Genomic DNA, 144,179 nt, shown 5'->3' on the forward strand with positions numbered 1-144,179 from the left:
AATGCCGGATCCTATTTGCTAGAATTTTGTTGAGGATTTTAACATCTGTGTTCATCAGCGATATTGGACTGTAATTCTCTTTCTTTGTAGTGTCTTTGTCTGGCTTGCTTCATAGAAAGAGTTTGGAAGTGTTCCTTCCTCTTGAATTTTTTGGAGTAGTCCAAGGTGGATAGTTTTAGTTCTTTGAATGTTGGTAAATCTTCCCTGTGAAGCCCTCTGGCCCAGGGCTTTTCTTTGCTGGAAGTTTTTTGATGACTGCTTCAGTTTCCTCCATAATTCTCAGAATATTCATGTTTTCTTATCCATTCAGCCACTCTCCATCTTTTGATTGGTGCATTTAGTCCAGTTACATTTAAGGTTATTATTGACAGGTACTTGTTTGTAGCCATTTTTATTGTTTATGCCTCTGTTCCTTCTTCCCTTTCTATTTCTTCTTTTTACAGTAGTCTCTTTAGCATTTCTTATATTGCTGGCTTGGTCATGATAAACTCCCTTAGCTTTTTTTTTGTCTGCAAGGCTCCTGATTTCCTCTTCAGTTTTGAATGATAGCCTTTCTGGATAAGTATTCTTGGATCCAGATCCTTGCTTTGCATTCCCTTTGCATTCTACTTCATTCCATTCCCTCCCACCTGTTGTGTTTCTGTTGAGAAACCATTTGATAATCTAATGGGAGATCCTTTATAGGTAACTCTCCATCTCTCTCTTGTAGCCTTTAAGATTCTCTCTTTGTAATTAACATTTGCCATTGTAATTACAACATGTCTTGGTTTGGGTCTTTTGGGGTTCATCTTGTTTGGAACTCTGCTTGTGTGACATTTTTCCTCCACAAGTCAGGGAAGTTTTCTGTCAGTATTTCTTCAAATAGGTTTTCTAATCCTTGCTCCTCTTCTTGTCCTCCTGGCACCCCTATTATATGTATGTTATTGTCTTCCACATTGTCCCAAAGCTCTCTTGACCTCTCCTCCTGTATTCTAATTTTTTCCACCAATTGTTGTTCAAGTTTATATGTTTTACTGCCCTATCCTCTAACTCACTAATTAGGTCCTCTGATTCTTCCAGTCTACTGTTAAAATCCTCCATTGTGTTTTTTATTGTAGCTATATAATTTTTTATTTCCTCTTGATTCTTACATAAGTTGTTGATTTTCTCATACATCCAGATTGTGAACTGTAGAACCTTTACTCTGAATTCTTTTTCTGAAATATTGCATCCCTCCATTTCATTTAGTTTCTTTTCTGGTGATTCCTCCTTTTCTTAGGGGGTTATTTCTCTGTCTCCCCATTTTTGCTGTCTCTTTCTGAGACCTGGGCTCCTTGCATGGGGTCAGAGGGCCTGAAGCCCCTCACAGTCCAACAGTCCTAAACGTGCTAGCTCCACGTGCTGTGTGTTCCTTGAGTGTCACACCTTTATTGTCTCTGCTCTGAGTTGTACCCCCTTCTCCCATGGTTCTGGTCCCTCAATTACCCATTTGTCGGTGTTGGTGAGGGGTGGGTGCTCAGTTTCTCTGGTGTGTGATTCTCTGTGAGGGCCCAGAGCCCTCTGGCATGCAGTTCACTGTGTGACTTCAGCTGCTAAGGTGGGAGGGTGCCCTAGGTCCCTCTGGCAGTGTGATTTTATGACCTGTGGTTGGGTATACCAGGTAGCACCAGCAGCTCTGATCTGAGCTGAGGGCAGGGTATGTGCCAGGTGACAGTTCTATCTGTGCCTGGGGCAGCATGCACACCAACTGAAGGCTCTGTCTGTGCTGGTGGCAGAGCACCCACTGGCCCAAAGCTCTGTCTCTGTTAGGTGCATAGCACACACTGGGCTGTGGCTCTGTCTGAGCTGGCAGCATAGCACACTCAGTCTGCGCTGGGAGTGGGGTGCTTGCCTGGTGACATTTTATTTCTTCTGATGAAAACTTGTAAGATTTACTCACTTAGTAGCTATGCTATATATTACATACCCGTGCCACTATTTTTTTTAATATAATGGTAGATTACCACAACAAAAGTAAAATATATGTTTAGGACAATCTATTTGTGTCTTAAATGTATGACAAATATTTAATTCATAGCAAATGTGTTATCCTGAGACTGACTCCAACAACCCTTCTACCATAACAGGCATGGAGCTGCCCAAATATGACACTCTACCTGTAAGTTCATCAGTGTCCAAGACTGAGATAGCCATTGGACAACTGAACATGAGAATGGCTTACAGGCGAATCTGACTGCTAGCTCATTGACCAGAGGGTCCACATGTCAGACATCTGTATCTTTCTCCCAGTGAAATTGCTCTGTGGTTCTAGAATGCTTACTTTTCTGTTGTGAATGACAGCACTGTCTAAATTGGGAGCAGTTAGGATTGGAGTGAGAGAAATGGTTAGTGGGTCATGGATAGTGAGAGACTTTGGTTACAGAAACAGAGTACATAAACACTCAAATACAGAAGAAGATTTAGGCAATAGCTCAATGGGGTAAATTTATGTTCTGTTTTAAATAAAATAAAATGAAATGAGTAGGGAAGAAATAAAGTAAAATATCATATATTGGGCTACCACAAATAATTTCAGAATATTGTAGGCATGCTCTGTGTCTTTTTTTAGATTCATTTCCATAAATGAAGTCAATTCCAAGTAAAAGTCTAAAAAGAGGTTAAACCTGGAGCATCTACTATCTTTCTCTCCCAGGCATTAACCAACATTGGCTATCTACCCGTAGCTTACTCCCAAAAATCAAACAGCACTCCAGAATTATTTATCTGGAATATCACTGTCAGAGCCATGTCTTATTAATTTAGGCTTCTAGCTGCCATATTTCCCTTTCCATTGAAATACATTTATTGTAATCTTATTTCTTAAGGACAAGAATAATAATTAATTGCCAAACAAACTATTTATATTTATGTGCAAATGCAGTGATTCCTATATATAGATTATTTTCAAGTGACTTCCTGGAAATTACTAGGGGCACGGTGCATGGATTCGTGCACATTGGAAGGAAATCAGGAGCCTGCGCCCATATGCCTTAGGGACTTTCCATGTCCCCATGAGCTGCTGGAAAGTCATGTGGGGAGTCTGTCCTCCTAGCAGCTTTCTGAAAAAAATATTTCCAAATGTCCCTTCTGCAGTCAGGGTCACGCCTTGTCAGCTGGGAGGTCCCCAGTGGATGCCTTGGGCTGTGCTGGATGCTTTCCACCACTCAGAGCTAGTTAAGAGATGCTCTGAGGTGAACAACACAAAGTTTGGGATCTTGGGGATCAGGGATGCTCTGTTGCACACACCTTCAACCTTCAGATCCATCTCTCTTTAACTCTCACCCCAATTGTCATTTGCCACCTTGTGGCCACTGTTGTATTGCTGCTTTCCACTGTAGCTCCAGGGCCATCAGTAAGGGATGAGATTTGATCTCGATGCCTGAGGCAGAGTTTCAGGAACCCAGCGGCCTTATCAGGCTCATCCTGGTTACTCCAAGTATCTGCACTGCAACTGTTCTCTGGAGATTGTAACTACAGGCTTCTGGAGTACATGGGATGTAGCAGTACACTAAGTGGCAGGTGGCCAGGGAGGATCCCTGAGCTGGGGCCGGGTGTTGTGCCACTCCCACTCACCCGGGCTCTGCTGCGCCTGTAGCTGCCGCTGCCACAGTTCATTAGCGCTGCTTCCAAGGCTGGAGAGGCTCCCGCCACCATAGCTGCACTTACCAGCCATGAGCCCGGCTTCTGGTTGAGTGGCGCTCCTGCTGTGGAGCTCATTGACCACCAGGGGGCAGCTCCTGCATTGAGCGTCTGTCCCCTGGTGGTCAGTGTGCATCATAGTGACTTGTCGACCTGTAGGTAATGGTTACTTAGGCTTTTATATATATAGACTAGAGGCCTGATGCACAAAATTTGTGCATGAGTAGGGTCCCTAGTTCTGGCTGGCAATCAGGGCCAATCTGTGGGACAACCAGCGGGGTGATTGGGGGCCCCCACTGGCACCCGCCTTAGCCAGCCTGGTGCACCTACTCACCGGCCCTTCCCCCTGCCACTGCCACTGGTCACCTCCCTCTGAGGGCCAGCTGGCAGGGCGATTGGTGGTTCCTGCTGGCATTCGTCTTGGCTGGCCTGGGGCCTGCAGGCTATGGGCAGCTCCTGCATTGAGTGTCTGCCCCCTGGTGTTCAGTGTATATCATAGCGACTGGTAGTTCCACCAGTCATTCCTCTGTTTGGTTATTTGCATATTAAGCTTTTATTATATAGGATAGATAGATTAGATAGATAGATAGATGATAGATAGATAGATAGATAGATAGATAGATAGATAGATAGATAGAAATATATGTAGTTATAATCCAAGATGGAAAGTGATAAGGCCATAAAGAAGGTAAAAATAAGGTATATGACAGTTTATAAACTCCCAGATTCTGCATAACACTTCTTGGAGAAGATGAATTTGAAATGATCCATGAATATTAATCAGCTTACAGAGATAGGAAAGATGACCATTTTGGAGGACCTTAATTAAGGCACAAGGATGGGAAAGTAAGAAATTCTGAGTGTGTGAGAGGAGTATAAGACATTCTAGCACGATGGGAATGTTTGGAAATACAGAAACATGTGTATAAGAAAATAATAATTTTGAATTATAGTCTTGAAGCCAAAAATAATCAATATCAATATTGTTATATACTTTTCTAGTTTTGTTATATAATTTTATTTAAATATTTGAAAATGTACTATGCCTATTATATATATGATCACATACATATATGCATATGTGTATATAGTAAGTTATATTGACTATATATACACAAGTATGTGTATAAATTATATACATATGCAAGTATATTTTTATTTTAAATAATTATTTAAATATTTTCAATGACTATATGTTATAATAGAAATAATTAATTGTTTAATTTTATAGAAATTGTATGTTTTATATACATTACGTTCTTATTAATAAGGTTAGAATAAACATATTTATACATAAATTTTTGATGTACTTGAACTTGGTTTCTTAAGATATACTCCTAAAGATGAAATCAGTGTCAAATATGTTAAGGATTTTAATATGTCTGAAATAAGGCCATGTTGCTTGAATATATAGAATTTAAACCCTCCAACCTAATACAAGAATGACATCATAATTCCTGCTTTCTTCTTTCTTAATGTGATAGACATAAAATTGTATTTCATTTATACTTAAAATTGCAATTTAAACAAGGATAACACATAGTTTAACTGTATAAATGTTGTTTATCCCTTTTTATTTTCTGAGGCTCACCCTACTATTACACAGTCATTCATTTACCTATGAGAACATAGAGTTGTTACCACAGGAAAAGAAAAAACAAAACAAAAGTTTTTAACTAGCTTCTACATTCAAAATATATTTTTTGCAATTGTAAAAAATAATGGAAAAGTTATTTTTTTGAAGTTATTTTCTGCTAAATCCAATATTAGGGTTTTCCCTGGGTTGGCTCCTATTGACTTTTTAAAAATCTTTCATTTATCAGTAACTTTTTTGTGCTACTTCACTTGTCTAGTAACATTGGATTATATTCCAAGCATTGTTAAAATATAGTAGAAGAAACTCTGTATTATTTTCTTTTCCTCTAGAGAAATAACATTTTTATTTTGTTAAAATATTAAATTATTAAAGGGTGAATTGCAGCTGTCAAGACTTGGTTTTAGGCTTTATTAAAGTGAGTATGATTCAGCATTGCTGTTATTCCAAAGGCAGATCCATAGTAGCCTGGGATGTTATACTTACCCCTAATTCATAAACGTTCTCAACTTAATGCATAAGATGTCTACCAAGTACTCTCCACTTTAACTGGGTCCAAGTTTTAACTTGCCTTCTGAAACAGTTTGGAAAAAAAACTCATTCATCGCAGGATTTGTGTAAAGTAGTAAGGAATATTTTGCCCTACAATGTGCATTGCTCCAGACTCCCCCCAAAAAAAGTAAGACTCAGAAGGATCAAACTGTTTCGAACTATTTCAACTACATTTCAGAACAAACGTCCAGATGAGTGAGCTAGGAAGTGGCTCTTTCCCAGTTGAACCTTGAGATGAATGCAGCCTCTATAGAGATCCAGAGTCCAAAGATACTGCTAAGTCATGCCTGGATTTCTGACCCACAGAAACTGGGATAATAAATGGTGTTGCTTAAACCATTAAGTTTCAGTGTATTTTTCTTTTTTTATGTAGCAATAGATAACTAATACAGGAAGAACTTACACAACCTGCAAAAGAGTATCTATAAAACTTCTCTAGCAAATATATTCAATGGTGAAATACTAAACCTTTACTACCCTAAAGATTAAGAGCATGTAAGATACCTGGACAACATATTTTCACAACTTTGTTCAGTTCCCACTGAGTTCTAACCAATGAACCAATTAGGCAAGAAAAAAGAATGCAGTAAGGAGTTTCCTCAAAATATTAAAAATGGAGCTGCCTTTGGACCCAGTGATCCCACTTCTGGAAATATATCCTAAAAAATCCAAAACACCAACAGAAAGGATGTATGGACCCATATGCTCATAACAGTGTTATTAACAACAGCTAAGATCTGGAAATAGCCCAAATGCCTATGAGCAGATGAGTGGATATAAAAAAAAGCTGTGGTACATTCACTCAACACAAAAGAAGGAACTCTTGCCTTTTGCGACAACATGGGTAGACCTGGAGATTACTTGCATTTCTGTGAATATCAAGTGAACACTTTCTAAGTGACATAAATCAAGTTATTTTTTTCCAATAGGAGAAATAATCTACTCATATTAATGAGGACACAAAAAAGTGTGACCAAGTTCTGCTTTGTTTGAAAAGAAAAAAGAGCTGACACCTAAGTGCCTCATGTACAGATCTCAAGCTGAAGGAATTTACGTATTTCCATACGTGAATGAATCTGTGAGGCCTGCAAAGAGCTCAGATGGAGAATCTCTTGTCCTCCTGCTCCCCATTTTAAACACCAATACCTGGGAGTCATGGTCTGCTACTCTGCTGGTGACAGGCTGGCAGGGGAGAGCAGTTAGGGACTAGTCAGGCCGGCAAGGGAAGGCAGTTAGGGACTAGTCAGGCCGGCAAGGGAAGGCAGTTAGGAGCGATCAGACAGGCAGGCAGAGAGGTTAGGGGTGATCAGGCAGGCAGGGGGGCAAGATCTCACACATGTGGCCAAGTCTGTCAGAAGATTAGCTCCCTCGGTTCTGGTGTATCGGTTAGTATGTTTGCACCTGCCAGTAACAGAAATCCCCACCCAAACTGGTTGAAACAGTAAAGGAGACATTTCTTTAAAAAACTACAGAATTTAAGAAGACACGTGACAGGCCAGGATTGGGGTGGGATTCAGTTAGCAAACTGGGCGTGTTCCTCTGGAATTCACAAAGCTTCTTCCTCCCCACATATGTCAACGTTGTCCTCAGGCTGACATTCCTGCCAGAGGACGAGATGGCTGCCAGCATTCACTGCTCCCATATGCTGTCCTATTCACAAACAGGGAAAGACAGCAAACAAATCACTTTTCCAAACTATTAAAAGTTCTGAGCTTCTTGAACTTTGCTGTCCTTGATCCAACTATGTTGCCAAGCAAAGCCGCAAAGCAATTGTTTGCCTGGGTTACCTGAACTAATCCCTACTGCCAGAACCCACGCCTGAAACTCGGTATTGAATCAGGTCTACCAAGTGGACACAGCTGCTTCCCATGGGAAAAGGGCCGGAATGAAATGGTCTATCTATGCTATTTCCATATTGTTGAAGAAGGCCCTAAATCAGCAGTTCTCAACCTGTGGGTCGCGACCCCTTTGGCAGTCGAACAACCCTTTCACAGGGGTCGCCTAAGACCATCCTGCATATCAGATATTTACATTACGATTCATAACAGTAGCAACATTACAGTTATGAAGTAGCAACGAAAATAATTTTATGGTTGGGTCACAACATGAGGAACTGTATTTAAAGGGCGAGAAGGTTGAGAATCACTGCCCTAAATGCTTCTACCAATATTCAAATGTTTTAGAGTATCCTTTAGACATATTTGTAGTAAATGCTTTCTAATACTCTTGAGTCATATCTATCTGCAAGATATTTGGCAGGCAAAGACATTCAATACATACATGTAGCTGAGTCAAGAATTATCCTAGACACAAGGTGCTACCAGCCGTGGGCAAACTACGGCCCGCGGGCCGGATCTGGCCCATTTGAAATGAATAAAACTAAAAACAAAAAAAAAAGACCATACCTTTTTAGGTAATGATGTTTACTTTGAATTTATATTAGTTCACACAAACACTCCATCCACGCTTTTTGTTCCGGCCCTCCGGTCCAGTTTAAGAACCCATTGTGGCCCTCGAGTCAAAAAGTTTGCCCACCCCTGTCTAACCACACTCTTTGGGAGCCATTATTTTACCCACTCTAAGCTCTTTAAGCTAATGTTTGTATCAGGGTGAAGGTCTACTTATTTCTAAGCATCCCCAGTAAAAATAAGTGCAAAAACTTCTCTTCTATGTTGCTTCATTTGCCTTTCCTGTCTTCAAACAAGAAAGGTAGAATTGTCACTAGTGGAAAGGACTGGAAAGCCAAGATTACAGAAAATACTGTGGGTGAATGAAGAGAAAGGAAAAAGGCAACATAAGCAATAAACCATTAATACTGTAGTTCCCCCTTATGTGTTTGGGATACGTTCCATGACTTTCAGAGGATGCCTGAAGCTGCAGATAGTGCTGAACCCTATATATACTATTTTTTTCCTGTATAACATAAATAACTATGATAAAGTATAACTTATAGATTAGGCACAAAAGATATTAAAAACAATACCTAATAATAAAATAAAAAATTATAACAATATACTGTAAGAAAAGTTGTGTTAGTGTGGTCTCTGTCAAAATATTAACTAGCCCAGCCTGTGTGGCTCAGTGGTTGAGTGTTAACCTATGAACCAGGAGGTCACGGTTCGATTGCCAGCCAGGGCACATACCAGGGTTGCAGGCTCAATCCCTAGTAAGGGGCATGCAGGAGGCAGCCAATCAGTGATTCTCTCTCATCATTAATGTTTCTATCTCTCTCCCTTCCTCTCAGAAATTAATAAAAATATATTTTAAAAATATTATATCCTATTACCCTTCTTGTGATGTCGTGAGATGATAAAAATGCCTTATTAAGTTAATAACTTTCACCTTCTCACTTAAAGGAAGCACTTATGGCTTTTCTCTGGCATATCTGAATTGCCAGCATCACCACTCTTGCAATTTGGAGCCATTATTAGGTAAAATAAGAGTTACTTGAACACAAGCACTGCAATACTGCGACAGTCAACATGAGAACCACGAGGGCAATGCATGACTATGGGTAGGGGCTAGGGAGCATCCACAGCATAGAGACACTGGACAAAGAGATAATTCACGTGAGGGTGAGATGGAGCCAGCCCATGTGAGAATCATCACACTACTCAGAACAGTGTGCAAGTTAAAACTTCTGAATTGTGCATTTCTGGAATTTTCCATTTAATATTTTTGAACTACGGTTGACCATAGGTAACTGGAACTGCACAAACTGAAACTGTGAATATGAGGGACTGTTGTATAAAGATACCATTCATTTAAAATTTTTCTTTGAGTAAATAACATATTTATATGCTTCTATTTTTTCAAAAGAAATAAAAAAGATATTTAGTGAAAATATTCTCATGTCTGCTTTCTCTTTAAAACAGTTATTAGGTTCTTATATATCTGTCAACAGTTTATTTTGCATATATGGCAAATATAAGTACATATTTCTGTCTTTCCTTATCACCCCAAAGAGACCATCCTATACATGCAACTCAATACCATATATTCATATATTATTTCTTAATAAAAAATCAGGGAGAACTTTCCTTATCAGAACAAAGAGTTGTTTTTCCCCCTTTCATTTATCATCATAGGGACATAGTAATCCATTTTATGAATGTACCACAATTCTCATATAGAAGGGCATTTTGTATAATTCCAATACCATCTATAGAACAGCATCTTCTCTACTTATTTACAATGCCCCCTCTATTTTTAATTCCAATATGCACTCAGGCTTATTTCTGTCATTCGGACTGTTTATTCACGTCCCATAGCACGATGTTAGTTAGTGAGACTTTAAGATATATTTTAATCTGGTAGCCCTTGCCTTCCCTAATTGCTCTTCTCTCTCAGATGTTTCCTTATACAGTTTAATATCAACTTGTCTAACTTACAAAAGCCTATTAGTATTTATAAAACTTATGTTAATTTAGGGAGAATTAAAACCTTTATTATATTGAGTTGTCCCAGTGAAGGATATAGTATACTTTTCTACGTGTACAGTTTCCTTCACACATTAGGTTTCTTAAATAATATGTGTAGAATAGTAATAAAAAGAGGCTAGGTGTCATTGAGTACTGTTGTGCGTTCATAGATATGTGAACAAGATACTGGCTCTAAGCATAAGGTTTCACTACATGCTTAATACTTACAAGAATAAACAAAAACTTGACCCCCTGTTTGGAAAGAAGTGAGTAATGGCAAAGCTACTTGAGAGCAGTACCTTTGTTCATCATATCAGTATACTAATTCCATCTCCCCCTCACCCCTGCCTGCACAGCACACATGTATGCATGCATATAAGCACACACACATGCACACATACACACACTAAAATATAAGCTTTCTTACTCTGGGTATAAGAGTAATGACACAACATTCCTTCCACTAAGGGCTTGAAAAACCTAAATATTGTGTGATAAATGAGATTTTATGGCTGCTCCAAATAAACCCATTTTTTTTTTTACCTCAAAGAGTTATATTCTATCTACTAAAAGTAATATGGGCCTTCTGAGTCAGTAATAGTAACCTGACTGGTTGCCTCTGCTTAAGTAACACTCTCCAGTCTCTCTCTCTCACCTCCCCATCTCGTTCCAGGTTAGCCCCAACTGTGCCCTAGGACTCAGGTTCTCTGAGACTGGTCCGATTAGCTGGTTTGTGCTTCCATACCATGCAGATTCTGCCAGCATAGCACTTCCTACGCTTTATTAAAAGATCATCTTTTATATTCCCCTCAGCAATAACCACTGTTCTTTGTGGAAACAGTGAATGAATTAGTGGATGAATTGTAGAGCAAAAGATCCCATTGTTGCTACATTTGATATTATTTTCATTTAGGTAAGCCAACAGGAGACACAAATACTTATCTCACTGCAATGAAAAGAACTGATAAAAAAAATTGGAAGAAATTCATGTCAATGAATGTTCACAGCCTTGAGTGAGCATCATTTCATTATTTAAAGAATTTGACAATTCACACTTCTCTTACCTATAATTAACCATCATTTAATAATTTATTAAGGAAATAACATCTTAAGCAAGATACTGTGGTAAGTTATGTGGAATATAGGAAAAGCTAAGGCATAATTTTGGTTTCCCATCCATCTAATGAGGAAAGTAATGTATGCATGGCTATAAAAAACAGCAATACAAAGATCTCAAGAAGCAGCTAGCTGCTGTCGTCAGCAAGGATCATGATCATATTAACTGTTGACTTGGATAGTAAGAAAAATATTGAAGTGGCCTTGTTAGATTAAAAAACAGAAAGCCAGACTAGGATGTTGTGAAGACTATCTTTATTGATTGGAGACCTGTGTAGAAAATGTAATTCATCTGTATCCCTGACCTACTTTTCATATTTACCAATGAATAAATAGAAATTTAATTCCATAATGAATAAAGTCTCAACTATCTACTTCTTTCTGTCCTTAGAAATATCAGAATGAGTTTTATACAACTGCATATTTCTTCTAACATAGATGACTGTAAAGTTTTGAAGGACTTTGGAACCTACTTGTTCTATGTAATTATACAAAATAAGTATTTTGGAAGAGATAATCATATAGCTCAAACGTCATGTTTCTCCACAGATATCCACAGCATCAGCTTTCATTTGTGTAAGCAAATAAATATAATCTTGACTACACTATTCCCTGCAGCAATTTAAATTTTGGAACATAGATCTTATTCCACGATAATGCTTGTATGATTTACATGCAGTGTTTCCAATCCACTTCTCCAGGCTTCTGAAACATTTTAGCAAAATGTTAGCATTTGCAGGCACCAGATGTTTTGACATAGGAGAAGCAATATGTAAATTTTAATCCATGCTAGGAACAATAGCCTGTGGGCACCTTTTACTTATTACGTGAATTATATACTTAACCATAATGTGGTCTATTCTATCAAAATCACCACCATCTAGATAGTTGTATTCTTGACTGATGGCACCAATTAATGAAACAGACATTTATATAACCTGATAGCTATCCATTACTTAACCAATATGCTGTATTGTATTTACCTACTTAACCACCCATAGCTAGAACTCTGCAGGTGTTAACAAAAATAACATTTTACGTTGGTTTTAATATTTCTCCTGACGGTCAATAAAATCAATACGTGTGTTCTATCTAAAAAGCTTATAGCTGTATAAGTCACTTACTTTAACAAAATATTAAAACCTGTTAGAATTTTCATCTTCTCTATCTTTTTAACTAAACTCAATGTAAGGTGTGTGTGTGTATAGGTAGGTTTCTAATTGAACTGATTTGAGGATAGCTCCAAATACTGCCTAGATATATGTTCAAGCAAAGAATAACATAGTTTTATATGTAGAGTCCTTTCTAATATCAAGAGATAAGAAAACATTGTATAAATTCCCATAAGGACACACGTCTACCCGCAAATACACCATGCATGTACATACACGTACGATAAACAGTCAAGTATAATTTTTTTTTCAGCCACCCAACATTTCGGTCTATAGAATGTAAAAAATCACCCTGAGTTATTTTTACCTGTATTAGATTGGTTATTCATTTCCACAGAAAAATTCCTTTATTAATTAGTATTTTTGGCACTAACAATGCCTTAAGAAAAACATGCATAACTTTAAAAAATGAACCTACATTTCACATAGAATATCATCTTTTATAGTCAACTCAAATCTGTGCTGTTTTACTAATTTTGACACAAATATGTAGAAAAAATCATAAACATCATATTACATACTATTGTCTTAACATTTAACTGAAATTCTTATTAATTTTATTATCAAGGGATATGTCTAGTCAATACCAATTAGCAACTTACAGTGTTTTACATATTAAAATACAGCATGCTATTTATCCTAGATTGTCTGGGGACCACCTAGTATATTAAAACATTTTGTGGAGTTTCTTCATGTTTTTATTGCTACTATTATAGCTGTTAGAAGCTCTGCAACATTTTAACAAATATTTTTTTCATAAATCAAAACCATCACAGCATGGAGAAGCGGATGGCAAGGTAGCATATTAGCTAATGTAACGATTATTTCATGAGTAGGGAAGTACTGGGTCAGCATTTTCGGCATGGGCTCTGTAGTGAGCAGTTGTCAATTGGGAAGTCTCTTGGCTGTTAAGTGTCCTTTCAGATAATTAACCAACATTCTGTACTTCCTAGTACCATCTATATACAACGGGAGAATAAAAAAAATGTTAAACATCTGATAATTCTATGCTTTCATTTAATATAAGCAAAGAAAATGTTGGTACATCGGTACATTTTTAAAAGTATATGTATAATGATTCATGTATGTGTTAGATTACACCAGTGTTCTTCATTTTCTCAGAAAGTAAGACCAGTGACTGTGTTATTAAAAAGGAAAAATAGCATTACAAATTCCATAGTCCTATTACACTAACAATGTTAGTCATCTTCATCTAACCAATGTTGGATTAAAATCATAAGAGTATTACTTCAGTTCTTCATATGTATAATATGGTATTAAAGTAGAAGATTTTAAACTGCATTGCTATTACTAAGATTAAATAAATGAATTAATTTTAGCCTCATATACTGTAAACACTGCAATGTGATTAGATAAGACATTGAATTTACTTAGTTTTTAAACTTTAGAAGTAATGTATTAAAGGATAATATAATATTAGCTTCCCAATTACATAATTCTTCAACAAAGTCTTCCATTTACTTTGCATAGTTTCTATTTTGTTTGTTATATATAACCACCATCTTTAAATAACACACAAAGTTTATTTCTCTGGAAAAAGAAAAGTTGAAAACACAAAATTTTAAAAATAAAATGGTAATGCAAGAATGGGAGCGGTACCATTGCAAAAACAAGTCTTTAAATATATTCTTGAAGCTGGCTGGATAAATGCAGAAAAAATACATTTCAGTGAGGATTTCATCGATAAAAACATAATAGAAATAATTTGGATATGTAGAAATACATGCACAAATCCTTTTACAAGAAGATAAAAAGTTCCCTTTTATTTATAAAGCAGCAGATAGTTTTTCATCATTAAATAGGTTGAATCCAGTGGGAGATTTTTTTTCTAAACCAAAATAACTATTTTCCAATAATCTCTTATATGCTCAAATTCTCTATGAACCTCAGGGGGGAAAAGAAGTAGAACTGAAAAAATTTAGACTACTTTTATAATTATAAGTAATTTCTTTGTTTAAAAATTGAAATCATACAAATGATAAAATATGAGTGTATGTAATGAATAATGATTACAGGAAGGTCATATGACATATTAGGTCAGCAACACTCTGAATGTGTTCAGTATGTATTAAGTAAATATAATAAAATCTCTGTATGTGTAACTTGCACTCACTCAGATTGACATCTTATACTTGTCAACATGCAGGGTACTATAATATAATTTCGTGTAGCATATACAGGCTCTGCCATTATCAATACTGAAATAAAACTCAATCCTTCAGGTGATGTCAAGATAGTTGATCTAGTGCTCATAGCATAGCAAAATGACTAATGGATTCCAGTTTTCATCTACATTTTAGGTATTAAAAGGTCAGTAAATATCAGCCTAAAGATATTGTAAAAACATTGAAACATTTAGTTATAACATTAATTTATTTAAATGTTAAAATTCCACAATATGAGAACAGTAAAAAGTATTTTCAGAATACCTTGAAGTATAAGAAAATGCCAATATGACTCAATCTATCAAAACAGAGGAAGAACACATTCTTTATTTCATTGTGAAGTCTAACTTCTCCCCCACATAACGGTAAGCGAGCATACCAAATGAAGAAACTAATTGTGTCTGATTTTTTTAAGCAGGAGCTATTAGATATTTTATTTACAGTTATCTGAGTGGAAAATGAGTTTAAAAAGGAGGAAGTCTATTTATCAATATCCTCAGCTCATCTCACTATTTATTATTTAGAGGTTTTCTACCCACATAAAAAGGTTATAATCACTGATATCATATCTGTAAACTGAGGAAATGTGGTCTTTTAACATATTCTTCTTCAGCTAAGGAAGAAGTTTGAGAAGAAAGAACAAAATAGAAATTATGAATGTCTATATCAATTCATAAGAGGCCCTTGTTAATATCACTGGGAGTTGGGAAGGTTGCTTTGTTTAAATCTATGAAAAGGTGGCCAATATTTTAGAATAAATAGAGGACTAGATTGGATAGGACATTATCATTCAAAGACAATTAAAAATAATAGAAACAAAATTAATCTTATTTTTCAAAAAGTTTTAACTTTCGTTGCAATTATGCATTAATTCTTTTTTAAAAATTTATCTTTAGTGTTTACTTTGTGTTTCTTTCCCCATTAACCCCCCTCCTCCCTGCACCTGCCCTCCCAGGCCTTTGCCACACTATTGTCTCTATCCATGAGCTATGCACATATGGATATAAGTTCCCCAGTCAATCTCTCCCCCGCCCCCGATTCACAAATCATAAATGTGATACATCACATAAACAAATTGGAAGACAAAAATCATATGATCAAATCAATTGACAGAGAAAAGGTATTCAACAAAATCCAACACTCTTTTTTGATAAAAACTCTCATCAAAGTGGGAATAGAGGGAGCATATCTCAACATTATAAAGGACATATATGACAAACCAACAGACAACATCATACTCCAAGGGCAAAAACTAAAACCATTTTCCCTAAGAACAGGAACAATTTCGGGATGTCCGCTCTCACCACTATTATTTGATATAGTACTCGAAGTACTTAGCCTCAATGATCAGGCAAGAAGAAAATATATAAAGTATCCAAACTGCCAAGCAGGAAGTAAAACTGTCATTATTCACAGATGACATGATATTGTACACATGCCTTAACTCTTTGAATGAACAGGCTTGATTGTGTAGTAATAATCCAGTGTTAGCTAATGCTTTTTGTGATAAAATTGTTTGATGAACAATATTACTCTTTCAATGTTAAGATTAAGTCTAATTTCTGAAAAAATATCATAGACAATTTTCCAAAGGTTCACTCATAATTCTTATCTACTCAAATAATTTTACTTTAGGATTTTCATAATTTTTACTTTTACCCATTTCAAATGATATTGTCAGATGTTTGCAACATCCAGTAGTCAGAGAAACTGACCCATAAATATTTAACATAAATATATAGCAGGAGTCATACATACATAACAGGGTGTTTGAAAGGGGACTATTTTCTAAGTGAGCACCTCCCTTAGTCGATGGTCTAGTGTTTGGTACACTTTTACTTCCTTGTGCAACCTCATAGTTACTGAAGTTGGGATGACGATATTCAGATAACTAGGGTTCCTTCCTCCATTATTATATGTAACATTAACTGTGTGCTCAGCTCTTGATGGATACATAGCTACATACTGTATATTAAAGTAACAGACCTGATGCAGGAATTTTTCACCTGGGATCCGTGGAGATATGTAGGGGGTCCTTGAAATCTCTCTCTTTTTAAATATGTTTTTTATTGATTTCAGAGAGAGGGAAAGAGAGATATAAACATCAATGATGATAGAGAATCATTGACTGGCTGCCTCCTGCATGCCCTCTCCCCCCAAACTCTCCCGGGGCTCGAGCCCGCAAACCAGGCATGTACCCTGACCTGTAATCAAGCTGTGACCTCCTGGTTTATAGGTAGACACTTAACCACTGAACAACAATGGCCAGGCTAAAACTACTTTGTGTATGCATATTTTTGACTGTATATACAATTCTGTATTTTTCTGGAGAGAAGGTCGATAACTTGTGACACAGAACCACTCTTACTCAATCTTTAAAAAATCATTAGCCATTTTATAATCTCCTAATAGCTATTATAATCTGCAAGTAGCAACAAATATTGATTCTCTTTCCAGATCTCTTTTGTCCAGACTCTACCATCTGGTGTCAAGTTATAACAATTAGCTAAGATATAAGAAATGGATTTCAGGGCTAGGTAATATAGTATTTTGAGTGGAAACATAATAATGGAGTAATGACATCATCCATACAAGTCTTTTCAGAATATGAAGAAAAGATAATAATAGATAATATGAGAACAGAAATTAGCCTCGATCTATGCATGATATGCTTTCCATTGGCCCAAAAACATTTTGCTTCTCTATAATTTTCAATGTTAAATTATCACTGCAGGTAGAAAAGTCTAATTTTGTCATAAAGTTAAAAATATATAATCTTCTCCTAAATATTCTTGAGGAAGTATATCTTATTGCTTTCTTTCGCATAGCATATTATAGGTGAATTTATCTATCTGGCTTTAATGCCTGTTCCTATAAATTAAGAATTATTTTTTCCATGTCAATGAAAATTAATTATCCAATCTTCAAGCTAATGTTATAAACTAAGCCTGAGATAATTATTATACCATAAGGATGCAATGCTTTCCCTCTTTCATCATCATTAGTCTCAAATTTTGTGATGATGTATATTTTCCATATGAGTAATACTTAAAATACTCTTTGAAAAATTTATCACCAAGTTAGTATGCATGAAAGATTACATCTCAATCATGTTAGTAATATGCCAAAGCATTTTAATTTTTAGACTTCTACCTCCTAATAAAATATTAGATTTCTACTATGTCATTTCATCCTAGTTTTCAAGGGCTTTCACAACCTGTTGATAATATTACTTTTCAGAACTCCCCAACAAGCATCTTCTAGGGTGGCCAGGTAAATGTTCCATTTCTAATAATGTCCCATTGGGATACTTCCACTTATTTTCATTTTTATCATTTGGTTAATATCATTGCTCTACCTTCACTTCCCTTCACTCAATATATATTTTTAAAAGAAGTTGAATTATGTTCTTCCCATAGACTTTTGTGATTCTCCAAACTTCATCCATTTTCATTTTTCTGACCCTTTGTAATCTCTACCCTATATTGCTCCATGCGGGCTTTACTTCTATATGTTGTTTATCTTTTTTTTGTTGTTTCTCATGTTGTCTTTTAACTCCATGATGGGGTAAGACCGTATCATCTTCTTATCTGTTGTACATTTTCACGGAACTTTTGAGTATTGCTCAATAAATACTCATTGATCAGATGAGCACTCACAGGGGTGCAACATAAAACAATGTATTTGGTCAGTCAGTTCCCAATCCTAAAACAAACTCAAGAGAGAAAAATTTGATTAAAACATCATAAATATTCTTAACAAATAATAACAAAGCTAGCAAAAATCATAGAGTACTGTAAGTTCTATGAGAATAGAACTTTAGCTCAGAGCTGAATGTATGAGTTTCTGTTTTACAAATTATTTTGTTACTTGGCAATCCAATTTTCAATATTTTGTTAATTTGAAGCAAAACTGTATCAACAACTAATTATTTTACATTCCATACTGGACATAGTGATAAATTGTAAATACCTGAAAAATTGTCATAGGAGCAGGGCCCTTTTTAAAGTTCATTTGCTGAATAGATTATCCAACGTCTCTTCTTGATGAAAAAAAAATTGGAATGTGATTTTTTATGCAAAATAGTAAAGCAGAAACCTCTCCTGGTGCGCCGGCACAGCCGCGGAGATCGTGCCATCTTGGGTGACTGTCACCGGCATCCAGAGACCAGCTACTAACCCAGCAACAACGGCTCTCAAGCAGCGCAACTACGTGAACTCGGAGGAACTCTGCTTCTCCCCACAGAAAGCAGATCCAAGCAACAGTGGGCTCCTGATCTCCACACACTCTGTCTGAGGAACAGCTGCTGTGGGTGAAGCCTCCCTCCACCAGCCAGAAGAGCCACAACAGCTGTGAACAGCACCCATCAGAAGACCCGCTAACAATAGAGGAGCAGCTGCTACCACAACTGCCTAAGGAGCAACCACAGCCCGAGGAGCCACTACCACCTAGGGAGCAGCCACTGAACGACTCAATATCTATATACGTCAGTGAGATCAAACATGGGTAGACAAAGAAATCCCCAAAGGAAAGAAAAGGAGGACTCACCAGAAAAGCAGCTAAGTGATACAGAGGCATACAACATGACAGAAAAAGAATTCAGAATAAGGGTCCTAGAGTGCATACACCGGATGGAGCAAAATAGTAAAGCAGAAAAGTGAAGAAAAAACACATACTACCTGCATTGTGTACATATCTGTTGGGGTATGTCTTGCGAAGGGACAAAAATTTGAATCTATATTCTTGAGGAAGGTATTCCATGAGCTCCTTTTTCTGAATGGGAGTGTCTCCATAAATATGAAAAGATACTTTTAGAATTTGTGCAGTCAAACAGACTAAAGAAAGTAGCATACACTTTTAGAAACAATTTTTAAATAAGTATTTGTATTTTATTGTAGAAAATTCTAAGGTTTAGTGTAGATTCACTTTTCAATTATGAGTGATAGATAATCTGTCTTTTAACGAGACAGTGGAGAAAGGCAATAAACTACCGTATCTATTGATCATGATTCTTGAAAACTGTTTTAAGAGTTATAAAGGAAGGGGATATTAGTGAGTAACTAAGAAAATGTGTGTGTATTTCTGAGGTTTACTCTTTGCCGTCTGTTAGTGTGTCAAGTAGAGAGCTATTTCCAGAAAATAAAAGTTAAGCACATTGGACTCTGTAATCAACAAGGAAAAAAATCTTTTTTAGCCCTCAATAATTCTTCAGCACCGTATGTCTTCTTCCTGTAAGTTCATTATATTGTTGTTATTTCCTCCATCGGTTTTTCCTGAACCAGGTAGTCCTTTCAGAAAAGTGGAGCCAAAGCAATATGTGAAACAAAGAACATAATTGCATTTCATCAGCATGGAATTGTTTCCTGGTTGGTTAATTGAGTGTATGTATTTTGTTATAACTCATCGCCATCATCTGAGCTGAGACTGCTCCTCCTACTGCTCTCTTTGGAAACTTCAGGGGAAGTGGCAGAAAGTAGAGGGTCTGTCCCAAATGGAGATAAGGTGGCCAGTAGCATGTCATCCAATCTTTGCTCCTCTTTTGAAGCAGCACTGAATGACAGATCTGTGAAGTGTGACAAAGGATCGGAGAAGGACAAAGCTTGGTCACAGAGCTCAGGGCTCAGTCCCTGCAACTGAGTCGACTGCTGGCAGTAGTCTACGGAATTCTGCTCAAGAGGGGTCTGTTTGTTGACATGAGCACCCATATCAATTGTGCCAAGTGGAGCCTGGGATGGAAGACCATGAACACGAGCCTGTAATTCTAGTTCCTGCAATTTCAAACAAGAATGATTAAATAATGACTTTGAAAGTGGACTTAACTCAAGCCTTAGCTGGTTTGGCTCAGTGGATAGAGTGGATAGAGCATCCGCCCGCAGCCTGAAGGGCCCCAGGTTTGATTCTGATTAAGGGCACATGCCCGGATTGCAGGCTCCATCCCCAGTGGGGACATGTAGGAGGCAGCCAGTCAATGATTCTCCCTCATCATTGATGTTTCTATCGCTCTCTATCTCCCTTCCTCTCTGAAATCAATAAATATATATATATATATTTTTTTTTAAAAAGAAAGTGGACTTAACTCTACATAATAAATAATAGAACCAAAATATTAACAAGTATTCAAAATGAAGAGTAATGTAAATTATAAACATTCTTGCAAATAATAGAATTTGCTATATTTCTATTGACTAAAAATATAACCCTCAAAAATATGCAGATTTAAAAAAAATTCCCCTCCCCTTGTTCTATAAGGGAATACACTATGGTCCCATAGTGACTCAGACTACATTTAAAGTGAATAGAAAAGCTTCCTTTTTTTATTTTGTTAGTCATCACCCGAGGATATTTTTCCATTGACTTTTAGAGAGAGTGGAGGGGGAGGAGAAGAGACAGAGACAGAGAAACATCGATGTGAGAGACATCAATTGGTTGTCTCTCACACACACCCTGACCGGGCTGGAGATTGAGCCTGCAACCGAGGTATGTACCCTTGACCAGAATCAAACCCATGACCCTCCAGTTCATGGGCTGATGCTCTAACCATTGAGCCAAACCCTCTAGGGATTCCCTTTATTTTTCCAGATTAATTTCTCACTATATTACAGTTCCATGGAAACAAAGTAAATGGTTTATCTGGCTATAAGCATACTCATTAAAAAAAAAAAAACAACTTGAGAGTTATAAAAACCCATACTTCATACTTTAATATTTTGTGTCACATGAACAGATGAGGAGTGACACTATAAAACCTGCACAATAATGGCTTGATTCAATAGAATCCATAGCAGTGTTACTAAAGACATAAAAGGGGGAAGGAAGAATATACTGTCCAGTATTATGTAGAGAAGCACATGTTCTAGTCCAGTATTATTATTTGGCTGAAATAATATCATGTGCATTTATAAAATTCATTCTATGTTCTGCATTTTGTAATTAGTTGTCATCCCTTCTAATTTCTTAAAGTCTTCTCAACCCCAGATTTCTATCAAAACCTAACAGACAACCCAATTCATGAACTTCTAAAAGACAATAAAGTTATTCTCCAGAAGGAAAAAAAATAATTATTTATAAGAAAAAAATAAATGAGACCAATGAATAAAAACGATGACACGTCAGTCATAGTTAAGCTGCGTGGTTTGTGGCAACATTCTTGTAACCACCTGAATCCTGAGCAGAAGCCGCCTGTTAGCCTGCTCCAATTTCTTCTGTCGGTGCTCTAATTCCCGCGCTCTCTGTTGTTCCTTTTGTAGCCACTTGATGTACTCCACTGATGCTTTTAGAATGGTGCCTTTGTTCCAGCGCATATCACTGTAGAACAGAGATAACCTTTTCACAATTGTGCATGTCAGCAGAATTCATAAGAACTTAAAAATCTTTTACATTAATGTGAAATAATGATTTACATGACTATTATTCACTCTTAGATATTATTGCTTCTGAATAGAAATTTTAATAGAATAGTTAAGGAGCCCTTATATAGTAAAATTAATCCCAGAATGAAAATAAGTGTCAAAGGAAAGTAATAAAGTGACTTTTTGTGGGAGAGCTAAATGCAATATCATGATTCTACCATTACAGTTTTTATATTTTTAGTGAAAATTGCTTTTATTATTAACTCCAAGATTAAAATCTATGTGTGGTATTTCTGCATTAATGAACTAGGAAATGTACATTATTGAGGACTTAAGCCTAAATTTTTAAAGATCATTTCAAATGTACCTACTTTCTAATAAGGTTGCTTTTATGCTTCTAAGAAAAAAAAAAAAGTCCCTCCTGAATGGTGATCCTGAGTGATTGTGAAGCAAATCAGAATTTGGCAACATCATTTTATGCAATACGGCAAAACTTTCTAGAATTATTAAGCAAATTTTTCTGCACAAAAGTATCAATGCTTTTTTAAAAAGCTGAATACCTATTTTTAAATAAGTTTCATATAAGTAAATACATTAAACATTATCAGATAACCTTTCAGGCTATAGCATAGAACAAAATTTACTTAAACATATTTATGAAATAGGAGGATGATAAATCTGAAATCACAGAACAAGTTATTGATTTTAATATCTGAAAACACACATCAGTGAATTTAATATTATCTGAGAGTTAATAATATTTGAGGAGAATGAGGACAAACTAAGTGCTAAAAATCAACCTGAGTTTTTGGGAAACCTTAATGAATTTTCAATTTAGAGTCATGAGCTGTTTTAAATAGGGTGGGGCCTTGACTTACGAGTGTCCTGACTAACGAATTTTTTGAGATACCAGCTGTCTCTCGGCCGATTTTTTGCATTGAGTTGATAGAGTAATTTGAGTTAGTGAGCTCAGTCTTGGAACAAATTAAACTCATAAGTCAAGGCCCCACTGTACAGCATAAAGTAAGCACGTAGGGAAATTTAAAAAAATTATTACACTGCATATATTTTTAGTTTATCTGACCTTAGTAAAATATCTTGAGCTCAATATATATTTACTAAGTAATCAGAAGTGGGAAAATAGACTTTAAGAAAAAATCTGGCTTGTATATGAATCTTTGAAAGTTAGTGTTAGACGACATTTCCATTAATTTCAACAAATTAGAGGGAGCTGTATTTTTCTACCCACCAGGTGAACATGTTTCTTAGGGACTGGAGGAGCCTTCTTCTACTGAAATGCACCCAACTACTCGGTGTCTATCTCAAGTTTGAAAATGCTTTGTCAGTTCTCTAGGGCTGTAATAGTTGTTGGTCTCATTTCTCTCACTAGCCACTTGTCTGGTGGTGCGAAGGCAGGGAAAAAGCAGCTACTTTTGTCATTAAACCAAGAACGTATTTGTATCTGAAAAGTGTAGTGAATTAAAACTCTAAGCAGTAGGGAGCCTCGCGGCCCTAATTTTCTTTCATTTATTCTCATGGGAAGAAAAAACTTGGACAGAGGAACTAAGATGAAAAAGATAACCTAGCTAACTTTGAAGTTTAAAGCACAGCTTATTTAGATCTAAAATAAGTCTTCCAAAAGGTGGTAGAGACCACTCAATGGGTCTGCCTTCATGATGTAATTTGTACTCAATATTAAAAAGTTCACTCTATTTTGAAGTCATTTTAAGCATGAAGTTTCTTAATATATTTTAAGTTTTCCAAAATTATTAAGATGTATACCTCTCTCACAAGACAACTTCAAGAAGCCAGACATTAAAAACATCTTATATGACAGTAACACCAACACATGTAAAGGTGTGCCTAAGGAATGAACGTTGACACTGATTTTTCATTTTCTACAAAACAATTTTCTTTGAAGAACTTAAAAATTTTGAGGAACTTGAATGGATTTAAAGCAGACAACAGAAGTGCATAAATTGAAGCAGAAGTATGGCCAGGCAAAACTATTGAAAAGGCATAATCTGTTTTCATCTTTGGAACGCATATCCACTTCAAAACAACAAAACATTAAATAAAAAAGTGGTCAACATGACAGATTTGATTTTTCTTGCTTAGATGAACATTGAAAAAGGCTTATTAGGTTTCATGTACTACCTCAATTACCATCCTATATAATAAAAGGCCAGCCACCATAAGCATAACAACTGGAACGACCAGAGACCAGAATGGCCCTGCCCCCAAGCAAGTGGTTAGGGGCAATCATGCAGTCAGGCAGAGTAGTTTGGGGAGATCAGGTAGGCAGACCAGTGATTAGGGGTGATTAGGTAGGCAGACCTGTGGTTAGGGGTGATCAGGTAGGCAGACGGACCCTCATCGGGCTGGCCCCACCACCCAGCAAGCAGTTAGGAGTGATCAGGTAGGCAGGCAGGTGGTTAGGGATGATCAGGTAGGCAGATGAGCAGTTTGGGGCAATCAGGTAGGCAGATGGCCCCTAAGCAAGGAGTTAGGGGTGATCAGGCAGGCAGGCAGAGTGGTTTGGGGTGATTAGGTAGGCAGACCAGTGGTTAGGGGTAATCAGGTAGGCAGGCAAGTGGTTAGGGGTGATCAGGTAGGCAGACAAGTGGTTAGGGGCGATCAGGTAGGCAGGCAAGTGGTTAGGGGCGATCAGGTAGGCAGACAGCCCCTCACAGTGCTGGCCCCACCCCCCAGCAAAGAAAGAGGGAGGCTCAGGCCACTGGCTGCAACTCTGTGGCAGGTGTGCGGCCAGCCAGTGATCGCCCTGCAGAGGGAGGCCCAGGCCAGCCAAGCTTTCACACCCCACACCTGTTGATGGCAGAGGGAGGCCAACTGTGGCAGGGGAGAGGGGCCAGTGCTGCACAGATGACAAGCAGTGGCAGCAGCAGGGGTGGGGCCAGCTGCCTGCAGCCAGGGGAAGGAAAGCCCCGATAGGCCCTATTCTCAGGCCAGGCCTAGGGACCATGCCTGAGGGGTCCCAGATTGTGAGAGCGTGCAGACCACACTGAGGGACCCCCAAGTGCATGAATTTTCATGCACCAGGACTCTAGTCTCTCTCTCTCTCTCTCTCTCTCTCTCTCTCTATATATATATATATATATATATATATATATATAGAGAGAGAGAGAGAGAGAGAGAGAGAGAGAGAGAGAGACCTTTTGACTGTTTGACCATTCAACCAGTTTCTATGATGTGTACTGATAACCAGGGGCAGACACTCAATGCACAGGCTGGAAACATGGAACAGACTGATGAATCTCAGAGGGAAGGGGGAAGGGGGTGGGTGGGAAGAGATTAACCAAAGATTTTATATGCACACTAGAGGCCTGGTGCATGGATTCATGCAACAGTAGGGTCCCTCAGCCTGGCCTACAGGGATCGGGCCAAAACTGGCAGTCTGATGTCCCCCAAGTGCAAGGGACCCCACCAGTACATGAATCTGTGCACCAGGACTCTAGTTCATTTATAAAAGCAGGAGAATGTTATGACTATAGAGAAAAAGAAAACAGTTTCATAAAAAATAAACCACTATAATTGGTTTTTCAAATTAAAGGGTAGAAAAAATAAAAATTTTATGGTATCATTAGAATAATTTATGTTTTGATATTTTCTATTTTTACTAATATGACTTTTTTTGCATCTGAAGTTTTTCTTTTTTATTATCTTAACTTTTACATATGTCTCTTTTTTCCCCAATTGACCCCCTCCCCAAATCATTCCCACCCCGAGCAAGCCCCCTACCCCTGCTCCAGTGTCTGTGTCCATTGGTTATGCTAATATGCATGTATACAAGTCCTTTGGTTGCTCTCTAACCACTCTTCCCACCTCACCTGTCATTTGTCTCTGGATCTATTTTTGTTCATCAGATTATGTTGATCATTATATCCCACATATGAGTGAGATCATCTGATATTATATTTCTCCAACTGGCTTATTTTGCTTAGCATAATGCTCTCCAGTTCCATCCATGCTGTTGCAAATGGTAAAAGTTCCTTCTTTTTTATAGCAGCATAGTATTTCATTGTGTATGTGTATCATAGTTTTTTAATCCACTCATCTGCTGATGGGCACTTAGGTTGTTTCGAAATCTTAGCTATTGTAAATTGTGCTGCTATGAACATAGGGGTGCATATATCCTTTCTGATTGATGTTTCTAGTTTCTTGGGATATAGTCCTACAAATGGGATTACTGGTTCAAATGGAAGTTCCATTTTTAACTTTTTGAGGAAACTCCATACTGTCTTCCACAGTGGCTGCACGAGTCTGCATTCCCACCAGCAGTGCATGAGGGTTCCTTTTTCTCCACATCCTCGCCAGCACTTGTTGTTTGTTGATTTGTTGATGATAACCATTCTGACAGGTGTGAGCTGGTACCTTATTGTTGTTTTGATTTTCATCTCTTGGATGATTAGTGACTGTGAGAATGTTTTCATATGTCTCTGGGCCTTCTGTATGTCCTCTTTTGAAAAGTGTCTACTTAGGTCCTTTGCCCATTTTTTGATTGGATCATTTTGTTAAGTTGTATAAGTTCCCTGTACATTTTGGAGATTAAATCCTTATCTGAAATAGCATTGGCAAATATGTTCTCCCATGCGATGGGCTTTCTTATTGTTTTGTTGATGATTTCTTTTGCAGTGTAGAAGCTTTTTATTTTGATGCAGTCCCATTTGTTTAGTTTCTCCTTAGTCTCCATTGTCCTAGGAGCTGTGTCAGTAAATATATTGCTTCGACATATGTCTGCTATTTCGCTGCCTATGGAATCTCGTAGGATGTTTATGGTTTCCCGTCTTACATTTAAGCCCTTTTTCTATTTTGAGTTTATTTTTGTGTATGGTGTAAGTTGGTGACCTAGTTTCATTTTTTTGCATGTATCTGACCAAATTTCCCAACACCATTTGTTGAAGAGACTGTCTTGGCTCCATTGTATGTTCATGCCTCCTTTGTCATATATTAATTGGGCATAGTAGTTTGGGTCAATTTCTGGGCTCTCTATTCTGTTCCATTGGTCTATATGTCTGTTCTTGTGCCAGTACCAGGCAGTTTTGAGAACCGTGTCTTGGTAATATAACTTGATATCCGGTATTGTGATCCTTCCAACTTTGTTCTTTTTTCTCAGGACTGCTGTCTAATATGACTTTTTTTGTAAATACGATTCATAAAAAGCACATATAAAGTAGTCCACAATCACATACCTGTAGAAGCTCTTCACATTTTGTGTTTCTTAGTTTCATTTGGGTTTATTTTTTACCAAAGGTCAGAAGATTGATATCCCCTCATTGTTGTTGTATTTTTATTTAATTTTTTCAACCTATATGTCTTAACTACAGCTGTTCACTGTATTACTTCTATTTCTAACCTTACTATTTTGACCTAACAAAGAAATAAAAATTTCTGAATGTATTTGACACATACAAATGGCAACTTCAGAGATTTGCAAATGTCTTTAGATTTTTAGCCTTGATTTCTTAAACCAACCCATAAGATTTTTCTAATCATGAGCTGAAAGGGTCCTCAGTGGTCAAGTACTTCACAGCTCCTGCTATTTGCCCAAGAGCATGTGGTGTTCAGAAGAAGAGCCCCAGGTCTCTTCATTCAATTCAGTAATCTTTCTCCAAATCTTCCCTGCTTTTTCAAAAGCGTCTGCCGTAAGAAACATGTTTTCTAAATTGACTCAATGCATAAAATTATGACGCGTTTCACGAGTTATTACTATCCTCCTTTGGTGCAATAGGTAATACTTTTTATAGTTTCAATGCCATTCTTCCTTCTTTGTTTAAAAATGCTGGATCTGTCCCATTTGATTGATTTCATGATCCATGTTTTTAAATTTTTTAAAAAATATATTTGTTGTTAATCCTCTGATAAGTGGTTAATTTCCAAAATATATAAAGTACTCATATAACTTGACAAAAGGAAGACAAACCAATTTTAAAAAATGAGCAGAGGACCTTCATAGGCACTTTTCTAAAGAGGACATATAAATGGCCAAAAGACATATGAAAAAATGCTCAACATCACTAATTATTAGGGTATAAACATTTTAAAAATCCATCTATGCTTGTGTTTTCTAAGTTTTTGTTTTATTTTAAATAAATTAAAATATACTATGGCCCTAGTCAGTTTGGCTCAGTGGATAGAGCCTGGCCTGCCAACTGAAGGGTCCCAGGTTTGACTCTGGTCAAGGGCACATGCCCGGGTTGCAGGCTTGATCCCCAGTGGGGGGGAGGTGGGGGTGCCGGAGGCACCAGATCAATGATTCTCTCTCATCATTGATGTTTCTATCTCTCTCTTCCTCTCCCTTCCTCTCTAAAATCAATAAAAATATTTTTTAAATGATAAAGAAAAATAAATTATACTATGCATTTTAGTATAGTTTCTGAAGGAAATAAAAATTAAAACACATCCTATCTAAATAAAAGAGTAATATGCAATTAGCCTTCACTCTGCAACAAAGATGGCGACACCCATAGCTGCTGGGCAGGACGCTGGCCGTGTCACCCCAGCAACGTGAGCCCAGCAGGCAAGCGGGCTGCAGAGAGCACCCAGAAGGGCCTACTGGGTGGTGGCGGTGGTGACTCACAGGCAGGCAAGCGGGGCCCGCAGGCAGCAGCCAGCAGGGCCTGCTTGCTCATCCCCATGGTGTGGAGCAGGCAGGCCCCGCAGAGAGCAGAGAATCACAGGGAGTGGGCCCAAGCCCTCAGTAGCACATCCCCTGAGGGCTCCAGAATTGGAGAGGGTGCAGGTCGGACTGAGGGACCTCCCTGCTCGCCATCCCCCTCCCCCTTGAGCGAATTTTGTGCACCAGGCCTCTAGTATTCAAATAAAAAGGCCTTGAACTTACATAGAATAATTGGTAAACAAATGTGCATTTATATTTTGAGTGTTAAAAAATTCTATCAGGAAAACGTTTACTCTTCCTACTAATAAGAAGAGCCCTACCCCCTCCTGTAGCTCTCCGCCACCTGCTTGCAGCTTGCTGCCCCACCCTCCTGCTGATTTGTGATCTGGTCTTTATGCAGTTGGTTGTTATGCTTCACAGGATAACGACCATTTGCATATTACATCTTTATTATATAGGATTGCCAGCATTTGCAGAGGCCAATTCTCAGTTTGAATGAAACATTTTTCAAGTCATTATTGATGCTACAGATCATGTTTTTATGTTTTGGGGGTAACATTCAACATTCTAAATTGATACTTTAATTAATTAACTATTTGTTGAAATTCAAAATCTCAAAGGTCTGTTTAACTGACTTTGCACGATACCAAAACTTGACTAAAAATTTCATTACGATAATCAACTAGTGGTTGGCATCATTCAACATGTTTTTTATAATATAATTCTATTTTTTTACTTGCATGTCTCTAGAAACATGGAACCTCTGAAAATCCAACAATGCAATTTTCATGTACACATACATCTTACATTGGAAAAATTGTTATAACCATAAATTGAGTATAGATAGCAGTCAGTATCATGGACAGCATCTGATGTTACCATATTTGTCAATATTGGTGTCACACAGAAAGACCCACATAATCTGAGGAGACTAACTTATTTTTAATAGCTCAAAAGGACAACTGTTAGTAACAACCTTGATGCTTAATGACAATCAGCCTTGAATAGATATTTTAAAATGAGACCAGAAGTAGCCTAATCTTTACCATAAGCTGATAAGTTCCTATTCATTAGTCCTCCTCTGCCCTCTCCCCTCCCACCCATTTTGGGGGATAGTAAAACCATAACATTATTATAGAAATTATTGTTGAACTCACGGGTCATTAGTCTTTGGAATAAGAGTGCCAAGCTCCTTGATTCTGTAATTAATATTATACCGTCTTCTTCTTTCAACTATTAAAACAAAATTATTTATTGTTCTCATTAAAATACAATTCACTTTTGAATATCTGTAAAGTTTCTTAATAATTTTAAAAACAATAAATGAAAATTTCCATTTAGTTAAAAGACTATTTCTTAGAAATAAAATAAAAATTTAAATATATTTTATTCTGAAAGTGAAAACAATATTAGAATTATATTTCTATTGTACACAATGCTTTAAAAATATGTCCTCCCTAAAACATGTTTTTCATTCCTTGAAATGCTATAATATTTACTCATACTAATATATATATATGTGTATATATATATATATATATATATATATATATATTTCACACATATGCATTTGTCAGTCCAAAGAATTATAATCTTTTGATGTCTGCACCATACTTAACTCTTCTTATATACTTCCGGCCCTAACACAAAGTTTGGCACATAGTTGCTGCATGTGCCCAACTAGACTATGACCTATTGAGGGCAGAGACAATTTCTTTCTCATTTTTATAACCCTAGAGTGCTTGGCATACAGGAGGAACTAAATAAATCTATAGTGATTAGACTGTAAATATATTTTTCTAATTTAAATTTTCTCAATAATATATAGAGCAGTGATTTTCAAACTTTGATGTGCATCAGACATACCTGGAAGTATTGTTAAAATAGATTTGTACCCCACATGTAGAGATTCTGCTTTTACTAGGTCATGGTTGGGCCCATGAATTTGCATTTATAACCAGCTTCTGGGTCATGCTGTTTGTCTAGGGCCCACACTTTGAGAACTACTGATATGGGTTCTTATTCAAAGACTGTCTTCTCTGTTTGAATTTCTATGCATTTATTGCTAATGGAAATTTAGTGCATCTAATAAATGTTCAATAATTGCCAAATACACAAATATGTAGTTTCCTATATTGTCCTCCTCTAAGAGCAGTCATAGAGTATAGCATAGTCTTATAGTCTGGTACAGGGAACTGAAGCAGAAAAATGTCAGGAAGAAAAAGAAAATCATATATAAAATATTGGAAAATACTTAAACAATACATGTTTGAAAATTAAGATCTGCTACCAGAAACACAGAAAGTCATGAAATATTATCAATTGTCTTGGTGAACCTACTCTACAAAGCAATTTACCATGAGTGGATTTGACCTTCAGGAATAATACATTGAAATTCCTCTGAAATTAGAATATAATTGATTTTTGAGAGAGTTTATTTTGCCTAATTATCAATATTATTTTTCCTGTACATGTGATTCAAAAAACAATGACAGGACATTAAAAAAAAAAACAAAACACTGAAAAGAAAATAAAGTTAAAACTGTTAAAAAATACATATATATTTCACAGTGAGAATTTATTAATAATTCTATGTTCACACATACTCACTCCTATATTATAAAAAAGAGTTTTAAACATGAAATGAGTAACAGCTATGAAGGATGTTCCCAATTTTATCTCAGAATAAGGGGGAGGGGGGGTGAGTTCTATAATATTTCTCCAAACATCTATTATTTAAATGCACTGTATGTAAAATATCAAAGATTTCTACTCAATTTAGACTGTGCTCAATACATGTTTAATGACTAATTATAATGAGATCTTTAATTTCTCAATGTTTTCATATCAATATTAGCTACTTTTAAAAGAGTCAAGTTTTAAAAAATTGCTAGGTTATTTCATGGCTGGTCTGGTTTCACTCTTCACAATGTTTTTGATATGTTTGGTCATTCCTGTCCTTAGATCCAGGCAAAAGGGGCCCTATCCACACTTAGGAGGAATCACTTTTGCCTTTTCTCATCACTCCCATCCCCACTGAGCAAGGCAGCCACAGGGCCAAATGAACCCCTTCTAATCTACACCACTGAGTACTTTGCAAACACCCTAGGCCCACTTCCAGAGCCTGGGCAGGCCACGTTCCAGGTCCCTCTTCCTGAGCGGGGAATGTGGCATTAGTGTGCTCACCCCTAGGCCCAGGATATGGACAAGGGGCAGTTGTTTGCAGAGATTTGCATGGAGCTTCCATGTATTGGATGAGGTGTTCACACTCATGCCTGAGGCCACAGGTAACATAAGAATGAAATATGGGGTGAAGACAGGTGAGATGGGCTGACATCTCCACGCCCTAACATTCCCACTCAGAACTCTGAGGATCTGAGAATTTTAAATTCACACCTGGCCTTCTAACACTCAGGAAAGATAGAAAAGATTTTATTTTATTTTATTTTTTAGCATTTCTAGCTTTTAAATACTAAGGCATCTGGTAAGTGGGACTTCTGTCTTCCTGACACAATCTTCACAAATATTAGGAGTTGTCCTAGATTCCTCGTATTTAAAATGTGAATCAATATTTTAACTCTGATATCTCCAAAAAGCAAGATTAATCAGTAAGGAAAGCCAGATTAGAAAATACTTCAATAATGGACATACCAGGCACATATCATACTTTATATTAAACTAAAGGCCCGGTGCACAAAAATTTGTGCACTCGGGGGGGAGGGGGGGTCCCTCAGCCCAGCCTGTGCCCTCTCGCAGTCTGGGACCCCTCAGGAGATAAAGACCTGTTGGCTTAGACCTGCTCCCAGGTGGCAGAGGGCAGGCCCAATCCCTAGGTGCAGCCCCTGGTCGGACTCAGAGCAGGGCTGATTGGGGAGTTGGGGCACCGGCCCCTGTCATGCACAGAGCAGGGCGGATTGGGAGGTTCGATGCCACCCTCAGTCACGCTCAGGGTAGGGCCGATTGGGTGGTTGGGGCACCGCCCCCTGTCACACTCAAGGCAGGGTCAATGGGGAGGTAGCGGCGCCACCCCCTGTCACGCACAGAGCAGGGTGGATCAGGGGGTTGGGGCACTACCCCCTGTCACTCACAGAGCAGGGCCCATCAGGGGGGTTGGGGCTCCGTACCCTGTCACACACAGAGCAGGGTCGATCAGGGGGGTGAGGAGCTCCCCCATGTCACTCACAGAGTAGGGCCAATAGGGGAGTTGGGGCACCGCTCCCTGTCACACACAGAGCAGGGCGGATCAGGGGGTATGGGCGCCGCACCCTGTCACACTCAGGGCAGGGCCGATGGGGAGGTTATGGCTCTACCCCGTCACCCACAGACCAGGGCCCGTGGGGGGCGGTTGAGGTGCCGCACCCTGTCACACACAGAGAAGGGCCGATCAGGGGGTTGGGGCACCGCAGCCTGTCACACACAGAGCCGCAGGGCGATCAGGGGGTTGGGGAGCTTTCCCCTGTCACGAACAAAGCAGGGCCGATAGGGAGGTTGTGGCCCCGCCCCCTGTCACACACAGAGGCGCCGGGAGATCAGGGGGTCTGGGCACTGCCCCCTGTCATGCTGATCCCGGTGCTGGGAGGCCTCGCGGCTCCGCTGATCCTGGTGCTGGGAGGCATATTACCCTTTTACTATATAGGACAGAGGCCTGGTACATGGGTGGGGGCCGGCTGGTTTGCCCTGAATGGTGTCCTGGATCAGGGTGGGTGAGGGTATGATGAGTGTTTGCAGCTGGTCACACACCCTTCAGTGTGGGGGTCCCCACTGGGGTGCCTGGCCAGTCTGGGTGAGGGCCTGAGGGCTGTTTTCAGGCTGGTGGGTGACTGAAGCTCCCAACCGCTCCTTTTTTTTTTTTTTTTTATTCTGGGCCAGCTTTAGCTCTGAGGCTTGGCTCCAGCTCTTAGGCCTCTGCTGCTGAAAGCGGGTATCTGGTTTGTTTGGGTTCTATAATCGAAACACTGTTTCAACTCCAGCTCTGAGATCCCGGCTGGCTGAAAGCAGGTTTCTGAGGTTTTGTTTAGCTTCTATATTTGTAACAATGTTTCAAACTGCAAGCTCAGAGGCCGGCAGCGGCAGGCGGGGAACGTTGGAGTCCTCCGTCACTGAAGGAAGCAAGCCTCATGTTCGCTTCCAGCTGCCTGGCTGCTGGCCGCCATCTTGGCTGGCAGTTAATTTGCATATCGCCCTGATTAGCCATTGGGAAGGGTAGCGGAAGTATGGCTAATTACCATGTTTCCCTTTTATTAGATAGGATGGCCAGTTGTTTAAGCTGTAGACATAAGAGTGAAGAAAAAAGCAAGGAGTGTAATAGTTATCAGGCTAAAACTAGGAGAGAAGCCCATGGTTCCTTCATGTATTAATTCTTTCTATCAATAATTAGCTCTCGTTACTCATGTTCTACCTGTCTCATAATCTGGACCAAAGTGTACCTGCTCTGCCACTAAGCACTGTCAGAATCAGATAATTCCTCTCATCACACCTGTTCCAACGACTGTTATAACGTCTTGCCAGCCCATTCCTCAGTCACATAGTCAGCAAACTGAGTACTCTGTGACACAGGCAGGTGCATGTGAACAGGTGCAGGCTTGTGCAGAATCCATTCCAGCTAATCACATGTGAGGAAATTCCTGGTTTGTTTTAGAGGATTTATTATTTTTATTTTATTTTATTTTATTTTTTCCTCATTTTGTGATTCGGGTCCCAGATCAAAAAGACTTCATACTCAATTGGTCAAGCTCAGGTGAGACAGTTAAGCACTTGAAAGATGACCAAACACTGCCTAGCTCAGCATTGCTGCTATGCTGCTTCATTTGCTTGTATTGCTTCATCTCATGGGACCTGTTACCAGAGTTAAACTGGACCCCTTGGAAGGCATCCGAGACATTTTTTTGGACAGGTGGAATTCAGCAATCCAACGTAAGTGATCCTTTTCAAATAACCTATCATGAGGAAGGAAAGAGAAGATTGACAGGAAGATAAGAACCTGGAGTTATGTTTCTTGTTATTTAAGTGGTGAACACTTTCTAAAGTCACTTTTAACTTTTTACACCTTTGAGTCACAACAGAGTTCAAATGTAACTAAATGCACTCATCTCCTTCACACACAGCCTTCTTGAGCTAAAGTGACCAAGTAGAGAATTTGAGATGTCTCACTTTGTAAAAGAGTATAGCTTTTCTGAGAGTCCACATCATTAAATTTCCCCAAATAGCTCAAGTATGAGCGTGTACTATTAATTTTTGTCATATGACCTCAAAATACTTATGGAGCGACAATGAATGACCACATATTTTACCTCCATTTTACCTCTTGCATTACTTACTTTTTTTCGGAAAAAAAGGAAAATATACTCACTGAGGTTGTGGTTGTCCTTTTTTTGTCTCTCTTTTGCCAAAGCTCGAGTATCAGTTTCTGATCAAAAGGAAGATAGTTAAAACAATTCTTAGTTCTACTTCATACCCCTTTAATCAACATAATTTAGGAATATTAGGTAAAAATATAATATTACTTGCTTCAAATGGTATATTTTTATGCAGATATTTAGAAAATGAAGCATAGTGCTCTTAGTAGGAGGCAACGGCAAACTCATTAGACTTTGAGTAGTAAAACCTGAATTCGTATTCTGGCCCTCTGTTTAAGAGCCATGTGATCTATTATCTAAATTCTCTGTGTCTCGGGCTCTTCATCTTCAAAACTGGTATAATATTGAGATGATTAAAAGAGGTATAATGCACAGCAAATATTAAACTGCTCAATCATTATTATTTCCAGAACTTTAAGCCTATTCAACTTTTTTCCAACCTAAACTTCTACAACATACATGTTTCATAAATAATTATGATTTCTACAATCTAAGTTTGGGAGCTAAGTACATTTTTTATATATTGCTATCAAACAATTCCACACTTCCAATAAATGACACTTTATATGCTACGTGGTTGTGAGCATTTGTGAAAGCCTCCAACATAGCCCACAATGATTCTCATTCATGATATTTACAGATTTGGTAATTCCCTCTCATTTTAATAGGGATTGACCAGTGAAACCAATAGAATATTGTGAAAATGGCATGTGGCTACCAAGACTAGGTCATAAAAGACATTTTCAGCTACCAATTTGCTGTGTCTTGGGTCACCACTTGTCATGTCATGATGACATTTGAGCAGCCCTATGGATCTCCACATTGTAAAATATCAGGATCTCCTGCCAACAAGCAGCACTAATACTCAAGATCTTTGAGAAAACCACCTTGGGAACACATCCTCCAGCCAATCTAGTGTCAAATGTCTATCTCCAGCAAACATCTTGAGTATAGCTTATGAGAAACTCAGTTAGAGCCAATCTCCTAAGTCATTACTGGATTTCTGTCCCCATGGAGATTATGTGAGATCATACATGTTTATTATTTCAAGTTGCTATGTTTGGGGATAATTTGTTATATAGCAATAGATAATTAATACAGTGTTCCTTGAATTATTCTAGTTTTTAAACTAAGTAATACATGAATACATTTATTTAAATGTGTTCATTTCAAACTATAGTCATTAATTTTAGTTTAAATTATTTGAATGCATAGATATTTGTAAGTTATTGATTAGACTTCCAGAATGGACATCTTATATTTACTAAAAATGTTAATATTAACAGTGTAAAAATTATTAAAGAACAATGTTTGGGCTCCAAACTAAATAAAAAAATGTATTAAAGAAATGTCAACTGAATTTTATTTTATTCTTTTTTTAATCTTTATTGTTAAAAGTATTATATGTGTCCCCCTTTTCCCCACATTGACCTCTTCTAGCCTGCCCCTGTCCCAGGCCTTCACCACCCTATTGACTGTGTCCATGGGTTGTGCATATATGCATACAAGATCTTTGGTTTATCTCTTCCCACCCTCCCTCCCCACCTTCCCTCTGAGATTCGACAGTCTGTCCCATGCTTCTGTGTTTCTGAATCTATTTTGTTCATTAGATTCCACATATGGAGAAACTAACACTGGACATATAAGTCAAGGAACCCTTGTTTGATCCATTTCTTCCTCTACTCAGCTGGATGATTTTAGGAATATAACTCCTCTAACCACTGGTTTTCTCATCTCTATATTGAAGAAACATGACAATGGTCCTATAATGCCTTTGAACTGTAACAATTTTGAAAAATATTATTTAAAAGAGAGGTGTTTTTATCCACTTGAGAAATTAAATGTGAGTCTATTAAGAAATTCATAAAACAAGCTAAATGGGAAAATCTAACTACTTATTTTATATCAAAGTCTACATACAAAAGTACTAATTTCCCCAATCTATTAATCTATCATTTTTCAACCATGTTAACAAATTGAATCTATTTAATATCAAAATTAGCCTATATTACATAAAGACCTTTATATTTATATTTATTGAACACTAAGTTATACTCTTTAAATGTCCCCCATTTTAACTGACAAATTTGTTAATACTTTTACATTTTTATTTAGCTAGGTAATATATGCTATACCTTTCTTACATAGTTGACTACAAAAGGATAAAACTATAAAAACAACATTACCTGTAATTTCTTTTTTCATTGATAAACTCCTCGAACAGGAAGCATTTGTAAGGCCCATATTAACTGATGAAATTCCCTGCTCACCACTATACACATCCAAAATATTTCCAGATAACTTTAGAGAAAAAAGAAAGAAATGATCAATTAAAACTTCTTTGGGCATTGGTATACTTAGTTGTGTATTTTAAATTTGCTATTTGAAAATAATTTATAGCATATATTTTAATTTTAAATAATAGTATGAATGTACTTTTAAGTACCTATCCTATGTAATAAGAGCCTAATATGTTAAGTGTCCCATCTTTTAGTCGACCATTTAACCAATCAAAGCATAATATGCTAAGGCCCCTTAACCACTTGCTATGACATGCACTCACCACCAGGGGGCAGAGAGTTGACCGGTCAACCAGTCATTACGATGTGCATGGGGGGGGCAGATGCTCCGACTGGTAGGTTAGCTTGCTGCTGAGGTCCGGCCAATCGGGACTGAGCAAGGTGGGCCAGACACACCCTGGAGCCCTCCCATGATCCAATCTCCTGTGTCCCTCCCCAACCCTGATCGTGCACTGGTGGGGTCCCTTGGCCTGCCCTGCACCCTCTCACAATCTGGGCTGAGGGACACCGGAATTTTGTGCACCGGACCGATTATAAATAATAACCTTAAATGTAAATGGAAGAAATGCTCCAATCAAAAGACAGGGTAGTTGAATGGATAAGAAAACATGACGATATATATGCTGTGCACAAGAGACCCACCTCAGAAGAAAAGTCTTCACCCAGACTGAAAGTGAAGGGATAGAAAAAAAATATTCCATGCAATGGAAATAAACAAACAAAAATCCTAGTATAGCAATACTTACAACTGACAAAATAGAATTCAAAACAAAGACCATAAAAGAGAAAAAAGGTAACTACCTAATACTAAAGGGATCTATGAATATGAGGAAATAAACCTTGAAAACATATGCATCAAATATAGGAACACCTAAATATATATAAACACACACACACACACACACAAAAAAAAAAAAAAAAAAAAAACAACTCTTAGTGGACTTCAAGGGAGAGATTGGCAGCAATAGTGTCGTAACAGGGGACTTTAACACCCCAATATAAAAACTGGATAAATCTTCCAGACAAAAAACCAAGAAGAAAACAGTGAGCTTAACACACTGGATCAGATAGATTCAATTGATATTTACATATTGAAAGCAGACCTAGCATCTTCTCATGTCTAAAAAAACCTATAGTCAATATCATACTCAATGGGCAAAAGCAAAAAGATTTTCCTTTAAAATTAGGAACAAGAGAGGGATGTCTACTTTCAACACTCTTATTCAGTGTAGTGTTAGAATTCCTGGCCACAATGATCAGACAAGAAGAAAAATTAAAAGGCATCCAAATGAGAAAAGAGGGAGTAAAACTGTCATTTTTTTTCAGATGGCATGATACTATACATAGAAAACCATAATACTCCACCAAAAACTACTAGATCTAATAAATGAATTAGCAAAGTAGCAGGATACAAAATTAATATCCAGAAATGGGTGGTATTTTTATACACCAACTAGAGGCCCGGCACATGAAATCCATGTGTGGGTATGGTCTCTAAGCCTGGCCTGTGATCAGAGCCATCTTTCCCAGATGCTCACATCCGGTCCCACCCCCCGCCACCATCAACCCCCAGTTCTCCGTTCACCATCAGGTGATCAGTGCCTGACGGCCAGGGGAAGGGACCGAGAGGTTGGCTGTTCCCTCCTGCTCACCAGCCCCACCCCTGCTGCAGGTGGCCATCAGGCTATCAGGGCCTGCTAGCTGGGGAAAGGGACCAAGAGGTGGTCACTGCGCCTCATAGTGACTGGTCCAGTGGTCATTCTGGTTGTTCTGCCATTAGGGTCAATTTGCATATTACCCTTTTATTATATAGGATAGAGGCCTGGTGCATGTTTGGGGGCCGACTGGCCTGCCTTGAAGGGGGCCCCGGATCGGGGTGAGGCGCTAGTCAGGGTGAGGGCCATGGAGTTTGCAGGCCGGCCATCCCCCCGATCTGGGTGGGGGGCACTGCTGGGGGATGGGGCCAATCTGGGCGAGGGACCATGGGTGGTTTGTAGGCTAGCCATGTCCCTGATTGGGGTGGGGGGTCCCTTTTTGGGGGGGCTGGCTGGCCTGGGCGAGGGGCCACTGATGGTTTGCATTCCTGCTATGTCCCAGCTTTGTCAGGAAGGACATCCAGAATGATGTCCAGAAGATGTCTGGTCTATCCCGTCTAATTAGCGTATTGCCCTTTTATTAGTATAGATAATAAACTCACAGGGAAATATAATAAGAAAACAATCCCATTTCTTTTAAAAAACATTTTTTAATATGTTTTAATTATTGATTTCAGAGAGTAAGGGAGAGGGAGAGAGAGATATTAACATCAATAATGAGAAAGAATCATTGACCGGCTGCCTCCAGCATGCCCCATACTGAGAATCAAGCCCACAACCCAGGCCTGTGTCCTGACCGGGAATCAAACCATGACCTCCTGATGCATAGGTCAACACTCAACCCCTGAGTCATGCCAGCTGGATAACTATTCCATTTCCATTGCAATAACAACAAATAAATAACATACCTAGGAATAAACTTAACCAATGGGTAAAAGACTTGAAAACTATAGGACACTGAAGAAAGAAACTGAGGAAAATGCAAACAAGTAGAAGCATATACCATGTACATGCATTGGAAGATGTAAGAAATTAGCATCATTAAAATGTCCATACTACTCAAAGCAATCTGTATATTCAATGCAATCCCAATTAAAATACTAATGGCATATTTCACAGATCTAGAACAAATATTCCAAAAACTATGTGGAACCAAAAAGACCCTGAATAATATCAGCAATCTTGAGAAAGAAGAACAAAGTTGGAGGTATCACAATACCGTATATCAAACTATATTACAAAGCAACTGTCATCAAAACAGCTTGGTTCTGGAACAAGAAGAGGCATACAGACCAATGGAACAAAATAGCCCAGAAATCAACCCATGGCCTTTATAAGTCAAATAATATTTGACAAAGGAGGCAAGAGCATACAATGGAGTCAAGATAGTCTCTTTAATAAATGATGTTGAAAAATTGGACAGGTAAATGCAAAAAAAAAAAAAAAAATGAAACTGGATCCCCAACTTACACCATAAAGAAGAATAAACTCAAAATGGGTGAAAGACTTAACTGTAAGCCATGAAACCATAGCCGTATTAGAAGAACAACAGACAGTAAAAGCTCAGACATCTCTTGTCATAATCTTTTTGCTACAATAAGTCTCTGAGGACAAGGAAAAAAAATAAATGAAGGAGACTACATCAAACTAAAAAGCTTCACACAGCAAATTAAATCATCAACAAAGCCAAAGGAGATCCCAGTGTATGAGGGAACCTATCCACCAATTATTCATCTGATAAGGGGTTAATCTCCAAAATATATACAGAACTTATAAAACTCAACAAAAGGGAGACAGATAATCAAATATAAAAATGGGCAAAGAACCTGAATAGACACCTCTCCAAGCAGGACATACAGACGGCCAATACACATATGGAAAAAATGCTCAAGGTCATTAATCATCAGAGAGAGGCAAATTAAAACTACAATGAGGTATCACCTCACAACTGTTCAGAATGGCAACTATCAATAAATCAGCAAACAAATGCTGGCAGGGAAGTGGAGAAACTGGGATCCTAGTGCACTGCTGGTGGAGATGCAGACTGGTGCAGCCACTGTGGAAAACGGTATGGAGTTTCCTCAAAAAATTAAAAATGGAACTCCCATTTGACCCAGCAATCCCACTTCTAAATATATATCTTAAGGATCCTTAAGGATCCTCAAACACCAATCAGAAAGAATGTATGCACCCCTATGTTCATAGCAGACTTATTTACAATAGCCAAGATCTGGTAACAGCCCAAGTGCCCATCAGCAAATAAGTGAATAAAATGCTGTGGTATATTTACACAATGGAATACTACACAGCTGTAAAAAACAAACAAACAAACAAACAAAAAACCTCTTACCTTTTGCGTAAGTATGGATGGATCTGGAGATTATTATACTAAATGTAATAAGCCAGTCATAGAAAAACAGATACCATATGTTCTCACTAATCTGTGGAACCTAATGAAGAATATAAACTGACAAACAAACTAGAACAAAAGGAATACACTGACAAATGTCATAGGGGAAGGTGGTGGGGGGAATGGATAAAAGAAATTGAAGAGATCAGCTCCTAAAAAACATACAGTATATGCATAGCCCATGAACACAGACAATAGTATGGTGAGGGCCCAGGAACAGGGGTGAGGACTGTGTAGAGGAGGGCAAAGTTGGTGATAATAGGGGACATCTCCCAGAGTGTCAACAATAAAAAATTTAAATTAAAAAAAATGTCATCTTAAAAATTATGAGATACCACTTCACACTCATTAAGATGACTTATCAAATGAAAGGAAAATAACAAGTGGTGACAATGTGGAGAAATTGGAACCCTGGTGCATTGCCGCTGGGAGTGAAATGACGTAGCCATTGTGGAAAACAGTATGACCTTTTCTCAAAAAGTTCAATGTAGAATTACAGCAATTCCACCTCTCTGAATACTAGTATACCAAAAAAAATTAAAAGCAGAGACCTAAACAGATACTTGCACACCAATGTTTATACTAACACTATTCATAGTAGACAAAGGATAGAAATAACCTATATGCCCATTAATAGATGAATGGATAAATAAAATGTGTATATATCATAACAGAATATTATAAAGCCTTAAAAAGAAATAAAATCCCGATCATGTTATGACATGGATGAATCTTTAAACATTATGCTAAGTAAAATAGGTCAGACAGAAAAAAAAGCAAATATTATATGATTCCATATAATACCTCATAAGAGGTATCAAATTAGGCAAAATCATACAGTCAGGAAGTAGAACTTACTAGAGGCTGAGGGGCAGGGGTACATGGGTGGCTATTGTTTAATGGATGCAGTTTCTGTTTGGGGATGATGAAAAGACTCTGGAAGTAGTGTTGATGGGTGCACAGCATTTTCAACTTATTTAATGCCACTGAATTATACACTTTAAACTGTATATAACGGAAAATTTTATGTACATTTTTACCATAATTTAAAAGGTAATAAGAGATATTACCCACGATAATTTGGCAATGCTTGTGAATGCTTAGACAAAGTGCATATTTTTTCTTAAAAAATACCTTATATGCATATATGCATAGCCTATGGACACAGACAATAGTGTAGTGAAGGCCTGAGAGGGGTGGGTGCAGGATGGAGGGGGTCAATGGGGGAAAAAAAAAGACATTGGTACTACTTTCAACACTAAAGATAAATTTTAAAAAGTATTATTTAGTGGAACTGACTGAAAAACAAATTAATAGCTTGAACAGTCTTTTGAATATTAAAGCTATCAAAATAAACTTTGAACATATTGTACATAAAAAATCTGGACATGATGGTTTTATGGGCAAAAGTGTTACATTTTCAAGAAAAAAAAATCCCAATTTTGTACAAACATTTCCAGACAACAGAGACAAGAGGGAATATGTCCCAATTCAACGAGACTTAAATCATACAAAGACATTATGAAAAGAAAAATTATAGGCCCTTTTCACTTATGACTATAAATCTTAAGCAAAATTTTAGTAGCTATATGAATCCAAGAAAATTTAATAGGATAAGTTTCTATAATCAAGTTGTGTTTCCCATAAATACATTTTAGGATGTTCAAAGATAAAAATAAATCTGTGATCATCTCAGTAGATTCAGAAAAAGTATCTGATAGAATTCAACCCCATTTTTAATAAAACTCTTAGTTTTTGAGAAGACAATTTTTCATAATCCTAGAAAACTTTAGCTTTGCCTATGTTTAAAATCAATGCTTACATATGAAAAAAATAAAATTTACATCCGAAATTATTGTAGAGACATCTAATGAAAATGTTCATATATCCATTTACTCTTATTGGGCCAAACATACTGAAGGATAACATAAGTAATCTGACCTAAAATTCCACGTCTTTTCCCAACTGTTTTTTTCTCTTTCCTTTCTATACACTATATTTGATCTATTACCCACTTTTGCATGTTTTTTTTGTTTTTGTTTTTTAAACTAGAGGCCCGGTGCACAGGATTGTGCACTGGTGGGGAGCATGGCCAGAGGGGATTGGCTTGCTGTGGGAGCATTGCTCATTCCAGTCAGCAGAGCGGCGCTCCCCCTGTGGGAGCGCACTGACCACCAGGGGGCAGCTCCTGCGTTGGGCATCTGCCCCTGGTGGTCAGTGCATGTCATAGTGACTGGTCGACTGGTTGTTCTGGTCGTTCCACTGTTTGGCTGCTGGGCTTTTATTATATAGGATAATTTATCAGTTTAAATTGTTTTCTCTGTTCTTGTACCTCATGATCTGTAGGGCTGCAAGCATAAATTATGTCCCTTTATCTAGTATCCCTCTAATCCTCTCAATTCCCAACTACTCCTCTAAGACCAACTTCTGTTTAAAATATACAACTTCCTCTGATTTATTCTAGCTCAAAATCTAAAGTATAAAATATCTCCTCTTTAACTCATATATTAAACTCAAACTCTTTTATCTAGCTTTCAAAATCATATTGGCCCTACATATCTAGTCAACATTATTTAACACTATTGTCAAGTTTTTTTAAGATTTCTCATCACCACATACACATTCCCTAAGTCATGGCCTCCAACAAAAGATTTCAGACTCCAGTGGGAGGGAGAGGGCGAGGGAACAGTATTTCCACAAAGAATCTATGAATTCATACATAGAATATTTAAAAAATAAAATATAAACATCATAACAGATATACTTTGTCATAGATAGTTGAATATTTATTTTTGCCAGCTATTAAGCTAAGCATGCTTTATAATAATAACTAATAACATCTCTAATAATCTTTATAATAGCTCTAAGATGTATCATAATTACTATTTTAAATATAAAATAATTAAAACTCTAAAAAAAACTAAGTAATTATCTCAAGGCCATACAGTTATATAAATAAGGGGCTTGGTGGAAGTTGGCAGCCACTGTGAAAGACAATATAGAGTTGCCTCAAAAATAAAATTAAGACTGGAACTCCCATTTGACCCAGTGATCCCACTTCTAGGAATATATCCTAAGAATCCTGAAACTCCAAACAGAAAAAATATATTCACCCTATGTTCATAGCAGCACATTTTACAAAGGTTAGGATTTGGAAATAGCCCAAGTGCCCATCAGTAGTTGAGTGGATTAAAAAAGCTGTGGTGCATTTACACAGTGAAATACTACATGGCTGTAAAAAAGAAAGAACTCTGACCATTTGCAAAAGCATGGATGAACCTGGAGAGCATCATGCTAAGCAAAATAAACCAGTCAGAGAAAAATAAGTATCACATGATCTCACTCATATGTGGAATCTAATGAACAAAATAAACTGATGAATAAAATATATCCAGAGACAGAAGCATGGAGCTGACTGATGTATTTCAGAGGGAAAGCTGTGTGAGGGGTGGGGGTGGGGGGGATTGATTAATGGGGGAACTTATATGCGTAAATAGAGTGGTGAAGGCCTGGGAGGGGCGGGAGTGGGGTGGAGAGGTTAAATGGGGAAAAAAAAACAACAAAGGGGACATCTGTAATACTTTCAACAATAAAGATAAATTTTAAAAATAATAATAAATGGGGTGCCGGGAGCCGGTCCATCCTTGCTGTTTCAAGGGACCTGGCATATATGGCATACTGCTCTTAATGTGTTTGCTCACCTTCTTGGCGCTGTGTTTTAACCAAGGTCACCTCTCCGAGAAAGGTTGTTTCCCCAGGTAGGGATTTTCCCCTGAAGTTAGGGAGGGAATAAAACCCCTCAACTAAGTGCCAGGTGGGTAATTAATCACTATAACTACGAACAATCATGCTTAAGCTACATAATCCTTACTCCCTGGAATGGAGATAAGAAACGCCCTAACCTTTGAAATAGAGATTGATAGGGTTGGAATCAACTGGTATAAATACAGATGTAAGGAGACAGAGAGAGAGAGACAGAACCTAGGAACAGAACCTACACAGAACGTTCTCTAGGGACAGAAGAACTTCGCTGGAGAAAACATGGCAAAAGATCCTGGACAGAAGCTGGCCTCAGAACCTAGAGACAGAACCTAGCGAGAGAACATGGCAAAAGATCCTGGACTGAACCTGACTACAGAAATTGGCAAGAGAACCTGACTAGAACCTGGTGACTGAACCTGGCTGGAGAACCTGGACAGAACCTGGCTGGAGAAACTAGCGAGGGAACATGGCTACAGAACCTGGCTGGAGAACCTGGAGAACCTGGCTGGAGAACCTAGCAAGAGAACATGGACACAGAACCTGGCTGGAGATCCTAAACAGAACTTCGCTGGAGATCCAGACCAGAACTTGGCTGGAGATCCTGGCTAGGCTGCTGATCAACTGAATGCTGTCTCCGTGTCATTCCTTCTTCGCCGACTCCGTCCACACCTTTGGGGACCCCTGGACCCGCTGGGGTAGGACCCCGGCAATGGGGGATTGGGATTTAAACCTAAGTCTGTCTGACACAAAGCCTGGATTCTATACTACCGACCCTATTATAGAAAGGGTCCTTGCCGTAACATTTTTAATGGCAAGAACTGTTTTGAATGCTCAGAAAAGTTGGTAGCCATGGGGCCATATTTTCTCAGTTTTATTCTTTCCAATTGCTGTTTTCTGCACCACAAAGTCCTCATTCTTTCATTAAGTATCAAAATCCAACCCATGTTCTAACCTCAATTTAAGGTCCAAATCATCTCTAACACACTTCCTCATGACAGTCTGCTTTATTTTCTTCACTAAAACTTTATAAGACTAATTAACCCAGCCATGATTTAAAATTTTAATTTATATATCATTCTACACCTATTCATGTATGTCACTCAGCAAGAGAGAGGGCACCATAGTCTATACTCACCATATTTCTGAAAATTGACTATTTATCTGAAACCCAGAGAATTTTTTTGAGATATATGTTTGTACACATGCATATAGATATAATATATACATATGTATCATGCATATTCTATATTTGTGAATGCGTGTGATATAACTACCAGTATCTCCCAGATAATCTCATTATAAGGAAAGATATAAGAAGATGTATACACACATTAACATATAAGGAAAGATACATATAAGGGAAATTATTTTCTTATATATACATATCTTTCCTTATATGTTAAAGTATGTATATATAATTTCCAGATATTTTTTCAATATAAAAGTAAAAATCCTGAACCCTTATATATGTATGTATATGCATGATATCTATATATCTATGTCTATATTATATATTTAGTGTGAGCTTTATGGGAAACAGAAAATTTTGATTTCTTTGGATTCTCTATTTTGCCTTTCTGTGAAGACATTCATTGTGAACCTAAAATGGTCAAAGTGAGCATGAGACTATTAGACAAAATAACTGTAGACCAAAAATAAAGGTAAACTTCAGGCATAAAGAGGGAGCACTGTGGAGGAGCTTATACACAATGTATGCATACTTGAAAAGCTGGCATTTAAATATTATTTTCTGTCCTTATGGGTATTTATTCACTTAAATGTATTCAACTATTTTTCTTTTTTTCGGTTTTAAGACACACACAGTTGATCTCCCTCTAACTTTGTTTGCTAAAGTAAAGCTTTGAAGTTTGAGTGACAAACATTGAAAAGTCCCACTGTGTTATTGTTACTATTATTATTCTATTCTGAGTAAATGAAAACAACATGTGGAGCAGGGGTGGGAGATCCCTTGTACTTGTTTGGCTTATAATTCAAATAAAAAGATAAAGTACAAGGCTGAGAATGGTGACTTGTAAATACGTTTGTATCATACACTTTATATGCATATAATTTATGTAGTTCTAAGTGAATAAAAAAGTCATTAATTTAACATAAACACAGCAATAAGTAATTAGTGGAATTCCACTTTTTGATAATAGTCACAATATAACATTATTTTATTTTTCACAAAATTTTTTTTACTAAAAAAAAGCTTACTGCATTCTGAGCACTAAAAACTATCTTGTCCATAAACAAGCTTGTTAATTCAGTGGATTATATATTATACATTTCAAAGCTCTATTGGTACATTCCTTATTTCACAGACTATTAGTTTATAAAGTTTAAGTTCAGTATTTCAGGTAGTTTCATCTCCAAACATTGTAAGAATGCCAAAATGTACTTGCTCACCAGTTTCAACTTTGAAGTGTCTATAACCTTCACAATAGCAATGGTTTTCTCTTTCTCCTTCATCATTTTCTTTGCCTTAAACTTACACACCATCAGCAGCAGCGCTGTGCAGAAATGTCTGCATGACGGTGAACTTTGGCTCTTCCTTGGACTTTAAGACTAATCTGGTCTAGACTGTGGCAGAGAAAAGCTCGCTTGTTGATGTTACCAGTCCTTTCAAGTTCCAACCAAGCACAGGGGGTTGTTAATATTTACTCAGCCCTCCCCTCTGGAATCATCTTGAACTATGACAGTTTACTGAAATTGCCAAATGCCACCAGCATTGATAGACACCTGACTGAGAAATACCTATATATGATAAAAGAAATTACTTACTATGCACAACCATGTCACTTGAAAGGAAGGGGTGAAACTAGACTAATGGGTGGAAATTACAGGGAAACGTATCTAAACTCAGAGGCTAAACAAGCACTCAGCCGGCATGTGGCAGAGGATCAGATCAGGCGAATGTCCCTTCAAATACCAAGACTCTACACTTCCTCTGAAGCTGCAGGCACAGCTGATTGGGTAGGTTTGTTGCATTTGGAATCATACAGGACTGGATTCAAACCCCTTCCCTGTGGTTCACTATCGGTACCATCTATAAACTGGTAATAGGTAATAATAGTCTCTATTACTTATGTTTGTTGTGTTGATTAAATACAGTTTTTCACCATTTTGCCTTGTCTTTTTCACATAAGTTCCCAAGGCATAGTAGCTGTTATTGTTGTTATCCTTACTGCTACTGCTTTTTTCCATTAAAAAAAATTCTAACTAGTACTGTATAATAGGAAAAATGTTTTCAATACCCTGTGTGAATTTTATAGTATGTATTTGCTTAGTACCTATGATGTGCTAGGCATTGTGCAGGCTACTGAAAATAAAATAATGAACAGTTCACTGCCCTAGGCTCCAGAAACAGCAGTGAACAAGACAGACAAAAACACTATTTTCCAGGAGTTTATTCTCTAGGGATAAGTATATCTATAATAATAAAAGCATAATATGCTAATTAGACCCGAGGAAACTTCCAGACAAAGCCAAGGCTATGAGGGAAGCCCGGGACCTGGGTGCCAGAGGGAAGCCGGTGCCCGCAGCCAGGTGAAGGAAGGCCTACTCTTACACGAATTTCATGAATCAGGCCTCTAGTAAAATAATAAATAGGACAATTTTTATTACTCAAATCATAAATGAAAGAGGGAATGAAAATGAGATATTGGTTTAGGGAGTGATGGAATGGTGATTTTTAGCAAGGGTGATGTGGAAGGATTCTCTGACAAGGTGATATTGACTAAATGTCTGAAACAAAAGAAGGCTTCCAATCACAGATCTAGAACAACAGCATTCCAAGCCAAGTGAAGGAAGTTCAGTGATCCTAGGATGATAATAAGCTGTCGTGTTCAAGGAGCAGAAAGAAGGCTATCAAGGCCAGCACCCAAAGTTAAAGGGAAGTGCTGACTCTAGGAAAGTGTCTGTATTATTTTCTGAAGATTTCAGGAAGTTAATAGAATGTTACGCAAAGAGAAACAGGATCTAATTTTTGCTTTGTGAGGATCATTCTGATTACTGTGTAAAGAAGAGTTATAAGGGGCAAGAATCATCAGGGAAGTTAGGTTGGAGTCTGTTTCTGAAGTTCAAGTGAGACATGGTGGTAGCCTGGCAAGTGTCTTAGTAAAGGAGCTGATAAGAAGCCATGCAATTCAGGCAGTTTTGGATGCTGTTTAGAAGGGCATATTGATAGATGTGGAAGTGTGGGAGAAAGAGAAAAGAGAGGGAAAATTACTTGGGGGTTTCAAAATGAGCTAAAAGCAGATTGGGGGAGACAAAAAGCTTCCTTTCAGTCATATTAAGCTTGCTGTACTTAGGAACACCAAGGATGTCAAGTAAATAGTAGGATATATCATTCTAGCATCTAAGGGAGAAATCTAGGCTCGGAATGGGTTGAGATTACCTATAGGGATTTATAGATACATGAGAAAGAGGGTCTGTTAGTTTGAGTTTGTCCTCTTGGACAAATCTTAGAAGAGAAAGAACCAGCAATGTGGTGTAAACCCAGAAAATGTGGTGCCACAGAATCCCTGGTAGTACTTGGAGAGGGAGACAGTGGTCAAACATGGCAAATGCCACTGAGAATCCAAGTCAGCTGAAAATGGAGAATTTATTGTTGGCTTCTGCATTTATTGTTTTTTGGTTGTTTGTTTTTGTTTTGTTTTTACATTGGTTGGTTTTAAGATTCCTTTTAGAAGTGTGAGGACAATGGCTCTATCAGAGAGTAGAGAATGAATGGTGAAGAAATGGAGGCAGGGTGAAAAATGGAAGCAGTAAGTTTTTTTGGAAAATAGGGGTCATGCAATGGTGTGGTAACCAGAGAGAAAATGTATCCAAAGGGAGTTGGTTCATTCGTTTTTATTTTTAGAGAGCCTTATTAAAGAATAGTGTGATGCTAATATGTATAACCCATTAGATCAGAATAGACTGATGATACGAGAAGGAGTTGCTATTTAGAGAAGGAAACTGCTTTTCTTAAGAATGAGTGGGGTGTAGGAAACAAGTAGTAGAGCTGGTTTTAGAGTATGAGCTAGGACAATTATTCTATTTTTATAGAAGGGATGGCACAAAAAATGAAAGCATATACAAATGGTTTAGTAAGACTGATGAGTACAAAGCTAATGAGTACATTCTAATCTGATTGCATATATTTTCTTTCTGAAATATGTTGTGAAAGAGAAATTAGCTGAAAAAAAATGAGCATGGACAAGGAATCATGGAAATTTGAGAAAAGAGAGGAGATATTAAAATGTTGTCTTAATTAATGGGAATTTTTGCCAGGGAATAGTGATAGCATTATCTGGAAGTAGTGAGAGCCCCAGCAAAACTTTGATGATGTATTTGAGGTGAGTACCACGAGCGTTGTGGTGAAATTTTATCCACCTGCTGCTTAGATGAAGATGTGGAATAAGATGAGAAATAAGCTTAACTAGGGTTGGGGTTTTGTCAGGAGAATAACATAAAAGAAACTGATAACATGTTAAGAGCATTTGCAAGAGTATTGGTTATGGTGCTTGACCAAAGACTCTAGGCAGGTTAAGGAAGAAAGGTTAAAATGTTGTGAGTTGGAAGTAATAGCTATTGAAAACAGTGATAGAGTCAATTGATATGGAGTCTCCACAGTTTCAACAATTGGTGAAGAAAGAACACGAGGAAAAAACAGAATGTGCTGGCCAAAAGGTGTAAAAGAAAAATGTTATGGGATAGAAAAATAGGTTATAATGAGCTCTAGGATATCATCATGTGAGAAGATGACTACCAAATAGGGAAGGGGAAAATATCATTCACACTAAGGAGATTGGAAAACTGGAAGGGTAAGTTGTTGATGAAAGCACAATTAATTTGCTTAAATGTTTCTTGCTTTTTGACCCTTTCCAGTCCTGTTTACATACTTGTTGCAGTAAGAATTAATTTATAGGTGGTTAAATTTATTGATCAAATAAAAATTGAGATGTAACTTTTGTTTAATTATTCTGAGTCCAGTCACTCAATTCATGAATCTACTCAATGCATTTCTTGATCAGAAATACGTGGGCTAAGAAAACCTGTGAAAATCTTGAACTATTCCATTCAACCTAGATTAATTTGAAGAACTTCCACAAGTCATCCAAGCTACAAGCCAGCAGCTTCCAAGTTTCCCACGAACAGAAGTTACAACATGAGTCTTCGTTAAGCCTATGTGCAGTGGTCTGGGATAAATGTTAGTTAACTAACATCCCATGTCTATTGAGACCACACAGCAAAGGAGCTGTACAGTGTCTAAGAGCACACAGTAGACTGCCCCAGAGATGTTGCCTATTTGTATGAGAACTAGAGAAAAATACACTTACAAAACTGCCAGTCAAAAGTAGGTGCAAAATCTATATATATAAAAGCCTAAGCAACCGAGCGACCTAACAAACGGCCGACAAGTTGCTGTGATGCGCACTGACCACCAGGAGGCAGATGCTCAATACAGGAGCTGCCCCCCAGTGGTTAGTGCACTCCCACAGTGGGAGCCCTGCTCAGCTGACCAATAGGCACCAGCCAATGGCTGGTGAGCACAGCTGCGGCAGCACCAGGCTCTCCAGCTTCCTCAGCAACACGCTATTGAGCAATATCTATGGCAATACCTTGTTGTGAATACTGGAAGTCTAGAAACACGTGGCACAAAGGCTGTGCTCTCATGGAGCTCAAATTCTATTAAGGAAACACACAATAAACAGCTCAATAACAGCAGCCTGAAGAAATGAAAGCAGGAAGTCAATAGAGCTTGATGGGGAAAAGTGTTGTTTTAGAAAATGGTCGGAGAAGAATTTATTGATATGTGAACAGAGGCATGAATAACATGGGGAAGGGTAGACTTTGGAAAGGAATCAAAAGATACCAAGACCCTAAGTTAGGAGCAAGCTCGGGGCATTTGAGAATGAGAGGACCAATGGGAAGGAAATGGAGTGAGCAAGGGCAAGAGAGGTTTCAGACAAAGTTGAAAAATAGACAAGAAACTTACATTGTAAAATCCTCTAGACCAATGCTGTCCTACAAAAATTTCTGCAATAATGGGAATATCCTATATCTGTGCTGTCAATACAGCAGCAACTAACCACATATGGCTACTGAGCTTTTAAATGTGGCCAGTGCAACTGAGGAATTGAATTTTTAATTTTACTCAATCTTTAAAGATTGCATTGAATAAATTTAAAATTAATTTTAAAAGCCATATATGGCTAGTAGGTACCGAATACAAGAGTTTAGTTCTAGACCATTGTCTAAACATTAGATGTTATTCTATGTGAATTAAGAGGATCTAGGATAATAAATATGCATGTTTTGTTTCTTTGGTTTGTCCAGCCTCTGAAAGTTTTACAGTATATTATGTAGTGTCATTAAATTCAAATTTTAATTTTGTGATATTTCTTCTTTTCCCAGGGGAGAATATTTTTAATTTATTATTTTTTAGTTGACTTTATTGGTGTGACATTGAATTTGTCAAGGTGACATTGGTTCACAAAACCATGCAGGTTTCAAGTGTAAAACTCAATAAAACATCATCTGCACAGTGCATCGCATGCCTAGTGCCCCAAGCAGAGTCCCCCCTCCACAGAGCCCCCACCTCCTTTCCCTCTGGCTATCCCCACACTGTTGGCTGTGTCGATGTATTATGTATATATGTTTGGGGCTATCCCTACACCTTCTTCATCCAGTCCCCCAAACCCCCTCCGCTCTAACATGTCAGGGTTTTTTTCCCTATGTATCCATGCCTCTGCTTCTATTTTGTTTGTCATGGTATTTCTTTCATTCACTTTCTGCCATTAAATGGACAGTAAATGTGTTCGAAACAAATGTGAAGAAGACCTAAAGGAAGAAGGATGCTAAGCACAACGTATGGTAAATATTTTTCTTTGGGGTGCTATGGTAGTTTCAGTAACAGTTACAAATAAGTCATTCGTCCCTTTATGTTTCCTGTATGCTTACACCATAAATAACGCAGTCACTTGCATTTCTATTTTTTTTCCATTCTGCCTGTAACCATGCTAAGGTTTCTCTTTTTCCAAAGAGAATCCTTTCTTTCCTACATGTGACAGTTCCATCCTCCTCGGTGGCTCTGTTTTTGCCTTTAACATCTTTATTTCTTATTTCTGTCATCCACCAACATAAATACCTTTTCCCCTAATTTACTGAAGAAGTTGGTTCTTCTATTATCCTATTGATTTAAAGATCTAGTCCAAAACTTTGCTTTACAGCTTCCAAGACTCTTCATTGTTAAATATCTTGGAATTTAGTTGATCTTTTTAAAAAACCAACAAATACAACATTTTGCATCAGATGAAACAGGATTAACAGATCAGACAAAAGCATAATTACAAATCTGAAAAATAAGCACTCTTAAAGTGATAGATGAAGATAATTAAATACAAAAAAGAACATGTTATTTTGACTAAAATCAAAATGGAAATAATAGACGTAGAAAGTATGAGGTTCAAGGACAAAGGAAATCATTTATAAGATGCAAGTGATTTAAAAGTAAAAGTCCACAAAAGACCAAGGATCAAGCTTTTCAATATCACAGGGTGCTCAAATACAATATTGATAATTTTTGAAGTATTGAAGATATGTGACTTTGAACCTAAACATTTACAACCAAAAATATATCCTGAAAGTATATGGGTGAGATAAACTGTTTCTTAGGGATAGAAACTCAGAAGCTTTAAAGCAAAAACAAACTTTTAAAAACACTCTTTCAGGAGGTAATTAGGTCAGATGATAACTACAACTATGAAATCAATACAAAAGATAAAAAGAATGAGTAAATAGCAGTAAAAATTTTGTGGTATAAATGACAAATTATCCTATATAATAAAGAGGTAATATGCAAATTGACTGTCACACCCTCACACAAGATGGCTGCCCCCATGTGTCACAAGATGGCCACCACAAGATGGCCAGCAGGGGAGGGCAGTTGGGACTGACCAGGCCTGCAGGGGAGTAATTGGGATGGCAGGGGAGGGCAGTTGGGAGAAACCAGGCCTGCAGGGGAGGGCAGTGAGGGTGAACAGGCCTGCAGGGGAGTAATTGGGCCGGCAGGGGAGGGCAGTTGGGGGCAATAGTGCCGGCAGGGAAGCAGTTAGGCATCGATCAGGCTGGCAGGGGAGTGGTTAGGGGTGAACAGGCTGGCAGGCATAAGCAGTTAGGGGCAAACAGGCAGGCAGGTAGGCAAGCAGTTGAGAGTCAACAGTCCTGTATTGTGAGAGGGAGGTCCAACTGCTGGTTTAGGCCTGATCTCACTGGCAGTCAGATATCCCCCAAGGGGTCCTATATTGGAGAGGGTATAGCCTGGGCTGAGGGACATTGCCCCCCCACCCCTCCCGTGCGTGAATTTCATGCACCAGGACTCTAAAATTATCCTATCTAATAAAAGAGAAACATGGTAATTAGCTGTACCTCTGCTACCCTTCCCATTGGCTAATCAGGGAGATATGCAAATAACTGACAGCCAAGATGGCGGCCGGCAGCCAGGCAGCTTGAAGCGAACATGAGGCTTGCTTGCTTCAGTGACAGAGGACTCCAACATTCCCCACCTGCCGCTGCCGGCCTCTGAGCTTTCAGTTTGAAACATTGTTACAAATATAGAAGCTAAACAAAACCCCAGAAACCTGCTTTCAGCCAGCCGGGATCTCAGAGCTGGAGTTGAAACAGTGTTTCAATTATAGAACCCAAACAAACCAGATACCTGCTTTCAGCAGCCGAGGCCTAAGAGCTGGAGCCAAGCCTCAGAGCTAAAGCTGGCCCAGAATAAAAAAAAAAAAAAAAAAAAGGAAAAAAAGGAGCAGTTGGGAGCTTCAGTCACCCACCAGCTTGAAAACAGCCCTCAGGCCCTCACCCAGACTGGCCAGGCACCCCAGTGAGGACCCCCACCCTGAAGGGTATGTGACCAGCTACAAACAGCCATCATCCCCTCATCCAGGCTGGCCAGGCACCCAAGCGGGACCCCCACCCTGGTCCAGGACACCCTACAGGGCAAACCAGCCGGCCCCCACCCGTGTACCAGGCCTCTATTTTATATAGTAAAAGGGTAATATGCCTCCCAGCACTGGGATCAGCGTCACAGGGGGCAGCACCCAAACCTCCTGATCGCCCTGCGGCTCTGTGTATGACAGTGGGTGGGGCCACAACCTCCCTATCAGCCCTGCTCTGTTCGGCACAGGGGAAGGCGCCCCAACCCCCTGATCAGTCCTGCTCTGTGCCTGATAAGGGGGAGCTCCCCAACCCCCTGATCGCCTGCAGCTCTGTGTGTGACGGGGTGTGGCGCCCCAACCCCCTGATTGGCCCTGCCCTGAGTGTTACAGGGTGTGGTGCCCCAACCCCCTGATCCGCCCTGCTCTGTGTGTGACAGGGGGCGGTGCCCCAACTCCCCTATCGGCCCTACTCTCTGAGTGACAGGGGGGAGCTCCTCAACCCCCTGATTGGCCCTGCTCTGTGCGTGACAGGGTATGGAGCCCCACCCCCCTGATGGGCCCTGCTCTGTGAGTGACAGGGGGCAGCGCCCCAACCCCCTGATTGGCCCTGCTCTGTGCGTGACAGGGGGTGGCGCCACAACCTCCCCATCGACCCTGCCTTGAGTGTGACAGCGGGCGGTGCCCCAACCCCCCAATCGGCCCTACCCTGAGTGTGACTGAGGGTGGCAATGCAACCTCCTGATCCGCCCTGCTCTGTGCATGACAGGGAGCAGCGCCGCAACTCCCCAATCAGCCCTGCTTTGAGCCCAACCAGGCGCTGCACCTAGGGATTGGGCCTGCCCTCTGCCACCCGGGAGAAGGCCTAAGCCAGCAGGTTGTTATCTCCCGAGGGGTCCCAGACTGTGAGAGGGCACAGGCTGGGCTGAGGGACCCCCTCCTCCCCCCTGAGTGCACAAATTTTTGTGTACCGGGCCTCTAGTATATATATATATATATATATATATATATATATATATATATATATATATATATATATAGAGAGAGAGAGAGAGAGAGAGAGAGAGAGAGAGAGAGAAACTTAATGTGTCCAATGCTGGATAGAAAAAGAAAGATGGCAAATAAGGAAACAGAATGTATAGTAATTAAAAAAAAAACATAAAAAAGATAAGTATTATAGCCTAATAGTACACTAATTATAAAAATGTAAATAAGTTAACATACTAACCAAGAATCTCTCGAATTTGATTTTAGAAAGGTATTGCAATAGTATATTTATAAAAGATACATTTAAAATAAAACAATAGAGAAAGCTTAAAGCAAACTGAAAAGTTGTACCACAAATATGACTATAAGGAAAGCCACAGTAGCAACTGTAGTATTAAGCCATATTAAATGTAAGGTAAGATTTTAAAGAAAAAATAACTCCAAGCAATCATAAAGGCATACTCACCTAAAATACCTACAGTAACAACCATCAGAATTCTATGTAAAAATAAAGCAACAATTATTGATGAATATTGTAGCTGACCACTATCAACATTATAAATCTGAATTTAACTCTTCACCTATTCTCTATACCATGCCTTGGGTCATGTCATCCTCTAAATTACTCCATTTCTAAAATCTGAATTCCATTATCTCACTCATCAAATACAACCTTCCTTTGTATCCAATCTTGACCTTCTGGCAGATCAAATGAACAATTTTCATTTTATTACTCTCTATGCTTTTGTCCTATTATCTTTCGGCACAACCATCCCAAATATCCATGGAGTTCAACTTCTCCCGCTGCTATAAACTGCATTCAAGGTGGAATGGCTTTTGCCTACTATCCTAAAGAAATCCCTTTGGTTGCTATTTTCTTTGACTTTTTGACTTCCAAATTCAATAGATATTTTTCAGTGCTTATTTTACTAGACTCAACTGCAACATTTAAGTGTGTGGATCATTCCTTTCTTCTTTAAGCTAACTCTTTCTTTAGCTCCAGTGACACCACACTGCTTATCTTTTTACATTATCTTGATGGCCCCTCTCTTTTGAGCACCCTTAAATGTTGGTGATATCCTCAATCCTATCCCGGTTCACCACGCTTCTCAGTAGATTCTTGCTCTTCAGGAACTCTCTCATTTAAGTTTTCAAGTATCACCTGCATGCTGACAACTCTCAAATCTCTTGCTTCAGTCTATATAATTTCTCCTCAAGGCAAACTTGAATATCTAGCTGTCACCAGCATCTCCACATGGTGGTCTCACAGCTACTTCAGTCCTAACATGTTCAAATAGAGGGCCTCATCATCTCTCCCTGCACTACAGAAATAACTTCTCAATTCAGGCTTCTTCTCCTACATAGCTGACAGAATAATATTAAAGCCAAACCTGATTATGTCAGTACAACCCCTACATTTAAACCCTTAAGGATGTGATATTGTCTAACAGAGAGTACCAGCCTTTCTGTGATTTGTCCATTGCCTACTTCTCTGGCCTCTCTTTTTATCACCATCTGCATAATCTGCTTCTCACTTTCTACTCACCTCATGCTGTTTCCCATCTCTATTCTTGGTTTATGCTATCTCAGCTGGCTCAGTATCCCACTAGCCGTTTTCCTCTAAGTCAGTAGTTCTCAACATTGTCTGCACATTAGAATCACCTGGGAATCTTTTTAAAATCATGATTTCTGGGCCTCATCCTCCAGAAATTCTGTTTCTTTGTTATGGGGTGGGGCCACAACATTAGTAACAAAGAAACAGAATTTCTGGAGGATGAGGCCCAGAAATCAGGATTTAAAAAAGGTTCCCAGGTGATTCTAATGTGCAGCCAAGGTTGAGAACCACTGCTCTAAGTCTTATTGATTCTTCTGATAAGATCAGTATATCTCAGTTCTTATCTACACATACCGTTGCTCTTTCTACATAATATTATAATTATGTGCTTACTTTCTTTTTCATCTTCCCCTCAACTTGGAGCTCCTTAAAGGTACAGGAGATCAGAAAAACAAGGCAATAAATAATTAAAGTGTAGTTTGTACTGTGAAAATCCTCTGATAAGTCAATTTTTATCCATATGATAATATGTGCTACTATAAAAACCCAGAGAACAGGCACCCAGTTCCTCACAGAGAACCACCAAGGAAAGCACCCTAGAGAAGAACATGAAATGAATTTGTAAGAGTGAGTTGAAATTATGCAGACAAATGGAGAATGAATGGGTAGTTGGTAAAGAAAATACAAAAAGAGAAAACATGGCCACTGTGAGAATCATATGGCTGAAACCAACAGGGCTGAAACACAGAGCACTATCATAAGTGTGGGTCAGGAGACAACAATTAAGTGTAGAAGGGTCCTATGTGCCATGAGTACAAATTTGGATTTTATCCTGGAAAGACCATATTGTAAAATGCCGCTTTTTATTTTTATATTTCATTGTCTCAGAGGCCTTTAGTCACAAAGCTACTCCTAGTTCCAACCCCCAAATCCTGAATCTAAGGGTCCTGTCAAGGACTTATTCTGTGGTAGCTCTGATTTCTGGGGTCTTCTTTGAATTAATGAAACGTTCCTTAATGTCACAGGAGGACAAGCTTAGGGGAAAGAAACACCAAAAGATGACAGCATCCACCATCTCCTGAGCCGCCACACTGCCCTTGGGTTTGGAACTTTAAAAATGTAAGTATCAGCCCTAGTCGGTTTATCTCAGTGGATAGAGCATCAGCCTGCGAAATGAAGGGTGCTGAGTTCAATTGTGGTCTAGGACACATACCTTAGCTGCAGGCTCGATCCTCGACACACTGATGTTTCTCTCTTTCTGTCTCTCTCCCTCCCTCCCTTCTAAAAATCAATGGAAAAATATTCCCTGGTGAGAATTAATAACAACAACAAAAAGTGTAAGCATCAAAACAATTCTTCAAGGTGTAGAAATGTTGACGAGAAAGATTAAGAACTGAGACCACACAGCTAGTCATAGCGTATGACTCTAAAGAATGCACAAGTTCTGCATTGGTACATGGATTCCTAGCACCAGTCAAAGAATATTGGAATATTGCAAAACATAGGATACATCTTAGCTTTTAAAGATAACCAGAATGTGAATGATGGCAGGATGTGAAAATGTGTACACAAGTCAAATTCAAAGAGAACACACACTGATTAAAACCATAACATTGATTTAAATTATGATTTAAAGAACATCAATGATGGAAGAGACTTCTATATACATATTTTGAAGTATAATGACTAATAAAGTTTGTCTGTAATCAATGTGATCATTCCCCTTAGATTACTCTAGAGTGTCAACCCTTCCAAGCCATGCAACTTCTTTTGGCCGATATCACTTAAAAGCTCACAAAGATCACATTAATTTCTCTTATAATGTATGAACTTATTACTTTTTCAAAAGTAAGTTGTGTGCCTAACAATAAAAACATTTACTTGCCGAAACCGGTTTGGCTCAGTGGATAGAGCGTCGGCCTGCGGACTGAGGGGTCCCAGGTTCGATTCCGGTCAGGGGCATGTACCTGGGCTGCGGGCACATCCCCAGTGGGAGATGTGCAGGAGGCGGCTGATCGATGTTTCTCTCCCATCGATGTTTCTGACTCTCTGTCTCTCTCCCTTCCTCGCTGTAAAAAATCAATAAAATATATTAAAAAAAAAACATTTACTAAGAAAAACTGAGAAGACTGATATATGTTAATTATTTGTTCTTATTTTTTAGGACACCTATTTCATAAGACATATAATAAGATCATTTCTGGGTTCTGCCTAGAATTGGCTGGCATATGCATATCCTTAGGGATTTGTCTTTTTCCTTTAGAAATAACTCTCACACAAGGAAATGAACTTTGGAAGAACGTGGTTGTAAGATAAATTGTACTGGGTTAGTTCTAATATTTACTGTACAGATGATTTTCATTCTACATACATTTTTATGATCTTCATAGAGTGACTAGAGAATCTAGTTCTACATTTGGGAGGTGGGATTCCTTATAGGCCAACTATTGAAAAATTTAAGTAAATATACATGTAGAGATTTATATTCAGTTTTGGATTTCAATGAATCCTGTTTTGTGGTTGTTTTATATTTCATTAAACAATATACCAGATTCTTATGTTTTTTACCTCTTCCAGATTCACATAAAACTTGTATACACAATAAAAATCTTTATCATTTGGAATTCAAATAATAGGATATTAAGCATTACTCTTTTATAGCTGGAGGCTACGGACTTAATATCTAAAAAGCAGTGACCTGAAATCAGTAATATCCATCAGGAATGTATATTGGGAAATTAAGCCTGGGAGATCATAGAACCATGGCTTCCTCTAACAAATCAAATGGGAAAAGAAAAAGAAAAAAAAAGGAAAGAATAGAAAGTTCAGTTATTAATATAGTTTTTCTGAGATATTAAAAAAGTTTTTCCCCCAGTTCAAGTTGTTTCCCAGTATGATTCATTATTTGACTTTTTTTGAAGGCTCACGTACAATTAAGTCACAATAAGTATAAGTTCCCTGAAGCTAGATACTTTCATTCACTTGGCATCTTTAGTGCCTCGTAGTAAACAGTAGTTTTTAAAAGTAGAAATGAATAAATAGATAATCAATAGTAAAATATTCCATGTATAATTCCAAAATGCAAGAAGGTTATTAGTCTTATTCTAATGAACATTTCTAGAGCACATATGTACTACTACTCAAACTTCTGCCTGTTTTATTTTAATGTGTATTTAAGATAATATAACTATTGATAAATAATGTAAATTAATTTAGTCAAAAACCTTTAAAATTAAAGCTAAATATCTTGAGGGAGTTTCCAAGATGGCAACAGCGTAGGTGAAAGTTAAACTCACCTCCCCCTAGGACCAAACCAAAATTATGGAACAATTAAATTATGGAACCTGCATAACCAACTAAAGACTAGCTGAACCTTTGTCTTATAACCAAGGATTTATAGAAAAAGCCACATCGAGACTCACTGGAAGGGTGAACATTGAAAAGAAAAGGCCTGACATCCACATGGGGCCATTAGAAATCTGAAGGCATAGTTCAGCTGCTAAGGTCCGCCCTGAGGAGCAAGAATTCTTCAATCATGATCCTCAGCCAGAACCAGAGAAGAAGAGGAGCCCATGTAACATCTGACTGTGAAAATCAGCAAGGATTTGTTTGCTAGGGAATGACAGGATTCTGCTAGAAAATCAGGCTCCCTCTTAAAGGGCCAGCACACAAAATCTCACCCATGACCACTCATCCTGAACATCACGGAGGGAAAGCAGATCAAAGCAAACTAGAGTCATGCAGGGAGGGACTGGGTAGTGTGGCTTTATGAAGAAGGTTAATGGAACAGCAGCTAAAGTCCTAGGCTGAGGCCCTCTTCTACACCACCCAGCGATGTCATCTTTACTGGGTTGAGCATCAAACGGCATCACACTGGAAACTGACTTGGCTTCACCCTTCTGACTCCCTGTGGCTCCTTTCTTCCAAGCTTGGACCCTGTGTGGGAGTCTGCATGCTGTAGCCAGTTTGGGCCCACAGTACAGACTTTCATGGAGGACTCTTGAGGAGGTCTGGGAAAACTCTGGTTACTGTCAGAAACAGAATTGTGTGGCTCTAGGTTGAGGGCCTTCTTTCTCTTGCCAACCTAATGGGTGCCACCCTTCCTCCCCATGGCCAAATCTTGGTAGTTTATAGCCTGATAAATACTGCTGGCCTCACCCTGAAGACTCCCTAAGTCTCAGCTTTACCACAAAGATCCTTGGGCCTCTGGCAGCTGGTGGATGGCTATGGTGTACTCTGGGACAATTGCTGAATGGCCTTAGACCCAGCATTAGCATGAAGTTTGAATCTGTATCAACCTGGTAAACACCACTGGCCCTTACCTGGTGACTCACTAAGAAACTACCTCATAGAACTTGCATACCACAAAAAGCTCTTTCAGGACTGAGCCTAACAGGTGTCTGGCAAACAGAGGTGGATTTCAGGGTACCTTGGGCCTTTTGCTGACCTGACCTGGACTCAGTGCTAATGTCAGTCAGCCATGGTCTGAATCCTGGCCCCTCCCATGTGCACCCAGGCCTAGCAGAGGTGGCCAAAATTTGTGGATCACTTTGGAGCTCCTAAAAGGTAGCCCAGAGCCAGTCACAGGCAGTGTCTGACACTGACCTCCACCAGATTTTCCCAAGAGGCTCCAGAACCAACACATTTACCTTGTGGTTGGCTTTACACCACATCAGAGCATGACACAGCGCCACAAGAGACACATCCCAAGGAAAATCTCAGCAGGCACCAGACACTGCAGGGGCTAATTTTACTTTGCGGGATCAGTCATTGCAAAGCAGCTTGTACACTGTGGTCCAGGTCAATCTTCACTTTCAGTGAGCAAAGAGTCAAGACGATCCACAAACAGGCAAACAAAAATCAAAACACAACTACCACAAGTAGGCTCACATAACCCACACAAAAACATTGCCAGAGCACCTAGCTCAGGTGACCAGGGAGACTGTGCAAATGATCCCCACAGGATACCAACAATATAAGGTCACCAAAACAAGACTGGGAAACATAGCAGATCTACCTAATACACAAGCAAATACATAGAGACAGCCAAAATGGGGAGACAAATAAGCATTCCCCAAATGAAAGAATAGGAGAAATTGCCAGAAAATGAACTAAATGAAATGAGGCAGGTACTCTGCCAGATACAGAGTTCAAAAAAATTATAAGGATTTTCAAGGGATTTAGGGGAAGAATGGATGAACTCAGTGAAAATTTAAAGAGATAGTAAGCATAAAAAGGGACACAGAACCCATAAAAAAGAATCAGACAGAAATGAAGAATACAATATTTGAAATAAATCATATGCTTGAAAGAATCAACAGCAGATGACTTGAAGCAGGTAATTGAATCAGTAATTTGTAAGGCAAGGCAGCAGAAAACACTGAATCAGAACAGCAAAAAGAATAAAGATTTTTTTTAAAAATAAGGGTATTTTAAGGGATATCTGAGACACCATAATGAGTAACAACATCTGCATCATAGGAGTATCAAAAGGAAAAGTGAGAGAGAAAGGGATTGAAAACAATGGATTCTCTAACCTGGTGAAGAAAATAAACACACAAGTCCATGAAACAAAGATAGTCCTAAACAAGATGAACTCAAAGAGGGACACACCAAAACAGATTATAATTAAAATGGCAGAGGTCTAAGACAAAAAGAAAAATCCTAAAAGCTAAAATAGAACAGTTACTTACCTACAAAAGAGCTCCCATTAAACTATAAGCTGATTTCTCAACAGAACCATTTTAGGCTGGAAGGGTTTGGCATGAAATATTCAAAGTGAAGAAAAGTAAGGACCTACAATCAAGATTAGTGTAACTGATGATCATTTAAAATTAAAGGAGAAATAATGAAGTTTGCAGACAAGAAAAAGCTAAAGGAATTAATTACCATCAAACTAGTTTTACAAAAAATGTTAAATGGACTTCTTTAAGAAGAAGAAAGAGTCTGACTAGTGTGTCTCAGTGGTTGAGAATTGACCCATGAACAAAGAAGTTGGTGGCTGGTTCGCTTCCTGGTAAGGGCACATGCCCGGGTTGCAGGCTCAATCCCCAGGAGGGGCATGCAGGAAGCAGCCAATTGATGATGTTCTCTCTCATTAATGTTTCTATCTCTCTATCCCTCTTCCTTCCTCTCTCTACAAAAATGAAAGATAAAAATGATATGATCATGTCAATAGCTGTAGAAAATTTGACAAAACTGAGCACCCATTAATGATAAAAAGTATCAGGAAAGTGGGAATAGAGGGATCATCATGCAACATAATAGAAGCAATATCTGACAAACCCACAACTAATATTATACTTAATGGGGAAAAACTGCAAGTGTCTCCCTTAAGAGTAGAAACTAGACAGAGATTATTCATTTACATCACTATTATTCAACACTAGAGACCCAGTGCACAAATTCGTGCATGGGTGGGGTCCAGCCAGCCTTCCCCGATCTGGACAATCAGGGCCAGGGGGTGGGGCTGTGGGAGGTTGGCCAGCTGGCCCTGCTCCCAATTGGGCCGGTTGGACGGCTGCAGTGTGCGTCATAGCGACCGGTCATTCTGGTCATTCCAGTCATTCTGGTCATTCTGGTCATTCCAGTCACTTGGCTTTTATATGTATAGATAGTACTATAAATCCTAGTCACAGCAATCAGATAAGTAGAAGGGGGGGAAAAGGCATCTATTTAGAAAAGAAGATGTAAAACTGCCATTATTTACAGATGATGTGATACTATATATAGTGAACCCTAAAGATTATACCAAAAAACTAATAGAACTGATCAATGAATTCAGAAATGTAGCAGGACATAAAAGAAATATTAAGAAGTGGATCATATTTTTGTATACAAAAAAAGAACTATCAGCAAGAGAAACTAAAAAAAAATCCATTTATAATCATATCAAAAAATAATGAAATACATAGAAATAGATTTAACAAAGGAGGTAAAGAACCTGTTCTCAGAAAATGGTAATATTTGAAGAAATAAATCAAACAAGATACAAAAAAATGGAAGCATATATCATTTTTATACTTAGAAGAAATTAACATCATTTAAATGTCTATATTACCTGAGCAATCTTTAGGTTCAACACAATTCCTATAAAAATACCAATGGTGTATTTCACTGAACGAGAACAAATAATCCAAAGATTTATATGAAACCTTAAAAGACTTAAAATAGTCACAGCAAACTTGAGAAAGAAGAGCAAAGTTAAAGGTATCAGGCTACCTGATATCAAATTATTAGTGGCCCAGTGCATAAAGATCATGCGGGGGGGGGGGGGGGCGGTGTATCCTTCAGCCCAGCCTGCATCTTCTCCAATCTGCGACCCGATCCTTGTGGGATCTGGCCTAAATCGGTAGTCGGACATCCCTCTCGCAATCCAGAACCGCTGGCTCCTATCTGCTCACCTGCCTGCCTGCCTGATCAACCCTAACCAACCCCCCTTCCGGCCTGATCACCCCCAACTGCCCTCCCCTGACAGCCCGATCACCCCTAACCACCTCTGCCTCAGCCCTACCACATGGCTTTGTCCGGAAAGATGGCCGGAAGGTCTCCCGGAAGGTCTTCTGGTCTAATTAGCATATTACCCTTTTATTAGTATAGATACTATAAGGCTAGTAATTAAAACAGAATGGCACTGGCATAAAAGCAGACATATAGGTCAATGGAACAGAAGAGAGCCCATAAATAAACCCATAACCATGTTTAATTAATATTTAACAAAGAAAGCAAGACAAAATATTGGGTAAAGATAGTCTGATAAGTGATTTTTGATAAATTGTACAGGTACATAAAAAATGAAACTAGATCACCTCCTTATATCACATACAAGGAAAATCTCAAAATGGATTAAAGATAAATGTCAGACTCAAAACCATAAAACTAGAAGAAAACAGAAAGTAAAATCTCTGACATTTCTCTTAGTAATTGTTTTTCTGATACATCCCCTCTGGCTAGGGAAAAAAAAATAAGATAGAAACAAATGGGACTATAACAAACCAAAAAGATTTTCTACAGCAAAGAAAACTATCAACAAAACAAAAATACAATCTACTGAATGTGGGGAGATATTTGCCAATGATACATCTGATAAGGAGCTTATATTCAAAATTTATAAAGAACTCATACAACTCAACACCAAAATAACAATCCAATTAAAAATGAATAGATAATCTGAATAGACACTTCTCCAAAGATGACATACATAGAGATATGAAAAGATACTCAACATCACTAATCATCAGAGAAATGAACATTAAAACCAGAATGAACTATCTCCTCATACCTGTCAGAATGGCTATCTACACTAATAATAGACAAATATGTAAATTGACCATACCTCCATGACACCCCACAGCCAATCAGGAGGGAATATGCAAATTAGTGGGACAAAGATGGCAGTGGCCACGGAGCCATCTAGAGTGAGCAGGAGGCTTGGGTTGCCCCCGGCAATGGAGGAAGCCAAGCTTCCCACCAGCCTGGGCTGGCTGCCAAAGGAGGGGCCTGTGGGCGGCGGCCACAGAGCTGGCCTGAGCTTGTGGGAGGCTTGGGTCACTTGGGCCGGCCTCTGAGGGAGGGGCCTATAAACGGCCCTCAGCCCCTCACCCAGGCTGGCCAGGCACCCCAGCGGGGACCCCCACCTTGAAGGGGGTGTGGCGAGCTTGAAAACAGCCCTCAGCCCCTCACCCGAGCTGGCCATGCCCCCCAGTGGGGACCCTCACCCCATGGGGGCATGGCTGGCCTGCAAACTGCCTCAGCCCCATGCCCAGGCTGGCACCTTCCCCAGTTTGGACCCCCACCCTGATCCGGGATACCCTTCAGGGCAAACCAGCCAGCCCCCACCCATACACCAGGCCTCTATCTATATCAGGGGTGGGCAAACTTTTTGACTCGAGGGCCACAGTGGGTTCTTAAACTGGACCGGAGGGCCGGAACAAAAGCATGGATGGAATGTTTGTGTGAACTAATATAAATTCAAAGTAAACATCATTACATAAAAGGGTACGGTCTTTTTTTTTTTTAGTTTTATTCATTTCAAACAGGCCAGATCTGGCCCACGGGCCGTAGTTTGCCCATGGCTGATCTATACTAATAAAAGGGTAATATGCTAATTAGACTAGGAGTCCTTCCAGGAGACCTTCCAGACGTTCTTCTGGACAAAGCCATGGTGACGGGGCTGAGGTAGAGGCGGTTAGAGGCCAAGAGGAGATGGAAGTTGTGGGTGATCAGGCTGTTGGGGGGGGGATCATTGGGTGTGATCAGGCCAGCGGGGGGGGGAGGCAGTTGAGGGCGAGCAGGCCATCAGTGGGAGTCAGTTGGGGGCAGGCATGGCCAGCCTGAAAATGGCCCTCAGCCGCTTACCCAGGCTGGCCAGGCACCCCAGTGGGAACCCCCACACTGAAGAGGGTGTGGCCAAGCCTGAAAACATCCCCCAAGGTGTCCCAGATTGGAGAGGGTGCAGGCCGGGCTGAGGGACACGCACACCCCTTCCCCGTGTACTAATATTGTACGCCGGGCCTCTAGTCAATAATAAAGCAACAAACAGCCAGTGCTGGCAATTATATGAAAAAAGGGAACCCTCATGCACCGTTGGTGAGAATACATTGGTGCAGCCATTGTGGAAAGCAGTATGGAGTTACCTCAAAAAATTAAAAATGGAACTGCCTTATGACCCAGCAATTTCTCTTCTGGAAATTTATCTGAAGGAATCAAAACACTAATTTGAAAGAACATATAATGAACAACATAAACTGGTGAACAAAAATAGAACCAGAGACACAGAAGCATTGAACAGACTGTCTAACCTATGAGGGAAGGCGCGTGGTAAGGGTGTAGGAGATCAACCAAAGGACTTGTATGCATGCATATGAACATAACCAATGGACACAGACAGTAGGGAGGTGAGGGCATGTGCTGGGGGATGGGAGGAGCCAGGGAGAGGTCACCAGGGGGAAAAAGGTGACTCATGTAATACTTTAAACAATAAACAATTTAAATTTAAAAAATAAGAAGCAAGCAGATATAGATATATTGCCTATATATCTGTACATATTATCTCACATATGTACAATATCTATCTATCTATTAGCAAATTCTGGTTTTAAATTACAGATGAATCATTTACTAAAAAAGAAAGGAAGGAAAGAAAGAAGGAAGGAAGGAAGGAAGGAAGGAAGGAAGGGAGGAAGGAAGGAAGGAAGGAAGGAAGGAAGGAAGGAAGGAAGGAAGGGAGGACATATGCACCTCTATGTTCATAACAGCATTATTTACAATAACCAAGATATGAAAGCAACACAAGTGCCCATAGGTAGAGATTGGCTATAGAAGTAATAGTACATGTATATAATAGAATATTACTGGACTACTAATAAAAGAATGAAATCTTATCATTTACCACAGAATGGATGGACCTAGAGGGTATTATGCTAAGTGAAATAAGTTAGGTAGACAAATGTAAATATCATATTATTTCACAGGACAAAACAAATGAACAAACACAACAGAAACAGATTCATAGATATGGATAACAAACTGATGGTAGCCATAGAGGAGGTGGGGTGGGGTATTGGGTGAAAATATTAAGGGGATCAAAAAGTGCAAATGGATAGTCACAAAATAGTCACAGCATAGGGAATATAGTCAATAATAACTATGTATATTTGGTGCCAGGTGGGTACTGAAAATATTGGGGTGGGGGGAAGGACACTTTAAATTATATAATTGTCTAATCACTATGCTGTATACCTGAAACTTAAGAAAAAAATACATTTTTAAATGGCTATCATACAGAGTCTAAGTATAGGTTGTTCATGTTAATAAAAGCCAAATAACTCCAGAATAAACTTTGGCTTATTATCAGTAAAGTGGTAAGAGTCTAGGTTCCAGTATGTGCAATGGGCCCATAAGTCTTTCAGTGGGTATTGAATACTCTACTTGTGAAGGACTGTGCTTGATTCTCAGCTGAGGGAAATCTCTTTTATTAAAAAAGAAAATATTTTCATTCTTTACACTTTATAGCAAAGATCTTTCCATGCCCCCCCCCACAGCTAAATATTCTTAACATATATTAGAGATTATTTTGAATTATATTGATACATATCTGAAATGAGTATTGACATAAATTTTATATTGTATTATGCATAATTAATGTGCATAACTAATTATCACAAATTAATCAATTAAGACACCTCTTTTGTTAAGTGAATTTGAATTTGGAATTTTTACTATCAAAATGTCAACCTCAATTTCTTTGAATACTTAAAAAAAACACTCATTATACATTTTCATAAGCAGCTGTTAGACATACATGCCATTCCACATTGTCATCTTCTTTCCTAAGAGTTAGCAGCGTGGTGAGTGGATTTCCAGCGACGCCAGGGCCACTCTCCGGAGATGGGTGTGCATGCTGCACCACAAGCGCACTGCTTTGCGTTGAAGGGTGGGATCGCTTAATAGTCTGATTGAGGATCTGGTGGTCAAGGGTCATGGAGGGTTTTACTTGATGTCTGGCAGGACTTTCCAGGTGTGTGGGGACCTACAAAATATAAAACAAACAATTGCTATGTGTAGCATCATCTGGCATTTCAAAGTTCCATTCTCAACAATCGAATTACTAGGGGCCCGATGCACGAAATCCGTGTAAGAGTAGGCCCTCACAGCCCCGGCTCGTCTGGAAAGTCATCCAGAAGGTCGCCTGGATAGTTCTTTCGCTGTTCAGCGGTTCAATCTATTTGCATATTATGCTTTTATTATTATAGATGGCAATAAACACACTATAACATCTATTTTCTCTCAAATTTATGGTTCAAAGTTTACTAAAATCATTTAAATGCTAACCATGTTTTTAAGAATAACCCTCAAAATTACATGCAAATAAAACAAAATTGGGAATAAATATGTAACTAGCATTACTTTTTGAGGGTCTCAAAAAGAAAGGTTGAAATAATACAAGGAAAGTACAGTTGAATCATTATTATTAGTGATTTTTGTATTTTATTAGATTCCTTTACATTACAAATATAAATATTCTATAGGATATAATAACAACTATCTTTTATTTAAATTTTTTTAAATTACCCAGGAAGGAGCAGAAACAAAAAATAAATATACTAAATATTAAGTGTAGTACTTTATGGGTGGTGAAAATCTAGGTGGTTATTTTCACTTTTCTATATTTTCCAGTGTCTATACCAGGCATATTTAAATTTTTTAATAATCTTATTTTTAAACCCTTCCATATTCCCACTTTATAAAAACAAAACTTTGGGAGAGTCATTCTGAATGACAGAAAAAAATGGTCTAATATTTTGGAACTCCTTTTTCAAATCACAGACTTAATATTCTGAGCATCTTCAGTCTAGCTGTCATAGTTAACAACATACCATTATTTGTATGAGGACAACTTTAAGCATTTCAAGCTTTCCTCTTAAAAGCCTGGGAAAGCCTGCCAGCCCCCTTTATATTAACTAAGCTGTGATGTGGATACATTTTCCTCAAGTGGCCTATTATAGACCTAATTAATATTTCCCTCATGTCTAACAATAGTAAAGATGGCTGCACGGTGCTTATTTTTTGTTTATTTCAGTTACACAAACTACTCCTTAAAGCCCTTAATATGCATTAACTCAGATAAATGGCATTTATGAAGTATTTTGCATTTAAATTAGCTGGTTTGGGGTACCATACTGTAGTAGTTACTTTAGTTTAATTTTGTTATGCTGACATTTTTAGCATTGTTTTAATTGTACTGCCATAAAATAATTTTCAGTCATATAACAAAAGATTAAGATTGGTAATAAAGATTTTACATGTTACTAATTATATTACTATGAACTTTAAATTTGTACTGGTAAAATAACATTGCGTTAAAATGCCATGGGTAATTTTTTAGGGGAGCTATTTAGATTATCCCACAGTTTTAGTTTATTCTTTTTCATCTATATGCATTTATGAAATATACATTATAAGTACTATTTTCATATTCACAAATCTGAATCTCTTACACAATGTAACTAAATGCTAGAGTATATTGTATATCTACAAATGGAAAAATATCTCTTCTTAAAAAAAAGTATGTTGAATCAGAACTTATAGCATTAACTAATTCGTTTTTCACTTTTCATCCACTGGCTAGGAAAGCTTCATTAGAGTGCTTGCATTTGTGTTACATCAGGACTACAAGAGAAGTCATAGAGGTGATCCCAGGGCCCTAGACGTTTTCCATCTAAGGCACTATTAATATCAACTACAACAAAAGCAATAATAATGACAATAATATGCAATAGTTAGCAGTCACTGTGCTATGCAATTTACCCACATTCATTTAATCCTTGGTAGAGCCTTAGGAGATAGGTTCCATTGCAGCATGTAGATGAAGCCATCGAGACTTAGAGATTAAGTGACTACATGTTACCACTCCTCAAGTAAGGGATGAAGCCTGAATACAGACCCTGCCTTCCTAAACATTACACTTATTGGCTCAGTAATGTATACAACAAATTTAAAATGCCACAGAAAGAAGTGGTTTAAAAAAACTAATTAAAAGATAAAACGGTTATAAATCAGGTGTTGGAAGGAGATGGTCTTGCATAAGGAGAAAAAGAAGGAAATCTCAAATGCAAAATATAAAGATGAAACAATAAAAGACATCGGAAGTCACAAAGTCGTGAAAAGGAACTCATCGAAATACCTTCCTTTCTCAGAGCAAGACTACCATCTCCTCTTTAGACCATTCTATACAGAGAGAAAATAAAATATAAAATGGAACCAACTCTAATTCTGCCTAAATAATTGGTTACTTAAGGAATTCCAAATGTTTAGCAGGCAAAAGTGAAGACTAACTTGGACCCAATCCATGTAACACCTGTAAATGAAGCAGAAGAGTCTAAAAGCTCAGTAGAGTAGAAAAAGAATCAATGGAATGTAATGAAGCTACTGCCCAGAAAAATCTCTATGTTTTCTAATCATGGACTGATATCAGAACAATGATACAACTAAGTGTAAAACATCAGTTAAATCATATGAGCCAATTTTAAAATAATTTTACATTGCCTGGGATCTAAGGATACAACTATAAAACTATGTATTAGAGCTGTTTCACTGAAGGTCTCAGTATTTGTTTGGATGAAGTGAATGAAACGATAGGTTGCCATTGTTCATTTATTCACTTATGTAAAAAATACGTTTTCTGCCCTAGCCCAGGAGCTCAGCTGGTTGGAGGGTTGTCCCAATACACCAAGTTTGCAGGTTCATTCCCCAGACAGGGAACATAGAAGAATCCACCAGTGACTATATAAATAAGTGAAACAAAAAAATCTATCTCTCTCTTTCAAATCAATAAATTTTTTTTTTAAAAAATTAAGAAATATGTTTTCAGTGCCCAGAATGTGTGTACGGAATGGTACACTGAAGGTAGAAAGGAGATAGTTGCAATGTCTGCCTTCAAAGACCTTGCAGTCTAGTCATGGTCTAGACAGGAAAGAAAAATACACGATCTCCAGCGCTCGCACTGTGTTTACCTTGCTGGCTGCTATATTGTCATATTTCCTACACACAACCCAGATAATGGCACACAATAGGCTTTTTTACCTTCTTTTTTTCTTTTTTATATTTTTATTGATTTTAGAGAGGAAGGGAGAGGGAGAGAGAGATAGAAACATCAATAATGAGAAAAATCATTGATCAGCTGCTTTCTGCACGCACCCTACTGGGGATTGAGCCCACAACCCGGGCATGTGCCCTTGACCAGAATCAAACCCGGAACCCCTCAGTCCACAGGCCGACTCTCTATCCACTGAGCCAAACCAAATAGGGCCACACAATAGGCTTTTTAAAATATGTAAACTGCATGTATTCAATGAATTATTGAATGAATGGGTCAACAAAGTAGAGTGTATGATTAACTTTAGTGCCATTAGAGAGCTTTGGGAATCCACAAGAGAAACAGATAAACCATTATCAGAATAACAGTGTGAGCCTAGCAAGCTGAAGCAGCTATATGTTGTGATTTGATTCATTAACCTGTGAAAGAGATTAAGACCATCTAAATATAGGGAAATTTTGCTATTGAAAACAACAAGTAAATCATACCTCCAGAACTATGCATTATGTCTCAATATTATCACTTTGCTACTGGAAACTAAATATAATAATGGTCAGTTTAAGACCAAGGTTTTCTCTATGTATAGAAATCTGTTTTATTTCACTTAAAATATATTTTTTATTTATAGTCTCCCTGTTTGCTGAAATATTGTAAATAAATAGAAGCTGTGAATTTTTGTGAGAGGTAGTTGCACCAGAAAATGTAGGCTGAAGATTAATATTGTAATTTAATATAAAATTTCTCATGAGCATCCTGGCAGCCAAGAAAAAAGGACACTAAATATATATATATACATACTAGTGGCCCGGTGCATGAATTTCGTGCACGGGGGGAGGGGGGTCCCTCAGCCCAGCCTGCACCCTCTCTAATTGGGGAACCCTTGGGGGATGTCCGACTGCTGGTTTAGGCTCAATCCCTGGGATCCCCCTAACTGGCAGCCAGACATCCCTTTTGCAATCTGGGACCACTGGCTCCTAACTGCTCACCTGCCTGCCGACCTGATCTCCCTAACTGCTCTCCCTGCTGGCCTGACCCCTCTAACTGCTCTCCCCTGCGAGCCTGATTGTCCTAACTGCTCTCCCCTGCCGGCTTGATCCCCCTAACTGCTCTCCCCTGCCAGCCTGATCGCCCCTAACCACCTCTGCCTCGGCCCTGCCACCATGGCTTTGTCCAAAAGGACATTCAGAAAGTTGTCTGGAAGTTGTTTGTTCTAATTAGCACATCACCCTTTTATTAGTATAGATTGATTTCAGAGAGGGAGGGAGATAGAAACATCAATGATAGAATCATTGACTGACTGCCTCCTGCACGCCCCACACTGGGGATCAAACCCATAACCCAGGCATGTGCCCTGACCAGGAATTGAACTCTGGGCCCTTCAGTCCTCAGGCAGAGGCTCTATCCATTGAGCAACACTGGCCATGGATACACTTTCCCTTTCCACTGGGACGTGTTCTGTTTGCTGGAGCTAAAACACTGAAGCTGTCTCACTGGGGTAGAGTGGGGTGCAGTGGGTTGGAGCAGGTGAAGCCCCCTGAAAGCTGGAGAGGGACCTTGTTTAACAGCCAGACTGTTTCATGGCTGTGCTGCCTCGCAGTTGAATGGCCACACTGTTGGGCTGTGCTACTGTCAGTGGGAGTTTACACAACTGAACTGTCTGCACGAATAGCTTCCTCCTCACCACACCCCCAAGCCGGGGGTTCCTCTTAGGGTTGAAGTGACACCAACCACCCTTGGTTGGTAGCCCAATCGGCCACTTTGGAAAGAGAAGTGGGGAATCCTGATTTTACGTGAATGCTCCAATTTCTTAAGTTGGCAACTAATGCGAACTTCAGATGTTTGGGCCAAACCAGAGAGGTGGTCAGGTCTGGTGTCCAGGCCACTGGGCAGCACTGGGCTCAGCCCAGCTATAAAGGGACCCTAGGCATCTGGGCAGGTGAAGGGGTTGGGGGTACGCTTGGGTAATTCCGATGTCACCCCACTTGGTTTTTTGGTTTTTTTTTTCCCCACTGATAACAATTTATTATAATCTGTTGGCAGCATAGATAGATATTAGTTACCAGAACTATGTCTTCATAGAAGTGGACAGTATGTAGCCATTCTATGGGGAACTGTGTGCACTTAAGCATCAGCATGATCTTTCAGTTTCTTTTTTTGTTGTTAATGAAAATAAGCTTCATTACATCAAGTAATAAATACATACAAAGATGCAAACACTATTAGTCACTGTCTTCCAGATGTTTGGATCCACTGATGGGAAAGGTGGAACTGAAATGTACATACATCCTTAGGGGAAATTTCAGGGGTCCTTGTCAGGCGAGGTTCAATAAATTGCTCTTTCTTCTGTATTTATAACTTGTGCATTTTAAAGATTGACTTCAAAGTACTAATAGTCATGCAAATGCTTAAGCAAAAAAAAAAAGTTACATTGAAAAGAATTTATACTGTGTGGTGAATGGGCACTGGCTACTAAAGCGCTGCCTCAGGACTCACTGAAACAAACCCTCAGAGTTGGATCAGCTCAGAAGAGAAACATAAAGAACCATGTGAGTAACAGAAATGTATCCAGAAGAGAAACACGTATCTGGGAGGCCAACTACAGTTTGCTGTGATAGGTAACTGACATGCATCATGTAAATCAGTGCTTAAAAAAAACACACACAAAATGCCCTGTGTAGTTCCTAACTAATATGTAAATCTAATAACTGCAAAAATCTCTTCTCCATCTCAGAGATGGGAGGTTCAGAGCCTGATGAATCACGGGAGGGGCACGGGGAGGAGAAACCAAGCTGTTACCATTTTGAAACCAAGTTTCATCTGAAGGGGGTGCAAGCATGAGCTGTCACTTCTTGGAAGAAGAGGGAAAGCCTTTCGTGCTGACTTAGGGGCTAAGACCTGGTGTTCCGCTCCATCTCGTCCAAGCACTCCCGAACCAGCCCTGTCGTGTGGATGATGCCTCATTTCAGTCTCTCCATCGCGCTCTTGCTGCCCCTTTATGTGAGTCAGATCTCCTTCCCTAGTTCTTCAATGATGACCAGCAGCTCAGCATATTTGCTCTGGGCACCTGGCTGTTCTCTGTTCCCTGCGTGTTAGAGATGGTGGTCCTAGTCACTCAGCAGCTGGCGGTACTGGGAAGACGTTGCCATACTGGTGGAAGGCGGGTGAACGCTCCCAGAGGCCTTGATGGAGGTGGCAGGCATGTGCATGGTCAAGTTCGGTTTGTAAGACATCCCTCCGCCCCCGCCTCCCGCTGCGGGGCGCAGGCCCCATGAGACCGCATCGGCAGCGGTGGTGGTGAGGTGAGGCCAGGCGGTGGCGAGGTGGGCCTGGGGTCTGTGTGCCTGTCTGTGCGCCTGCCCAGCTCCCTCACACTTTTTGTTGTTGACAGCTCAGGCGCACTGACAAATATGGCTGTCCCCTCACCCTGACACTGCCGCAGTATCATGATCCTTCAGTTTCTTGATGTTCTGCTTGTGCTGCTCAATTTCTTTTTGCAGACGCTCAATCTCCTTTTTATGATGAGTGATCTCTTCTTCATGTTGTTTCTTCAAGGCTGCCAGCTGTTCTTTAACCCGCTCTGGGAAGTATCCTTCCTCTTCAGCCTTCTCCTTTTTTGTGAAGGTCCCCATGGCTTCCCTGATTGCGCCTGCCTTGGAGCTGAAATTATCTGACCATTGCAGCCAAAGCCTCTGGCTTGCATGGCCCTCACCCACCATGCTTGGAGCTGCAGATGTGCCACTGACGCAGAGACTTCCCTGGCTGTCAGTGCCGTGCAGTTTCGGACCACCCCACTTAGTTTTAAATGCAAAACTTCCTTGGACAGGCCTTGAAGGTCTTTTTCGACAGCGATCACGGGGTAGCAGGCCAGCCGGCACCCACGCCTGGGAGGGTCTGGGGGTGCCGGCTGGCCTGCACCAGGGCTCTCTCTGCCCCCGATCACTATGGCGATCACAGGGTAACAGGCCAGCCGGCACCCACAGCCCCGGGGGTCCAGTGGTGCCGGCTGGCCTGGCCGGGGCTCTCTCTGCCCCCAATTCCATAACCCCCGGGGATGCCAGCTGGCCTGCGCCAGAGCTCTCTCTGCTCCCAATGCCATGGTGATCATGGGGAAGCAGCTCTCTCTGCCCCCAATCCACAATGCAATCACTGATCACCCTCTGTCTTTGCCCGCACCCCACCTCTTGCCTGCCGGCTGGGTTTCCCATCCCTTTAGCCTCCCAGCATTTCGGCTATGTATGCAAATTAACCGCCATCTTGGCTGGCAGTTAATTTACATATCGCCCTGATTAGCCAATGGGAAGGGTAGCGGTCGTACGCTAATTACCATGTTTCTCTTTTATTAGATAGGATGGTAGAACTTATGATATTGCAGATATTTGACCATTGTTTTGTACAAAATGTCAGCTCCATGTGCTTTAATCAGAGGCAGGACAGTCATGCAGGGGAAAATCTAGGCCATGCACTATAACATCCACTATATTTATTTTTGATCAAAGGCCCACAGAATAATATGAATCAGCTCAAGTAAAAAGCCCAAATATATAATTTGATACTGATCTGACTGAAACTTTGATAGCACTTACAAAGGCAGAGTAGTGTTTTCAAAGCCAATTATCCTGAAGACTCCATATTTGGATACACAAATTGTCTCAAACTAGGCTTTAGATAGAATTGTGTGGTATATGTTTTTTTAAGTTCCATTATTTAAAGTTATAAAAATATAAAACTTAACTTAAAATTTTTTAAAGAAATCTTTTTCAAATGTAGTCAAATTCCCATATTCTAAGAGAGATGTAGGTCTTTTAAAAAAAAAATCACAAATATAGGTATTGTGGTTACCAGAGGTGAAGTGGGTGGGGAAGGTTGAAGACAGTAAAGGGGGTCAATATATTAGTAGGATGATGGAAGGGGATTAAATTTATAAGTTCACAATGCAATATGCAGATGATGTATTACAATATTGTAGACTTGAAATGTATATAATCTTATTAACCAATGTCACCATAATAAACTTATTAAAAAGAAATATATGTATTAATGAACTACAAAAATGCTTAGACCCATTAATAAGAGAACTCAAAACTGTGCTTACTGAGTAATCTGAAGTATTTTTTAAAATTAAGTATAGATCAATGGAACAAAACAGAAAACCGAGAAATAAACTGATGCCTTTATGGTCAATTAATGTTTGACAAATGAGACAAGAGGATACAATGGAGGAAAGACAATCTCTTCAATAAAGGTGTTTGGAAAATTGAACAGGCACATGCAAAAAAAATGAAAGTAGACCACCAACTTACACCACGCACAAGAATAAATTCAAAACGTATAAAAGACTTAAACGTAAGTCACAGAACCATAAAAATCCTAGAAGAAAACCTAGGCAGTAAAATCTCAGACATCTCTCATAGCAATGTTTTTGTTGCTATATCTCCTAGGGAAAGAGAAACAAAACAAACCAATTTAAAAAAAAATGGAACTGCGTCAAACTAAAAAGCTTCTGCACAGCAAAAGAAACGATCTACAAAATGAAAAGGGAAGCCACTATATGGGAGAACATATTTTCAATGATATATCTAATGAGGAGTTGATTTCTAAACTATAGGGTTTTCCCAAAAAATGTATATACATACTTTGAATAATTATAAAGGCAGTGTTTGTTAAAATACTTTTCATTTTCAAATTTGTGCTATCAGCTGTTAAAATGTGTATGCCTTTTTTGAGACACCCTGTATATAAAGAACTTACACAACTCAACACCAGAAAGACAAACAATCCAACTAAAAAAAAAAATGGGCAAAGGTGTCATGGCTGGGTGGCTCAGTCGGTTGGAGCATTGTCCCACACACCAAAATGTTGTGTATGTTGATTCCTTGTCAGAGCACATGCCTAGGTTGCAGATTTGATCCCTGGTTTGGGGGCATACGTGAGGCAACTGATTGTTGTTTCTCTCTCAAATCTATGATTCTCTCTGTGTGTTGCTGTCTCTCTCTATTTCTGTCTCTCTTTCTCTTTTTCCCTTCCTCTCTCTCTCTGAAATCAATGGAAACATCTCCTCAAGTGAGGATTTTAAAAAATGGGCAAAGGACATGCATAGATGTTTCTCCAAAGAGGACATACAGATGGCCCATAGACATATGAAAAAAAATGTTCAATGTCACTAATCATCAGAGAAATGCAAATTAAAACCATAATGACATATCATTTCATACCTTCCAGAATGGTTATCTTCAATAAATCAACAAACAACAAGTGCTAGCAAGGATGTGGAGAAAAGGGAACCCTAGTGCACTGCTGATGGAAATGCAGACTGGTGCAGCCATTGTGGAAAATAGTATGAAGTTTCCTCAACAAATTAAAAATGGAACTGCCTTTTGACCCAGTGATCCCACTTCTAGGTATTTATCTTAAGAATTCCAAAACACCACTCAGAAAGAATATATGCACCCCTATGTTCATAGCAGCGTTATTTACAATATTTAAGACCTGGAAATGGCCAAAGAGTTCATCAGTAGATGAGTAGATAAAAAGGCTATGGTACATTTACACAACAGAATACTATGAAGCCATAAAAAAAGAAAGAAATCTTATCTTTTGCAATATCATGGATGGACCTGGAGATTATTATGCTAAGTGAAAGAAGACAGTCAGAGAAAGACAAATACCACATGATCTCACTTATATATGGAATTTAATGAACAAAATAAAATAATGAACAATATAGAAAGAGAGGCATGGGTACATTGAAATAGATTAACAGCTGTCAGAGGGGCGGCAGGAGTCCGGGATTGGATGGAAATGGTGAAGAGATTAGCCAAAGAGCATATATGCAAACCCATAGACACAGACAATAGTGTGGTGATGACCAGAGGGAAGGGGGCAGGCTGGGAAGAGAAGGTGAAAGGGAAGGAAAATGGGGGACATCTGTTGTAATAGTGTCAACAATAAAAATAGAACTAAAAAATGATTAGAATCACACAGACTCCTCCAAGTACAATGAGCTAAAGGAAAGGAGTTGGTCAGGAAGGAAAAAAAAAAAAAGCATTGTCATGGTTGTAGAAAACATAATCATTGGGGAATCACAAGCACAAAACCAAAATGTATGTATCTATGATCTCTACTTTTTCCCTTTTTCTAGTCTTGCTTTTTGAACTACACTAGATACAGGAATTTTGCTTTGGGGGGAGATTTGGAGGAAATTCATGCAAAAGTAACCTAATACCATAGAGAAAAGTCGGATCTCATTCTCTGACATTAGCAATTTAAACAACAGAAGATGATTTAGAGTATCAAATACCTGGTGTCTTTTTTTTTTTCTCAAAGTTAAGATCCGTCTTGGAAGTTTTCAACTCTACAAATTAGCAAATATGTAGTTAGAAAGTAATTAATACTAACAAAATATCAGGTGGTCCTATTTGCATTTGGGTTTAAAATGTCCCGCTGGGTGGAAGAGCTGAGAAGGAATGGGAGCCAGCCACGCAGTGCTAACTGGAAAGACACTCAAAGTCCCCATGGCCAGTCATTCTCATCTTCACACAGTGATTTTCAACTTCTGCTCTTAGATGCATGAATCGTCCCCTAATTTATTTTTCAATGTTCTACACTATCGTCGTTTGACCTAATTCTGATATGGGTTTCAGAATCCATCCAGTGAATCGCAATAGGGAGAGTATATTGTACAAGGAAATTTTAGAAATAAATAGTCAAACAAGAAAAAAAAAAAAACCTTTAGAGGACTCCACAAACCCTGTGTATAAGGTGTACATGTCATATTTACTAGTTGTATCATTGCTCCTTAAATATTGCTATGTATTTATATTCATTAAAGCTTGTATATATTTTAGCTTCTTTAAAAATGCTACCTTTTAGCATAAGCAAAGTAAGCCAAAAGGAGAAATATAAGTATCACATGATCTCACTCATATGTGGAATCTAATGAACAAAATAAACTGATGAACAAAATAGATCCAGAAACATAGAAGCATGGAACAGACTGACGAATCTCAGAGGGAAGGCAGGGGTAGGAGTTGGGTGGGGAGAGATTAACTGGGGAACTTATATGCATCTGTGCATAACTCATGGACACAGACAATAGTGTGGTGAAGGCTTGGGAAGGGTGGGTGCAGGATGGAGGGGGCCAATGGGGGGAAATGGGGGGGGGCATCTGTAATAATTTCAACAATAAAGATAATTTTTAAAATGTTATCTTTTGATAAAGAAAGCATAAGATAATGATAAAAGCCCTCCCTCAGCTAATTCTTTCGACAGTTACTCAGCAAACAATGAGAGTTTGCTCTTTGTTAGAGCCAGTCCTCTGGGAAAGTCATTCCTCTCCCGAAAGCAGGTCTGTGACCCATGTGTCACCATCCACCTGGAGACCACTTATCTAAACGGAGGTCACGGAGCCTGAGAGGAGATGAAACACCTTCTGGGTGCTAGTCTTTTACAACTCAATACTACAAAGTGATGGCAAACATCATATAAGAAATTAGCTCAGTAACAAGACTATCACCATTAATTTACTAGTCAAACAAATTAATCAAGCAAACATGGGTGCCTACCTAGTGAGCATGTATGACTATCTGTAAGGACAGAAAGAAATATATTCAGCCAGAAATACATTTCTTGTAAATATTTTACCAGGTGATAGTGAATAAAAACATAGCAAACATACACACACACACACATCAAAAAGCAAGGTAGACATCCCCATTCACTATGACAGTACTTAATTTTGTTAATTTTGTACTAAAGCTTGAATTTAATAAATGAAGTAAAAGCTTTGACTTCACAAGTGAGTAATAGGTAACTATTAATTATGTTCCAAGTATCAGAGGTTTATAAGAGGAAATCTATTTTGGGGGGCTTATGAATCTACTACCTCCTAGGTATCTACTTATAAAAGCTATATGACATTTGTTAAGGTTCTGTAGTAAAGATTAATAACTCATTTCTTCAACTCTCACTTTCTTCACAGTAGTCTTTGGATATTTATATACCCATAAATCTCATCTTGACTAAAACTAAAATTATAAAGTCGAGCTTGTCTGATGGAGATATAACAACTGAACGAAGTAAGGCCCAGTTCATCAAAAGTTTTACTTAGCTTCTGAGTAAATGTCAGCATATTTCAGTTGAGTATTATATAATCCAAAACTATTTGAAAGATACTAATACAAAATATGATTCTAATATATTCCTTCAGTCCCAATCATTTGAGTGTGGATAATTCCAACAGTGTGTCTCTGAGGAGTGATACACACTTAAAAGATTTTAGGAGGGAGAAACCAAGATGGCGGCATAGATAAACACCGGGAAATAGTCGCCTCCCACAACAACTGAAAATTATCCCAAAGGACTGAGCAAACATCGTCCAAAACAACAGGAAGGCTGGCTGAGTGTAATCTCTACAACTAGAAGACAAGAAAAGCATGCTGAGAGCCAGAGGACCTGCGGAGGCTGAGTGCAGAAGTACGGCGGCGGCTCGCGCGTGCAGAAAGGGGGTGGCACCTGAGGACGTGGCTGTCTTTTTGAATCACAAGCTCCCGACTGCTCTGAACTCCGGTTCCGGGAAGTCTCTGGGGACCCAGGTCTCATACGGGGAGAGGCGACTCTGTCAGGCGGCAGCGGCGGCAGCGGGCGAACTTGAGGGCGGATTTCCCTCAGAGGTGCTTGCAGCCGTTACCGGGACACTGAGACGCGCGACTCCGGGCGCAGAGAATCAACCATAGTGTCTTTCTCCGCCCCTTTTGACTCCCTGAGACCCCGCCCCACCCAGGCTGCGGCAGAGGCTTTTGCATGTGAATGTACCTAACTACAGCCCAGCCAAGCAGACCCGGAACTTCCAAGAGAAGGCCCAAGGCCCCGCAGCGGCTTGCATTGCTTCACAGCTGAGCCTCTTCGTGGCCCGGTTGTGAGGCCTCAGGCAGGGGCTGAATTAGCACCTCCTTAGAACCAGGAGCCACTGTACCCAGTGGTCAGAGGGGGACCATTCTCCCACTTCAGACACAGCTGCTTCCCACAGCCAATTGGCCTGGAGGTCAATTCCTCCCAGTGATCCCACAACAACCAAGGCACCAAGAGTGCACCAAGAGTGTCCACCCCAGGTAACTGGGGAGGCTGAGCCACTGGGCCCTACAGGACACCTGGCGCGCAGGCCACTCTATCAACACAGGGAAGCAGCCAAAATGCGGAGACAAAGAAACAGGTCACAATTGTCAGAAACGGAGGAGGCCAGACGACTGGATATAGAGTTCAAGGCCACGTTTATAAGGTTTTTCAAGAATTTTATGGAAACCGCCGATAAATTTAATAAATCCCTCAAGGAGTATAGTGAGACCATGGAGGTCATGAAAAAGGACCAACTAGAAATTAAGCATACACTGACTGAAATAAAGAATAATTTACAGAGATCCAACAGCAGACAAGAGGATCCCAAGAATCAAGTCAAAGATTTGAAATGCAAAGAAACAAAAAATACCCAACCGAAAAAGAAAAAAGAAAAGAGATTCAAAAAATACGAAGATAGTGTAAGGAACCTCTGGGACAACTTCAAGCGTACCAACATCAGAATTATAGGGGTACCAGAAGAAGAGAGAGGGCAAGATATTGAAAACCTTTTCGAAGAAATAATGACAGAAAACTTCCCCCACCTGGTGAAAGAAATGGACTTACAAGTCCAGGAAGCGCAGAGAACCCCAAACAAAAGGAATCCAAAGAGGACCACACCAAGACACATCATCATTAAAATGCCAAGAGCAAAAGATAAAGAGAGAATCTTAAAAGCAGCAAGAGAAAGACAGTCAGTTACCTACAAGGGAGTACCCATCCGACTGTCAGCTGATTTCTCAACAGAAACCATGCAGGCCAGAAGAGAGTGGCAAGAAATATTCAAAGAGATGAATAGCAAGAACCTGCAACCAAGATTACTTTATCCAGCAAAGCTATCATTCAGAATGGAAGGTCAGATAAAGAGCTTCACGGATAAGAAAAAGCTAAAGGAGTTCATCACCACCAAACCAGCATTATATGAAATGCTGAAAGGTATTCTTTAAGAAGAGGAAGAAGAAAAAGGAACTCTTACCATTTGCCACAGCAGGGATGGAACTGGAGAGCGGATAAATACCACAAGATCTCACTTATTTGTGGAATATAATGAACAACATAAACTGACGAACAAGGACTGATCCAGAGACGGAGAGGCATTGATTGGACTGTCAGGTCTTGGAGGGAAGGTAGGGGAGGGTGGGGGCAAGGGGGAAAGATCAACCAAAGGACTTATATGCAAGCATATAGGCCTAACCAATGGACACGGACAACGGGGAGGTGAGGGGATGAGCGGCGGGGGGGGGGGGGGGGGGGGGATAGAGGGTACACATATGTAATATCTTAATCAATAAAAAATATTAAAAAAAAAAGATTTTAGGAGGCATGAATGTTACTGATCAGAGTTTTCCTAATTCAATCGTGTTCTAGCAGTAAAAATGCTTGCACTCCACAAGCACTCATATTTGCACTGGAAAGTCTAAGCTTCCCTTGTAAATCTCTTACAATTAATCCAATTCCATCTACTGTATTGATTTGTTTTGTTTATGTTAGTATCTCAGTAAAATTACTGTTTTATACCTTTAAAAGAATTAGATAAAGCAGCAGTAACTGTGGTTAATCTAGTCTAATCTGTTTTGGAAGAATATGTATATTTGGAGTTTTTGAACCATACATATCAATCAAGAATCACATCAAGACTGACCAGCTCATGTTGGCTTCAAAATAATACAAGAGCCATGCACACACTAATGTCAACTGGCAACGTCAATAACCAGAATAAGTTAATACGAAACATGATAAAATCTTAAGCCACAATGCTTTAGTATATATTTGACATTGTGTGCACAGATTTAGCATTCATTAGTTCTATAAATATTTTTGAGTGCCTACCATACATTAGCTTTTATGTTACTGTTTAAACTTTCAGAATAAAATTATGAAAAAACAGACATAATCCAGTCTTCAAAGAGTCTATTAGGAGATATAGATAATTAAACATATAATTATAACACAATGTAATAAGCCCGATGACATCAAAAGTTCTCACAAAATCAAGCAGAAAGACCTAGATAAAAATGGGAACAAATCATTCAAATAATAGTCATTTTCTGAAAAAAAGTCAGTTTCTGCTACTAATTTTACTAGTTCATTTGCTTAACAAATATATGCATGCCTATACATGCTAGCCACTTGGGTTGGTAATTATGGTGAGCAAAGTCAAGCTCGGTGAGCAAAGTCTCTCTCCTCACATAGCTCATGGAGAGGTGAAAGAGACAGATTTTTAATCAAAAAATCACTCAAATGACTATACATGTTCAAGTGCTACACATGATAGGAAGTATGAGCATGTAGAAAAAGATTAGACAGAAGTCAGGGGTAAGTTTCCTGAGGAAGGAACGATAGGGCTGAATCTGGAGTATGACAGGAAGCAACAAGAGGGAGGGTATAGAAAAAGCATTCCAGGGAAGTGGAGCAGCACAGGCAAAGCCCTGGTGGGAGGAAGCAAGATGAGAAAAATGCACTGAAAGGAAATAATGGGAGTAGAGCAGAGAGATTATGATGTGCTATGAAGTGGGTAAGCCAGTAGGACAAGGCCATGAAATTCTTTAAGTACAGAAAGGTGACTTATTTTTCTTTATCATAAGGACTGGGACATAGTAGTTTGGTTGGGTGAATGTTAGGGGTGCAAAATGATAAAGTCCAGGAAAGAAACAAGAGCTGCTTGTCCTAGGTCCATGTGATCAGGGTAAAGTGGTCACATGGAAACAAGCAGCTGGATTCCACGGATGTTAGAAATTGATTAAGAAATGATACCTGCCGAAACTGGTTTGGCTCAGTGGATAGAGCGTCGGCCTGCGGATTGAAAGGTCCCAGGTTCGATTCCGGTCAAGGGCATGTGCCTGGGTTGTGGGCATATCTCCAGTGGGAGATGTGCAGGAGGCGGCTGATCGATGTTTCTCTCTCATCGATGTTTCTAACTCTCTATCTCTCTCCCTTCCTCTCTGTAAAAAATCAATAAAATATATTAAAAAAAAAAGAAATGATACCTGAGTTTTTTGGCTTAAGTAGCTGAATGGATAGTTTTGCCAATAGAGAAGATTGGGACTGGGGGAGAGAATTGTAACTTTGATTTTATACATTGCGTTTGTGATATTTCAAAGGTGGTGAAGGGGATAGCTAGGTCTGGAAATCAGAAGTAAGGTATGGGCTGTGGATACAACTTATGTAACATCTATACTTAGGTGATAACTGATGAGATGATAATTAGAGGATGTACAAAATTATAAGAGGAGAGGCCTGGAACAAAACAGGAGAGACTCCCAAGTTCTAATTACATTTAGGAAAATCTATTGTGATTTTAAACTCTCTTTTCCCCTAGGTTCCATTGATTAGTTTCACACATTTTGAAAAATGCTTATTTGAAGTTTGTGTGTGTTACATTGTCAGGTAGATACTAGAAGGAGTCAATGGGGTGAAAAGGGGGGACATCTGTAATACTTTCAGCAGTGAAGGTAAATTTAAAAAAAGAATAGTCTACTAAATAAGACATTTCACTGTCTAAAAAAACTAAGTATGTATGAAAAGTTTAATTTCAAAAAACAGTTTTCTATATGCATTGCTGTAAATTTATACTGAAAGCCCAGTAAGTGTGTGCATTGACCAGTCACCTCCAGTAAATAAATGCCCAGGGCTGGGGCATGGTTCAGTGCACGTGGGAACATTGGAGGGTGGGTTAAAACTGCTGCAGAGGAATCTCAGAAGGAAGGGGGAGGGAGGTGGGAAGAGATGAACCAAAGTACATATATGCATATATGTGTAACCCATGGATACAGAATAGTATGGTAGGCCTAGAGGGGGTGGGTGCCAGGTGGAGGGGACCAATGGGGCAGGAGGGGATGTCAGTAATACTTTCAACAATAAAGATAAATTAAAGAAAAAAACTGCTGCAGAAAGTCACACCTCTGGACAACAGAACCAGTTACCACAGGTGATGTGGTGTGATCACGTACTAATCATTAGCTGAACATTGATTACCAATGGTCACTCTTGGATTTAAATATGTAGAATATGTAGACTATAGTTGTCAATATCTAATATTTATGTCGGGAGAATTACGACACTGTTTTTTCCAACATATGGCCTATTCACTAAAATCTGTTAAAATAGCAGTGAATTAATAACAAAAAGTAACTAGTTAATTTCATTATAAACAAATCTTGGCATATTAAAATTAACAGGGTGTTAATTTTCACATGTGACATATGGACCAGAAATTTTGTCTGTTAAATTCAAAGCCTATTAAATCAAGGTCCAAAAAATTGAGGGTTAATGTATGTAGAAAGGACTATGCTATATGCTTTGCATATATTTTTTTCATTTAACCTTATAATATCATAAATAAAAGACTCAAGTGGGTCATCACAACTAGATTTTAAACTAGTGCAATATATAATTGCTTGTTATTTTCCAAAAATATTATGTATTAAAATTCAAATTTAAATTTTAATACATAATATTTTTCAATAAAATTTCTTGATAATATATAAAGAACTAATGAGATGAAGATATGTCCTTTCCAGCCCTAGCTGGTGTTGCTCAGTGGATAGAGCATTGGCCTGCGGACCAAGGCGTCCCAGATTCAATTCCAGTCAAGGGCATGTACCTTGGTTGCAGGCTCCTCCCTGGCTTGGGCCCTGGTCAGGTCATGTGCAGGAAGCAACCAATCGATGTGTTTCTCGCACATCGAAATTTCTCTCTATCTTTCCCTCTCTCTTCCACTCTCTCTGAAAATATATCCACAGGTGAGGATTAAAAAAAAAAAAGATATGTCCTTTCCAAGTCAATAAACCAATTCTATGATGGAAAAAATGTATTGTTCCATTATTTAAGAATAAATTATCCAGGTATAACATTATATTTTGTGTTATTAGTTGTATTTGGTGCCAATAGCTACATTTAAATAAGTTAATACTACCATTTATGTGCTTTTTTAGAAGTTTCTCATACAACTCAATTGTTTCCTATAAGTATGGAAATGCACAAGTTAATTACTTAAGCTAGATTCAGTAAAATTTCTTAAATATTTTTTCATGAAGATGTTTAGCTGACTGAAATAATGTTTAAGCATTAATATTTATTATGACTATTTTTATAAAACAAAAGACATTTTGCTTCAGAAATCAACAATTACATTTAAATGATGCTTTATACTTTACAGTTACTTTCAACTTAAAACATAGCTCTCATGAAATGTTTGAATGTATTATTTTTTCATCCTCGGTATAGTAACCTTTTGATATTATTTTCATTATGAAGTTGTGAATGTTCTTTCAAGGATGCAGAGAATAAAGGAGAAACAAGACAGAATTTTTTAAAAGGTCATAAATCAAATATCTTGGAAAGTCATCAACTGCATTTTTTTTAATTCCCATGTTCTAAAATAGAACCAAAGCCATTCATAAGGACAAGTGGGATAAAAATCAAGACTCCCTACAATTCTTGCCATCTCTTGTATCATCCTGTTAGTAACACATTGTATTTTTCCTTTTTAATTATATTTTGAGGGTTAGATTTGGTAAATTATCAATATATACAGACCTTATAAAAGAAAGAAAGTGGGCAATTAATGTGGTTAAATTTATAATGAAATTCATACAAGACTTTGTAAAAATAAAAAGAATTTTAAATGTTTATTTCTCAAAAATTTTCTAAACACTTCAAATGGCTTTATACTATCTTAGACTTGAAAACTTTTAAAATATTTTATCTACTTTATGAGTTGATATATGATCATCAATTAATGAAGTCATTTTTATCATAATAAAATGTCATCATTAGAACTGCAGAATTCCAGTCTAACCATTTTCTAAAGAATATGATTGGGGGTATTTTAGGTAGTTAAATATTAAAATGATCTAGCAGAAAATGAGACATTGAAATTATTCATTTTGATTGACAAACTGAGGAAAATGGCTTTGTTACATAAGTACATGTCTATCAATCAATTTTTATAGATATTACTTTCATTTCTCAGTAGGAAAATGTAAAATTTATATTCTCTTTATTTTAATTAACTAGTAAATATGATGATTTTTGGCTCTCTGTGTTCTAAATGTACCTGTTATTACATTATCTCCATTAATCAAATTCTTCAAGTGAGTGTGTGTTCTTGTAGGAAAGGCCTTCAGTTATATCATTGTTTTAGTTTTACCTTACCCTTGTCACTGAAGAGCAATGCTCTTTTATAATAAAAAAACATGCTTCTGCTTTAATTTTTTTTATCATTACAGAAAGTACATTGCCATGAAACATTAATTCATCAAGAAGACTGATCACAGGACCTCATGGACTAGTTGAAAGCTCAGAATGCAAAATCATAGTAGCCACAATCATAGGTTGAATCAAACATCCCAGTGATTTGAGTAAGGACTTTTCTCTTCATTTTATGGATGAAGAAACTGAAGCTCAAACAGATTATCTGACTTCCTCCCAATTATACTGGCAGAAAGTGAACTCACCTTCTTGTCCTTTGACTACAAATAGGTTCAACTGCAAGTTATTTATTATTTGTTGACAAGAAAAATAAAACTTAACTCAATCCCCCACTATTTGAAAAAAAATTGTTCTATATTCAAATACAAATATGAACCAACCACCTGTACTCTCTGGTGGAAAAACCTTGGAGTTGCCTCCCCACTCATAATGTAGTTTTACTTGATTCACTTATGATTTTTTTTTGTTTTATTTTGTGTTTTATTTTATCTGTCTGGTAACCATCATATGCTGCAAGATCTGAGATCTCCCTATAGTATGGGACATCGCTACAATCAAAACCTACCATCAGAAAATATTAACTCTAGATTTGTCTTTCTTTATGGTGCTTTGTTCCACTTTAGTCTCTGGATGTATGTATTAAATGTGCACTGAAGAGTCCTAGCCCTTTTCCCAGGGGAAATTTTAGTTTCCTTATACCATTGCTGTTATTTTTGTGTTTCTTTCCTAAGAATCTCTAACTCCTTTTCACAAGAGAGAAAGGGTGGATGGGGAAGGAGGTGAAGGGAGAAAGTATTATTTTCAGCTTGACTTGTTCTATATAAATATCATGTCTATTGTATTTAGTATTTTTTAACTTCTTGCTCTCAGGGATACATTTAAGAAATGAGCAAATGCCTATAAAAAGATAGCAAGAATTGGAATAACAAAATGTTATTAGTAAGAACTTTCTCTTGTGTCAATTACTTTTGAGAAATAAAAAAAAAAATCAACCTGGTAGGTAATAGTGTAGCTTTGGAATATGTGGAAAGTATTTTACTGTAACTTCAGAGGTGAAAATCCAGGATTCTATTTTCCATATAATTTTAGCAGACTAACCAATTAAAATAAGACTTTTTTATTGAAAACTAAAAGGAGAAAACAAAAATTTATTATAAAATATTTTAGTCTGTTAAACTTTTATCAATTATTTACAATTATTCTGTGGTAGTTAAAATAATGCCTTCCTCAACAAAGATGTCTGCACAGTAATACTCCCACCCGTGGCTATGTGAGCTTACATTATGAAAGGGGCTCTGTGCGTGTGATGAAATTGAGGAGTTTTAGATGGAGAGATTATTTTGTATTATCTGGCTGGGCCCGATGTAATGTCTGGGAGGGCCCTCATTAGAGAGAGACAAGAGGGTCAGAATTGAACAGGAGGAGCGTGGCTCTGGAAGCAGAGGCCACAGTGATACACAGGGAGCCAAGGAACTGGGCGGCCTCTGGGAGCTGGAAAAGGCGAGGAAAAGGTTCTCTCCCAGAACCTCCCGAAAGAAACGAAGCCCTAGTGCTACTTTGATTTCAGCTCCGTGAAAAATATTGCAGAGTCCTGCCCTCTAAATACGGTAACGTGCATCATTTTCAGTCTAAGGCTGTGGAATTTTACTGCAGCGGCAATAGAAAACTAATATGTATGTACTCCTTTTTAATTTGATTCCAAGTTCTATTTTCTCATTCTTGTAGCAGTAAGAATTTTGTTGATGGCTTTTAAGAATTACCCTGCATGGAAATGATGGCAGTATGAGATTTCCCTATCATAGCTGAAGAAAATCCTAACAGAGGTCAGTCCTCTAAATCTAACACCTTTAACTTCTCAAGGCTATTACAATAGTCCAGTAAAAGAAGTTATAAAGGCAAAATGTTCTTCTTCCCTTCTTTTCTACCTTCCTTTGTTCTTTTCTTTCTCTTTTTCCCTTTCTCTTTTTTCTTTCTTCTTTCTTTCTTTCTTTCTTTCTTTCTTTCTTTCTTTCTTTCTTTCTTTCTTTTTCTTTCTTTCTTTCTTTTTCTTTCATTCTTCCTTTCTTTCTCTTTCTTTCTTTCATCTTTCTTTTGTTCACCTTTCTTTTTCTTTCTTTCTTTCTTTCTTTCTTTCTTTCTTTCTTTCTTTCTTTCTTTCTTATCTTTCTTTTGTTCACCTTTCTTTCTTTCTTTCTTTCTTTCTTTCTTTCTTTCTTTCTCTTTTAGTATAATCTCAAGAAAGTATAGGTGAGGACAGATGAAAATGGAAAACTAGACAGAAGTCAGCTCATAAAGAGGAGTAAATATCACCCTAAGCTTATAGTCCTGATGTACCATAAAATTCTTTTAGCAGGATGGTAACATGATCAAATAGTATTTCAGAAATATGTCTCAGGCAACAATATGGAGACTGGATTATGGAAAAACCAGACTGGGTGCAAAAAGTATATTTAGGAGTTTTCATTAATATTTCAGGAGAGAAGAATAAAGGCTCCAAGTTAAGTCAATAGTATTTAATATTGAAAAGATAGACCAAACATTACCCCTAATATAGAGGAATTATATATATATGACTTCTGATTCATTTATACATATAATGAAGAGGAAGAAAGGATCACATAAAATGCTTAAGTATGAAAGGGGAACTGGTGAAGAAGATGGCAGTTACCAAAATAAGGAATTGAGGCAAATTTTAAATGAAAAGATTATAATTTCCATGAAATCTGAGTGTCTCCCAGGACAGAGATCTGGTAAACAGTTAAATGTGTGGATTTAGAAATACAGATTTGGTTGCCAGCTTAGAAGAAGTCGTTGAATCAGGGTTTTAGATCAAGCTACACAGGATGAAGAATTAAAATTAAAAAGATAAAATAGGAAGTAAAGACCTCTGAGAAACACCAACATGCAATACACAGGAAAGACTAAAAGAATCTCAAAAAAAATATTTAAAAAATTAGTACAGAGTGACATGACAAAGACAAAACAAGGAAGAAAGAAGTGGTTACAAAGCCCAGTGCTACAGGGATGCGGGAAGAGAAAGCGCAGAAAATATTGCTGACGGACTGGGGAATAATTGGGTCACTGATGCTCCTCGGGAGAATGATCTCAGAGGCTGGTGAGAATGGCAGTCAGCCTGCAGGGACAGGAGGGCATTGGGAATTGTAAATAAGAAGAGGGAGGGTGGGGGGGAGGGGGGAGCTCAGCACTTGCACGTTTTCTTCTCTCTCCACACTCTCTCAGAGGAAGCATCTGTTCGCATGATTTCAAACACCTGCTACGTGCCTGACTCCCAAAGCTGCATTTCTGTTCCGATGGCCCACAAGGATGGACCCTGGAACGCAGTGGCTTGAGAAGTGAATTGGAGGTGCCGCAAGGCTCCTCACTACGCACCGTCTCTCTTCTTCTCACTGTGGCTGATGTCATCTATTCCCACAACTTAAATACAATTTACACACTAACAGAATATAAATCCTAAATTTTCCTTCTTTGCAGGTTCAGCTTTATATATATTAGAGGGAGAGGAACACACACACACACACACATACAGAGAGAGAGAGAGAGAGAGAGAGAGAGAGAGAGAGAGAGAGAAAGAAAGATTACTCACAAATATCTCAAAATTTAAAATTTATATGCCCAAATACTCATGATTATTCCCTCAAAACCTGTTTCTCCCCAGTCTTTAGTTAGTGGCATCATTATTCATCCAATTTCTCAACTCAGAAATTGGATAGTCTTCCTTGTACCTTTTCTTTTCCTCACCCACTACGTATGTCCATGCTAGCTCTCAAAAGTATGGCAAATGGAGTGTGGCCTTCTCCTCTCCCCGCCATGGCGTGTGCTCATCCACTGATACCTGTGTACTCTGAAAAGGGGGAAACATCTGGCAAAAATGTCACTTTGCCTGCTGTGTTTCAGGCTCCCATTCGACCAGATGTTGAGAACTTTCTTCACACCAACTTGCGCAAAAACAATAGACCAGCCCTATGCTGTCAGTGAATTGGCAGGGCATCGAACCAGTGCCGAGTCCTGGGGTCCTGGCAGAGCTGTGGCTCAAATTCCCAGAGTCTGAGGTGGTGGAACTCATCATTCTGGCCAGGGTGCTTTTGGAAATATGTGTCGTGGGGGCCACATGCTTACACCAACCAAAACCTGGCACCCTTGGCACCACAGAGTAAACACAACACAGAGACAATATGCCATCTGCTCTGCCCTGGCTGCCTCAGCCTTCCCAGCACTGGTCATGTCTAAAGGTCACCTCATTGAGGAAGTTCCTGAACTTCCTTTGGTGGTTGATGATAAAGTAGAAGGTTACAAGAAAACCAAGGAGGCAGTTTTGCTTCTTAAGAAACTTAAGGCCTGGAATGATACAAAAAAGGCCTATGCCTCTCCGTGAATGAGGGCTGGCAAGGGCAAAATGAGAAACTGTGGTCATATCCAGCGCACGGGACTTTGCATCATCTATAATGAGGACAGCGGTATCATCAAAGCCTTCAGAAACATCCCTGGAATTACTCTGCTTAATGTCAGCAAACTGAACATTTTGAAGCTTGCACCTGGAGGGCATGTGGGCCGTTTCTGCATTTGGACTGAAAGTGCTTGCTGCAAGTTAGATGAGCTGTATGGCACTTGGCCTAGAGCTGCCTCCATCAAGAGTAACTAGAGCCTTCCCATGCACAAGATGCTCAGTACAGGCCTGAGCAGAATCTTGAAAAGCCCAGAGATCCAAAGAGCCCTCCGAGCACCACGCAAGAAGATTCACCACAGGGTCCTGAAGGAGAATCCACTGAAAAGCCTGAGGATCATGTTGAAGCTAAACCCAGAGGCAAAGACCCTGCGCTGGAACACCGTTCTTCGCCAGGCCAAGAGCCACAGGCTGCGGGTGGATAAGCAGCAGCAGCAGCACTGGAACCCAATCAGATGAGAAGAGGGTTCCAGGCCAGAAGCCTGTGGTCGGGGAGAAAGGAGAGAAGGCTGTTGGTTTAAGAAGCAGAAGAAGCCTTTGGTGGGGAAAAAGGCTGCAGCCACCAAGAAATCAGCCGCTGAGAAGAAGCCCACAGAAAAGAAATCCACCACAGAAAAGAAACCTGTGGCGTAAACTTAAATTTGTTTCTTCCATAAAGGTCAAATCACTGTGGACAGATAATTTTGAACAAAAGTATGATCAAAGACAATGGAGAAAAAAGAAGTATCGCAAATGAATTTACCTTTATTGTTGCTACCAGAGCTCTAGTCCAAACCACCATCATCCCTAACTGTAAGTCCTCTGCTGCTGATCTTCCAGCACCCTCCGTTGCTGTCCTCAACTGTTCTTTTTTTAGATTATTTTATTTTAAAATACAAAAAAAATACCAAAAACATTTTGTCTTTTGGCTTTAATATCCCTTATGTGTTTTTTTTTAATTTATCTTTTTTATTGTTCCCTTTTTTTTTCCCATAACCCCCATCCTCCCTCCTCCTGTCCCTTCCCGAGGCCTTCACCCACTATTGTCTGTGTCCCCGGTTATGTATATATGCATATAAGTTCTTTGGTTGATCTCTCCCCTCCTCTCCCTCCAACACACTTCCCTCTAAAGATCCTCTGTCTGTTCCATGCTTCCATGTCTCTGGTCTATTTTGTTTGTCAGTTTATTTTGTTCATTAGATTCCACATATAAATGAGATCATGTGACACTTGTCTTTCTCTGACTGGCTTATTTCACTTAACATAATATTTTTAGGTCTTTCTGCGCTGTCTCAAAGGTAAGAGATCCTTCTCAATAAATCAACAAACAAGTGCTGGTGAATCCTCACTCATTGTAGAGAAAAGGGAACCCGAGTGCACTGCTGGTAGGAGTGCAGACTGGTGCAGCCACTGTGGAAAACAGTGTGGAGTGTCCTCAAAAAATCAAAAATGGAACTGCCATTTCACTCAGTAATCCCACTTCTAGGAATATATCCTAAGAATCCAGAAACACTATCAGAAAGAATGTATGCATCCCTATGTTCATAGCAGAGCAATTTACAATAGCTAAGATCTGGAAACAGCCCAAGTGCCCATCAGCAGATGAGTGGATAAAAAGGGAGTGGGTATATTTACACCATGGAATATTATGCAGCTGTAAAAGAAAAAAAAGGAATCTCAACTCTTCTTCATATATCTTCAGAATCGACTTTTAGAATCATAAAATGTCTTCTCTTCCCTTCTGCTTAACATCTTTCAATTGCTTCTCATTTCATCTAGAATAAAATCCAGTTTGCTTGTTCTGGCCTACAAGATGGACAGGTGACTCCCTGCCTATCCAACTTCATCTCAAATCACTCTCCCTGGTGCTCACTTGAACTAGCCACATGGACTTTTATTTTTAGTTAATGTAACAAAATGAGCACTACGCTCCCCCCACCCCATTTATCCTCCAGACACACCTTTTTTTTTCATGCCTGGAATGTCTTTTTCTTGGGTTCTTTGAAAGACTGACTTCTAATCTCTCAAGACTTGATTATAAAGTCTCCTGACTACTTTGTTTAAATGGATCCTTCCCTAATATTTTCCATTTCTAAATCCTTTGCGGTGTTCACATTGTTCTAATTATTCATATGTCATTATTTGTTACCTATGTTACCAACTACATTCTAAGCTTGTTTAGGACAAAGAAATTGTCTCTTTCACTTATAATTAGACATCCTGTATTGTTCACAGCACCTAGTATATGGCAGGTTCTAAATAAATATTTTTGAAACAAACAAATGAGTGAATGAGAAAAAAACCAAAAACAATGGTGATTACAACACATTGGATGCTTACTTTATGCCAAGAACTATTCTAAGCATTTTACATGTATTAATTTTTTAATTTTCTCAACAATCCTATGGAGTAAGAATGATTCTCATTCTAATTTTAATGTTGAAAATACTGAAGCAAAGAGAAGGTAAGTAATATGTCAAAGGACACATAGCTAGTAGTGCCAAGATTTGAACCTAGGAGGTGTACTTTCAGAGTTTATACTCTTAATCAGCTTTAAAAATTTTGGAGTGCTTGACCATAAAATGAGAAGTCTTGGGGGACTTTAGTTATCATAGATAGCTCTGGGGTTAGAGAGTGTTGTTTTGTTTTGGGGTGTGTGTGTGTGTGTGTGTGTGTGTGTGTGTGTGTGTGTGTTTGTGTGTGGAGACTTCATGTTTACATGTACAGGGTAACATTTAATTGAGGAGAGAGAGGTAGTAGATATAAGCAAGAAAGAATGACTGATTAAGTAGGTGAATGAAAAATAGGTGTTGAGTGGGATCTAAAGCAGAGGACCTAGTTTTGACAAAAGCATCATCTTTCTATGAAACGGGAAAAGAATGTGTTTTAATAAAGATATTTTTAGATTTATGAGGAGGGAATTGAAAATATTTTCTTTTTAAATTAGATTTTCTCAGTAAACTTATAGGCAAATTCATCTGCTGAGGGTGTGGACAGAGGTGATGAGATATAAAGTTGGATGAGAGACATAAAGTGTACAAAACCTACTAAATGGAACAGAAGAGAAGAGGAAGGTCCCACTAAAACTGAAGATCACTAATTTGTAAAGTCCTCAATCTGCATATTGTCCTGGACTGTTTTCTTTGACAGCTGCCTGGAGGCTGAGCTAAGAGGCTGCACTGAACAAGGATTATCAGGTATGACAGACAACAATGGGGCAAGAAGGGACTCTACTTGTGCGAACTTACTGGGATGAAAGGGGAAAAGGCTGGATGTGAAAGGGAACAAAGACCAAAAGGTGAGAAAATTGAATAGTCAGTGGATTAACAGACTCAGTTAAATCAAAGAGAAAGTATAAATAGTGAGAGAGCAAGGGAACGGGAAGGCTGAGAGCTGTGGTCCCAGCCCAGAACACTGGATCCTCTGAAGGCTCCTGTCCGTGGGAAACAAGGTGCTTCACAGCCTATCCCCATTGACTTTCTTTTTAAAATCTATTTTTATTGATTTCAAAGAGGAAGGAAGAGAGAGATAGAAACATCAATGATGAGAGAGAATCATTGATTGGCTGCCTCCTGCACGCCCCCACTGGGGACCGAGCCTGCAACCCAGGCATGTGCCTTTGGCCAGAATTGAACCTGGGACCCTTCAATCCATAGGCTGATGCTCTATCCACTGAGCCAAACAAGTTAGGGCCCCATTGACTTTTATAGCATTTTTATTCTTTCTTTCAATTGCTCACATACCTTAATCCTTAGGAAACCATTTGAAATTGTCATAAATATCCATGCTTATTAATACTGATCACTTTCTTGGTGGTGGCAAAAATTCTGCCATGAAAGGTTTATTGGTAACATGTACTTGTCTATCAACCAGGCTTCCCCTTCTTCATGGCAAATTAGCTCCAAAATTGCAGCTTCAAACATGGTTGTAATCCTCTTCCTTACTGTTCGTAGAATATTTTACAATGACAAAATGTTGGCCATTTTCTTAACTTGAAATATGATGCTTTCAGGAGACTTAAAGACAGTGATGCCTGGCATAAATCATTTTATTTTTTAAAAATATATTTTATTGATTTTTTTTACAGAGAGGAAGGGAGAGGGATAGAGAGTTAGAAACATCAATGAGAGAGAAGCATTGATCAGCTGCCTCCTGCACACTCCCTACTGGGGATGTGCCCGCAACCAAGGTACATGCCCTTGACCAGAATCGAACCCGGGACTCCCAAGTCCACAGGCTGATGCTCTATCCACTGAGCCAAACCGGCCAGGGCATGATTTTTAAACACTTCCACCATTTTCATTATTTTCACCATCAGTGTCACAGTTGGTGTGTCTTCTCTGTCATTGAAACTGAATTTTTAGATATGCAGCCACAAAATTATAGGGAAGGCAAACAACTGGCATGGAACCCAAAGGCAATAATCAATAAGACTTACAGTAAAATGTGTTTTTATACAACATTTTACAATTTACACAGCACTTTCTTATGCGTGGATCCCTTTTATGATCTCATATATGTCATATTTGATCCCTTATGATTGTGATCCCCTATTTAACACTTTTTACTGAGGAGATAATTAAAGTTATTAAAGTAGCACAAAGTTAAAAACCAACTCATCCATGTCTGCTTATCTCTATTTTGGTGTTCTCTTTAACGTGACAACTATGTTGCCCTAGCTGGTTTGGCTCAGTGGATAGAGTGTCAGCCTTTGGACTGAAGGGTCCTGGGTCTGATTCTGGTCAGGGGCACATACTGGGATTGTAGGCCTGATCCCCAGCAGGGGGCGTACAGAAGGAAGCCAATCAATGATTCTCTTTCATCATTGATGTTTTTATCTCTCTCCCCCTCTCCTTTCCTCTCTGAAATCAATAAAATATATTTTTTAAAGTAAAAACTATGTTAATAATCAGAGTGATAAAAATGGCATACATTGCTGGTGAGTATAGAAATTTTGCTTAGTGTCAGGCACAGAGCTTGGAGCACTACCAGTCTGGCCTCACGTAACCCTCACAACAGTGACGTGAGCAGCATTGTTCTCTAGGCTCTACACATCAGAAAGTGAAGATAAAGCATAGGTTAAGGAGCTCTAAAGCAAAGCAAGGCTTCAAATCTTCACTGGTCTCACAACTGAGATTTTGTTTTTCATCAGAATAATTATTAAAATGAAGCTGTTTCCATTTCAAATTAAAAAAAAATGTCTTTAAATGATAATACCGAATGCTGAACAGGGAACAATGCAACAGGCAGCAGCATGAGTTGTTGCCAGAGAGGTAAATTTGTACATGTTCATAGCCAAAGGAAATGAACCTTGAGGTGTAAAACATTTGAAGCATCAAGATGATCATTGAAACATTACTAGTAATGATTCTAAAATGTAGTGAACATATAAAATTTTAAATGTATATACCCTGATAGACTCTCTCTAGTATTCTTCAAACTATGGCATGTAATTTGCTTCTTTTACTCAGGTCAAAGGGCTTATTGCTTAAAACAATCATAAAATTACTAAAAAGCAAAAACTTTGAAAGCAAGTCTAAAGTAATTACTATTAATCAAAAATTTTAAAAAATAGAATGATACATCAAGTGATTCTAACACAAAATAAACCATGACTTTTAAGCAAGCTATTTTGAGAACAGTGCCATCATGTTATTCATTACCGATACTCTGGCCCTCACTTCCATCTAATCTTACCATTGAACTTATTTAATAAAAGTACACAGAGTAGCATCTAAGTCCTGCACATGGACAAGACATTTTCATGGGAAAAGTTAGAATTTTAGGAGTGTTGGAAAGCAGCACATGAAAGTCTTTCAAACAATAACAGGATATTTCAAATGATCAATGTAAATGGACTAGGATACTCAACCACTTAGGCCAGACCTTATAACACTGTGCTTACAGCAGACAAGCCTATTATATTCTCCCCATAAATGTGTGAATACATCATTCTCCCCATATTTATAGTGGTGTGTTTGTCTTGCCCAAACTTGGAAGCTTGTTTCAAAGTAAATTTCCTAGGGGAACATAAGCATGGATGCATACATGGGCTTGATTTTTAAAAGCAGCTCAAATAATAATGGCAACTAGATTCTCTTACCTCCTCAAAGGTTTTGTTTGCTGTTTTTGTTGTGGTGGTTTCCTTCTTTCAAACTCTTCTTCTAAGAAGAACTATGATTAGTGTCAAGGTCAACTTTTTCTTACCACAAGTCATTCATGACTGGATTGGTAACCTGATTTCTGAGAAGTCATTTGCTGTCATATGTCTAGCGTCAACCCTTCAGAAGAGGAAGAGGATATGATGCCTTGTTAGTGCTTGCCCAAGTTAGGGTAGAGTTTCAATGTAATTGAACTCTATCTGTGCATAGGGAAATGTGTGATTATTTTTTAGCCTATAAATATATTGCCAGCCCTAGCAAGTGGAAAGACATCTCACTCTAGAAAGACAAATGCTGCAATGTGTCACTTTCAAACTTCTCTCACTGGTCCCAGGAAAATAGGTACAGATTTCAAATAAAGTTATTTAAAGTAAATTCTGGTGTACAGACACCCACGTCCTCCGAAGATAATTTTCCAGATAGATTGTCTCCAGTCAATCTGACCACTTTCACCTGACAGGCAAGCCAGTCAAACAAGCAGTCACAGTGGGCCAAGAATCTGTCAAAATGGTTTGCTTAACTGGTGATTACTTTTTGACTGACTTGAGCAGTCGAGTTAATCAAAACAGTCAAACCAATCTTCGCTCTTCCTGTTTTAGTGGGTATGCCCTGTTTATGTATTTGAAAGGAGTTTTATTAAGTGGCATTGTTTAAAAGAAACAAGTCTAAAAAGTTGTGAGCAAATCGTTTGATAATTAGGGCTCTCTTCAGAGTTGGTCCTCAGCTTCAACACTGGGCAGAAAGGTTCACTGGACCTGCCTGAGAGGTACAGAGGGAGGCGAGGGGGAGGGGCAGGCTAGAGCAAAGCACCATGGGAGCAGGAAGGACCCATATGCCCATTTCCTAGCATTTCTCGGTTAGAGGACTGAGACGTGTGTCCTGATAAGCGAATCGGCTAGTTATACTTTTTAAGATTAAATTAAAGCTCTTAGAAAGAACCTAATGTAGAGTTTGGCGACATAGATGTCACTGTTGATAATGCTTTTCTGTTCTTACTGTGAATAGCCTTTTTTGTCAGAAGAAGGATAAGCTTTAAGAATCCCCTTACTTGATTTAAAAATGAGGGTGAGGGCGATTTAATTTCTCAGCTTGCACAAATGACAAGCTTGAATTGCAATTTGATGTCTCAAAAGCATTGTTAGAGCACCAATTGAAATTGCAAGTTTGGGAATTTGCCCACATGGCTTCAAACTTGAGCTCCTCACTGGCAATCTATGTGCCTGTGGGTCCAATATTTCCCTCTCAAAATGTAAATGCCCTTACCTGTACAGTGAGTGCAATAATACCACTCAATTCCTAGGGCTGCCTGATGACTAAATGACTTCATGTGAGCACAGCACTTTTAATAAGGTAGGGTAAGGAGGACTTCTGACCACAGGAAGAGAGTCCAGCTCAAGTTCACCATAACTGTGAGAGCATCTTGTTCAAATGAAGTATTTTTATAAAGAACTAAACTTCTTTTATAGCAGCATCTTATGTTTGTTTGGTCTTGCTGCAATTAATAGTGTCATCATTTAATATCTTTATTATTTATAATAACACTAAGAAGCATGTGGCTAGTTTCTAGGTCCCCATCTATGCAGACATTGAGCTAGGTGTTTTACCTTCAGTGTCACATTTAATAACCATATGCTAGTAACCCAACAAGGTATATTAGGTTTACATGAAGAAACTGAGCTTCAATTACATTACATGAGCAACCTGGGATTAAACAACTGGTTATGACAGAGCTTGTTTTGAAACCTAACTGTCTTGCTTTAAAACCCATGTTCGTTCTAATTTACCATGCTTCTAAGAGCTTATATTGTAATAAATTAATAATATATTTCTGGTTCTTCAAGGAAAGAAGAGTAGTTGATATTACAGTCTTGTGACTTCCTAAACAGAACTTGTCTATCGGACCTCTGAAGGTGTTACAAATAAATCAGAGAAGCCAAAATGATTGAACACTGATCTATGATATTCAGACCCCATGCTCTTTCCACTATCTATATTGCCACTTCGTGTTCCAAAAGAATAAAGCAAAATGTCTGAAATATAAAACTCACATATCTCAAAGGATGTTGGTGGAGCTGGACAGGATTTCAAAGACTGGTTAATTCAGCAAATACAAAGGAGAATGTCTTGTTAATTTGTTAACTGTTTTTATTGATTTGAGAGGAGGAGAGGAAAGGAGATGGGTAGAGAGATAGAAACATCAACTCAAGAGAAAATCAGGTATCTGCTGCCTCCTGCATGTACCCCACAGTGGATTGAACCCACAACCCTGGCATGTACCCTGCCCCTGAATCGAACCGTGACCTCTCTCGGTTCCTAGATTGCCACTCAACCACTGAACCACACGAGCCGGGCAAATGTCTTGTTAATTGAAGATGGCTGTAGCATCAATTAATAGCCTTCAAACTAAGCAACTGTGGTAACATCAAAACCTTCCACACTATTTCTTGGCTGATTTTTCAGTTATTGGTAGAGGTTGTAATCTGATAATAATGTACAACAAGCCTAAAAACTCTGAAGGAACTTGAATGAATGATAACGGGGAAGAGCCCGAGCTTCCAGCTAAAACTCAGCATAGGAGAGTATACTCCAATTTATAGGATTAACATCTCAGGAGACTTGCCCTAGGTTAGTTCATCTCTCTGTGATGCCTTATCCTCTAGATGGAAATAAAAACAGTGAACTCTCTTAAATGTGCCCTACGGTCTGATTAAAGATTGAAAAGGTCTCTAAAAATCTACAGCACTCCCAGGAAAAAATGCTAACTATCATTATCATTATTACACCAAATGCCATAATTTGGTCTCCTCAGATTCCCTTTTTATGTAGATTCCATCAAACTCTGACTTTTGACTTTTTGCCTGTCTGACCAAATCTCCAATGACAAAGCAAAGGGAAATGTTGAGGCAATTAGTGGGAAATGGAAGCAATTAATTCCCTTTTTTAGTGGAGACCTGGCCTCTGTGAACCAGTTTAACCAAAAATAATCAATGACCTTTCTCTGACCAAACTGAAGCAAATCTACTTGATATTTGTCACTAGTTATCCTTCTACTGCTTCAACATTAATGAGTGTCTTCACTCTGCCCCTTTCTTTTATGAATTGGAGCCATCTATTCTGGTCCCTTGTTACCTCTGCAACTGCTATTTTTGCAAATGTAACACAGTCAAAGACCTCATTATCCATACATAAGCCTAGGAACCATTTTTAGCATTGCAGCACTTTCTGATTTTCCCTAACCCTTCTCTCTTGAACTGTTTTCCTTCAGTGACATAAAGATCGGCTCTGGTTCAAAATGAATGAAAAAGAACAACAAAGATGAAGTTTAAATTTAAAAGTGGGAGGAAAAATGATTGCATAATTTACCTATGTTTAAGCACCACACAGACCTAGATCCAAGTCTCTGCTCCATCACTTCCTCACTGGTCACCTTGGGAAAGTTAAGTATCCTTCCGAAACCTCGCCTTTCTGAACAATAGAGATAACAGCTTTTGCCTCAAGGGTATTGTCAGACTCAAAAGAGGTGATACATGTAAAGCCTTTTAGTACCTGACTAGAGCCCAATCAATGTTAGCTATTATCAACTGGTGGAGAACAGAGAAAAGATTTCAGGTAATATAGCTGATACTGATACTGATTAAAACTCTTCTAAGATGACTGCTACCCAAGCAAGTTAGCATTTACTGACTCCCATTTATCCCCAGGAGAGGACTTATTATTTTAGTGTATACATTTATTTTGTAAATTATTTCCTACTTCTGTGTTTTGAAATATCTTTGCTTGCTATTTTGTTGTTGCTGTTTTGTCGTGCATTTCACTGAGTGTGTCCAAAAGACTGAATATAAGTGAATTTAGATACTACTTAGTATAACCAGTATTTCATGTTGAAACAAATTAATTGGCAATACATTTTTAGAAAATATGGAAGAGCAGAGGGGACCTATAAAGAAAAAGAAAACAAAAAAAAATTAAAGGTTACTTCCCAAATTCATTTTATACTTAATTTTGCTCTGAGAGTTCTGTGCTAAGGTAACATCCTTCGAGGTTGTTTTCAGGAGAGGGTATTATGGGAAGAAAGGCCATTAAATAGTAGTTTATGGTTATCCTTCATGCTCTGAAAATCTATCTGAAATGTGAGATCCTGGGTCCCATAGGAAGAAGGAGAGAGGTCCTACCTTTAGGCACTGAGCTGTATTTCCAATCTTAGAGCTCCCATATTCAGTATAAGTTTAGCATCCCAGGAATAAATACAGCACAGCTCTTCAGGCACAGCAGACCTAACTTTAACACGACTAGATTCTTTCTTCACACTCAGTCCAAATCCCAGTCCTTCGCTCTCCACACAGGATGCTAGATATTAATTTAACTGAAAATATTCAGCAAACACACACACACACATACACACAAACACACACACAAACTGAGAGAGAGAGAGAGAGAGAGAGAGAGAGAGAGAGAGAGAGAGAGACTTACTCAAAGTCACATGGCAAATTAGCAAGCTAAAAATGCTGAACTGACTTCCTATTTCACAGTGTGTTCTATCAGGACTAAGCCAAGCAACCACAAAGAAATGACTAAATCACTTGCAAATATTTGCTTGTTCCACTGCTTTGGGAGCCTTCCATGTTCCATTTAAGTACTTCTTTCTAGAGTGAAAAATGACATAGTCCATCACCTTTGATTTTCTTATGAAATAGGTTCTATCATATTTTTAGCCAAATACTTGTCTTCTTTTCTTGCCAGGGGGACAATCGCTTTGCAGAGTACTATCCAGAGACACATGTTTGTCCTTGCTCTCTTACAGAAGATACACTCTATAAATAAAATCTAAAACTAAGGACTCTAGTATGTGTTCCAAATGGACAGAGATATCCCACTGAAACACAGTCAGATCAAGCTACTCCCCTTGTGAAGATCCCAAGCTCTAATCAAAGACCACTGGATGTGCCATGCTTTTTACAACTCCATGCTAGTTTTTGCTTTGATGTCTTTCTCTTGCCCTTTTCTTGCCTAGAAAATAGCTAATTATTTTTCAATTTCTACTTCAACCTTCATATTTTTGATGGTTGCAAAACCCCAGACTAATAGCAAATTCGTATACACTTTTTGTAGCACTTTCCAGTTTGATTAATTGGTGAAATGCAATTGCTCCTGGGCAGGTAATATATCTGACATAGCTTATCCTCAAAACCTAGTGTGGCACCTGGTACACGCCTCTACTTATACCTTAAACTTAAGTAAACTTATATAGACATTAACTAAGTGATAGCTCAAGACAAAATCACACATTTTCTACATTCTCCAGAGGATGAGGTTATCAGTCATCTCATTTGGGCAGACTCCGCCTCTGACTTGTTTCTACACTTACATGTCCACAATAAGCATTCAAAAAGCTAATAAAAAGTGGGGGTTTTTTATTTGCAATAAAAACTATCGATGTTTTAAAATTTGAGAGCAGAGAAAAAGTAGAGGAGGTTGATATGATTATGCGAAGAACATATAATAGTAGGTATAGTACTGATGGAATGATAAAAGTATCCATCATTCGAAAAGTGCCTTTCACATGTGAAGGGCAATAATAAGCTACAGAAAAGGAAAAGTGATTAAGTGGAGAGAAACATTCGAGAGTATAACTAAAGGATGATGCCTCTTAGACTACAATTAATTAAGAAATCTAAAAGTTTACCAGAATTTAGTCTGATGTTAAAAAAAAAATGCTGCTTACAAAACTGTTATAGAACTCAGATTGTTCAGTAGGGTCAAATCCATTTGAATTTGCACAGGATCAAAAGAAGCAAAGAGTGTAAACATCTTAGCTGCTGAAAAATTCCCTGAAGATACTTGATGAGATCATTACCTGCCCGATTTTCAATGTAGCCGGCACTGGTCTAAATTTGGGGGGAGTGGGAAAAGATGTTGGAGAGAATGAGTTTTGGCAAGAGGGAGAAAAGGATATAGCAAAATATATATGAAAGTTCTGGCTCAAATTTTTATCTGGATGGAAATATACCTAAGGGAAGCTGAATATGTTTCAGAACTTAATTTGTTCATGTGTTCTGTATTGGAAACATGTTCACACAATAAGAAATAAGAAAGGAACGAAGGGCGGAATGAAAGGATCTCTGGCCAGTGGAAGAAGCTAGAGAGTGAACCACACTCTGTTCTAGTATGCAGGCTGAGGAGGAGTGTTTCAGGAGAGGCAAGAGAAGATTTGAAACATTCTCACATGGTATGAATATGAAGGAGGCATGGGAATCCTTATTAAAACTCAATCTCTGTTTCCTAGACTCTGCTTCTTTTATTTGAAATTGTTGTGTAAGAATGTTAAATTCTACTTTTGAATTCCACCTATTCTTTTATAACTGAAGAGAGAAAAAAGAAAAGTGAAAATCATTAGCCCCAACCTCTCTCTGTATCCTGAGAGCAATTACAAAATCAGAAAGAAGGGCTTTCTCTCCTTGACCAATCTATTCTTAAAACAGGTCACCTGAGGAAACTCCACATACTACCTTACTATGTCCCTTTTCAATAATGATTCCTCCAGTTTTTCTAATGTTTAATGTAAACTACCTGTAATACATTCTCACACTATTCTAGTTTTGTTGATACAGTTATCTAGGCTTTCTATGCTCCAAAAATAAAATTTAACAGAATCACAAAATTATCTGTCATTCTCTAGGTCTCATAGGCAAAGTAATATTTGCCAGATGTTGATATATTGCCAAACACCTCCACCCCAACCCACAGATTCTGTAACTGACTGGTAACTCACAACTCTATAAAATAAGAAATACTGTATATTAGTTTCTTGTTATTCATTTTTTTCTACAAGACTGCTGTTAAGCTCTTCCCTCATAGGTTATGTTTTTGAGGACATGTGTGATTCTTTCAGCTTTGCTTATACATCCGCTCTATGCCTCACAGATTCTTCTTTCTGACCTTAATAAACATAATCAGTAAAACCTGCACAGGAACTATATTTTGCATTATACATTTGTGTTGTTTTTTTTGCCAAATAATAAAAAATAAATTGCGATCTGCTATTTGTGAACATTAACTTTCTGGATCTGTTTTCACTCCATTGCTTAATCTATCTTTTCTTTTTACTATGAAATTAATTAAATTTATCTCCATAAAGAATCTGGCATGTCTAGCTGATTTCATATAATTTTATTTGTAAGTTGACTTATAAAGAATTGAATGATTGCATTTCCACATGTATCATATATTCATTATTTTATCAATAGCTATCATTCCCTTTGAAACATATTTCATTAGTTTGTTTGGAATTACTGGATAAGAATATTTTTTTCAGTTTTTCCTTCCCTTATTTCTTTTGTATAGCTACTTAAACCACTGTTTTCAAATTTATTTTCTATGTCCACTGTGTTAATTACCATAATTTCAAAAAAGTTTACTTATACAGGAAATGTGCATCATATTTAAAGGCCTCATAATTTGTCTTTCTAGAACTTATAACAAACACTTGTGCCACAGTCATTAAAATTAAGCTGGCTTTTAAGAAACGTTTTTCAGCTTATTTCATTTTTGACATCAGATCCAAGTTTCAGTTCAACAAAATTTGCTCATACATACTTCTTTGGAATGGAACTGAAAATTAAAAATGATTATAATAATAATTAAAACAAAAGAAATAGAAAACATGAAAATTATATATATCCCATTTGCTTTATAGCTAAAAAAATATTTTTTAATTCTGAGGATGGATATCACAAAGTTTGGCTTCTTTAAGATAGCTTTCACCAAAATGATAAAAGATTTAGTACTAATTCAAAAGCTATTCAAAAGTATAAAACTATGTTCAGATTCATCTAAAATAGAAGTGAAGCAGGACTGCCTGAATAATCTTGATAATGAACTCCATATTCTGTTTCACTTTGCTTTGTTGATACAGTCTGAGCAGGGAAGGATTGTGAAGTTTCTTTCAGTCTCTTTAGGTTTAAATAAAGTTTCTAGTAAGCAACTTACTAATATGTTACCTGAAATGAATTAAAGATGACCTCAGGTTTATTTTTCTCAAAATGTCTATTTCCAATAAAACATTTTAAGACAATATTAAAAGTATGAAATTATTATTCATATAAACAAATATATATAAAATACATGTGCAGATAGGTATATGTATATATTCATATATATAACTTTCAAGTCTCCACTCCAAGTTTCATTATTATAATTGAAACTATTACTGTACACAATTATTGCTCTGGAATTCTTCACATCTCCTATACAAACTTTCTGGATCCAAATCTTCATTATAAACCCAAAAGAACATTTAACCCCAGGAAAATACCATATGCTAAAGTACTATCTGGTGTTATTTCTGCTATGAGCAGTAAAATTTTCCTACATTTAAAAGCCAATGAAAAATATATTGATAAAATATAAACAGAAATTAACATTTACTCATAAAATAATATATAAGATGCCATAAAATGTTAAATTATGTTCCAACTTAATAAATAATTGAGGTTATCAAACTAGAAGAAGAAATTGCTTTGGTTATCATGAGCTAAAACAGTGATTTCTCCATCTTGTTAACATAAGGACATTGAGTTTCAGATATATTTACCCAAATTACAGCAAACTACAGTTGACTACTCTAATATGCTGTTGCCTACTGATCATGCAAAATGAAACCACAATTATAAACAAGCCACACATATCAAAGTAAAATAAATATTGATTAGACTCCTTTTCAGCATTTGTTTAAAGTACAGAAGATTAACTTGCTAGTTTAGTTACCTACCAGCAATGATTGGATTCTATCACTGTTATCACTTCTACAAACAGCACCAAAGTATAACCCCTCTTGCCATAACATAAGCACCATGCCAAAGAGACAACCATAGTAAAAGAACTGATCATGAATAATTTGAAGTGGTTGAAATCCTGTTAGTGGAGGAAAGAGAAAAGAGAAGTGGCTCATTAGGGCATTTCCTGAAACTTGGTTGGGATTTCAGTTAAGGAAGAAGAAATGACACAGCAGTTTCAAGTAAGGGAAGTTCCTTTCTTTATCTAAAGTATGCTACCAAATTGAGAAACAGCACTCTAACAAAACTACTCTAGCACAGTGCAGTGGCCACAGTAAAAGCTCTCATATATTCCATTATTGCCCCATAAGTAACATTTCTGTCCAGAATATACACAAGCATTATATGACTGTTATAAAAATGGACGTAAGATTCCACATTTATTGTTAAGCCTCACATTTAACATTTTTTTAACAAACTGACCCACACCAATTTTCAATTTCAAGAATTGCAGTTTTCTCGCCCTAGCTCAGTGGAGAGAGCATTGGCCTGTGGACTGAAGGGTCCCAGGTTCAATTCCAGTCAAGGGCACAAGCCCTGGTTGCGGGCTTGATCCTCCAATGGGGGGTGTGCAGGAGGCAGCCAATCAATGATTCTCTTTCATCATTGATGTTTATACCTCTGTCTTCTTCCTTTCTCTCTGAAATCAATAAAAATATATTTTTTTTAAAAAAAGAATTGCAGCTTTCTTTAGAATATTACTAGATTTTGAGTTTTTACTCAAGGCCATCAAATTTCATATAATCACATTTTCCTTGCATATAATTTTCCTCTCAATGTGACTCCAGAAAAATATTTATCTTATCCAAGAATATTTTATCTTCTCATATAGATGTAAGGTATATAATTTAGCTTATAAGGTGTCTGATTTATATTATTTTTCATAATCCAGTATTTTTAAGGGACTTTTTTTTTTAAATCACTGCCTTCACAAATGAAATGTCTAAAGAGGTCTCATTCTATATAGTAGTTATCTGCATGAACTTTAAAAAAATCAAAAGATACAACTCTGTTTCCAAACTATAATTTGTGCTGTGCAAAGCTGCCTTCACTTGGTAACAATTACACCATTTGCTTATTTTACTTATATTTAAAAACAATATATGTGAAGCAAAACATTCATATTCATTACTGAAGTTTCGTGCAAAGGTTATGTTCACATTTCTCTTGCTTTTGTCTTTTAAAAAAGTCACTCATCCTGCCCAAGTTACACATGAGCAGAGTGGATCCTTCATGCTGACAACACTTCTCCTGCAGGCTGTTGGAAGACAGGATCTCATTCACTGAAATGGTAAGGGGAAATGGAACTACAGACAGAGCAAGACTGGCATCTGCTCCAAGTACTTAGAATTGATCCTGTCACACAGTAGACAGTATATATTAAACAACAAGGCTTAATAGCCTTCATATTAATCTCTCCATCAAAACTAATACCACATTTATTTATTCATTCACTCATTCATTCATTTATTAATAAACTTCTATTGAATATCTACCATGTATCAGGCACTAGAAGACAAAGACAAACAGTTATTCTCATTACCCTGAAAGAGATTAAAATCTAATAGAATTTGGGAAGATAAATTACCTATGGTTTAAATTAGTTAAAGACAGAAAAAAATAGTAATCTAATGGGTATTATATAAAATAACAAAAAAAATAAAGTAAGAAATAAAAGGATTATTTTCTTACATCTGATTTTGGGAGAACATAAGATATTGAAATAATCAATGGCTAGAAAGTAGGGATTGTTTCTTTTTTAAAGTCAAACAAACATATTTTGGAGCAATAAGGTAATCAATAATAGATAATGTCTAAGTTAAATAATGTTTAAGTAAAAAATGTTAACAGTTCATATAAGAAAAAATGGCTGTTTGCCAATGGTAGATAACACACTTTGGAAATTAACTTAAAAAGTAATTCTGCAAGTAAGTAAAAAGCAGATGAGAAGATGGAATATTAGCCCTTCTAAAAGGAAATTGTTGTTAAGATTGCTTTCAAAATAATACATTATTGTTATTAAGATTGCTTTCATCAAAGTCCCAAAGGTAAAAGGTTACTGTTGAGGATTAGAAGATGGAAGCAGAGTAGGTGGACCTTTCTCCCACCTCCTCCCCAAAACTAACTGGAATTAAAACTAAATTGGGGAATATTCACCCTGAAATACCAGATGAAGACAAGCTGAGGAGACTTTTAAACAAGGGAGGGCAGAAACCACCTCTAGACTAGTAGGAAGGGCGGGAAGCAGCAGGCTCTGTCCCTGCTCCCAAGAACAAAGGGCCAGTGGTGGGGAGGATTCCCCCAGAGAGGAGAGAGGCCTGGACTCCAGGATGGGCTCCCGAGTCCGGATACCAGAGCCGGGATCAGCCACCCACACAGCAACCAGCCACCAGGCTTCTATCAGCCAGGGAACTGAGCCCTTGGAGATAAATCCACTTTTTTAAAGGACTGGCACATAGGAGTTTCCTTTCCAGACACTCACCACAGGTTTCTGTAGAGGGAGAGCAGTGCATACTGAAGTTGCCAGAGGAGAGACAGGGTGGAAGGAGTTAGGGAGAGCCAGGATACCTGTGCTGAGCCATCCCCTCCAATATTTTAGCAGCCGTTTTCTCCCTGATGCTAAAAAATTAGCCTAGGAGCTCAGCTTGGCCACTCACAAAGGCAGCCAAGCCCAGTGGAGGCAGCCACAAGCTGTGAGTCACTTGAAGCTTTGAACAGGGTGCTAAGAGCTAAATGTGGACAACTTCTGGCATTGGCTAGCAAAAACATATCTCCAGGAAGTTCTGAAACCAGCATACAAACAGCCTCAGACAACACAAGAGCAAGATACAATGGGAAGTCCAAGCAGGCACTGAAATCTGTCCAGATTTGGTTGGGTTTTTGTTGGTGTTGTTGTTTCATTATTATTTTTTTTGTTTGGGTATTATTATTGTTGTTATTTTTTTCTCTTTTCTTTCTTGTTTCTTTCATATTTCTTATTTGCCTCTTTCCTTTTCTTATTCTACTTATTGTTTTCTCTTTCACTTTTTCTTTCTTCTTTTCTTTTTACCTTTTCATAATTCTTTTCTCTTTCTTCTATTCTTGTTATATATTTTTTATTGCTTTTTTTACAGAGAGGAAGGGAGAGGAATAGAGAGTTAGTAACATCAATGAGAGAGAAACATCTATCAGTTGTCTCCTGCACACCCCTAATGGGGAGATGTGCCCGCAACCAAGGTACATGCCCTTAACCTGAGACCCTTCAGTACGCAGGCCAACACTCTATCCACTGAGCCAAACAGGTTAGGGCTCTTCTACTCTTTTTTAATGGTTTTCCTTTATTCTTATTTGTTTCTCTCCATTCTTTCTTTTAAGAATTATTCTTTCCCTTTCTCTTCTAGTATTCTTTTTATTTTTATTGTATTATTATTATTAATTTTTTCTTTCTTTTTCACTTATTATTCTTGTTCTCTTTTCCCTTTCCCAGTTCTCTTCTACTTTGTGGTTATTTTGCTATTGTTGTCTGGTTCTTTTGTATGTTTTCACTTGTTTTCTGGTTAGTTTTGTCCTGTCAGGACCTGTACAATAGCTCACACAGTGTGGTAGGTATTGAGACTCACAGTTAGCCAGCCTGAGATAAGATCCCACCCAAGAATGGGAAAACAACAATTCAGACCCAATTACAAGAGGAAAACCCAATTAACCCACAAAAGGGTCCCTCCCAGAGCATCCAGCACAAGAGTTTAATGAAACCACATCACTGGGTCCCACAAGACATTACTATAAAAGGCCACCCCACAAAGAATAGGAGACATAGTAAGTATATCTATACATGGAGACAAACACAAAGAGACAACTAAAATTTGGAGACAAAGAAAAAAAAAACTCCAAATGAAAGAAAAGGAGGAATCCTCAAAAAAAGACCTAAATGGGATGGAGGTAAGCAATTTATCAGACATAGAGTTCAGAGTAATGGTTATAAGGATGCTCAAGGAACTTAGTGATAACTACAATGAATATAGTAGGAACTACATCTTGAAAAAAGACATAGAAACCATGAATAAGAACTAGTGAAAGATGAATACTAATATTTCTGCCAACACAAGTACACTAGAAGGAATTAAAAGCAGGCTTGATGAAGCAGAGGATTGAATCAGAAATTTGGAAGACATGGTAGAGAATAAAAACACTAAATTAGAGCAGCAAAAAGAAAAAAAACACTCTTAAAAAACATGAGAAGAATTTAAGGCAACTATGGGACAACAAGAAACAGAACAACATCCACATCATAGGGGTACCCCAGGGAAAACAAGTTGAGTAAGAGATAGAGATGCTGTTTGAGGAAATAGTGAAAGAAAATTTCCCTAACCTGATGAAGGAAAAAAGTCACACAAGTTCAGGAAGCACAGAGAGTCCTAATCAAGTTGAACACAAAGAGACACATCATAATTAAATGGCAAACATTAAAGACAAAGAGAGAACCATAGGGGCAACAAGAGAGATAGAGGCAGTTACTCCAAGAGTGCTTCCATAAGTCTGTCAGCAGATTTCTCAACAGAAACACTGCAGGCAATATGGGAATGGCATGAAGTATTCAAAGTAATGAAAAGCAAATATCTGAAACCAAGACTACTCTATCTATGAAGGCTATCATTTAAAATTGAAAGTGAAATAAGGAACTTCCCAGACAAAAAAAGACTAAATAAGTTTATTACCACTAAACAACTATTGCAAGATATGCTAAAGGGACTATTGTAAGAAAAAAATAGAGGAAGGGGAACATAGGCTTAGAGAATGAAAGTGGCATGTGGAGTTTCCTTAAAAAATAAAAATGCTATTTGACCCAGTGATAGAATATATATCCTAAGAGTATATCCTAAGAAGCCAAAAACACCAATCAGAAAGAATATATGCACTCCTATCTTCATAGCAGCATTGTTTACAATAGCTAAGATCTGGAAACAGCCATGTGCCCAGCAGTAGGTGAATGGATTAAAAAAAAGGGGGGATACATTTGCACAATGGAATACTATGCAGCTGCAAAAAAAGAAGTGTCTCACCCTTTAAGACAGCATGGAGGGACCTGGAGAGTATTATGCTAAGCTGCTAAGTGAAATAAGTCAGGAAAAGAAGTATTGCAGGGGCTCACTTAGGTGTGATTTCTAATGAATAAAATAAACTGACAAACAAAAAAGATCCAGAGACATTGAAGCATGCAACAAACTGATGTGTTTCAGAGGGAAGGGGGATGGGGTGGGAAGAGATTAACCAATGAACTAATATGCATATATACATAGCCCATGGACAGACAGGAGTGTGCAGAAGGCCTGGGGAAGGGGTTGGAGCAGAGTGGAGGGTGTAAATGGTGGAGGGTGGGGGGAGAGGGTGTGAGGATATTGGTAATATTTTCAACAATAAAGATAAATTTTAAAAAAGAATTAAAATGGCAATAAATAATTACCTATCAATAATGACCTTATATGTAAATGGATTAAACGTTCCAATGAAATGACATAGGGTAGCTGAATGGATAAGAAAATATGACCCATAGGTAAGCTGTCTACAAGAGACCCACCTCAGAATAAAAGACACACAGGATGAAAGTAAAGATATGTAAAAAAATTTTCCAAGCAAATGGAAATGAAAAAAAAGAGTGAGATAGCAATACTTATATCAGACAAAATAAACTTTAAAACAAAGGCTATAAAAGAGACCAAAAAAAAGGTCACTACATAATACTAATGGATCATTCCAAGAAGAGGGTATAACCTTGGTAAACCTATATGCAGCCAATATAGGAACACCTAGATATATTTAAAAGACTCATGGGGGAATTTAAGGATGAGATAGACAGTGATACAGTCATAGCTGGGGACTTTAACACCCCACTGACATCACTGGATATATCTTTCCAGACAAAAAATCAACAAGGAAAAAGTGACCTTAGCCTGACTGGCATGGCTCAGTGGTTGAGCATCAACCTATGAAGCAGGAGATCAAGGTTCAATTCCTGGTCAAAGCATATGCCCAGGTTGGGGCTTGATCCCTAGTGTGGGGCATGCAGGAGGTGGATGAGTTTCAATCAATGAGTTTCTTTCATCATTGATGTTTAACTCCCTCTCTTTCTCTCTCTTCCTCTCTGTATAGTATATATATACTAGGGGCCCAATGCACAAAATTCGTGCACTGGGTGGGCGGGGGAGTGTCCCTCAGCCCAGCCTGACCCCTCTCACATACTGGGAGCCCTCAGGCGTTGACCCCCATCACCCTCCAATAGCAGGATTGGCCCCTTGCCCAGGCCTGACACCTCTGACAGAGGTGTCAGGCCTGGGCAGGGGACCCTCATTTCCCCCCATCACTGGTTCTGACCCCAGCCCAGGCCTGATGCCTCTGCCCCCCCACCTCTTAGCTCCCCCCTGGGTTTCCGATCACTGTCAGTGGTCAGTGGCAGGGGGCTTCTTCCTGCTTTCCCTTTCGCCTCCCTGCATTGTGCCTACATATGCAAATTAGCCGCCATCTTTGTTGGCAGTTAACTGCCATCTTAGTTGGCAGTTAATTTGCATATAGCCCTGATAAGCCAATGAAAAGGGTAGCGCCGTATGCCAATTACCATTTTTCTCTTTTATTAGTGTAGATATTTGAAGTGACTTTAAACAACACACTAGATCAGATGGATTTAATTAATATTTACAGAACATTCATCTCAAAGCTGCCAAATATACATGCTTCTGAAGTGCACATGAAACATTCTCAAACATAGACCACATATTAAGACAAAAAAAACAAATTTTGTAAGTTCAAAAAGATTGAAATCATATCAAGCATTTTCTCATCACAAGGGCATGAAATGAGAAATCAACTATAATTTTAAAAACTCAAAAAAATTCAAACACATGGAAGCTAAGTAGTGTTTAACAATCAATGAATTGCTTACAAAGAGATCAAGGAAGAAATATAAAAACATCCTGGATGCCGAAACTGGTTTGGCTCAGTGGATAGAGCGTCGGCCTGCGGACGGAAAGGTCCCATGTTCGATTCCGGTCAAGGGCATGTACCTAGGTTGCGGGCACATCCCCAGTAGGAGATGTGCAGGAGGCAGCTGATTGATGTTTCTCTCTCATTGATGTTTCTAACTCTCTATTTCTCTCCCTTCCTCTCTGTAAAAAATCAATAAAATATATTTAAATAAAAAATAAACATCCTGGAAAAAAATGAAAATGAACAACCCCAAATCTATGGGACACTGCATAAGAAGCTAAAATAAACCATCTAATCTACAACTAAAGAATTAGAAAGAAAAGCCCAGATGATTTACAAGGAAGAAAATAATAAAGATAAGAGCAAAAATAAATGACATAGAGAAAAAAAAAGCATGCACACACACACAAAAGATGAATGAAAACAAGATTGATGAACCACTAGCCAGACTCACCAAGAAGCAAAGAGAGATAATCCAAATAAATAACAAAAGGCACACAGGATGAAAGTGAAGATATGTAAAAAAATTTTCCAAGCAAATGGAAATAAAAAAAAAAATGAGATAGCAATACTTATATCAGACAAAATAGACTTCATAAAAGAGACAAAAATGGTCACTACATAATACTAAATGAGTCATTCCAAGAAGAGGCTACAACCTTGGTAAACCTATAAGCAGCCAATATAGGGACATGTCACTATATTTAAAAGACTCATGGGGGAGTTTAAGGAAGAGATAGATCAGAACAGTGATATAACAACTGGCACCACAGAATTACAAAGGGTGTGAAGAAAATACAATAAATAACTATAAGTCAACAAACTGAACAACCTGGGTAAAATGGACAAATTCTTGGAAACATACAGTCTTCTAAAACTCAATTAGGAGGAATCAGAAAACCTGAATAGGCTGATAAAAACTAATAAATTAAAGCAGTCATCAAAAAACTCCCAGCAAACAAAATTCCTACTCCTTATGGCTTCACTGGAGAGTTTTGCCAAACATTCAAAGAAGTAACACCTATCCTAAAATATTTCCAAAAAATTCCAAGCTCTATTTATGAAGCCAGCATCACTCTAATTCCAAAAAAAGATAAAGATACCACAAACAAGGAAAATTACAGGTCAATATCCCTGATGAACATAGATAGTAAAATCCTCAACATAATATTACCAAATTGGATATAGCAATACATTAAAACTATCACACACCATGACCAAATGGAATTGATTCTGGGGATGCAAGGCTGGTACACTAGTCACAAATCAATAAATGTTATCCATCACATTAAAAAAAAGGATAAAAATCACATAATCATATCAGTTGTGGCAGAACAAGCAACACCTTTGACAAAATCCTATTTTTGAAAAACACTCTCAACAAAGTGAGAATACAAGGAACATACCCCAACATAATTAAGGGTATATATGACAAAACTATAGTCAGCATCACACTCAATGGGCAAAAACTAAAAGCATTTCCCTTAAGAAAAGGAACAAGACAGGATTGTCTGCTTTTACTATTCTTATTCAATATTGTACTAGAAGTCCTAGCCATAGCAATCAGACAAGAAGAAAAAATGAGTAAGATGGCGGCATAGGTAAACACCAGAAATTGCCGCCTCTCACAACCACTTCAAAAATACAACTAAAAGACAAAACGGACATCACCCAGAACCACAGGAAGACTGGCTGAGTGAAAATTCTACAACTAGAAGGAAAGAGAAAAGCACACTGAGACTCAGAGGAGCTGCGGAAGTAAAGTGCAGAGGTACAGAGGCGCACTCAGAAAGGGCTGGCAGCTGAGGACACAGTTATCTTTTTCAATCAGGAGGGAGTCTCAAGCTCCGACTGCTCTGAACTCCAGTTCCGGGCGAGTATCTGGGGACGCAGACTCATACAGGGAGAAACTGGACTGTCTGGCATCGGTCGCAACTCAAGGATGGCTTTCTCTCAGAGGTGCTTGCAGCGATTACTGTGGAACACTGAGACCCGGGGCCTCTTAGGGCAGGACTGAGGATCAGCCATAGCTGTTTGCTCCATCCTGTTGATTCCCTGAGACCCCACCCCACGCAAGCTGTGCGCAGAGGCTTTTGCATATGAATGGCTTGGCCCTTTGCAATCTGAGAATTACCTAACAAACTGCAGCTGGGTCAGAGAGACCCAGAACATCCAAAAGAAGGCACAAGGTCCCACAGCAGCTTGCATTGCTTCACAGCTGGGCCTCATGTGGGCACTTCCAAACCACAAACAAAGAGGAGGAATCTGCAGATCTCTCCATAGCTCCTGCTGGGTAGCCTCAGGAAGAGGCTAAATTAGCACCTCCTTAGAGATCCAAGAGCCAGTGTACCCAGTGGTCAGAGTGGGACCATCCAGATTACAACTCCTCAGATCCATAAGGGACACATTCAGGGGCAGACTCAGTGAGCACTAAAGCCCCACTGAAGGAAGTCTGGCCCCTAAGGGTGTCTCCAGCACAGAAGTTCTCCCACTGTAGACACAGCTGATTCTCATAGCCAATTGGCCTGGAGGTCAATTCCTCCAAGTGATACCTACAACAATCAAGGCTTAACTACAACAAGACTGTGCACAAAGCCCACAAAGGAGTGCACTAAGAGTGTCCACCTCAGGTAATTTGGGAGGCTGAGCCACTGGGCCCTATAGGACACCTAGCACAGAAAGCCACTCTACCAACACAGGGAAGCATAAAAAATGCAGAGACAAAGAAACAGGTCACAAATGACAGAAATGGAGGAAAGCAAACTACTGGATATAGAGTTCAAAACCACAGTTATATGGTTTTTCAAAAATTTTCTAGAAACCCCCAATAAATTTAGTGAGTCCCTCAAGAAATCTAGTGAGACCCTCAAGGTTATGAAAAAGGACCAACTAGAAATTAAGCATACTCTGACTGAAATAAAGAATATTATACCAAGTTCCAACAGCAGACTAGAAGATTGTAAGAATCAAGTCAAAGATTTGAAATACGAAGAAGCAAAAAACACCCAACCGGAAAAACAAAAAGAATCCAAAAATAGGAAGATAGTGTAAGGAGCCTCTGGGGCAACTTCAAGCGTACCAACATCCGAATTATCAGGGTGCCAGAAGAAGAAAGAGAGCAAGATATTGAAAACCTATTTGAAGAAATAATGACAGAAAAGTTCCCCTACCTGGTGAAAGAAATAGACTTACAAGTCCAGGAAGCGCAGAGAACCCCAAACAAAAGGAATCCAAAGAGGACCACACCAAGACATATCATAATTAAAATGCCAAGAGCAAAAGACAAAGGGAGAATCTTAAAAGCAGCAAGAGAAAAACAATCAGTTACCTACAAGGGAGTACCCATACGACTGTCAGCTGATTTCTCAACAGAAACTATGCAGGTCAGAAGGGAGTGGCAAGAAATATTCAAAGTGATGAATAGCAAGAACCTACAACCAAGGTTACTTTACCCAGCAAAGCTATCATTCAGAATTGAAGGTCAGATAAAGAGCTTCACAGATAAGAAAAAGCTAAAGGAGTTCATCACCATCAAACCAGTATTATATGAAATGCTGAAGGGTATCCTTTAAGAAGAGGAAGATGAAGAAAAAGGTAAAGATACAAATTATGAACAACAAACATGCATCTATCAACAAGTGAATCTAAAAATCAAGTGAATAAATAATCAAATGAACAGAATAAATTGGTGAAACATAATAGAATCGGGGCATAGAAAGGGAGTGGACTGAATATTCTTGGGGGAGGGAAGGGGTGTGGGCATGCAGGAAGAGACTGGACAAAAATTGTACACCTATGGATGAGGACAGTGGGGCGGGGGGTGGGGGGGTAAGGGCAGAGGCTGGGGTGGGAACTGAGTGGAGGGAAGCTATGGGGGGGGGGAAGAGGAACAACTGTAATAATCTGAACAATAAAGATTTAATAAAAATTAAAAATAAATGAAAGGCATCCAAAATGAAAAGGAGGAAGTAAAACTCTCATTATTCACAGATGACATGATATTGTACATTTCTATGACTACCACAAAAAACTACTAGATTTAATAAAAGAATTTGAGGGAAAAAAAAGAATTTGGCAAAGTAGCAGGATACAAGTTAACATTCAGAAATTGATGGCATTTTTATACACCAATAATGAACTCTCAGAAAGAGAAACAAACAAAAAACAACAACAACAAAAAAACAACACTCCCATTTACCATTGCAAAATAATAATAAGAAGAAGGTACCTAGGAATAAACTTAACCAAGGAGGTAAAAAACCTGTTCTTGGAAAATTATAGGATATTTAAAAAGAGATAGAAGAAGATACAAACAAGTGGAAGAATATACTGTGTTCATGGATTAGAAGAATTAACATCATGAAAATGTCCATGCTACCCAAAGCAATCTATAGATTCAGCACAATCCCTATTAAAATACCAAAGGCATATTTCTCAGATCTAGAAGATATAATTCAAAAAATGTATATAGAACCAATAAAGATGCTGAATAGCCACAGCAATCTTGGGAAAGAAGAACAAACTTGAAGGAATCACAATACTAGATATCAAACTATACTACAACGCCATCGTAATCAATGAGTGGGGAGCCAGGTGGATGGGGGCAAAAGGGAGGAAAATTGGGGACATCTGGAATAATCTCAACAATAAGTAAATTTAGCTGAATATATATATTGCAGGAAGATTCCTGCAAGAATAGGGCTTCTTGCAGCTTGAGTGAAGCAGAGAAGGGAGTGAAACCCACCGAGGCAGGCTTCCCTCCTGCTTCCACCGCCCTGCTTGCTTCTCTGCAGCTTCACTCCCTTCTGCAGCACTTGGCTTCCTTCTAGTCTTTGCTCCGTGCCTGCATATGCAAAGTAATTGCTATCTTTATTGGGTTAATTTGCATACTCATCTGATTGGCTGGTGGGCATATTGGAGTGACACCAATTTGCATGTTTTTCTTTTATTAGTGTAGATAATCTGCACCTGGGATGTTGAGAATATATATACCCATAAGTATGCCTTTAATCTTACCAACAAGTAGCCAAGTTAAAGGCAATCATTAATTTATGAAAAACTTCCAATATGTTACCAGGAATGAGGAAACTTTTTTCTGCTAAAGGCCATTTAAATATTTATAGCATCATTCAAGGGCCATACAAAATTATCAACTTAAAAAATAGCCTGCTATATTTGGTCAAATATTTAATTAATTCATTCCTAATGCCTTGGCAGGGCCAAACCAAATGATTTTGTAAGCCTTATATGGCCCTCGGGCTGGGCATTCCCCACCCCTGTAACACTGAAAAAAAACCTAGCTTATCTTTTATTTTTTTATTTTTTTAAAATATTTTTATTGATTTCAGAGAGGAAGAGAGAGGGAGAGAGAAATGGAAACATCAATGGTGAGATAGAATCATTGATTGGCTACCTCCTGCATATTCCACACTGGGGATTGAGCCCACAACCCAGGCATGTGCCCTTGACCAGAATCGAACCTGGAACACTTCAGTCCCCAGTCCGATGCTCTATCCACTGAGTCAAACTGGCTAGGGCCCTAGCTTATCTTTTAAAAAAGGAATCAAGTAAACCAAAGGAAAATGTATATCTCTTCCAGGAAGTTTGGACAGGAAGTCCAAGATCAATATTACCATTGGAAATAATCAAATAAAATCAGATGTGAGCATATAATTTATGTCACTCATGAGTATGAATTATACTTTCAGAGAGAAGTAACTTGGCAAATAATTGATATTGATTATTCAAAAGTCTGATTTCATTCTGTACTTCTGGGGAAGTACAGAAGTTAGAAAAATGAATGTTCCCTGTAACTCCAGAGTATGTCTAAATAGTAGTTTAAGAAAAACATTATGTATCAAATCTGATCTTGAATTCCAGTATCATTTAAGAACTCTATACATCTAGCTTTGACTGGTGTGGATCAGTTAGTAGTTTGGGCATCTTCTCTTGCACTGAAAGTTTGCTGGTTTGATTCTGAGTCAGGGCACATTGCAGGCTCAACCCCCAGTAGGGGGCGTTCAGGAGGCAGCGAGCAATGTTTTGCTCTCATGTTGATGTTGCTCTTTCTCCCTCTCCCTAGCCCTCTCTCTAAAAAATCAATTTAAAAACTTTTTTTAAAAAAGAACTACATACATCTAACTTATAGGAGATCATTCACTAAAATACTAATATTTTTAAACATCATATTTTTACTATTTTACTATCACACTAGTAAGTATAGTATTTGCAAATTTAAAAATATATATATGTATTAAAACTGCACTTAAGTTATATTCTACTGAAGTTATGTCCTTAACAAGAGCACAACAAGCATTATGCATACAGCGATGTGCAAAATGTGCACATCTCTATATGTATAATCACAATACTCGTGCTTTTTCACTTCCAAAATGCTCTTTATCTACCTCAATGACCTTAAGAAATATCAACTCATTAATCCATCTATGTCAACACTTATCAGTGTTCCAAAAGAAACGGGTAAATTCAATCCAGAGAATCAAGTGACTTTTTCTAAGTTTGTCCCCAACTCAGTTTTGAAGAACAAGGAATCTCTAGAAACCTTAAAGACATTAATATAATTTAATTATTCCATGATGCCAAGGGCTTTAAGATTTCACTAGAGCTTATATTTAATCTTAGCATACACTGGAGTATTAAACAAAGAGCCAGCCCTTTTGAAATTTATAGAGTAGGCGAAATATGTCTTTAGTATGCAATATCTATGTCCTTTTCCCTTTTGTCAGACAGGTGCCATGATGCCATATCATCTCCCACTTTACCACTATCTAAAACTATTTTTAGAAAACGCTATAATTAATTCATTATACACTTTATTCACTAAGGTATAAATGATTGATATGACATAAAATATTCTCCCTCCCAAAAGCATTTTCATTTTGAAGGTAATGAATCTTTAAGGTAAAGACGGAAAAATATAGCTAAAATTGGGAAGGGATTATTATACATAAATTTGATAAATCAAAAATATTCCATGGAGACTGCCATTTAATCTGAGCACTGCTATACTCAAATGAGATGATGTATTATCCATAACATATATAAAAGTATAAAGCTTCTTCCTTTGCAATGTTAGGATACTCCAAATGAGATGGCATCTCCCATGACTGACACTTCAGCTCCCTGGAGGTTAGAAAAATGGCAAGACTCTACAGTCTGCCAAAATTGTACAATTGCTCTCTGTCAAACAGGGGAGGATAGGATATGTTGTTGTAACAAACAACTCCCAAAAGTCACGAAGAGTTAAAAACAAAATGTTATTTCATACTCTACATGTCCAGTATAGATTAGTGGGGGATCCAGGATCTGGAGGCTCCATCTCTATGTCACTGAGGCAGGGAAACAGGATAAAGAAGAATGGCATGCAGGTTCATAAAGTTTCTGCAGGAAGTGATACTCATAAGTTCCGTTCATCATTCATGTGCCAAAGCTGTCAATGACCATGCCTTCTTCCAAGGAAATTAACCTGCAGTTCTACCATGTGTTGAGAGAAGAGAGAACTAGGATATTTATTATTAAGGCCAATGACTATAATACTGTCCTAATAGTTTTTAATAATCAACCTTTTCAAGGGAATCACTCTTTAGTAAAGATCAGTTCTTTTATAATGTCACCTAAGAAATAAATCAGTCCATCCAATAAGAAGCTATGAGCTTTATTCAACTATCCTATCTAATAATAGAGAAACATGGTAATTAACCATAATTTTGCTACCCTTTCCATTGGCTAATCAGCGAGATATGCAAATTAACTGCCAGCCAAGATGGCCGCCGGCAGCCAGGCAGCTGAAGCGAACATGAGGTTTGCTTGCTCCAGTGACGGAGGAAGCCAAGGTTCCCCGCCTGCCGCTGCCCAGCTCTGAGTTCCGGATGCAACAATGTTGCAATCATAGAACCTAAACAAACCCCAGGTACCTGCTTTCAGCCAGCACGGCCTCAGAGCTTAGAGCGGCCAGTGATGGCAACAGAGTTTCAATAATAGAATCTAAACAAACCCAGATACCTGCTTTCAGCCAGCAACAGCCTCAGAGCTGGAGCCGGCCTCAGAGCTAAAGCCAGCTCTCAGCTCCAGTGACAGCCATAGAAGGTAAATAAATCCCAGAATAAAAAAAAAAAAAAAAAAAGAAAAAAGGAAAGGCTGAGATCTTCAGTCACCCACCAGCCTGAAAACAGCCCTCAACCCCTCACCCAGACTGGCCAGGCACCCCATTGGGGACCTCCCACCCTGAAGGGGGTGTGACCAGCTGCAAACAGCCATCAGCCTGTCATCCAGGCTGGCCAGGCACCCCAGTGGGGACCCCCACCCTGAAGGGGGTGTGGCCAGCTGCAAACAGCCATCATCCCATCATCCAGGATGGCCAGGCACCCCAGTGGGGACCCCCATCATGAAGGGGGTGTGACCAGCTGCAAACAGCCATAATCCCCTCATCCAGGCTGCCCAGGTACCCAAGCGGGAAACCCACCCTGATCCGGGACACCCTTCAGGGCAAACCAGCCAGCCCCCACCCGTGCACCAGGCCTCTATCCTATATAGTAAATGGGTAATATGCAAACTGACCCTAACAGCAGAAGGACTGGGAATGACTGATCACTATGACACGCACTGACCACCAGGGGGCAGACGCTCAATGCAGAAGCTGCCCTCTGGTGGTCAGGGCGCTCTCACATGGGAGGAGCTCTGTTCAGCCACAAGCCAGGCTGATGGCTGCCAGTACAGCGGTGGTGGTGGGAACCTCTCCTGCCTCCTCAGCAACGCTAAGGATGTCCAACTGCAGTTTAGGCCTGCTCCCCGCTGGCAAGTGGACATCCCCCAAGGGCTGCCGGGCTGCCAGAGGGATGTCTGATTGCCATCTTAGGCCCAATCGCCCGGGGAGCAGGCCTAAGCCAGCAGGTGGTCATCCCCTGAGGGGTCCCAGACTACGAGAGGGCACAAGCCAGGCTGAGGGGGCCCCCCTTTGCCCCCCCCCCAAGTGCACAAATTTTTGTGCACTGGGCCTCTAGTTTTATTATAAATACAAAAAAGAATGAAGCATGGGCACAGAAATAGGAGAGGGAGTAGATAGACAGTCAAAGGTGATAATTTTGATTATCATAATTTGGGGAGAAAATAACTAAACTGGAAGAAAAGCTCTATTTAAGAGTATACATGCTTATCAGTATTGATTTTTGTTCTATGCTGAACATACCTTCCAGAATTTATCTGCAAAGGGAGCATTTTTTCAGAGGAGCATAAAAATATGAGTGAAATTTTAGCAATTCAAATTTTGCTACAAGCAAACACGAAGTTTTCCTGAGAAAATTATAAGAATTAGAACAAGCCGAAACCGGTTTGGCTCAGTGGATAGAGCATCGGCCTGCGGACTGAAAGGTCCCGGGTTCGATTCCGGTCAAGGGCATGTACCTGGGTTGTGCGCATATCCCCAGTAGGAGATGTGCAGGAGGCGGCTGATCGATGTTTCTCTCTCATCGATGTTTCTAACTATCTCTCTCCCTTTCTCTCTGTAAAAAATCAATAAAATATATTAAAAAAAAAAGAATTAGAACAATACAATGATTTTTCAAGGAAGAAAAGTGAAATGAGTAATAAAATCAGAGATACAAAATAAAGAAATATGTACAACTATTTTCTTTTTTAAGGTTTCTTTTATTCTTTTAGAGGTTTAAATAATATCCATGCATACAAAAGGATTAACAATGCATACTTCTTGTTTTAATTTATAATGTTTATTAGTTTTAACTCTGTTAAAATTACATTCTGACAAAGTAAGGTAAGAAGTAGAAGGAGGAGGAGAGAGGGGGTAAGATTCTCTTGTTTCTCATGTAAGAGTAGAATAAAGCAGATATAAGTGTTCTTTTAAGGATAACTCATACTCTTGTTGACAAGAAATGTGGTGGTGTCGAAATTCACCATTGTCAATAAGTGCTTTATGGTGTGGGAATTAAACTAAGGAATATAGAAGGCTTATAGGATTTCAATAAAAAAAGTCAACAAATCTCAATAAAAGTAATGCTTTGGCACCAAAAGTCTTTTTTTAATAGTATCTTAGAAAGTAGCCAACATGATTCATTCTTATAATTGCACAGAGTTGTGATGGTCAGCTTTGAGTGCCTGGGCCAGTCACATGGAATCTGGCAAGCATAAACATGCAGTCTCCATGTCTAGCCATTTATAATGTCTAGCCACCAATGTCATGGCCAGTGATAATTTTCCTGCTCTTTGCCAACCTCCTTCCAACCTGCACCTTTGCCATTAGGACTAAGCTGATCTTATTTAACCCACATTTACCACACTCCATGAATGACCTTTACATTTGTGAGAATTGTTATCCGTATGCCAAATGGTAGAGAATTAACAATGGTTTTTACACTTTTATTTTGAGAGAGTTTAAATAGCAATATAAATTATATACACTGCCATGGCTTAGGACAGTGGTTGGCAAACTGCAGCTCTTGAGCCACATGCAGCTCTTTGGCCCCTTGAGTGTGGCTCTCCCACAAAATACCGACTTCTGCACATAGGCCACGAAGTTTCAATCGCACTGTACATGCACGCCCGCACGTGGTATTCTGTGGAAGAGCCACACTCACGGGGCCAAAGAGCCGCATGTGGCTCGTGAGCCACAGTTTGCCGACCACTGGATTAGGACATTTAAATGGAATAGGTTCCTAGAAGATAGAGGTTTCCTTCACGGAAATATTAATATTAAATTCCCCAGAATATCTGTCTCCTGTCACGGTCTGTTAAATCTGTTAACTGAAATATTTCCCAGAAGGTAAATAACTGGGTGTATCTCGACTAGCATACTAATTATAGTAGGTGTAAGTTCCTTATCATTCAATATAATACTTGTAAGTATTACATGTCCCATACCATAATGGCTTATTTCATTGTGCTATCAACTAATGAAAAAGGACAAAGACATAAAAAAGGAAAAAATTGAAAATATATCCACTATTAAATGCTAGAGAAATCCATCTATGATAAAATACAAGCACAACTCCATTCAAATATCAACTCTAGATTCAAGTAATTTAGAGCATGTGTATTATGATTTGATAGACATGTACATTGTGAAATGATTACCACAATAAAGGTAATTAACACATCACCTCACTTGGTTAAGTTTTTTGGGGGAGAGGACACTTAAGATCTACTTTCAGCTAATTTCATATACATGATATTGTATTATTAACGATATGGTCTAGTTGAAAGCAGAACTTAAGTTCATTATTAATTTGCTAAAAATTTGCTAATAGTTCACCCCTAGAAGAATGTTAAACAAGTTAAACATAAGTATGGACATGATAGGTAATCCATAATGACTTTTTATTAAATGTAATTGATACAAGATGATTTGGAAGCTAGAAATTATATATATCCATACCTGAATTCAAAAGAATGTAAGACTTATTCAGAAGCCAGGCAGGAATGATGGAGAAAATGAATAAGAATAAATCAATATCTAGGTCAATATAACTCTTCTCCCTCCCAATTACATTAATAAATCTCATTAATTTAATGGGGAAATAGCTGTATAAACCTCAAGGTTATAAACTTGAATAACATATTTTGCCTTTTTAAAGCTAATGATCCATATTTTGCAGAAATCTAAAATAAATAAACTTTCTATACATTAAGAGAGAGGACTATAATATGTGAGAGAATTGATCACATATATAAGTATTTTTGTTACTAAAACTTGAATTTTTTTATTCATTAACTCAAACTGCTTGACTTCTCATGTTTATGCAAAACAGATTTTTAGAGAAAAAAAAGAAAGGTACTGTAACATCAGAGGAAATGATCAAAGAACTAGCAGCAACATCTTAAGGCTTTTATCAAAGTAGTGAGGGAATGCATTAAAGCAACAATATCTGAAGCTTACATGTGATGGGACTACTAAATTTCATAGAGTATCTTATGAACATATGTGGATGTAATGATTTTTATAAGAATAACTCATTCTAAAGGACTTTTTCTGAACATTATTCTCTCCGGACAATTCAGGGGGGGAAAAATCCACCAATATTTCATTAATAATAGAATTCTCATACTCCACAAACAGAGAACCAAAACTTTAGAAAAACTGTATGTAGTGTGAGTGAAGGTTATACAAAGAGGAAGAAGCTTATAAATGGGGAAAAAAAGTCATTTAAAAAATCCCTCATCAAATTCTTATGAGAAAATGGTGGGCTTAAGCATAAAGTGTTAAAACTGAGTTATAGCACATAAGCATTTAAGTAAAAATAAGGAGCTCCTGTTTAACAAAATTTGCTAAGCAAGCTATGATCAAGTTTGAGATATCTATTTACATTTATCAAAATATGTTAAAAATGAACCATTTCTTGTTCTCCAAGAAAAGAATTAAAAATAAGTCTTACCTGCAAATAGTAGTTAACAGGAAAGGAACCCCACATGAAAACCCATATCTTAGTAGTATTTAATGAAGTGTCACCCTTTCAGATGCTGCTGTGAAATGTGATGAGAGGTCACCAAGGGTTTCTCTCATACACTGACAAATCCAAGTCCAACTTTTTACATGTATCCAGTCTACTTGGAGATATTTAAGAAACCAATTACTATTGAGTTATTTGATTAATGAAACAGATTGTTTGGGAGGGAATAGCAATGCTGGGTGTTAGAAGGTGCCTTCCTGTAAATGTGAACTACAAAAAAGCCACTGGAACCCCATGTTGGGGACACTCAGCTGACAGGTAATGCTTAGTAATCTACAGTCTCTAAAATTATATGAGAGAGAATTATTGATTAGCTGTCTTCTGCACACCCCACACTGGGGATAGAGCCACAACCCAGGCATGACTGACTGGGAATCCAACCATAACCTCCTGGTTCATGGATCCACTCTCACCCATTGAGCCACACCAGCCAAGTGGAAGTGTTAGTTTATAGAGTGGAATTCTTAGTATTTAAGATTACGAATGATGTGCTCATATTTGCTATGATGAGGTCTAGAATATAATCATGTGAAAGGCTGTTTAACATAATAGATTCCAACTATCTGAAGAAGAAAAGCTCAAGAAGTTAAGAGACCAAAATCACCAAAACAGAATCAGTTTTAGGGAGAATGACATGGAGCCAGGGGCTAAATGTTCAGGTAATAAAGGGGATTGACACTCAGATGGTGATTGATAAAGAATTGCCTGATTTAACAAATAAAAATATAGGGTTCCCACAGACATTATAATCCTATATAACAAAAGGATAATATGCAAATTGACCCTAACAGCAGAACAACTGGGAATGACTGGTCACTATGACACACACTGACCACCAGGGATCAGATGCTCAATGCAGGAGCTGCCCCCTGGTGGTCAGTGTGCTCCCACAGCGGGAGCTCTGCTCAGCCACAAGCCAGGCTGCCAGCTGCCAGCACAGCGGTGGTGGTGGGAGCCTCTCCCGCCTCCTCAGCAGCACTAAGGATGTCCAACTACAGCTTAGGCCTGCTCCCCACTGGCAATGGACATCCCCCAAGGGCTCCTGGGCTGCCAGGGGGATGACTGACTGCCAGCTTAGGCCTGATCCCCCAAGGGGTCCCAGACTGCGAGAGGGACCCCCCCAAGTGCACAAATTTTTGTGCACTGGGCCTCTAGTTTCAAATAAAAGCTATTTTTTAGTATGTACCTAATAGTGTATGATATACACATAAAGCAAAAAACTTACATGTTGTTCATCTAAAGCTCACATATAAAACATCTTATGTTTTACCTGGCAAACCTTCTGGGTCCAGCATCTGAATACAGATTGGTCCTTCTCATAGACTGAGTTCCTAACCTTGATATATTTTATATTTATCAATAGCATTAACTTAAGCAAATAAAGTAATAAGACTTTCCAAGTAAAGATTATACTCCTAGTTTACTAAATTAGAGTAAATATATTCCATGGTCTTAAATACAAAATTATATTTATATGAATACAGAAATGCATGTGGCATTTTATAAAAGCAAATGCAAATCAAAAGCATAAACTTCAATCTAAAACTTTTATCACTAATTATCTGTGTAATAATATATCAGTGGGCCAGGTCCCCAATTATCTCTATTGTTAATTCAGTTTTGTAAGTCCATTTATGATGACAGGCAAATAGCTATGCATTATCACAAATCATCTTTCATCTTTGACAAAAGATTCCTCTCAGTAATTCTATAGTTATTTTTAAAACAAATTTAGCATTCTGTTTGAAGTTATGCTTCTAAAAGCAACAGGCCACAGAGTTTGGAATCAATGATACAGTAATGTCTGTTATTTAAGTATGGCTCTTTTTTTCCCGTTTTTTCAATGCTGTGTTATGTTATTTCACCTTTAATTTAAATCCTTACTCAATTATGTAGACAAAATTTAAAAAATATGGGACATTTGTGTATAAAAATAATAGAAATCTAAATAATTCCAAATGAATTAAAATATATTTTTTTAATATTTGTTATATGGTGACTTTATAGTCTATTAGGGTTTTTTAGAGTTTTCATATTATGGAGTGTTCCTGCAAAAAAATACATAAGTAAGGTAGTAAATATACATAGATTATATAATGAAAAAATATTTGTAATAAATATTTTATATAAAAATAAAATATAAAAATTGTAGAGTTCTTATATTTACCAAAAATATTTATTTTTCAAAGTAATTTTACTGACTTCATACCAATGATTTCACAATTCTGTGAAGAAGAGATATAGCTATAATAATCTCTTTTTTGCAAATAAAACCTCAAGAATGAACAGAAAGCTTAAAATGTGTCAAGCTAAATAATGGCAAGTTCAATTTAAGGACCAGATATCCCTATCATTGTTTTTATAATGTTTTTACTGTAATAACCTGCATCCTCAGATCTAATGCATATATACCATATTGTCTCTGGGTTATTTTGTTGTTGCTGTTGTTGTTGTTGTTTTTAAATTATCTTACAGTTGAAAGTATTATAGTGTCCCCTTTTCTTCCCGCATTGATGCCTTCCATCCTGCCCACGCACCCCAGGCTTCCCCCACACTGTTGTCTGTGTCCATGGATGATGCATATATGCATATAGATTTTTTGGATAGTCTCTTCCCACACCCCTAGCCTTCCTTCTGAGATTTGTCAGTCTGCTCCATGCTTTTATGTCACTAGGTCTATTTTGCTCGTTAGATTCCACATATGAGTGAGATTATGTGATTCTTGTCTTTCTCTGACTGGCTAATTTAACTTAGCTTAATACTCACCAGGTCCCTCCATGCTGTCGTATAGGGTAAAATATCCTTCTTTTTTTTTACTGCTGCCTCGAATTCCATTGTGTAAATATATCACAGCTTTTTGATTCACTCATCTACTGATGGGCACTTGGGCTGTTTCCAGATCTTAGCTATTGTAAATTGCATTGCTATACACATAAGAGTGCATACATTCTTTCTGATCGCTGTTGCAGGTTTCTTAGGATATATTCCCAGAAGTGGGATCACTGGGTCAAATGGGAGCTCCATGTTTAATTTTTTGAGGAAACTCCACACTGTTTTCCACAATGGCTGCACCGGTCTTCATTCCCACCAGCAGTGTACTAGGGTTCCCCTTTCTCCACATCCTCCCCAGCATTTGTTGTATATTGATATGTTGATGGTAGCCATTCTGACAGGTAATAGGTGATACCTCATTGTCATTTTAATTCGCATCTCTCTGATGATTAGTGACTTTGAGCATTATTTATATTTCTTGTCAATCTGTATTCCTTTTGGAGAAGTGTCTATTTAGGCCCTTTGCCCATTTTTTTAAATAAATTTTCATTGTTGAGAGTATTAGACATTTGCTATTAACTATAAATGAAAGCAATATGATACCTGGATATGGTTAGATAAGTCAAACATTAGAGAAAGATATAAAAAATGTTCTTTATTGATTAAGGTATTAGGTATTACATATTTGCCCTTACCTCCCTATAGCCCTCCACCCCCCACTCATACCCTCACACCCCTAATGTCTGTGTCCATTGGTTAGGCTTATATGCATGCATACAAGTCCTTCGGTTGATCTCTCCTCCTTCCCCCACCCTTCCCTGCCTTCCTTCTGAGGTTTGACGGTCTGATCGATGCTTCTCTGTCTCTGGATATGTTTTTGTTCATCAATTTATGTTGTTCATTATATTCCACAAATGAGTGAGATCATATGATATTTATCCTTCTCCAACTGACTTATTTCGCGTAGCATAATGATCTCCAGCTCCATCCATGCTGTTGCAAATGGTAGGAGTTCCTTCCTTTTTACAGCAGCGTAGTATTCCATTGTGTAGATGTACTACAGTTTTCTAATCCACTCATCTGCTGATGGGCACTAAGGCTGTTTCCAAATCTTAGCTATGGTAAATTGTGCTGCTATGAACATAGGGGTGCATATATCCTTTATCATTGGTGTTTCTGGTTTCTTGGTATATATTCCTAGAAGTGGGATCACTGGGTCAAATGGGAGTTCCATTTTTAGTTTTTTGAGGAAACTCCATACTGTTCTCCACAGTGTCTGCAGCAGTCTCCATTCCCACCAGCAGTGCACGATGATTCCTTTTTCTCCGCATCCTCGCCAGCACTTATTTGTTGATGTGTTGATGATAGCCATTCTGACAGGTATGAGATGGTACCTCATTGTCATTTCGATTTGCATCTCTTGGATGATTAGTGACTTTGAGCATGTTTTCATATGTCTCTTGCCCTCTGTATGTTCTCTTTCAAAAAGTATCTATTTATGTCCATTGTGCATTTTTTTATTAAATTGTTTATCTTCCTTTTGTTAAGTTGTATGAGTTCCCTGTAAATGTTGGAGATTAAATCCTTATCAGAGATAACATTGCCTTTGCCTATTTTTTAATTGGATTGTTTGTCTTCCTTTTGTTAAGTTGTATGAATTCTTTATATATTTGGAAATTAACCCCGTATCAGATTTACCATTGGTATGTATGTTCTCCTTTTCATTTTGTTGATCGTTTCTTTCATTGTGCAGGCTTGTGATCCCATTTGTTTAATTTCACCTTTGTTTCCCTTGCCCTAGGAGATGTATTTGCAAACATTGCAAAGGAAGATGTCTGAGATGTGTCTGCCTATGGTTTCTCCTAGGATTTGTATGGTTTCACGGCTTACATTTAAGTCTTTTATCCATTTTGATGTATGGTGTAAGTGGTGGTCTAGTTTCAGTTTCTTTGCATGTACCTGTTCAGTTTTCCCAAAACCATTTATTGAAGAGACTCCACTGTATACTCTTGCCTCCTTTGTCAAACATTAAGCATAATTTCCTGGGTTTATTTCTGGTTCCATTGGTCTATATGCCTATCACTGTGCCAGTACCAAGCCATTTTGATTACAGTGGCTTTGTATATAACTTGATATCTGATATTGTGATCCCTCCAACTTTGTTCTTCTTTCTCAAGATTGCTGTGTCTATTGGGGATCTTTATTGGTTCCATATAAATTCAGAGTATTTTCTCTAGATCTGTAAAATATGCCATTGGTATTTTAATAGGAATTGCACTGAATCTATAGATTGCTTTGGGAGTATGGACATTTTAATGATGTTAATTCTACCAATCCATGAGCATGGTATATTCTTCCATTTCTTTATATCTTCTTCTATCTCTTTTTCAATGTCCTGTAGTTTTCTTAGTACAGGGTTTTTACCTCCTTGGTTAAGTGTATTCATAAGTACTTTAATTTTTGTTGTTGTTGCAATGGTAAATGGGATTGTTTTTTAGTTTCTCTTTCTGAGAGTTCATTATAGATGTATAAAAATGCCATCGACTTCTGGATGTTCATTTTGTATCTTGCTACTTTGCCAAATTTGTTTATTAAATATAGTAGTACAATATAATGCCATCTGTGAATAATGACAGTTTACTTCTTCCTTTTCCATTTAGATGACTTTTTTTTTCTTCTCATCTGATCACTGTGGCCAGGTCTTCCAGTACCATGTTGAATAAAAATGATGAAAGTTGACATCCCTGTCTTGTTTCGGTTCTTAAGAGAAATGGTTTTAGTTTTGGCCCATTGAGTATGATGTTGGCTGTAGGTTTGTCAAAAATGGGTGTTGGATTTTGTGAAATGCTTTTTCAGCAACTATTGATATGATCAGGTAATCTTTTATTTTTCAATTTTTTATGTGATGTATCATATTTATTGATCTGTGAATATTGTACCAGCCTTGCATCCCTGGAATAAATAATATATTGCTGGATCCAATTTGTTAATATTTTGTAGAGGATTTTGGCATCTTTATTCATCAAGAATATTGGCCTGTAATTTTTTTCTTTGTCATGTATTTATCTGGTTTGGAACTAGCATAATGCTGGCCTCATAAAAAGAGCTTGGAAGTGCTCCTTCATCTGATTTTTTGGAATAGTTTGAGGAGAATAGGTGTTAGTTCTTCTTTGAATATTTGGTAAAACTTCTCTGTGAAACCATCTGCACCTGGGCTTTTCTTTGATAGAATTTTTTGAATACTCCTTCAATTGCATCAGTTGTAATTGGCCTAGTCAGGTTTTCTGATTCTTCCTGAATCAGTTTTGAAAGATTGTATTTTTTTAGGAATTTGTCCATTTCATCGAGGTTGTTCACCTTTTTGACATATAGTTGTTCATAGTATTTTCTTACAATCCTTTGATTTCTGTGGAGTCAGTTGTACTTTACCTCTTTCTTTTCTGATTTTATTTATTTGGGTCCTCTCTCTTTGTTTCTTGATGAGTCCAGCTAAAGGTTCATCAATCTTGTTTATCTTTTCAAAGAACCAGCTCTTGGTGTCATTGATCTTTTGTATGATTTACTTTTAGTCTCTATGTAATTTATTTCATAAAGATAGTTATTATTTCATTTCTTCTATTTACTCTGGGCTTTTCTTGCTGTTCTCTAATTCTTTAAGTTGTAGGGTTAAATAGTTTATAAATATTTTTTAAGGTAGGCCTGTAGTGCTATGGATTACCTCACAGAACTGCTTTCACTGTGTCCCATAGATTTTGTATGGTTCCATGTTCATTTTCATTTGTTTTTTATTTCTTCCTTGATCTGATTTATAACCCATTCATTGTTTAATAACATGATATTTAGCCTTCACGTGTTTGAATGTTTTGGGGAATTTTTATTGTAGTTGATTTCTAATTTCATTCCACTGTAATCCAAGAAGATGCTTGATATGATTTCAATCTTGAACTTGTGGAGACTTGTTTTGTGTAATAACGTGTGGTCTATCTTTGAGAATGCCCTATGTGCACTTGAGAAGAATGTGTATTTTGCAGCTTTGGGGTGAAATGTTCTGTAAATATAAATTAAATCCATCTCATATAGTGTGTCATTTAGAGTGACTATTTTCTTGTTAATATTTTGTTTGGAAGATCTATCCAGTGAAGTCAGCAGGGTTGTTAAAGTTAAAGTCCCCTATTATGACTATATTGCTGTCAATCTCTCCCTTAAATCTCCCAATAGTATATATATATATATATATATATATATATATATATATATATATATATGCTTCTATCATGGGTGCATATATGTTTATCAAGGTTATATCCTCTTGCTGGATTGTTCCCTTTAGTATTATGTAGTGACCTTTATTGTCTCTTGTGATGGCCTTCATTTTGAAGTCTACTTTGTCAAATATAAGTATTGCTACCCCAGCTTATTTTTTCATTTCCATTTGCATGGGAAAATTTTTTAATCCCTTCACATTCATCCTGTGTAAGTCTTTTGTTTTGAGGTTGGTCTCTTGTAGACAGCATATATTTGGGTCATGTTTTCATATCCATTCAGCTACCCTATGTCTTTTGATTGGAGCATGTAATCCATTTGCATTTAAGGTTATTATTGATAGGTATTTATTTATTGCCATTTTATTCTTTATGCTTATGTTTCTCTTTATCTATCTCTACTTAATATTATTATTATAGCAATTCCTTTAAAATTTCTTGCAGTGCTGGTTTGCTGGTGATAAACTCCTTTAGTTTTTTTGTTTTGTTTTGTTTTGGTTCTTTGTTTTGTTTTTTGGGTTTTGTTTTTTGGGTTTTTTTGTTTGTTTGTTTTTGTCAGGTAAGCTCTCTGTCTCTCCATCTATTTTGAATGATAGCCTTGTTGGATATAACATACTTGGTTTTAGATCCTTGATTTTAATTACCTTGAATACTTCATGTCATTCCCTCTGCCTGTGGAGTTTCTGATGAAAAATCAGTGTCAGCCTATGGGAGCTCCTTTGTAGTTAACAGTTTGCTTTTCTCTTGCAAGCTTTCAAATTCTCTTTGTTTTAAATTTTTGGCATTTTAATTATGATATGTCTGGGCATTGGGCCTCTTTGGGTTCTTCTTGCTTGGTACTCTCTGTGTCTCCTGAACTGCATGACTTTTTCCTTTACCAAGTTAGATAAATGTTTTGCCATTATTTCTTCAAATATGTTCTCTATGCCTTGCTCACTTTCTTTTTCTTCTGGAACTACGATGATGTGGATATTGTTATGATTCATGTTGTCCCACAGCTCCCTTAAACTGTCCTCCTGTTTTTTAATTGTTTTTCTTTTGGGTTCTGTGAATTATTTTTTTTCTACCCTGTCTTCTAATTTGCTGATCCAACCTTTAGCTTTCTCTAATCTTCTGTTTATTCCTTTCAGTGTATTCTTATTTATTTCTGCTATGTCATTCTTCATTTCTAGCAGGTAGAAGGTGATATCTCATTGTGGTTTTAATTTGCTTCTCTCTGATGAATAGTGACATTGAACATTTTTTCATATATATCTATTGGTCACCTGCATATCCTCTTTGGAGAAGTGTCTATTCAAGTACTTTGCCCATTTTTTGATTAGATTGTTTGTCTTCCTGATGTTGAGTTAAATAAGTTATATATATATATATATATATATATATATATATATATATATATATATTATCCCTATCAGATCCCAATGAGACCATTGGCAAATATGTTCTCTCATACAGTGGGTTTCCTTTTCATGCCCTTGACGGTTTCTTTTGCTGTGCAGAAGGTTTTGAGTTTTTAGTTCCACTTGTTTATTTTTTTCATTTGTTTCTCTTGCCCTAAAAGACATATCATCAAAAATATTGCCATGAGTGATGTCTGACATTTTGCTGCCTAAGTGTTCTAGGATCTTTGTGGTTTCATGACTTACATTTGTCTTTTATTTAATTTGAGTTTATTCTTGTGTTTGCTATAAATTGGCAGTCCAGTTTCACCATTTTTTCATTGAATGGTGTTCAATTTCCCAACAACACTTATAAGAGAGACTGTCTTTCCTCCAATGCATGCTTTTGTCTCCTTTGTCAAATATTAATTGACCATAGAGGCCTGGGTTTATTTCTGGACTTTCTGTTCTGTTCCATTAATCTGCATGCCTGTTCTTATACCAGTACCAGGCTATTTTGGTTACAATAGCCTTGTAGTATAGTGTGATATCAGGTAGTGTGATACCTTCAACTTTGTTCTCTTTTCTCTGCATTGCTGAGGCTATTCAGGGTTTACCATCAATAAATCAACAGATGGCAAGTGCTGGTGAGGATCGGGAGGAGAGGGAACCCTAGTGTACTGTTGTTGGGAATGCAAACTGGTTGCAGCCACTGTGGAAAACAGTATGGAGTTTCTTCAAAAACTTAAAAATGGAACTTCCTTTTGGCCCAGTGATCCCACTTCTGGGAATATATCCTAAGAATTCAAAAACACCAATTTGAAAGAACATATGCAACCTTATGTTCATAGTAGAATTATTTACAATAGCCAAAATATACAAACAGCCCAAATGCAACATCAGTAGAGGAGGGGGAAAAAATCTATGATACATTTGCACAATGGAATACTATGCAGTCTTAAAAAATGGGGGAAATCTTACCTTTTGCAATCCCATGGATGTAGGCAAATACTGTATGATCTCATTTACACAGTATATGGACTCTAATGAACAAAATAAATTGAAAAACAATATAGAAATAGAGGCATGGATGCATGGAATAGACTTACAGCTGTCAGAAAGGAGATGGTATGGGGGACTGAATAAAAATGGTAAAGGGATTAGCCAAGTAACCTATATGAATAATCCATACACAAAGACAATAGTGTGGTGATGACTAGTGGGAAAAGGGAGTGGGACATGGTGAAGGTGGGCAAAGAGGTGGGTGATGGGGCATCTATAATAGTTAAAGTTGAAAATAAAGTTAAAAAATAAATAAAATGAAGTTAGAACAATAAAATTAAAGTTAGAAAAACAAATCAATAAAATTATGCACCAAATGACAGAGGTTGAAAATATATAATAGAATTATAATAAGGATGAAACTGGAGAGCATTATGCTAAGTGAAATAAGCCAGTCAATGAAGGAAAAATATCAGATGATCTCACTCATTTCTGGATAATAAAGACCATTATAAACTTATGAACAAAAATAGATACAGAGGCAGAGCTGCCTCAAACAGACTGTCAAACTACAGCAGGAAGGCCGGGAAGGGTGGGAGGGCAGGAGGGGGGTGGGTAACAGATCAACCGAAGGACTTGTATGCATGCATATAAGCATAACCAATGGACATAAGACACTGGGGGGTAGGGGAGGCCAGGGGATTGTCAAGGGTGGGGGGGAAAAAAAGGAGACATATGTAATACTCTTTGCAATACTTTAAGCAATAAAAAAATAAAAATAAAAAAAAAGAACATCATTTTTAAAAAGCAAAAAAAAAAAAGAAACAAAAATAATTACAGTTTGAGTCAGAGATTTTAATAAGCCTCTCTCCAGAAATGATGGAAGACAGAAAATCAGCAAGAACATAGAAATCTTGAACATTATCAACCAACTTGGCCTAATTGAAATTTATAGAACACTCCATCCAACAATAAATATAGATTGTTTTCATGTGCACATGGAAAATTTACCAAGATAGACCATGTTATAGGCATTAAAACAAATATCAATAAATTTAAAATGAATACTGTTATACAAAATATGTTCTTTGCATGGTATAATTAAATTAGAATTCAAAGCAGAGGTCTTTGAAAATCACCAAACATTTGGAACAAAATAATATATATTTCTCAAAAAACCATGTTCCAAAAAGAAATCAAAGGGGAAATTAGAAAGTATGTTGAACTGAATGAAAACTAAAATAGAACAGAGCTAAATTTGGGAGATGCTGGAAAAGCAATACTTAGGAAGGAATTTTTTACCACTAAATACTTCTGATAAAAAGTAAATAAATGTCTCATATCAAAGGCCTCAGCTTCTAAACCTTAATGAACTAGAAAAAAAAAAAAAAAAGCCAGATAAGGTGATTAAATCCAAAGTAAGTAAAACAAAAAAGAAATAAGAATTATAGTGAAAATTCATTAAATAGAAGTAAAGAAAATCAATGAATGAATCCCAAAGCTGGTTATTTGATAAAATCACTAAAATTGACAAAATTCTATCCAGACTAATCAGAAGAAAAAAGATAATACAAATAACTTAATAAGGAAGTAAAAATGTGGCATAAATATAGATATTAAGAAAATAATCTCGCATATTACAAAAAAATACATTGTTCCAAAAATATTAAAACATTTGAAAAATAAAATGGACAAATTCTTTAAAAGAGAAAAACAAGATTTCAAACAAAAATAGATAACCTGAATAACCTATACCTATTAAGAAAAAAATGTATAAAGTTAAAAACCTTCACACAAAGAAAGTTCCAAGATCATATGGCTTTACTAGTGAGTTTTACCAAAGTTTTAAGAATAAAATTATACTAGTTCCAAACAAACTCTTCCAGAAATTTGAAAAGGAGGGAATTATTTCTTAGTCATTTTATGAGGCCAGTGTTATTCAGAACCAAAACCATATTTTACAACACAAGGAACAACAAATCAATATCCATTATAAGCATAAGTGCAAGAATATTAAACAAAAATTTTGCAAATCTAATTCAATAATATATCAATTGGAAAAATAATCATGTTTTATTGGAGTACATCCTATGATCACAAAGTTAATTCAACATTGAAACATCAATCAATGAAGTTCACCATATTGGCAGACTTAAAAAGAAAAAGAATATGATCATTTCAATAGACATCAAAAATCATTTGACAAAATAAAACAACCACTCTTGATATAAAGTCTCAGCAAACAGGATAAAAGGAACTTCTTCAATCTGATCAAAAGGCATTTAAGTAAACATCACACTTAATAATGAATGCTTTGTCACTAAGATGAGAAACAAGACAAATATGTTCACTCTCAAAACATCTATTTAACATTATGCTGAAGTTTTTAGCAAGTCCAATAAGTTAGAAAACAACATAAAAGACATGTAGATTGGAAAGGAATAAGTAAAACTGTCTTTATTCTTAGATGACACAATTACTTATGTAAAAAATCCAGTTGATTCTACAAAAAACAAACAACAGCAACAAAACCACTAGAATTATTGTGATTTTTTTCAAGGTTGTAAGGTACAACATCAATATAAAAAATCAATATAGCCCGGCCAGTGTGGCTCAGTGGTTGAACATCGACCTATGTATCAAGAGTTCACATGCCCTACTTGCAGGCTCAATCCCCAGTAGAAGGCATGCAGGAGGTAGCCAATAGATGTTTCTCTCTCTTCAATGTTTCTATTTCTCTATCCCTCTCCCTTTCTCTCTCTCTGAAATTAATAAAAACATATTTAAAAAATAATCAATATAAGACTGATGACAGTTTTATACTATTGTAATAAATGATTGGAAATAGAAATTAAAAAGCAATAATATTAAAATCTCAACAAAAATTTAATATTTAGGAATAAATCTTATAAAATATGTGAACTACCAGTACATTTAACATTAAAAAACATTGCTGAGAATAATTGAAGACCTAAATAGTGAGGTACACTATGATCAAGGGGCAAAAGACTCAATATTTAAGATGTCAAAATGTCCCCAAGTTAATTCATAGCTTCAACACTATATCAATTAAAATTCACTTAGGTTATTTGTAGAAATTGCCAAGTTGATTCTAAAATTCTTATAGAAATAAAAAGAATGTAAAATTACTAAAATAACTGAAAAAGAAGATGAAGTTTGGAATAATAATGCAAACTTACATCAAAACTTGTAAAGTTACCATAATTAAGACAATGTAGAATTGGTGTAAAAAGACGTATGTTAGAGCAATGGGACAAAATAGGGAGTCCAGAAATACATCCATGCAGATATAGACAACTGATTTCAACAGAGGTGTAAAAGCAAGTTAGAGTAAAAAAGGTAGTCTTTTCAATAAATTGCCTTGAAAAAATTAGAAATGCAAAAAATATACTTCATCCCATAACTTTAACAAAAACAGAAATAGGTCAAAATGGGTTAATGACTTAAACATAAAACCTAAATCTACTAAATTTCTCAAAGAAAGTACTGGGGGTGGGGAGGAGAGAGTACTGGAGAAATTTTTTGTAATTTTAGATTAAAGCAAAGATGTCTTAGATGTGATACCAAAAGCATGATCCAGAAAAGAAAACTTTGATAACTTGAATATAGTAAATTATAAACCTCTTCAACAAAATACTATTAAGATAATGAAAAAATAGGACTAGGAGATGAGGACAAAATATTTGCGAATTATGTCTCTGATAAAGGCATGTACCTGGAATGCATAAAGAATTCCCAAAAGCTAATAGAAATAACATGGTAAGAAAGGAGTGGGGGGGGCGGAGTATGTGAACAGGCACTTCATCAAAAAAGTTAAGGATAGCAATAAGCAAATGAAAAGATGTTCAATATGAGAGATAAAAAACCACATGGTCATATCAATTGATGCAGAAAACGCATTTGACAAAAATCCAAAACCCATTTTTGATAAAAACTCTCAGCAAGGTGGGAATAGAAGGATCATACCTCAACATAATAAAAGCCATATATGACAAACCCACAGCCAACATCATAGTCAATGGGGAAAAACTAAAACCATTTCCCCTAAAAACAGGAGCAAGACAGGGATGCCCACTCTCACCACTCCTGTTCGACATAGTACTGGAAGTATTAGCCATTGCAATTAGACAAGAAGAAGAAATAAAAGGCATCCAAATTGGAAAAGAAGAAGTAAAACCTGTCCTTATTTGCAGATGACATAATATTGTACATAAAAAACCCTAAAGACTCCATAAAAAAACTATTAGACTTAATAAATGAATTCGGCAATGTAGCAGGATACAAAATTAACACCAAGAAATCTATGGCATTTCTATACACCAATAGTGAACTTATAGAAAGAGAAATTAAAAAAAGCAATCCCATTTACCATCACACCAAAAAAATTAAGATACCTAGGAATAAACCTAACTAAAGAGGTAAAAGACCTCTACTCAGAAAACTACAGGACATTGAAAAAAGAGATAGAGGAACACATAAACAGATGGAAGAACATACCATGTTCATGGATTGGTAGAATCAACATCATTAAAATGTCCATACTGCCCAAAGTAATCTATAAATTCAATGCACTCCCCATTAAAATACCAACAGCATATTTCACAGACCTAGAACAAACTCTCCAAAAATTTATCTGGAATGAAAAAAGATCCCGAATAGCTGCAGTGATCCTGAGAAAGAAGAACAAAGTAGGTGGGATCTCAATACCAGATGTCAAGCTGTATTACAAAGCCACTATTCTCAAAACTGCCTAGTACTGGCACAAGAACAGACATATAGATCAATGGAATAGAATAGAGAACCCAGAAATCGTCCCGAACCAATATGCTCAATTACTATTTGACAAAGGAGGCAAGAACATACAATGGAGTCAAGACAGTCTCTACAATAAATGGTGTTGGGAAAATTGGACAGATACATGCAAAAAAATGAAACTAGACCACCAACTTACACCATACACAAGAATAAACTCAAAATGGATAAAGGACTTAAATGTAGGATGGGAAACCAAAAATATATTAGAGGAATCCAAAGGCAACAAAATCTCAGAAATATGCCGAAGCAATTTCTTCACCAATACAGCTGCCAGGGCATTGGAAACTAAAGAGAAAATAAACAAATGGGACTACATAAAAGAAACCACCAACAAAACAACAAGAAAGCCCACTGCATGGGAGAACATATTTGCCAATGTTATCACCGATAAGGGTTTAATCTCCAACATTTATAGGGAACTTATCAAAACCAAGATAAACAATCCAATCAAAAGATGGGCAAAGGACCTAAATAGACACTTTTCAAAAGAGGACACTTAGAAAGCCAAGAGACATATGAAAACATGCTCAAAGTCACTAATCATCTGAGAGATGCAGATCAAAACAATGAGGTACCATCTCACACCTGTCAGAATGGCTATGATCAACAAATCAACAAACGACAAGTGCTGGAGAGGATGTGGAGAAAAAGGAACACTCGTGCACTGCTGGTGGGAATACAGACTGGTGCAGCCACTATGGAAGACAGTATGCAGTTTCCTCAAAAAACTAAAAATGGAACTCCCATTTGACCCTGTGATCCCACTTCTAGGAATATATCCCAAGAAACCAGAAACACCAATCAGAAAGGATATATGCATCCCTATGTTCATAGCAGCACAATTTACCATAGCTAAGATTTGGAAACAGCCTGAGTGCCCATCAGCAGATGAATGGATTAGAAAACTGTAGTACATCTACACAATGGAATACTACACGGCAGTAAAAAAGGAGTTCTTACCATTTGCAACAGCATGGATGGAACTGGAGAGCATTATGCTAAGTTAAATAAGCCAGTCAATGAAAGAAAAATACCACATGAGCTCACTCATTTATGGATAGCAAAGACCATTATAAACTGATGAACAAAAATAGATACAGAGGCAGAGCAGCATCAAACAGACTGTCAAACTACAGAGGGTGTGCGGGCCGGGGGGGGGGGGGGGGGGGGCGGGGAGGTAAGAGATCAACCGAAGGACTTGTATGCATGCATATAAGCAAAACCAATGGACAAAAGACACTGGGGGTTAGGGGAGGCCGGGGGGGAAAGTCAAGAGGGGAAAAAAGGAGACATATGTACTACTCTTTGTAATATTTTAAGCAATAAAAAGAAAAGATGTTCAATATCAGTAGTCAATAAGGGAAATTTAATTTAAAATCACAGTGAGATACCACTATGCACCTATCCACATATTAGGATGGCAGAAATTAAGACTGACCACGTTTAGTGTTAGCAAGATTGTGAAAGAGCCGGAACTCTCATACATTGCTGGTAGAATATAAATGTATAATCTCTACAGAAAAAGTTCGGCAAAGTCATAAGGTGAACATTCATCAACTATATGACACAGCCATTCACTTGTAGATATTTATTCTGGAGTAATGAAAGCATGTATTTATGCAAAGACTTGTACACACATACGCACAGTAGCTTTATTTGTAAAAACAAAAACTTGGAAACAATGCAAACACCCTTCAATAAATTAATCCATACAAGGAAAGGCTATTCACTACCTACTGCATGATAGTGGCTAATGTAGAAGTGTCTACACACATGTGCATACTTATAGATGGGTCCGACAGGGATATTTCCTGAGGAACATCAGAGTGTCCCCTGCAGCAGAACTGAGACATAACACAGTGTCATCTCAAGGAGAGAAAATGGCTTCACAGCCAGATAAAAATTTGAATTTGACCTGGTTGAGATTCACATCTTACCTACAGAAAGAATACACCAAACAGAAGGAAGCTTGGTCAGCAAAGGAAACAAAATTAGAATCCTCCTGGGAAATGCTGACAGTATCCATTCAAATCAGTCCAAGGAACTAGATGCTCGGCTTACGTGACACAGACTGATGTTCCCTTTGGAGAGAATGAATTCACCCATTTTTCATTATCTGCTGCCATTAAATATTTGAGTCACTTTAACCAACTCCCCTTTATTCTGAACCCAGGCCCATCACACAGCTATAAAGATCATCCCTGCATGTCAGAGGATACAAATATGTAACACCCTTGGTAGTTGCATTTCTCATGGAAATTAATATAATTTACATGTTTCTTTTTATCTAGGTTAATGTGGTTTCCTTCCTAAGAGACTAGTCAACGTTTAATATGCTAGAAATTAAGTTCTCTTTTCAGTTTATAATTCTGGGTTAGCGGAGATGAAATAGGGGATCATGTTTTAAAACCTGTCAGAGAATATGTGTATGAGACCATCTAAAGAGTAACATGTCTTCTAATTTTAAAATATCAAATTACCTTTCAAGCATAAAAAATTTCTTTCTCTGAGTTGTAATGAGCCTGGGAAGCATTTAAAATGCTTGAGAGCTTTAAATTTAACGAGGGG

At 38.0% G+C, this 144,179-nt stretch overlaps 1 protein-coding gene and 1 pseudogene across 3 annotated transcripts; one reads left to right on the top strand and one right to left on the bottom strand.

Annotated features, from left to right (window-relative positions):
* Nucleotides 1-18,242: 18,242 nt before the first annotated feature.
* Nucleotides 18,243-107,980, bottom strand: TFEC (transcription factor EC; the record flags this gene model as incomplete). Of its 2 annotated transcripts, XM_081101672.1 has the most annotated exons (7): nt 18,243-20,466; nt 21,856-22,003; nt 29,842-29,917; nt 35,034-35,090; nt 37,227-37,341; nt 68,881-69,108; nt 107,864-107,980. In XM_081101672.1, the coding sequence occupies 7 exons, from the start codon at nt 107,945-107,947 to the stop codon at nt 20,092-20,094; spliced, it is 1,083 nt and encodes a 360-aa protein (XP_080957798.1). In that variant the 3' UTR covers nt 18,243-20,091. The 2 variants fall into 2 exon arrangements, with proteins under 2 accessions (XP_080957798.1, XP_080957799.1); XM_081101673.1 differs by lacking the exons at nt 68,881-69,108; nt 107,864-107,980 and adding an exon at nt 47,517-47,582.
* On the top strand, nt 92,323-93,589 carry LOC308526705 (large ribosomal subunit protein uL4-like; annotated as a pseudogene). Its single transcript has one exon. The product of its transcript is annotated as a large ribosomal subunit protein uL4-like (transcript).
* Nucleotides 107,981-144,179: the final 36,199 nt, after the last annotated feature.

This window comes from Myotis nattereri, assembly GCF_964212035.1.
Source record: "Myotis nattereri genome assembly, chromosome: 11".
NCBI lineage: Eukaryota > Metazoa > Chordata > Mammalia > Chiroptera > Vespertilionidae > Myotis > Myotis nattereri.